Raw genomic sequence first — 144179 nt, 5'->3', positions numbered from 1 at the left:
GCGTGGACAGAAAGGAGGCACAGTGGGACCAGATCACGTCAGAAGGTGTTATACCTGCAAGCAAAGGCATCCCTCCCTGGGCATTTCTCAGCACCAGCTTCACAGAGCACAAACCCTGCTCCTAAAGCTCCAGTCTGCACACCTGGGAGAATTGCCTCCAGGTACATGGCCTGGGCTGCTGCTGCTGCTGCTAAGTCGCTTCAGTCGTGTCCAACTCTGTGCGACCCCATAGACGGCAGCCCACCAGGTTCCCCTGTCCCTGGGATTCTCCAGGCAAGAACACGGGAGTGGGTTGCCATTTCCTTCTCCAATGCAGGAAAGTGAAAGTGAAGTCGCTCAGTCATGTCCGACTCTTCGCGACCCCATGGACTGCAGCCTACCAGGCTCCTCCGTCCATGGGAGTTTCCAGGCAAGAGTACTGGAGTGGGGTGCCACTGCCTTCTCTGACATGGCCTGGGAGCACTTACCAAAGCCTGTGCAGAAGCACTAGTTTGGCCAATGAGTTAGAATCAAGTCTGGATTTGAGAACGATGACTTTGGCTTTTGCATCAGATTTCTAAATAGGAATTTTTCTCAGCCCATCAATGTCATGTGCACTGAGTTCCCCCTTTCACTCCCTTAAAAAAAAAAAAAAAAAAACTCAGGCAAAATCCACATGAAGGTGGATATCCTGGTGTGATGAGGTGGGATATTCATAAGTATACAACCTTGTCTGCAGATTTCTCCCATCCTTCATCTGACAATAATAACCTCCAAGGCCCTGACAACATTATCTCAGTCTCAGGATACAGAAAATAAGAGCCATTTAATTTTGATGTTGTTTCTGATACTGGAAAATATTTTTCAACTTGCTCAAAGTCATCCAGCAATTTGTGGATCTAAAGGCAGAGCAGTTTATTCCATTTTTCTACTTATCTTTCCCATTCTTATCACCATTCATTGTTTTCTTTCCTTTCTCATTCTCAGTAGCACATAATAGAGACATGCTTGTTTGCCTTAAGCAGTGGGGGTAGGGCAGAAAGTGCAAGGGAAATAATAAGGCCATTCATATGGGGAACTTAAGACCTACAGCTGGGCAGCAAGAAGAGCCTGAGCATTTCACACGCTGGCCCTGGGTCCATGGAAGCCCCTCGGAGACTAAGCAGGAAATTCTTGCCCACCCCCCACCCCTACCCCACGCCAGTCCTGCCATTCCTCAACTTCAGCTGTTTTCAGGAAGTGTATCCCTCTCCTCCCACTACCAACCAGTTTTACAGTAGGGTTTTTCACATTTTGACCCTTGGGTCATTAAAGAGAAAGGACAAGTAGGTGGAATTTATGACCTCAGGCAGATCCCAGGCTGGATATAGAATAACTGTAAGAACCGGGAGAGGAGGGGACCTTTGTATACCTATGGCTAATTCATGTTGATGTTTGGCAGAAACCAACATGACACTGTAAAGCAATTATCCTTCAATTAAAAATAAGTAATTAAAAAAAAAAAAAAAAAGAATAACTGGAGAGAACAGAATATGGACCAAAGATGAGGTGACGGTATTATTGTATCAATGTTACATTTCCTGAATTTGGTCACTCCACTGTGGTTGTGTAAGAGAACAGCCTTCATTTTAGGAAATATACTCTGAAGGATTTAAGAGTAAAGGGGCTTGGTGTAAATTACTCTCAAATAGTCCAAGGGAAAAAAGCGTGTGTGTTTATTGTTGGGGGGCTGGGGCAAATACGGCAAAATGTTTACAACTGGTAAATCTGGTTAAAGAGTGTTTGGAATTTTTTACAACTATTCTAGCAACTTTTAAGTTTGAAAATATATTTTAAGTTATAAATAGAATTAATTTTTAAAAAGCCCCAAAACATGGTCCTGGACCAGATGCATCTGAATCTCCCAGAGACTGGTTTAAAAATACTGTACTGGCAGATGCCTCAGTGACAGCTGTCAGATGGGATCCACAGGTGGAGAAGGCCTTGCGCCTTCTGCCACGCGAATACACACGACGACTGGGAAAATGAAAATGTAGGAGATGAAGATGATCGAGAGAGAATACAGGAGGTTGGAACCAGCCACCATGAACATGGCAGTCTCATTGACATAAGTATCTGAGCAGGACAGGACAAAGAGAGGTTGGTTCTCACAGTAAAAGTGGTTGATTTCATTGGGTCCACAGAAGGAGAGACAGAGCACCAGAATGGTCTGTGCAAGACCATTTGCAAAGCCATAAATATAAGGAGTGAGTGGGCATCCCTGGTGGCTCAGTGGGTAAAGCATCTGCCTGTAATACAGGAGATCCGAGTTCAATACCTGGGTCAGGAAGATCCCCTGGAGAAGGAAATGGCAACCCACTCCAGTATTCTTGCCTGGGAAATCCCATGGACAGAGGAGCACGGCAGGCTACAGCCCTTAGGGTCACAAGAGTCAGACAGGACTTAGCGACTAAATCTACCTACCTACCTAATTATAAGGAGTAGCAATGAGAGAGAGACAGACACATTGACAGACACATTTTACTGCCTTATAACCAGGGTTTGCAGATGGCCACGTAGCGGTCATAAACCATCACTGTAAGCATTTAGCAATCTGTGAGCCCCAAGGAGATGAAAAAGTAACACTGTATAAAGCAATCAAGGAAGGAAATGGATTTCCTTTTGGATAAGAGAGTGACACTGGTGTCACTCCAGCATCTAAGGAGTGACATTGGTGGCATAACAGAGATCTACAAAGGAAAGGTAGCTGAAGAACATTGGAGTGTGAAGTTTTGAGTCACTTCTGATTAACAAAATCATGCTCTCATTGCTGATGACTGTGATCACGTAGATGACTGCTGCTGCTGCTAAGTCGCTGCAGTCGTGTCCGACTCTGTGCGACCCCATAGACGGGAGCCCACCAGGCTCCTCCGTCCATGGGATTCTCCAGGCAAGAGTACTGGAGTGGGGTGCCATTGCCTTCTCCCACGTAGACGACTAGGAAAATCACAAAAAGAATAGGCTGCAACTCAACTCAGTATGTCAGTCCCAGGAGCACAAACTCAGTCACCTCTGTGTACGGTTCTTTAACATTGTGTTTGCTCAGCTTCTAATGAGGTCTAAAGTAAAGAAAAATGAAAAAAAAAAAAAACTGTACTGGCTCCCAAGCCCCAACCCAGAACACTGGAACCTACATCTCTAGGGCTGAGGTCTAGGAATGGCCTGTCAAGTAAGCGTTGGGAAAGAATGAGAAGAGCATCAGTGAGTTATAAGTCCCCAAAGCAGGTGAAGGGAATGGGGACAGAAAGAAAAAAACTAAAGAAATAATGGATGAAAATTTTCTAAATTTGACAAAAACTATAAACACAGAGATCCAAGAAACTCAGCAAACCCCAAACACAACAAACATGAAAACCACAAGAAAGTACATCATAATTATGCAAAATTATGCAAAAATTATGCAAAATCAGTGATAAGTGGGGGAGGGAGGAAGCAGCCAGCAAAAAAAAGACATTACCCACAAGGTGACAAGGATAAGAAAAATAGCACATTTCCCCTTATTGAAAAAAAGAAAAACGCAAAAAGAAAAGACAGTGGAGCAGCACTTTTAAAGCACTGAAAGGAATAGACCTGCCAACCTAGGATCTGGCAATAAAGACTTTTTTCAGAAGTACAAAGCTGAAAGGATTCATCATCTGCTGACCCAGGCTACAGGAAATGTTAAAGAAAATTCTCCAGGCAGAAGGGAAAAGATACCAGGTGGCAATCTGGATCTACACAAAGGAAGAGCACTGAGAAAAATGATGTTTTCTTGTTATTCAAATCTCTTTTAAAAATAATTGACTGTTTAACAAAACATTGACAATGTACAATAGGGTTCATAATATACTAGAAAGTAAAGAATTATGACACCGATAGCACAAAGGGAGGGTCAGGAGAAATGACAACATATTGTTCAAGGCTCTTACCATATATGAAGTGATAGATCACTTGCAAGTAAATGATGATAAGTTCGAGATGTATGCTATAAACTCAAAGCCACCTCTTAAAAAAGAGCTATCGAAAAAGTCCATTTTTAAAAAAAATTATCAATCCAAAGAAGACAGAAAAAAGGATCAAAGAACACATGAAATAAGTAGAAAACAATATTAATAGCAAGATTACAAACTTAATCACCTCTACAAAAAAGTTGCAAGAATAGAGAACCTAAGTCTACTCTTCATGCAGATTCACCAATTTTTAAAGTCATTTCATATTTGCTCTATCACTCTCTCTACATATATTTTTTTCTGAACCTTTTGACACTATATTGTAGACATCCTATTCTTTTATGCATAAACACTTTCACATATATTTATTTCCTAAACAAGGAAATTCTCCTACATAACCACAGTCAAGTTACCAAACGCAGGAAATTTAACAATGATGCAATACTCTTACCTTAAAAAAAAAAGTACATTACAAAATTTCATCATTGCCCTCGTCGTGTTCCTTAGAATAGCTTTTTCCCAATCAGGGTTTTGATCCCAATGACACATTGCATTTAATTGTTATATATCTTCAATGCGCAAATTCAATATACAGCCCTTTTTTGTCTTGCTTGATCTTGCCATATTTTGAAGAGTACAGGTCAGTTGGGTGTTATTGTTGTTGTTTAGTTTGGTTCGGGTGAAGAACCTCCCTCAAACTGTGGCTCCCTGATAAAAATAATTTTCTTTTACTCTAAATCATATCATGATACTGCTTCCTACTGAACTAAAAGCCTTGGAAGGGCAGGAATTGTGTCTTATTAACAGATGAGTTCTCAGTAAGTAGAAGGTACCCAGCACATGGTACATATTTTGGAAAGAACAAATGGAGAAGGGACAGAGGGTGCCGAGAAAGAGAGAGAGGAGAGAAATGAAGAAGAAAAGAAACCCTAGTGATATCACTAGCACCTGTTGAGTTCTCCACATGCCAGCATTCTTCTGAGAACCTAGACCCTCCGTCAGTAAAATGAGGAAGATCTGACATTCTGGGAATATCAGAGAAGCTAAGTGCAGCCTCAAAAAAATATGAGGAGGTGTGTCAAGGTTATCTAAAGGGACCTCCACAATGAGGGGGCCATGTAGAACAGCAGAGACCCATCTGGGGCAGCCAGAATGAAGGTAAAAAGTGGGTGGAAGCCACCCATCATGGTGAATGCCAAGCTCTCCTTCCAGACAGGGACCCTTAGAGCCACAGGTGGGGGCTAAAAATACCCTGTTTTTAGCACACGATGCTACCTCCTGGACTGTGAACATAAAATGTCAGAAAGCAGAGAGAGAAAATGAAGGAGGAGCCCAGAGCAGCAGAGATGAGAGCTAGAGGAAGCGTTCCGCTGATGTTCAAGTTCCTGGTTCCAGGCCATTGAAGGTCTGGCTTCCCTCCTGTCCTTACTTTCACAAAACGCCCTCCAGTCTTCAAGAGTTCTCTTTACTGAGGCTAACTCTAGCTGGTTGCTGTGTCTGCAGAATGTCGGTTGATTTGGGAGGGCTGCCTGTGATGGTTTGGGGAAGTCCCCCACTTAAGAGTCTTGGTGGGAAACAGAGAAGTTGAACATGTCAGTCACTCACTCTCCCAGGACCCTGCGCAGCTGGGATGGTCAAGCACATGATCCATGTGCAATCAACCAGATGTTACATGCAACGGAATGGAGCCCTCAAGGATGCATCTTAGTGGTTGGTGGCAACGGCTACACCTTCCATCCAGCATCACCAGTGGCAGTGAGGTAAGCTGGGATTGCTTGAAGGCAGTGGCATCCATGCTAGGTTGGGGCTGCATCATCACTCAGACCGCTATTGTGGCTGAGGCCTCACCTCCATTGTCACGCTCTGTATCTCATGCCTGTTCTGTAGCTTTCCTGACATTTCTATGAACCACCTGACACGCTTTCAATACATCACCTTCCTGCTTAAGTCAGCTGAATTGGTTTCTGTTATCTGCAAACTAAGAACTCCAACAAATGCAGTCACTTTCCATAAGAATCCTAACTCATTCAAGGATCTCAGTCTTGCCCAAGTCTTAAGTGCATATTTTGGTCTCTTGATGACCCCTCTCTCCAGTCACTAAATAATACTGTCTCCTGAGCCCACACAGGGAAAGTCAGCCTCATGTCAAGTCTTTGGGCAGAGAATTTCCTGCTGGACCTTATATTTTTGTATACAAGTATATGTTGCAAAGGCTACATTTGGCCCAGGTCCCACTTTAGTGTGAACAGGAAAAGGTGTGGCCATCAACTGGGATGCCTTGTGCAGGAAAAAACCTGCACAGCCACACGCAAAGGCCCTGGTAGCTCGGCTCCTGCATGCCCCTGCTAGCAGGGCTGAGGCTCACTTTGCTGGACTGTGAGGGAGAGAATGCTAAACACACGTTTGTAAATGGACAGGTTCTTCATTTGCTTTAGGTTCAGCAGGAACGCCTTGAAGGCATGGGCTTCACGGAAGCTTGCAAGCCAAATAAAGCATAGAATCAGTGGTTTGCCACCTGGACTCCATGGAAGGATTTCCAGGGGTGTCTTGAAATAGCCTCAAATTTTATACAAAATGAGTGGGGACCTATGTTTTTCTGGAGACAGAATCTATATAACTCTCATCAGTTTGTCCAAAGGCTCTGTGACATCTACCCCACACGTACACAAATAAGTTGTAACTTAAAAACCACGGGCATGATCTAACCTTTATTTTACAAATAAGGAAAGGAAGAAACAAAAGTGTTCAGAAAGGTCAGAGAGCTCATTAGTGGTCAGGACAGAATGAAAATCCAGGTCCACAGCTCTAACAACAGAACTTTCTATGCTTCAGGGAGTTGTCACATGATCATCCAAAAAAAATGTCATCAGGAGAATTCCACCTGGTCAGGAATGTCCCAGCAGTGGCAGCAAGATCTCAAAGACAGGTGTGCCAAGGACAAGCGACACTGCTCTTTGAAATGTCAGGCTCTGCTGCCCCAGCCACCTTGCCCAGCCCCACAAGGGCGAGAACAGGCCTGCCATGGTGACAGAGCAGGTCAGGGGCCATCAAGGGGAACTCTGTTCTTCTGCTATTCCCCACCTCACCGCTCCACTCTCTCCTCGGTCCCACACGCACACACGCAGCCACCTGCACCAAGGGGGCCAGGCAGAGACGCAGGAAACCTGTGGGCTGGAAAGCCACAAGCTGCTCAGCTAAAGCTTTTGAAAAAAAAATTATTTTTTTCAAAAGTCCTAAAACCCACACAAATACACTCGGCCCTCATATTTAGCACCAAGGCTGTGTGTAAGTTAGACAGCCTTGCACATTCACATTTGCCTTTCTCAGACTAGGCTTCCCCTTATTGGGAAACATTCATCAGTTTTAAGATATTGGGGACAGGGCCACCAAACAGTTTCCCCAATGGCTTGCTTCCAAGTTTCACTTAAAATACATAAATAAATCTTAGGAAGTACCATAATAAACAGGAATCATTGCTGAGACATGGACAAGGAGCTGGAGTAAGCACCTAACATTATAATTTCATCTTCACAATATGGATAAATTCTATCACTGTCCCTACTGTTTAATTAGAGAAACGGGGGCCAAAGAGGGTAACTTGCTCAAAGTTACTATACATACATGCCAGAGGTACGGCAAGGACAATACCTACAGGAGGCACAGCAAGGATTTAAATCCAGGTATCTTGGACTCCAGGTTCTAAACACCCAGCTGTTCTGCTACGTTAGGTTAAGCTGCCCCAAGGTAGAGACGGTGCTGGTCGGAATTTCTGGGAATCCGTGGTTTCCCCCAACCCCCTTCAAAGGTTCTAGACACACAATAGAAGGATACCCACCTTAAGTCCTAGAGCTCCTTCAGATGAGAATCAGGGCTTCAGTCTTCGACTATTAGATCCAGAAGAACTTTAGAGATCATCTCTTCGAAGCTCGTTTTATAGGTGAGGCCAGAGAGGCCCAGAGAGGGCAAGTGATGAGTTCAGGACACACAGCTAGTAAGTGGTCCCTTGACTCCAAGTTCAGGAAGCCATCTGCTATACCTGTCTCCAGAATGGGAAACTTTTTATCCACTGCTGTAGGGTACACAGATAAAAGTTTAAATAATGTGGATTCTCTTAAACAGTGAGAAAAATATTCCCTTTCACTTCTCTTTTAGCTCTCTGATTACTTTAAGGATAGTCTTGGTTTGATATGACTATGTCTTTAACACTTCTTAAGCTCCTTTTTTATAGAGACAATGGACCTTTGGTGGGAAACCAAGATATAAATAACCAAAATATAAATAAGAATGTAGTAATTTGGCTTTATTTCTTTGGGGGTTTTGTTTTTAGTTACCCTCTAGTTAAGCCAAGTGATATAAGCTTTAAATTTATACATTTATTTAAAGTTTCTATTTAAATATATGTATTTAGGTTAAAGAAAACTCCACTAGAGAAAAAGATAAAATGAATAGTTGAAAATTCAAAGTGGCTTAGTCGTGTCTGGCTCTTTGCGACCCCGTGGACTAGTCCATGGAATTCTCCAGACCAGAATACTGGAGTGGGTAGCCTTTCCCTTCTCCAGGGAATCTTCCCAATCCAGGGATCGAACCCTGGTCTCCCACATTGCAGGTGGATTCTTTCCTAGCTGAGCCACAAGGGAAGCCCCAGGTTCCTACAGCTTGCTATAATACAAAGTAACCTAAAAAATAATTTCAATGAAAATAAAACAAACATATAGCTTCGTGATCACTTTTTAAGCAAAAGATTGAACAACAAAAGTAAAACTTGAAAGAACATGACTCTAACCCTGGCGAGTTCATGTGACTAGAAATCTAGCACACCAACTTGGTGAGGTCAGCTCCATGCTCTGCGACTTCCTGTCTTCACTCCCCACGCGCCCCAGACCAGTTAGGAGCCATCAGGGAGAAAATCACGCCACCTCAGGAGAAGTGTGACATGAGGCCACTGCGACGGAGAGGGGAGCTGCCCAAAGATAACGCACGTGGACTGGGGAGCTGTTCGCAGCCGAGGACGAGATACACCGCCCCCTGGTGGACAGTTTGGGAATTTAGCCCGGCACTTTGCGTTCTCTGGTCTGTGTCACCAGCAAGCCTGCTACTCAAGTGATAGGAAGTAATACTTTGCTTTTGTATTAAGTGTAAACATATATGTAAACACAGATATGTACTACTTTAGAATTTCACTTCAGGATAGTACGATAGGTGTTACAAAATACTTTCTAAAGAAAGGGGCGTTTGTGCCTGACAAGATTGAGAATCACCATCTTGGAGCAGTAAGACCTGCTCCCTGCTTTCAGGGCTCACCACTGAGGGCAAGCTCCACTGGAGACCATTTCCCCTGCCTGACAAGACTCTCTTTGGTCTTCTCCTTCTGTCCAGATCTTGCCTCCCTTTCCAGCTCACAGCCATCTCACCCTCCTCTGCTATCAGCACACTTCCTCTGGATTTGAATCAGCTCCACCACAATGGACTTCACACAAGTTACCTAACCAATCAGAGCCCAGGCTTACAGCTATTAAATGAGTGCCCATAACCTACCCCTGGTGGTGGTCTGAGAGTTCAGGAAATGTTGCAAGAGAAGCACTTAAAACGGCCTGGAATAGAGTCCATGATTCTCAATGTCAGATGATGGTGGCCACACCCACAATCTCCTTTCCACCAACACCTTCCCTTCAGTTTTATTTAAAGTGAGTGAAAAGTGAAGGTCACTCAGTCATGTCCGATTCTTCGCAACCCCATGGACTATAGAGTCCATGGAATTCTCCAGGCCAGAATACTGGAGTGGGTAGCCTTTCTTTTATCTTCCCAACCCAGGAATCAAACCAGGGTGTCCTGCATGGCAGGTGGATTCTTTACTAACTGAGCTATGAGGAAAGCCCCTTTATTTATTTAGAGGTCTCAATAAATCTGTATTGACTGATAAAAAAACGAGTCAGGATTTTCAGACAAAATTTAGCACACTCACAAAGCTATGAGTGTCCTAAGACAAAAACCGGCAATTGCCACCCATCTCAGCTAGAACATTTCCGAATTAGAGAAAGGAGCCAGTGGATGAATAAGAAGGCAGAAGGTGCCCTCTACTGGCATAGTTACATATCTCGGGAAGAAAGGCAGGTTCTGAAAATGGAAAGCAGAAAAAGGTAGTGTTATTTTCAAGAAGGACAAATCCAAGTTAAATTAAGTTCTAGGGACAGCAATGCCTGGAAGACACAGCAGGAATTTATTGTCTCCTCAGTGGACTGTCACAATGCCTTTATTATCTGACTTTACCCACAGGAAGTGGCTTGCTCAAGGTGAGGTCACGAGTCAAGGGTAGAGCTGGGAATTGAACTCGCAGATGCCAACTACAAATCCAGAAATCTCTACCCTGCTGGGCAGCAAACCTCTTCAGAGTAGGAGCTGTGACTTATGCCATTTTACATCCTGCCAGCACTTAGCAAAGAGTTATGCACTCAGTCAGTTGTTACATGAAGTAATAATCAACATTTGTGAAATGATCACTCTGTACCCAAATATCACTGTGCAAAGTGACTATAATACATTACTTCACTTGTTCACAACACTTGCCTGAAGTGGCCTAGTTCATAGACATAGACTCTCTAAAGTCTTAGAGAGGTCGAGAAACTTGCCTAAGATCATAAAGCCTAGATTCCCACCTAAGCATACTAACTCCAGAGCCTGGCCTCTTATCTATTAGTTCTCAAACTGTTGGATCCCTAGATTCCTTTACAATCTTAAAAATTATTAAGGACCATAAAGAGCTTTTGTTTTGCTTATAAGGATTATATCTATCAGTATATACAGCATTACAACTCAAAATGCTTATTTGAAATATTTACTAGTTGATTTAAATATTGTTATAACCCCTTTAATGTTAAAAAAATATTTAGTGGGACTGCCACTGTTCCACATTTTTGCAGATTTCTTTAATATCTGGCTTACAAGAAGACAACTGGGTTTTCATATCTGCCACTGCAATCAGCTGTGGTGTCATACTTCTATAAAACTGCACTATATGCTTATGAAAAGGGCAAATAACATCTTAGTGTGATTACTGAAATGGTCTTAACCTCACACATCCCTAATAGAGACCCAGACACCCTTGGAGAACCACTGCTTTGTGACCACCCATCTATAGGGTGAATAAGTCCCTTCTCCCAGAAGTTCATTCCACCTGAAAGATTCCTACTGACTTTTCAAACACCTTTTCTTTCTCTTTTTCCCTCCATTCTTGCTCTTCTCCTGGCAACTGCATGTCTTCTACTAAGTCAACATTTTCTCTCACTGTGCTCTGGATGTAGCCTGTCAAGGCAATGATGAGCCTCAAGATGGAACCCTACAAGCAGTGAAGAGAGGCTCTGCCTTAATCCTAGATGCCTCTATCTGAAGACCAAGGAGCATAAATGATTAATTCCTGCTATTCCATTTTTAAGGAAAAGAACTTCTCAAAAACCCTCACTCAATTTTATCAAGACTAAGAAGCCTAATATTAAGAAGTTATAATCATTTAGGTTTTATTAAGTAGTCATCAACAGCAATATCCTAAAAGTCAGTCGCATTTCACAGCTAGAGGGAATCATGGCCCCCGGCTGCCATCTCTCCCGGGCTGCCCATGAGCATCAGTTAAGAGGGGCCTCTGCTCCACTGCTGCTTCCAGACCACACACCCCGCCCCTCTGCCCTGAAACCCCAGCTCGAAATCTCTCATCATCAGAATACACCATCCATTGCCAGTTTTGTTGCAAATGCCTGGGTCAGTCCCTCCCCTGCATGAAGAATTTAACTACTAGCTCACTGCCATTCTCTCTAAAACCACTCCTTCTTTCTGTTTATTCCTTCTAAGACCCCGCTCTCAAAATTCCCATAGTTCTCTTCCAATGCGCTTGGCTTCCATTACCTGAGTCACTGACTGCTGTGGTCATCTCCTGGATGATATCACTACCAACAACTTCAAACTGTCTATAATCTGATCCTCAGGCACCCCAGGCTCCCGCTTCCTGGCTCAGTGATACCCTGTCCCCAACAACCCTTTAGTCCCCCAGGGACCAACACTTCAGATCCAACTCATTTCCTCAAACTCATGGCTCTCATGATTCTACATGATTTAGTCCCTGCCTACCTCTCTGGCATTGTCTCCCAGTCCTCTCCCTATTATTCACAACCCACCAGCCCTTCTGACCCCTCTGCATTTTCTCAAACAAGTCCATTCCTAGCTCAGGGCCTCTGTACTTGCTCTCTTCTCTGCCTAGACAGTCCTACTAAAGGCGCATGTCCTCAAGACTCCTCCCTTACCTCTTTCAAATTTTTGTTCATAAGTACCTTCTCAATGTGACCATCTATAATCTATTTAAGATTTCAACCCATCAACCCAAAGGACATACACTCTCTTCCCTACTTTACTTTTTCCATGCCACTTATCACTACAGCATACGGTATAACTTACTATTATTTTGCAGATAGTCTATTTCCTCCAACTAGGATGAAGGTAGAGATTTGTATCCCTTTTATTCAACTATATTCCTAGTACCTAGAATGGTGTCTGGCACCTAGTGACCACTCAATAGATATTTTCTACATGAAAAAGGAAATTGGATTATGACTATTTCAAACAATTTAAAAAGCTATTAAGCCATCTTCTACATAAAATTTTATAAACTGCAAAGCACCTAGCAATTTTTCAGAATTTATCAAGAATCATTATTCGAAGTTTTAACAGGTTTAAAAGTGAAGTCCAAGTTATGTTTATGCCACTTCCACTTAGCCTTGCCTCTTTAATGGAAAGACACATCTGTTGGGGGCTGAATTGGTCTCTCCTCACCACACCCGGAATTCATATGGTGAATTCTTAAGCCCAGTACTTCAGAATGTGACTACATTTGGACATAGGGCCTTGAAAGAGCTAATTAAATCAAAATGAGGTCCTTAGGGTAGACCCTAATCCAATATGAATAGTGTTTTTTAGGACACAGACAACACCCAGCAGCCACTTGTCATACTTCCTGCTGTAACTCAATCCCACAAACTGACTGTCTACCCCTGAAAGGGCTGTGGACTTAGAGACCGCAAAGATAAACCACTCCTCTGCAAGCAATCACTTGAGCTAGGGACGAATGGAAGCTCTGCCATTTCATTGTTCCCATTGCTTGAGCACATGGGGCTTAGGTCCCCAAAAGCCACTAAGCGCACCATCTTCTAAAGTTTGTTCTGGGCTTGCTGAGAGATGTCAGAACCAGCCATCAACCATCAGGGAAGGAAAGCCTGATAAAGTTAGCTTTGGGGTGTCTGCAGGGAAAACCCAGGGGCTTCCTTGGTGGCTCAGTGGTAAAGAATCAACCTGCCAATGTAGGAGACCTGGGTTTGATCCCTGGGCCAAGAAGATTCCCCGGAGAAGGAAATGGCAACTCACTCCAGTATTCTTACCTGGGAAATTCCATAGACAGAGGAGCCTGGTGGGCTACAGTCCTTTGGGTCACAAGAGTCAGATATGACTGAGCAACAAGGGAAAACCCACGTCCATGGTGGGAGAGCATGGTTCCTCCCCTCCTGTAGCCAAGAGTAGCTCTAAACAAATCTCATATGAAGACTGGGGGGACCTGCAAGAAGGTGTCCCCCAGATGCACACCTGCTGGGCTGCAGAAATTACAGGCCCTCCTGGTGCCACTAATAGAGCATGGTGAGGAGCATCCTGTCTGAGAACATGGTGGGTGTCCTTTTACTCTTCTCACTGCATCATGGGGACGGAGAGGGGATTGTTGGCCTGTGGGGACATGAACTCAAACAATGGTGCTGCTCCTGGCCCAGAGATGGCTCACGGGCCAGAGTAGCCCAGGACTACAGGGTCTAAAGAGCCTCTGATGTGATGTGCCTCAAAAACCTTCACCCCATCCAAATCTCTGTGGCCCTCGAAGGGCCCTATGGTTATTATTGTGGACCCTGGTGGTTATTAATGGAAGTGCAGAGGCCATGGATGGCCCTGGGACCAAGCAAGAGGAGTCCCACAAGGGAGAAGTGTGGGAAGAGGCATGGCTGCCATTCTCAGGAGGGCAGGGATCCACAGCCATGGAGGAGCATGTGATCACACATACATACCCACACAGTGGTGGCCACCAGCACTACACAGAGCAACACCCAGAGCAAAGCCAGGACATTCCCCATAACCAGCATGCAGTCAGTCACACAAGGAGAATCTCTCTTCTTCCAGTTGCCCCCCGCCCCCGCCCCCCAGCACTGGGCTGCAGAAGACCCATGAGGGGCTTGGCAGCTTCAGGGCAGGGGAGGGGGGTCAAGAGAAGAACATGCAGCGTTGGTTCAGTCCCAGCACTAGCTTATGCTGGGCCACAGGGAGAAAGCTTGCAATGAGTTTGAGACTGGAGCTTTTAGACAAATAGCACTGAGCCTTATATTCTAAGCTCCAAATTCATTTTGACCAAAAGTAACCAGAGAGCTATGGAATCTGTTGAAATCCTGTTAAGCATCACCTACCACCAACCCTAAAGGAAATCAACCCTGAATATTCATTGGAACGACTGATGCTGAAGCTTCAATACTTTGGCCACCAGATGTGAAGAGATGACTCATTGGAAAAGACCCTGATGCTGGGAAAGATTGACGGCAGGAGGAGAAGGGGGTGACAGAGGATGAGATCATTCAATGCCATCATTGATTCAATAGACATGCGTTTGAGCAAACTCCAAGAAATAGTGAAGGGCAGGGAAGCCTGGCACGCTGTAGTCCATGGGGTAATAAAGCATCAGACACAACTGAGTGACTGAACAACATAAAGGCAAGGTCAACAAAACACCACTGGTAGTAATTACTGAAGAAAGGAAACCGATTCACATTTCTACCCCGATGGCTAGGAACTTTTCAGAACACAAACAATCATCTACCAGGGCAGGGGGAGGGGAGGATGGAACGGGAGGTCAGCCCCATATTTTTGCTCTGCCCACAACTCTCTGAGGAAACCTTTGATGAGGGAAGGCTCCTCAGCCCTGACTCTGCATGATGTTAACATTGGACACAGTGCAGTCACCAGATCTCCCTGAACACAGTCCCTCATTTCAGCAAATACTGGAACACCTACCACATTCCAGACAAGACAGAAGATAGACCTCAGCCAGCTGCTGGGGAAGCAGAAGAGACAGCCAGACACACCTTAGTCTGATAAGCACTAGAAGTTTAAGGGTCTGGGGCTAATTGAGCAAAAAGAAAGGAACCTAACTTAATATTAGGGTATTAGGAAAAGCTTCTGGTAAGAGAAGTTGTCTCTGTGGAGAGCTAAAGGATGGATGGGTGTGAGTTGAGTCACTAGGAAGAGATTTCCAGGTGATTCCTCACATCATCATGTCCCTGGGAGCCACCACATAACCTTAGGAGCCATGTAGAATTTATCCCAAGGCCAAATGGGCTTCATTAAAAAGTAAATGAAATGAGGACTGACTGCTTAATGGGCAGTGAAATTAGGTAGTGGTCATGGCTGCCTAGCAATGCAAATGTACTAAAAGCCACTGAATTATACACATTAAATGGTTAAAAATTTTAAATGGTGAATTTGATGTATGTAATTTTACCTGGAAAAAAAAAAGAAAAGATGATACCTGGAGGGAACTTTTGATTTCAACCAAGTAAGATGGAATAAGGACCAATTTACCCTCCTGCCGAAAACAACTAAAACCAAGACAAATCTAAGAAACGTGGTTTCCAGGAGAATAGACATTGGGCAAGAAAAGACAGCAATCCCTGAGGAATGGGAAACAAACGAAGTGAGTTCTAGGACTGCCCCAGCATATTACTTTGTGGGCTTCAAGGCCACAAAGTGGCCAGCCCCCAGAGTTGAAGAAACAGCAGAAACTCAGGGAAGACCATGGCAGCTAGAGCACTAGAGAGGAAGAGAGAACCCTGAAAATCTGCAGAGGGTCTCTGTCAAGTCCACTACATGCATGCAAGAAACTGGATTGAAGGGAAGAAGGCCAGAGCTCAGACAGAGCTGGGAATAGCACCGTTCCCAACAGCCAGGCTGTAAAACCTCATAATTTATGGAATGGTGATTGGACTACTAAGAGTCTTAACCACATTCCTCAAAAAATTAATAACAGAACCACCATATGATCCAGCACACCTAGCACACATCAGAGAATATGAAAACAGGATTTCGAAGAGATGTCTGCTGCATGTTCACTGCAGTATCATTCACAGATACAAAAACAACCTAAGTGTCCATCAACAGATGAATGGGTTAAAGAGATGTGATATACATATATACAGACACACACCATGGAATATTATTCAGCAGTAAGAAGGATATCCTGTCATTTCAACAACATGAATATACCTTGAGGACATTATGATAAGTGAAATAAGCCAGAGAAAGACTAATACTGTATGTATGGTGTCACTTGTATGTGGATTTTTAAAAAGTCAAATTTATAGAAACAGGTAGAGTGAGATGTTGATCAAAAGGTACAAACTTTGTTATAAGACAAATAAGTCCCTAGGATCTAATGTACAGCATGGTGTTATGGCTAAGAATACTGTATTATATAACTGAAAGTTGTTAACATCGTAAATGTTCTCACCACAAAAAAAGATGAACATGTGATGTGATGGAGGTGTTAGCTAACACTATAGTGGTAATCATTTTGTAATATATGTATCTCAAATCAACACACTGTACACCTTACACAGTGCTCTATGTCAGTTATGTTTCAATAAAGCTGAAGGAAAACACAGAGACTGGGGCCAGACAGACAAGAGTGTGACTCTAGGCTCCAACAACCTGCCACCTGTCTCACAAACTTTGGAAGCCTCATTTCCTCATTTGTAACACAAAGATTCATTTTATAAAGACAGATGGGAAAACACATAGTCAAAAGTTATACCTCAGTACTAAGGGGAAATTAACCCTGAAAATGAAAGTGAAAGTGAAGTTCCTCAGTCGTGTCCCACTCTTTGCGACCCCGTGGGCTGTAGCCTACCAGGCTTCCTCTGTCCATGGGATTCTCCAGGCAAGAATACTGGAGTGGGTTGCCATTTCCTTCTCCAGCGGATCTTCCCGATCCAGGGATCAAACCCAGGTCTCCCCCATTGGAGGCAGATGCTTTAACCTCTGAGCCACCAGGGAAGCCCAAAAATTAACCCTAGTCCTGTCTAAAACACCTTAAAAGATTCAAATGAATCAAACTGTTTCCAAGTATTAATAGCTTATTCATATCCTAGAACAAAGTTTAACAATGTTTCTAGAAATGTAAAAATATTCCATTAAAAAAAAAGTAAAATTCACATCTGATACCTAATTAAAAATTGTCAAAGCAGTAGGAAAACATGAACTGTAAAGAGGAGAAAAAAACAAACAAAAAAGTCAATCGAAACCAACCCAGAGTTGACACAGATGTCAGAATGAGCAGACAAGAACATTAAAACAGAGATTATAACTGTATTCTGTATTTTCAAAACACTGATTAGAGAGAAGATATTTAAAAAAAGACTGTAATCAAATTTCTAGAGGTGAAAACTACAGTGTCTGAAATTAAATGATACCATAACATTTGCTGAGTGGGAAAACTTGTTCTGGGTGCCAACTGGAGAATGGTTTTAGGAAAATAATATTAAGGTAGGAATAAAAAGCTGTTATACAGTGGAAGTGAGAAATAGATTTAAGGGACTAGATCTGATAGACAGAGTGCCTGATGAACTATGGACGGAGGTTTGTGACATTGTACAGGAGACAGGGATCAAGACCATCCCCATGGAAAAGAAATGCAAAAAAGCAAAATGGCTGTCTGAGGAGGCCTTACAAATAGCTGTGAAAAGAAGAGAAGCAAAAAGCAAAGGAGAAAAGGAAAGATATAAGCATCTGAATGCAGAGTTCCAAAGAATAGCAAGAAGAGATAAGAAAGCCTTCCTCAGAGATCAATGCAAAGAAATAGAGGAAAACAACAGAATGGGAAAGACTAGACAGCTCTTCAAGAAAATTAGAGATACCAAGGGAATATTTCATTGAGCAAAGATGGGCTCAATAAAGGACAGAAATGGCAGGAACCTAACAGAAGCAGAAGATATTAAGAAGAGGTGGCAAGAATATACAGAAGAACTGTACAAAAAAAGATCTTCATGACCGAGATAACCACAATGGTGTGATCCTTCACCTAGAGCCAGACATCCTGGAATGTGAAGTCAAGTGGGCCTTAGAAAGCATCACTACGAACAAAGCTAGTGGAGGTGATGGAATTCCAGTTGAGCTATTTCAAATCCTGAAAGATGACGCTGTGAAAGTGCTGCACTCAATATGCCAGCAAATTTGGAAAACTCAGCAGTGACCACAGGACTGGAAAAGGTCAGTTTTCATTCCAATCCCAAAGAAAGGCAATGCCAAAGAATGCTTAAACTACCGCACAATTGCACTCATCTCACATGCTAGCAAAGTAATTCTCAAAATTCTCCAAGCCAGGCTTCAGCAATACATGAACCATGAACTTCCAGATGTTCAAGCTGGTTTTAGAAACGGCAGAGGAACCAGAGACCAAATTGCCAATATCCGCTGGATCATCGAAAAAGCATGAGTTCCAGAAAAACATCTATTTCTGCTTTATTGACTATGCCAAAGCCTTTGACTATGTGGATCACAATAAACTGTGGTAAATTCTGAAAGAGATGGGAATATCAGACCACCTGATCTGCCTCTTGAGAAACCTATATGTAGGTCAGGAAGCAACAGTTAGAACTGGACATGGAACAGCAGACTAGTTCCAAATAGGAAAAGGAATACATCAAGGCTGTATATTGTCACCCTGCTTATTTAACTTATATGCAGAGTACATCATGAGAAACGCTGGACTGGAAGAAACACAAGCTGGAATCAAGATTGCTGGGAGAAATATCAATAACCTCAGATATGCAGATGACACCACCCTTACGGCAGAAAGTGAAGAGGAACTAAAAAGCCTCTTGATCACAGTGAAAGAGGAGAGTGAAAAAGTTGGCTTAAAGCTCAACATTCAGAAAACAAAGATCATGTCATCTGGTCCCATCACTTCAAGGGAAATAGATGGGGAAACAGTGGAAACAGTGTCAGACTTTATTTTTGGGGGCTCCAAAATCACTGCAGATGGTGATTGCAACCATGAAATTAAAAGACACTTACTCCTTGGAAGGAAAGTTATGACCAACCTAGATAGCATATTCAAAAGCAGAGACATTACTTTGCCAACAAAGGTCCATCCTAGTCAAGGCTATGGTTTTTCCTGTGATCATGTATGGATGTGAGAGTTGGACTGTGAAGAAAGCTGAGTGCTGAAAAATTGATGCTTTTGAACTGTGGTGTTGGAGAAGACTCTTGAGAGTCCCTTGGACTGCAAGGAGATCCAACCAGTCCATCCTAAAGAGATCAGTCCTGGGTGTTCATTGGAAGGATTGATGCTAAAGCTGAAACTCCAATACTTTGGCCACCTCATGGGAAGAGCTGACTCATTGGAAAAGACCCTGATGCTGGGAGGGATTGGGGCAGGAGAAGGGGATGACAGAGGATGAGATGACTGGATGGCATCACCTAGTCGATGGACATGAGTTTGAGTAAACTCCTGGAGTTGGTGATGGACAGGGAGGCCTGGCGTGCTTGGGGCTGCAGAGAGTCAGACACGACTGAGCGATTGAACTGAACTGAGAACATCCCAGGTGAGAAAAGATGGTGGTCTGCATAGGAATGACACGCACTGGAAGAAGCAGGCCTTTGTGAAACGTTTAAGAGAAGGATTTGGCAGGATGAGGTAGAGTGCTCAGGTGTGTGAGGTAAGGAAGCTGAAGGTGACTATGTGAAATGTAAGATGATGGGAAGTGAGCAGCTTCTCCACTTGAGGTGAGGTCAGGGAGCATCAACTGTGCCTTACATGGAATCAGAAATGGGTAATGGAAATGCAATTCAGGAGGTATGAAAGTCACTCAGTTGTGTCTGACTCTTTGCGACCCCATGTACTATACAGCCTATGGAATTCTCTAGGCCAGGATACTAGAGTGGGTAGCCTTTCTGTTCTCCAGGGGATTTTCCCAACCCAGGGATCGAACCCAGGTCTCCTGCATTGCAGGCGGATTCTTTACCAGCTGAGCCACAAGGGAAGCCCTCAGGACGTGTGCTTGCACACTTCAGTCGTGTCTGACTCCATGTGACACTATGGACTTCAGTCTGCCAGGCTCCTCTGTCCATGGGATTCTCCAGGCAAGAATACTGGAGTTGGGTTGCTGTGCCTTCCAACAGAGGATCTTCCCAACCCAGGGATTGAACCGGCATCTCTTGTGTCTTCTGCATTGGTAGGTGGGTTCTTTACCACCAGTGCCACCTGCGAAGCCCAATTCAGGAGGTATCTGCTATGAAATCAGGTGATGCCTCCTGTAGGGGCCATACCAGGAACAGGAACAGTAAGCTCAAAAACTGAAAGATGGGTACATCTGGCTTCAGGGGAGAGGGAGGACAGAAAAGGAGGACACTGGAAGGCCAGGTAGGGCTCAGATCAGGCAGAGCTTACAGGGCCAAGGAGACAAATTCAGATGTTACCTGAGGTAGGATGGGAATCTACTTGGATTACAGTCTAAGCAGCGGACTGACAATTAGATTGGCCTTTTCAACTGTCACTCTGGTCGATGGTTTGAATGGACTGGAAGTGGCATAAGCAGAAGCAGAATGACCAGTTTGAGGCCTTTGATTGTCATGAGAGACAACAGCTTGCATCGGAAGGGTGGGAAAGAAGTGAGCAAACTAAAACTAGAAATGTATACTAGAAGCAGAACCATCACATTTGGTTTGAGATGAGTAAATGCCCTTTATGGAGGTAGAGAAGGCTAGCAAAGGGCAGATTTGGGGGGGGAGAATCAAGAGTTCTAATTTATATATATTAGATGAGATCTGAGGTAAGCAACTATAGACAGGGGTCTCAGAGTTCAGGGGAGAGAAGTGGGCTAGAGACACAAACACAGCACAGAGGTGGGATTCCAAACTGCAGCAGTAGATAATAAGATCACAAGGAGAAGGTTTGTAGAGTGAGAAGACAGGCCAACACTGAGACCTTACAATGTGACATTTAAGATAGATATGGAGATAAGGATTTTAAGGTGAAGTTTAGACTAAAGAAGTTGCAAAAATTAAATAAAACAAAATGGAGAGGAAGATGATAACTGAGAGGGGAAGTGACCTGGAGCACATGTGGAGACACTGGCCTATGATCGCAGGAAGGACACCTCTTTTGCAGGATTCAGGCAGCTTATAGAATAAATGACTGTTGGTGGGAGCCTTCCTCTGCTACAGAGAGGTACCCTACCTGAGAGGCAGGGGTGCTGGGGAGAAAGGTGAAAGTTTAGAGAGTGGAGAAGGTATGAATAAGCCACAAGGACCTACTATACATATAGTACAGGGAACTCTCTTCAGTACACTGTAATAACCTGTATGGGAAAAGAATAGATATATGTATAAATATAGATATATGTATAAATAAATCACTTTACTATATATATGAAACTAACACAACATCGTAAAACAACTATACCCCAATATAAAATAAAATTTTTTAAATAAAATTTTTTGCCACTTTAAAAAAAGAGAGGAGGTATGAAAACAGTTGACTCAAAGTAGGAGGATAAGTATGAGCGTAAAACTTGTCAGGCCGTGTTGCGTGGGGTCAGCTCCCAAAGCTGGTTGATCCTGAATCCTTAGGGATGCTAACTGGCTGCAGAAGATGGTTTTCTATGGGAATGCTCTTCAGTTCTCAAAGACACTAACATACGACAGTACGGCATTCAATCCCCAGCCTCTTTTGAGGCTGTCCCAGAATCAGCTGCCCAATCTCCAACTTAAGTCACAAACTGGGTGTTCAGACATCCTACAACCTTCGGAGCAGGTAGTAAGGCAAGGTCAAAACCTGACACTCCCAACTCCACAATGAGGTCAGTGGGTAATCAACAATAGGAAGGCAATCTCTCAAACCTCCAGGCCCTCAAGGTTCCAAAGGGAAGGGCATTTTCTTTCTTTCAATGGTGTAATCCTATTAATATACAAATTTTCATAAGATTATGCTAATCTCAAATGCGTGTGTGCACGCACGCGCACGCACACACACACACAAGATAATCCTGGTAAGAGATGAACACATAGCTTTACAGATATTTTCATACTTGCTCTGGAAGTAGGGAGACCAATTTGGACTCTTACAGATCATGATGATGACAAAGAAATGATCTTGAGGAGATAACAGTGGAAACAAGACTAAGGATTCAGGAGGAATCAAGGAGTTGGAACTGGAAGGATGACAAATGGTAGGAAGAAAGCACAAGAAAGAGTCAAAAATGTACACAGAAACCAACCCCTCATACAAGCGTCCTCAGGTGTTTTTACAAGGATGTTTGCTGTTGCACAGTTTAGAATTAGAAAATATGATACAGTTATACAATGGAATAAAATATGTTCATTAAAAAAGGATAAAGCAGATCTACATATGTAGACATGGAAAGACATACAATGTTCTTGGACTGGAAGAATCATTATTGTCAAAATGATGACACTACTCAAGGCAATCTATGGATTCAATACAATTCCTATCAAATTACTACTGATGGTGTTTTTCACAGAACTAAAACAAAAAATCTTAAAATTTTTATGAAGACACAAAAGACTCTTAATAGCCAAAGAAACTTTTAGAAAGGAAAACAGAACTGGAGGAATCAGGCTCCCTGACTTCAGACTATACTACAAAACAACAGTCATCAAAACAGTATGGTATTGGCACAAAGACAGAGCTATAGATCAGTGGAACAGGATAGAAAGCCCAGAAATAAACCCACCTATGGTCACCGAGTCTATGACAAAGGAGGCAACAGTATACAATGGAAAATGGTGCTAGGAAAATTGGAAAACTACAAGTAAAAAAAAGAAATTAAATAACCTTTAATACCACACACAATTACTCAAAATGGATTAAAGACCTAAATGTAAGACCAGATACTATAAAACTCTTTTAGAAAAAACACATGGAGAATACTCTGACATAAATCACAGCAATATCTTTTTTGATCCATCTATTAGAGTAATGGAAATAAAAATAAACAAATAGGATGTAATTAAGCTCAAAAGCTTTTGCACAACAAAGCAAACAATAAACAAAAAAAAAAAACCACCTACAGAATGGCAGAAAATACTAGCAAAAAATGGGACAAAGGATTAATCTCCAAAATTTATTGACAGCTCATGCAGCTCAATAAAAATAATAATAATAATAATAATAATAATAAAAAACTGGGCAGAAGACCTAAATAGATAAATCTCCAAAAAAAAAAAATTACAGATGGACAAGAAGCACATGGAAAGATGCTCAACATCACTAATTATTAGAGAAATGCAAATCAAAACTACCTTACCTCACCTCACCTCACACTGGTCAGAAAGGTCATGATCAAAAAGTCTACAAATAACAAATGCTAGAAAGGGTGTGGAGAAAAAGGAACCCTCCAACACTGTTAGTAGGAGAGTAAATTGGTACAGCTACTATAGAAAACAGTATGAAGTTTCCTGAAGAAACTAAAAATAGAGGTACCATATGATCCATCAATCCCACCTCTGGGCATATATCCAGAGAAAAACATGGTTCAGAAGGATTCATGCACCCCAGTATTCACTGCAGCACTGTTTACAACAGGCAAGACACAGAAGCAACCTAAATGTCCATCAACAAATGAACTGATAAAGATGTGATATATACACACAGTGGAATATTACTCAGCCATTAAAAAGAATGAAATAATGCCATTTGCAGCAGCAAGGATGGACTTGGAGATTATCATACTAAGCGAAGCATGTCAGAGAAAGAGAAATATCATGTGATTTTACTTATACATGGAATCTAAATATATATATATACACACACAAATAAACTTATTTATAAAACAGAAAGACTCACAGTCTTAGAGAACTTATGGTTACCAGAGGGGAAGGTGGAGAGAAGGAATAGATTGGGAGTTTAGGACATGTATACACTGATATATTTAAAACAGATAACGAGGACTTACTGTATAGTACAGGGAACTCTGCTCAATACTCTGTAATAACCTAAATGGGAAAAGAATTTGGAAAAGAATACATATATATATACAACTGAATCACTTTGCTGTACACCTGAAAGTAACTACATTGTTGATCATCTGTACTCCAATATAAAAAAAAAAAAAATTTTAACGTATAGTGCACCTTGGAAATAGTATATACGGTTTCTATGAGAACAAAAGAACTTTTAAGAACTCAAGATGGTATATACAAAAGAGCATTTCTCATTATGGGATCCCTGGAACACTGCAGAGTTGTTTCTATATTTCAAAGGGAAAATATTAGTGAAATTTATATTTGCAGATATAAGAAAAAATTAAATGCATCAATAGTACAGAAGGATGATACTCAAAGTGTATATTGATACAGAGGCAGCACAACTAACCACCCCATATATACTCTTTTCAATAAGTGGATTTTGCTACGTATCTTGTCAAAATTTCAAATTTTTCTGTAATATTTTTTTGTTTTATATACAGTTGAGGTATATGTATACAGTTTAAGATATATGTATATTCATTGCTGAAAATACTTTGCTATGCTTTTGCAGAAAAATACTATTAAATAAATGATAAATGAAAAACAAAAGAAAATCTTTCCATGGCACCCAACACCCCCATGCCAAACTCAAAACCCCTTGCACAGTTCAAATAGCCATATGGTCCTTGCTTCACTCTCCTTTGTTGGCAACCACACTGCTCAAACCTAAAGCAGGAAAAAAACAAAGGCAATTTTCATTTAACAAGCTGTGTTCACTTGCCTCCTGCCATTTGCAAAAGCTGTTCCCTCTGCTCAGAACACTTCTCTTCCATCAAGGCTCCATCCACATGTACTTCCCCAGGAAGCCTTCCCTAGACTGGGCTGGGGAGTGTTCCCCAAGAACTGATCCTCCCCACCCCATGTGCATCTTCCTGTATCACAATGGCATTTGATACCTCTCTCCCTACTTGATGCCAGACATCTGAGGGCAGGGGCAATATTGTTATTTAACCACAGTAGGCTTAGTTCCTAGCACATTGGGCCTAATAAATGATAAATGATTAAATGACTGGAAAGAACAAAGTCAAATTAGGATTTCCATCATAGTACTAACCCTTCTGGGACTTGGTATAGGGACTAACTTTCCTTATACAGGTCAGATCAGAATTAGTCTAATAGAGGGAGAAGGCAATGGCACCCCACTCCGGTACTCTTGCCTGGAAAATCTCATGGACGGAGGAGCCTCCTAGGCTGCAGTCCATGGGGTTGTAAAGAGTCAGACACGACTGAGCGACTTCCCTTTCACTTTTCACTTTCATGCATTGGAGATGGAAATGGCAATCCACCCCAGTGTTCTTGCCTGGAGAATCCCAGGGACGGTGGAGCCTGGTGGGCTGCTGTCTATGGGGTCGCACAGAGTCGGACACGACTGAAGTGACTTAGCAGCAGCGGCAGCAGTCTAATAGAGAATACTAACAATATATTTTTTAAAAATTCTAATTGCGTTCCTATTGAAGGTTAATTGGAATTTGAAACCTGAAAAAATGCCAATGCAAAAATAAGTTAGGTGTGGATAAACTTTACATAAGTAAGATTATGCTTAAATGCAGTGTAGGGGAACAGTGTGATTGAAAGGAATAAACTAATTCTACATTTAGGACAGATCAGATTTCCAAACAAGCCTTCTCATAAGCTTTCTGTTAATGAAGCCAAACAACACATGATACTTAGTAAACTGCTACAAACAGCAACAATACCCACAAAAAGAGAATTATCTATATTAAAGAAGCATCTGTTTAAAATTCTCAAAGTCAACAAATATTAAGCACTTTGAGTTCTGATAAACAGTGGAGAGAAGATTATTTGTGCTCAGGTCTGACCAAGGACCTGGTAAAGAACTGACCTCTTGCTCCTAGATCTTTGTTTCCTCCACAATAAACCACTTTCCAAAGTTTCTAAATGTATTTATTATAGGGTATGAAAGCCACTCAGAATTAGGGTTAGCTGTCAAACTGGCCTGATTATACCTGAGGATGTGAAATCTAATCCTCTTCCTTAAAGTCACGTGCCAAGTTGTCTTATTTTAAAAATCTTTCTACTGATTTCAGAAATCCAGACTGATTCAGTAATGTTTAGAAGGTCAAAGTTTTAAAGTCAGGACCAGTGACTGTGTATGCTCCTGTCATTTCATGCCTAGTATCCTGTAGATTCCTCTAATAATAATGGGAAAGAAAGGGCTCACATTGTAACTTGCTTATGGATACTACAGACATTCCAGGAGAAAGATTTCCTGTATAGGTTAGTATTAAGCAAGGATCAAATTCAGTTGACTGGCCAGGCAAGTTAAGTGAATTAAAAAGGCTGGGTCACAGAAGAGACAGAATAAGAGGAATGCTTCACTTCTCCCTTCAAGCCATCTTACATAGGGTCTAGAAGACAAAACCCACACTCCACCTAAAAGGCAGCCAGCACTCTATCACCACTCGACCAAGTGCTGGAAACAAGGGCCTACTATTTAACAGGTCTGCCTTTCAAAGAGAATCTCTAAAATAAGTATATGTAAAACTCTAACTTAAAATAGTGCCAACAGTTAATTTTTTTAAATCATCATTAACCCTTTCTGCCCAATAAGAAAAAAAATCCAGAGGCAACCATTAGCAATCTGATATTTTGATTCTGGTATCAGTTATGGACTCAAAATACCAGTTCTATCATTTTCTAGCACTTCATGCCTTCGGCACATGAAGCTTCTAAACTTCAATGTCCTCCTCTGAAAAACAGGATCATGAACATGAAACATAACGCTTATTAAAGACTTAAAAACAATTCCCAACACAGAGTTAGCAACTAAATAGTTTCCTAGGGTAAAGAGTAGATCTCACTACCAGTAAATTATCTGCTGTGGTCTTGAAAGAGCCCAGTTGAAGAGCTCAAGAAGGCAGATTTCTCAAGAGATTTAGAGTCTTTCAAATTCTGATCACTGAATACAGGGTATTAAAGTCATTAGAAACTAGATACAGGGTATTAAGTCATTAGACACTAGATAGAAACAGCAATAAAGAATTCCTAGCAATAGACACTTAATGAGCTGGAAGTGGCTCTTCTAATTAAGAGGTCTAATAACTGTCACCAGTTAATGGCCACAAAAGCAGAGTAAAGTATACATGGAGAGGTATATGTTTCAGGGAAAACAGTGGCAGCTTTTAAAATAAGCTGTTAAACCAGAGGGTTTTAGGGTAAGTTTTTCAACTTAGACAAACTTCTCATCACATTATAGACTCTCATCTGTTAAACATGTCTACTAGTTTTCACAGTTTTTATTACCAAAATACAAGTTGGTGTGCCCCACGCCCAGTGAGGCCAAACAATACCAAAGCGTTGGAGTATGGTACAGAGAAAGGTTCACTGAGAGCCATGCAAGGAGATGGTTGGCTCATGCCTTAAAATCCCCAAACTCCCCAAAAGCCTTCAGCAAAGCCCTTTTCTAGGAAAGGTGAGGGAGGGGAATGGCTAATTGTTGTGAACTCCTTGTGTCAGATCCTTTGTTCTTGAAGTCAGGTCATGGTCAAGTAAATGTTACATTAAATAAAAGTTATTCTCTGTTCTGACAAGAAAGGACCAGGTCCCAGGTACAACTTCCACCCTCCGAGGTCTGGGGTCTGGCTGAGAGGAGGCAGAGCTTAGTTTGTGGCTCCCTCAGGGCCAGGTCCCGAGACTCTGGTCGTGGCTGAAGGGGCCAGGCACCCAGGACCCAACTGGCCCTCACTCTCCTCAAGCTGCCCGTATGGCAGGGACAGGTCCCAAAACCTGTGACCCAGGCAGACAGCCGCTGCCATTCGGTCACAGAGATATGGATAGGGGAGAGGTTCATCGCCTCCTCAAGGTCTGGGCCGGGCCAGCAGCCAGCCTTGGTGAGGGCTCTGGAGCCCTGCAGGGCACAGACAGCTCCCAGCCGGTTCCCTGGGCCCCTTAGCTCACTCACTGGCCTGAGGGTGGGTGAGTTGGAGGCCTGCAGAGAAAAGGCCAGGATCCTTCTCTTACCTCACTCTCCACCTGACAACCACTTCTGCCACTAACAGTTGCTCATTGACAGTTGGTTGCCTGGGGGATGGGCCCACTGCAGCACCAATCAATGGCTGAGCAGACCACTAACGGTCACTCACTGACAGTTGGTCCCTTGGGGGAGGGGCCCACCACAGTACAAACCAATGGCTGAGCAGGACCACTAATAAGTCTCATGGTCACCATTGCCTGGACAGGGTGCAAGGTTAAGGCAGCAGGCACCAACAGCAACAGCAGGCTAAGGGCTGTGCAGCCTGTAGCCTGCTACATTTTAAGCAAATTCTAAACAATACCAACCACAATATTAGGAACAGTCTGTTAAACAAAGAATTGCTTTATTAATACAAACCATTAATACAACCATTAATACATAGCCAAACTATAAAAGTGCTAAGAAATTTAAATATCTAAGTCACAGCAAACAGGTGGCAATTCAACATCCAGAGTAGACAGAATGCTTGAGGGAGACTGCAACAGATCTAGAAAACAGGAATTTCTTATTCAGTATCTGCAAATCCGCATGTCCATCCACACCCACATTGGTTTCACTTTAATCATGAACTCAAACTCTTTTTCCCTTTGTCTCATGAATTATACCCCTGCCCCCACCTACATACATCTACATACACCTTTTCACTTATTTCTTAGAAGGTGGCTATGGTCCCAGAATTAACCTTCATTATGAAATAAATCATAGAAGTACCCCAAATTCTCTTAGAGACCCAAGTAACTGCCAACAATTATCACTACTGTAATCTGGCAAATAATGTAAGTTATTCCATCAGATATAATAGAAAACATGCTGATAGTGGCTTTTGACCACCAGTCTGAACCAAGACCTAAAACCTCCTGCTATTGTGTGGGTCTTGATCCTACATGAGCTTTGGATTAACTTGGAACTCTCATTTCAAGCAAGTTTATTTTACATCAACTCTTAATATAAAAAGTTATACACTAAATTTCACCTTGTTTTGCTTGTATGTAAGACTGTCCAGATTCCAGAATGACTTAATTTTACTGGGTATTTGCAACTAAAAAACAGTACCAGTTGAGAATAGTTTTCATTATCCCGAAACCTTATTCCTTCAGTCTGAAGGATAGAAATTACTAGCCTTCTGCACAACCCTATCCTCACAGTAATGGACGTATTATGACACAGGTTGTTTACAGCCCTTCTAGAAGGGCACTTGTTCACTTACTAGACTCCCACAGCAGAGGAGGCATCTTCAGAGGCGAAGGGGGGCCCACGTGTAACAGCTGCTCAAGCTCCCTCTCCTCATCAAGGATCATGAGAGGCACTCCACTCAAGGGGAGGCGGGCGATCTGGTGCTCCTCAGGCAGGTCAAAATTCTCAAAATCTGCCAACAGAAAGCACTTTGTCAGGGCAGCAATTCTCAGGGTGGTGAGTGGCACCCTGCCAGTCTGAGACCCTTTCATGGGGCCCAAGAGCTCAAACTATTTTCATAATAGTACTAATACCTTTTCCCACTGTGCTGACATCTGCAATGGTGGTCCAAAAGCAACAGAGGATAAAACTTCTGTGCCTTAGCACAAATCAAGGCAGGATTTCTCACTACCATTCACTGGTATTTAAAAAAAGTGCCTGTTTCACATATCACTTTATCATATGCAGTAAAAAAGTATTAATTTTATGAGCTCTCAACCCTTGAAAACATGTCTTTTTAGTATTCTGTATAAGTTGTGAAATCATATACTGAAGTACCGTGGTGTTTTCCAAGAAAAAAGATATGTGCAATTATTTGATTTGCAAGCTAAACCAGAGGTGTTACTTTTGGACACCATTTACTATAAAAAACTGAAAAACAAACTTTGGTAACTCAGACTTGGATATGTGTTGCACATTTTCTCCAAGCAATGAAAGTCTACCAGTTCAAGAGAAGCAGTATTTGTTGCCAATGATAAAATCCACAGTTTCAAGAGGAATAAAACCCCTAGAATTTCAGAAAACTTATTTGCAATCATTAGCTTGACAGCTCCCTAGTACTGAAGACTTTTCTGATGAGGTCAGTGGTGAGCATTAATGAGTGTGCTTTTGACACGCATAAAGAAATATTTCAACTTGTGGATGAACTACATTTCCCAGCAAACCAGTATTTCTAAATGATCAATGGTGATAAATGCAGGATAAAAGACATTCAAAGTGCAAAACAGACCAATGGATTTAAGTGTCAGAGAATAATACAATGCTTACTGAAATGGTTTCAGATTCTACATTGCAACTATGCATACAGAAGCAGCCACAAGTTGAATTTTAGTGTAATAGCAAAGAAATCTATCTATACTTATCTGAAAAGACTTTAAATGTTTCTCTTTTCCTAACCATGGCTGCAAAAGGCCAGATTTTCTTCATGTACATCAACCAAAAACAGATTCAACAGATGGAATGCACAATCCCATGTGAATTTAGCTGTTTTATGTTAAGCCAGATTAAGCAAATTTTCAAAAACATAAAACCACGCCACTCTTATTAAATTTTGTTTTAAGCTATGTACATTAATGTAATGGGTTAATTGTATTTTAACAAATTAACACTTCTAAGCTTTTCAATTTTAACTTAAAATATAGGATATATAAAACAACACACAAAAGTTCTTTGGGGTCTTCACTAATTTTTAAGAGTGTAAAAATCCTAAAAGAAATTTAAGAAACAGTTTATGTGACTACTTATTTAAACCACTGAATTGTAAAGAAAAACAAACAGACAAAAGACCCCAGAGGAAGTAAGTCTACAACACACAGGGCTAATTACCTTTATCCAGAGAGTTCTTTACACACACAGAGTATAAGAAAGTCACAAAAATCAAGAGAAAACAAAGATACAAACAGAAAATTTAAAAACTATAAATGACGAATAGTCAAATATGCTCAGACACACTCACATACCACAATTTTAAACAACAAAATACCAATTATCTTTCTGATAGTTTTAAAACATCTGCAGTTAGCGAACAAGGGGAAAGCGGGCATCCTCATCCACTGAAGGTGGTTTCAGTAACTTACGCTGCTCTTTTGGAAGCCAGTTTAGCAATATCTCTTTCCCCCAACACAGCTATTGTACATAGTCCTCTTTCCTGGCCAATATGCTTAAAGTGTGAAAGTGTTAGTCGCTCAGTCATGTCTAACTCTTTGCAACCTCCTGGACCGTGGCCTACCAGGCCGTTCATGGAGGAATTCTTCAGGCAAGAATATTGGAGTTGGTTTCCAGGCCTTTCTCCAGGGGATCTTCCCAACCCAGGGATTGAACCCAGGTCGCCTGCATTACAGGCAGACTCTTTACCATTTGAGTTACCTGGGAAGCCCTCAATATGCATAAATCTACCTCATTTTCCTGAATGATAATGATGAGATGCACCACATTTTATCAAAACTTAAAGCTTTGAGACCCAGTAATTCTTGGAGTTTACTCTCTAGGTATACTCACAAACTCTCAACAATAATTCAGAATTGTTTTGTAACATATATAAAAGCCAGAAACAGCCTAGATGTATACTAGTGGAATAATTAAATGCTCTCTGGATCAAAAGGCAAAAAAACCCAGCTCAGGAATCTCAAAGACCCTGTGTGATTTGGCCAACCCCCTCACCAGTGTCATTCTTCACCCTGCTTTTCAGTTTTCCAGAACCACTCCAGTCCTCCTTTCTGCCTCAGGATCTTTCATCTGGTACAGTTCTGGCGCCCAGCCCTACCCCTTCTCCACCCAACTATCTCCTTACATCCTTCAAGCCTCCACTGGAAGTCACTTTCTGAGAAAACACTTCCCTGCTCTTCCAGGCTAGGTTCAGTCCCCCCTAACAAGCCCTGTTTTTCTCCTTGGCTCACACTCAAAGTGAAAGGATTTGTTCAGTGTCTGACTTGCCCTCCAAATCTTGGGCTTCCTCAGGCTGGGGCCTGACTTGTTAACCACTACATCCTAAGCCAATAGCGCCTGGCATACAGTCTACTCTCCTCAATGTGAGTACATTAAAGCTTGAAAAAAGCCAATTCTATTATAGAAAATATTTCAGATACATGTAGGAGGTTGAAGAAGTCGAAAAGCACGTGTTCTCACTGGCTATGTGGATTTTTCAGGCTTGCTTTTCATTGTTCAACTTGACATCAAGTCCATTTTCTAAAAGTGCGCTTGCTAGGAAGTCTGTCTGCTAACATTGAACAAGTAATCTCCCCCTGGATGGTTTTAGCTTTTGAGGACAAGAATGTTTTCCCATCTTTGCTCTGATTCCTCTTCTGACTTAAGATGATGCCTTAAAAATAAAACCACAAGTTATCTGTCCAAAGCACCCCAGATTCAGACAGCCTTGTTATAGTTTTAGATCACAAATCATATTCAGAGCCATATCAAGTTACAGTTGAATTGGATCCTAAGAGAAACTGAAAGCTAAAGCATTTGGACAATACCAAGAGTACCTAATGGATTGAAGGGAAAGAATTTTTCTATTTCTGGATAGGTGTCATCCGAGGCAGGAACCGAACTTTTTGCTTTAACAGTCTTCTCAGTAATCTAAAACAAACCCAAGAAAAATCCATTAGTAAGAGTGGAAGCCTTGTCAACTGATTAGTACAAGAGTTTGGAGAGATTCTTCAAGACATGGGATTGCTTCACCACATTTTAAATTTGTTTTCAATTTCTAAGAAACCATAATCCCTCATTCTCAAAATCACACACAAATACAATTCAGCAATCAATTCTAGTATCATGGCTCAAAAGTTAAGGCTGAAATACAAGTATTAGCACAAAAATTAGCATAAATTTATCAAAATGCAGAGCACAGTCTGTTTTCAGTCAGTTAAGTCATGTCCAACTCTTTTGCAATCCCAAGGACTGTGTAGCCCACCAAGCTTCTTTGTCCGTGAGATTTCCCATGCAAAAATACTGGAGTAGGTTGCCATTTCCTTGTCCAAGGGATCTTCTCCACCCAGAGATCAAAGCTGAGTCCCCTGCACTGCAGGTGTATTCTTTACTACTGAGTCACCAGGGAAGCCCCAGAGTAGAGTTAATTCAGAGCTAATTGACTCAATAGCCCAACCTAACCTAATAGAAGAGAAAATGGGCATAAATCACCCAGAATAGAAACTAATCCTAGAAGCCATTTTTGGCTTTTGGAAATGTGATTTTCCATCAGTGTTACCTAAATTATTGGGTTAATATTAAAAACCAATCTGTGTTCCTCAAATACACAACACTGGGTAAGAGGCAGTCAAAGACAGTCAAGGAATTTAGATGCCCACCGTGGATAATTCTCTAGTCTGGAACTGGTAGGCAGTCCATGATGGTGGTGGGCCAAAATGGAAGCTTGTAGAGTCTTGATTTACTCCTACATCACACGTGCATGCCTAGAGGAAATTACTAGGACAAGGCTTCCCACATTTCAGTTCTGTCACGTTCCCATCATTTTTGCTATATCCTTGCAATACTTGCACTTAGCATTTCTCTTACTCAACTCAGTTTTTTTAAAAAAAAGACATCTTTGTCCTAAAACCACACATAACAGTTTGACATCAAGTATACTAGTTGTTTTTTTCCTAATACACATTAAAACAATTACTGAAATGCAGTGCTAATTCACATGCTGAAGTCGTCTTTCACAGCCAAATCCTCTCAGTCTGGGATGCACTGACCTACAGTTTGTAAACACATGTACAAAGGTCAACATGCTACCAAGTTATAACCTACAAAGCTAGTGCTTGCTCTGAAAGGAGGGGAAGAGGACGGCAGCACCTGAGCTGTTATATTAGCATCATGACCTCTTGCAAAGTACCCTTCCTCACAGTACTCAAAAGCTTCCCTGGTGGCTCAGAGGTTAAAGTGTCTGCCTCCAATGTGGGAGACCTGGGTTCGATCCCTGGGTCGGGAAGATCCCCTGGAGAAGGAAATGGTAACCCAGTCCAGTATTCTTGCCTGGAGAATCCCATGGACAGAGGAAGCCTGGTAGGCTACAGTCCACGGGGTCTCAAAGAATCGGACATGACTGAGCGACTTCACTTTCACTTTTCACAGTACTCAGTAGTCTGTTTTAAGACACTTGTTAAAGACAGGTGAGGCAAAAATATTAACCAGCTGCTCCTGATACATGTGATCTCAAGGTACAGAGAAGTTGATAAACACTGTATGATGATTCTCTTCTGTTAATCTACTTTGCTAGTCTCTATTTCCTTCCATTCACAGAGGAGAGTGTCAGGTAAGATGCCAGTAGTCATTTTAAGAGTTAAAGTGCTGAAGTCTTTAATTATAGCCAACACTTACCTTTTTGGTAGAGAAAGTTGTCTGTTTCTGTTTGAGCGGTCCATTCGTCTTAACTGATTTTTCTGTAGCTCTGTTGACAGTTCCCAAAGCCTTTCTTGCAGTTTTTGGTAAAGCTGGCGGAGCATCAAACATTTTGCCAACACGTGGTGTTGAAACCTGGGATCTCCCATCCAAAGCTTTGACTGCTAAAGAAAAAGTCTTACCGTAAGATCATTCCAGCAGTAAATACCTGTGCAACTTGAAAGCTGACTGTGCCTATAAACTTGGCCTAACTCTCACAGCCAAACTTAACCCCCACTTTTGACAGTGGGATGGTCCTATGCCTAACACCATTTCAGTTCACTACCCTCTTAAATAATCTCTTTAAGATACTGAACATGAGGGCTTCTCTGGTTTCTCAGTAGTAAAGAATCCACCTGCCAATGCAGGAGACAGGGGTTTGATCCCTGATCCAGGAACTCCCACATGCCACAGAGCAACTAAGTCCATGTGCCACAAATATTGAGCCTGTGCTCTGGAGCCACAACTATTGAGCCCACCTGTCTCGACTGCTGAAGTCAGCATCCCCTAGAGCCCATGCTCTGCAACAATACAAGCTCCTGCAATGAGAAGCCTGGGCATCACAAATAAAAAGTATCCCCGACTCATCGCACCTAGAGAAAAGGCCAGGCAGCAATAAAGACCCAGCACAGCCAAAAATAAATAAATAATTAAAAAAAAAAAAGATACTGAACATGAAGAGACCCGTAAGTACTCGGCAGTAAGAGTATTGGGTCAACTCGACTCTCACTGGGCTTCCCAGGTGGCGCTCGTGGTAAAGAACCCACCTGGCAATACAGGAGATTTGAGAGACTCCGGTTCAATCCCTGGGTCAGGAAGATACCCTGGCGAAGGGCATGGCGACCCACTCCAGTATTCTTGCCTGGAGAATTCCATGGACAGCAGAGCCTGGCGGGCTACAGAGTCCATAGGGTCGCAAAAAGTCGGACATGACTGAAGCGACTTAGCACGCACGACTCCAACTGCCCACAAAGTATATTTGGGGCCTCCCCCAGCTCCAAGCCACACCCACCACTGATTCACAATACCTGTGTACCTGATAGCCGCCTGTATACTTACAAGGCACAGACCCCAGCTTCAGCCCGTCCTTAGGAGCCACATGGATGCCTGGTTCTCCATTTTCCTTATCAACATAGATCAGAGTAGACATTCTGGATCAACTAGAGGTGTGAAACACTCGTTAAACCTTGGGAGTTAGGGAAGACGAAAGAAGCTAAAGTGTAGCACTGACCCAACTTTCTACCCTAGGAACGTCTACGCAAAAACAGGAGCTAAGAAGAGGTAGAAGCTGGATCTTGAGCCAATAAGCATTTAATCCAGTTCTTAACTCTTGACGCCTGCGTCAGGGTCCCTAAATTCCTGAAGAGTTGGCGGTCTGGGACTGGCACAGGCCCTGGTACTCATTGGAACCAAACTGCGTGGGTCGCGCACGCAGTTCAAGACCGTGGCTCAAGCCGGGTGAGCGCGTCTGACGTTCCAGGGAAGTCCCAGCCCCTAAATCCCAGGCCCCGGCCCCCAGACACCCGGACCCCGGTTCCCAGGCCCCGAACCCCCCGACACACACACACACACACACAGAGCCTACTCCCGCTTCCTACGCCGCCGGACCGTGCCCGCCCAACCACTCGGTACCGCTCGGTTCACCCACGTTCGGAGTAACAGCCAAACTCTCGCAAGACCCTTCTCCAACGGACGCGCCAGACTCCGCGTTTAAACCACAACCTACGCCCTTATTGGTTCATCCATCCAGGAGGCAGGACAGGGGCGGGGCGGAGGCTCCGGAAGAACCAATGGTAGGAAACTAAACTCCCTGGGCTCCGCCCTGAAAGCTTTTCCCGGCAAATTCTTAGTTTGTTCCCCCGGAGGAAAAAAATCAAACCCTCTCACAGCTTGGTCGTGGATGTCTATTAATGGTTGTTTTTTAATCTCCGCCCCCCCCGCCCCAGAGAGATAGAGGAGAGTAGGTACGGTCTTTAATTCCAAGAAAGTTATTATTAATGTTATACCAATATACAGAGTTGGCTTTTGCGATTTTTTGTTTTTTTTTTTTTTCCTGAGACACTTTGGCGTCCAAAATGAAAATGAAAGTCGCTCAGTCGTGTCCAACTCTGCGACCCCATGGACAATACAGTCCATGGAATTCTCCAGGCCAGGATACTGGAGGGGATAGCCTTTCCCTTTCCAGGAGATATTCCCAACCCAGGGATCGAACCAATGTCTCCCTCATTTTGAATTGATTCCTTTATCTTGTTTAATATATTTCCATTTACCATAGAAGGGCTTCCCTTGTGGCTCAGCTGGTAAAGAATCTGCCTGCAATGCGAGAGACCTCGGGTCGCAAAGAGTCGAATAGGACTGAGCGACTTTCACTTTACCATAGAAAGGGCCTCCCTTGTGGCTCAGCTGGTAAAGAGTCCACCTGCAATGCAGGACACCTGGGTTCCATCCCTGGGTTGGGAAGATCCCCTGGAGAAGGGAAAAGCTACCCACTCCAATTCTCCAATACTGGAGAATTCCATGGACTATCCATGGGGTTGCAAAGAGTTGGACAGGACTGAGCCACTATCACTTCACTTCATCATAGAAAGGAAAAGGTCACCAACTTTTTAAAGCACAATTTCATTGTACTTTAATTTCATTGCAGGCAGATTCTTTACCAGCTGAGCCACAAGGGAAGCCCAAGTCTTGGGTGTCCAAGACATTTTTAAATGAGAAGATAGTGAACTTCAAAAAGTCAAAGTGAGATGGTGACAGAACTATTTTCCTAAAGTCTTGAAATAATCAACTGTTTTTCCAGAGAGTAGATACACCGGATCAAATTAAAAAGAGGCAGCACGGGAAGAAAGGCATTGTAGTCATCGGGGAAATGACTACATAAGATGGATACGTAACAACTGTATTCCAAATTAGAGGTATAAAAAATACATATATAGTCAATAAATAGTCGGTGGGGGGAAAACCCTATTAGATCTAGAGAATATTAACAGCACAATTAAACATTAAGAAGAAATGAAAGTACAGATAAAATGGCAAGTTTGTGTCATTCTGTTGTGCTTATGATTAAGAATGGAGTGATTCTGAAACTAATATAATATTGTAAGTCAATTAGACTTCAATTTTTTTTTAAGTGTACTGATTTTTTCTTAATTGCAAGACTATCATCAGTATTTCAGGATAGGATGGTGTCTCCATTATACAGAATCTGTTGTTCAGTTGCTCAGTCATGTCTGACTCTTTGCAACCCTAGGAACAAAACAATGATCTAATGAGTACACAATTCTGAACTTAAAAGTCTATCAATTAATAAGGACTTTGTTTTTGGCTGCGCTGCGCAGCATTCAGTATCTTAGTATCCCAACCAGGGATGGGACCTGTGCCCTTTGCAGTGCAAGAGCAGAGTCTTATCCACTGGACTGCCAGGTACTTACTTTAAACCTTTAACATCTCAACAATATATTCATCAAAGCTGGTGGGGAAGGACAGAAGGGTGAACAAGTGAAAAAGAACAGAGGAATTATAAAGACATACAAAATGAATTCCAATTTCCAAGACATGGAGAAATTTTGCTTTAAAAAGTTGGTGACCTTTTCCTTTCTATGGTGAAGTGAAGTGAAAGTCACTCAGCCCTGTCTGACTCTTTACAACTCCATGGATAGTCCATGAAATTCTCCAGGCCAGCATACTGGAGTGGGTAGCCTTTCCCTTCTCCAGGGCATCTTCCCAGCCCAGGGATGGAATCCAGGTGTCCTGCATTGCAGGCGGACTCTTTACTAGCTGAGCCACAAGGGAAGCCCTTCAATGGTAAATGGAAATATATTAAACAAGATAAAGGAATCAATTCAAAAGACCAAGGATGATCTGTGCCATCCAAACTCTACTCCCAACAGGTCACCAGATACTTTTTAACTTAACAGGTAAGTTGGGAGGGAGGAGTTAAGCCTACATTACTCTTTCACAAAAGCCTTAGCACTACACCTGGCATAGATATGGTTCAAAATACATACCAGTTCATTGTCCCTTCTTCCCTGGCATTTCAGGGCCAAAACATTGAATGACTCATTCAATAAATATTTATTAAATGTTAGTCACTGTGCTAGACATCAAGAAGAGGGAGAAAAAAGAGGGGATCTTTTTTGCCCTTTCCATATCCTCTTTTATCCCTAGTTTATTAGTTCAGTTCAGTCACTCCTCAGTCGTGTCCGACTCTTTACAACCCCATGGACTACAGCAGGCCAGGTTTCCCTGTCCATCACCAACTCCCAGAACTTACTCAAACTCATGTCCATTGAGTCGGTGATGCCATCCAACCATCTCTGTTGAACACTTCTCCTCCTGCCTTCAATCTTTTCCAGCATCAGGATCTTTTCCAGTGAGTCAGTTCTTCGAATCAGGTGGCCAAATACTGGAGCTTCAGCTTCAGCATTAGTCTTTCCAATGAATATTCAGGACTGATTTCCTTTAGGATTGACTGGTTTGATCTCCTTGCTGTCCAAGGGACTCTCAAGAGTCTTGTCCAACACCACAGTTCAAAAGCATCAGTTCTTCAGTACTCAGCTTTCTTTATGGTCGAACTCTCACATCCATACATGACTACTGAAAAAACGATAGCTTTGACTAGACCTTTGTAACCCTCCCATTATTTCCTCCCTGTATCTCCTTCTAAGTGCCTCAGCTCTGAATTACATCATTAGCTGTATTGAAACCAAGTCTGCACAACACCGAGAAAAAATTCAATCAAGTAAATCTGAAGATCTAATTGGTTTTATTAAATGACTCAAGAATCAGACAGCGTCCCACCTAGAAATAAGAAGGGTGCTCCAAGGGGTTGTACAAACTAAGAAGTTTTTAGAGGAAAAAGGGTGGGGTATGGGAGCTATTAGTAAAATAAAAGAAAGGATTATTTATAGGCCAGGACCTCTTTGGAGGGGAGAAAGGAAGAACAGCAAGGTTTTCACAGCTAATTGCCTCTTCTTCCACTGAGAGACAGGGTAGGGGTGAGGAGATAATGGAAAGGTGCCACGTGCCAGATTACTTCTTCAGTTCTGACCAGGAAATTCCCAACTGGTTGACTGGATTACATTTCTGGTGATTGTATTTTGAAGTTGTGATTAGGTTAGTTATCAAATATAAGTTTTGTATAAAGGGCTTTAGCACAAGTAAAGCCATTTTGGGCCTGTGGCTTTTCTCTTTAACAGCACCTACAGCTTCCAAGTGGGAATTCTTTATTTCCTGAGATTTTTGGAAGCAAAGTTTCTATCTCCCTAGGCCAAGTCTCCCCTCCTACGATAGGAAGCACTGTTTCCCAAGGTAACTGTAAAATGCCACAACCAACTCTTTTGTTTTCTTACTAATGATGCCCCAAATTCACTTTGCTATGCCCTGGACTGTTACTGGTGATATCCAAATTGCTAAACTACCCTCACTTCACAACTGCACCAAGATCCTAATTGTTCCCAGTTTATCAAACAGCCATCCCGTCCAGAACTGATCCCTGCTTTCTCAGATGCTCCTCAGAATCCTCCAGGGGGAATCTGAACCTTACAAAAAGTTCTTCCCTCTTGTCCAGCACATTCCATAATTCCACTGGGAGATGTGTTCCCTGACTTGTGCCTGGTAGTTTTAACTAAACAGATCTTAACACTTTCAAACAAATTTCAGGAATTGTATTAAGGAGATAAAAATTAAGTGTGAGTGATTCATAGATTACTCATTTTCAGACTATTTTCTGACAATTTCCATTCCTTCATCTTTTGCCCTGTAAAATCAAATATTTACATTGCTATGCTCTATGCACTAAAAATTCTTAGTAAGAGTATGATGAGATTCTCTTAGAGGCAAAGATGTCATTTTGATATCTGAAAGGAACACACATTGTTTTGAAAAATAAAACATTACCAGAACAGATAAGATTTAAGGAGGGGGGGGGCAGGGGAACTGTACTCCAAAATTATTATTTTCCAGTATTTTATTACATATTATTCTTTAAACCAAGGTGGAGATATCTATGACATTGTCTTTCCACAATGAAAAAAGTTTTACAGTATTTTTTTCCTAATGGTAAAATACAGTATCAACACCAGGGGCGAGGTGTTACAATTGCTGAATTGCCCTATGTCTTCAAAGCAGTATTTTTTTCCTAATGGTAAAATACAGTATCAACACCAGGGGCGAGGTGTTACAATTGCTGAATTGCCCTATGTCTTCAAAGCACCTAGTACACCCTTCATAGAGGCTTTCTAGAACTGTAAATTACTTAAATAATTCAGTGTTACTCACTCTATATGATGTAAATTCGAAGAGAGGAAGACAATTTTGTGTTTACTTTGTCCCCAGCGTGTTACACTACCTGGCTACTAATTAATAGTGATTTTAACTGTTTTAACTTCACGCACTTCGTAGCGCTCCAGCGATGCTTACGCTATTGTCTGTTCTCCGTATGAAATTTGTTTTGTTTTGCTTTACGTCGTAATATTCGTCGACTCTAAAAGAGATGAAAACTAAGGAGCAGAAAAACAGCTGCTTAAACCTAACCCATTCAACTGACCTGCCGTAGAGCTATAGGAACAGCTCGAGATCTCGCGAGACCAGTTTTGCTTGGCCCCGCCCCCCCCGCTCCGCCGAGGCCCAAGTGCGCCTGTGTGGGTCGCCGGGAAAGTGCCGCAGTGGCTGCCGGGAGAGGGCGGAAGTTAGGAAGTAAACATTGGCGATCGTCTTCATTCCTGTCGAACTGTACTAGGGTCAGCAGCGTTGGGACCGGGTAAGGCAATCTTGTAAGAACTTGGAACGAGGAGGAGGGTGAAGGTGGAAAACTCGAGGAAGAGGGCCAGAGGCTCCTAATTCTTGGGAATATCCTCACGGGATTGATGAACGCAAGGTTGAGAAGGGAACGGGGACCGAGAACCAAGGAAGCAGCTGTCCTAGGCCTCAGAAGTGGTACTTGTGTCCAGTCAGACCAGGATTGTGTCTTCAGTGGTTATTAAACTAAGAATTTTAAGGTGCTATTGGAGCTGAACTGTGCTTGTAATTCTTAAGCACTTGAAATGTTGGCCAATCTGAATACATGTAAAATCCGTATCGGATTTTAAAGAACTGGTTTATTTTTTCCTATGTTGAAATGAAAATGTGTTGGTAATTAGGAAAAATATTGCAAAAAAGTAATTTTATCTGTTTCTTTTTGCTTTTTTAATATGTTTACGGAATATTTAAAATGACATATAGGGCTGGTGGTACATTTCTCTTGGACAGCATTTCATTTAAGGGTTTTCAGTTTGGGTAGTGGGACATGATATGACCAAATCTGTGTTTGAAAAAATAACACTGCAGTGTGGAGAACTGATTGGCAGGAATCAGAAGAGACTAGTAGGGAAAAGTAATACACTCAGGTTATTGATAGAAGTAGATGAATTCGAGTGATATTCAGAAAGTGAAAATAACAGTACTTCGTGATGAAATAGGTATGGGAATTAGCTGGAACACTTCTGAAAAGGAATGGATAGTGGTATCTTTCATCAGGAGAGGGAACAGTGGAAGAAGATCAGATTTCATAGAGAAGATTATGAATTTGTATTAAGACTAATTGAGTTCAGTTTTCTTTGAGACATCTAAGTGGAGGTACTTTGAAGTAAGCAATTGGACTATATTTATCTGAAGCTCAGAAAAAAGATCTGAAGTAGAGAAATAAATTGGAGAGCCAACAGTTGTATATCGTGGCTATTGAAACCTTGGAAATAGATGAACTTGTCTTCTGGTGGAGTTTATAGAGTGATGAAGAATTGAGCCTTGTGGAATCCAAAATTCAGCAACTGGGCAGAAATGGAAGAACTTATGAAGGATACAGGAGGAGCAGTGAAAGGGGTACAAAAAAGCCCAGGGAAATACGGTGTCACATCAGCCAAAGTATAAGAATATATCAAAAGGGGGAGGAACCGAACTGAAAAATGTCCAGAGGACTTAGCACATTGCTAACGTAGAGGTATCTTTGGAGCAGCGAGGGGAATGATTGAGAAGGGCAGCAGATAATGTGGAAATAGAGATAATGAATGTAGGTGATCTTAAATCGTCCAGTTTTTAAGAGGAACAGAGATAGGACCCTGTGTACTCAATAAGGATTCAGATCAGATCAGTCGCTCAGTCGTGTCCAACTCTTTGCGACCCCATGAATCGCAGCACGCCAGGCCTCCCTGTCCATCACCAACTCCCGGAGTTCACTCAGACTCACGTCCATCGAGTCAGTGATGCCATCCAGCCATCTCATCCTCTGTCGTCCCCTTCTCCTCTTGCCCCCAATCCCTCCCAGCATCAGAGTCTTTTCCAATGAGTTAACTCTTTGCATGAGGTGGCCAAAGTACTGGAGTTTCAGCTTTAGCATCATTCCTTCCAAAGAAATCCCAGGGCTGATCTCCTTCAGAATGAACTGGTTGGATCTCCTTGCAGTCCAAGGGACTCTCAAGAGTCTTCTCCAACACCACAGTTCAAAAGCATCAATTCTTCGGCGCTCAGCTTTCTTCACAGTCCAACTCTCACATCCATACATGACCACAGGAAAAACCATAGCCTTGACTAGACGAACCTTTGTTGGCAAAGTAATGTCTCTGCTTTTGAATATGCTAACTAGGTTGTTCATAACTTTCCTTCCAAGGAGTAAGCGTCTTTTAATTTCACGGCTGCAGTCACCATCTGCAGTGATTTTGGAGCCCAGAAAAACAAAGTCTGACACTGTTTCCACTGTTTCCCCATCTATTTCCCATGAAGTGATGGGGCCAGATGCCATGATCTTCGTTTTCTGAATGTTGAGCTTTAAGCCAACTTTTTCACTCTCCTCTTTCACTTTCATCAAGAGGCTTTTTAGTTCCTCTTCACTTTCTGCCGTAAGGGTGGTGTCATCTGCATATCTGAGGTTATTGATATTTCTCCCGGCAATCTTGATTCCAGCTTGTGTTTCTTCCAGTCCAGCGTTTCTCATGATGTACTCTGCATAGAAGTTGAATAAGCAGGGTGACAATATACAGCCTTGACGTACTCCTTTTCCTATTTGGAACCAGTCTGTTTAGTGTGGTAGAAAAGTTTGAGACACATATGTAGAGAGGAAATAAGGAATATATACATGAAAGGATGAATCTCATGAAATTTTAAATGCATGTGCATGTCTCTCTCCACTTAACCAATTAGAGTTGAAAGCACAACTGCAACAGTATAGAAATACATCAGTGGAGCAGAAGGAGACCTTTCCCTTACAGATGCTATGAAAGAAAAAGAACATATGAAACATTCTATATAACCCACAGTATGTGTTATTAGGGTGTACTTTTGATAGTTTCTCTGGTGAATTCAGGAAGGCCTAGTTTATTCTAATAGATACTTCTTCCTTTTCATGCAGGAGGCCAGATAACCATGTCAGCTGCAGCTGTGGATGCAGCTAATGCAGCCCCCTTGTCGGGGTCCAAAGAAATGAGTTTGGAGGAACCAAAGAAGATGACTAGAGAGGACTGGAGAAAGAAGAAGGAGCTAGAAGAACAGCGAAAATTGGGTAATGCCCCTGCAGAAGTTGATGAAGAAGGAAAGTAAGTACTTAAATTTTTTGCAAGATCTATTCATTCAGAATTCAAATTCATGTCTACTTAGTTTACCTATTTCTCATCCTTTGCTTTGACAGTAAACCATCTTTACCATTTCCATCATTTTTGTTTTCATTTATTGTATCAAACTCATATGTATAAAGTTTAATAAATAATAATGAAGGACTTATAATGATAACTATGGCCCTTTTTAGTTCTTCCCACTCCCTGTCCTACTGTATACAAGTGACTACAGCTGACCTTGAACAACACAGATTTGTTGTTTTCTCAGTAAGTACATGCAGTGCCACACGATCTGCCACTGGTTGAATCTTCAGATTCCAAACCCATAGGTACAGAGGCCCAGCTGTGCAACTTGAGCTGCCACAGGTTTTGGTATCTGAGGCAGGTCCTGGAACCAGTCCCTCTCAGAGACCAAGCGAGGACTGAATTGTCAATCTATTTTGAGTGTTTCTGGTTGATACCTCTGAATCTAAATAACACACCTATACTACTACTATTATAATCAACTCGACATTATTAACTTCTTGTTCTGATAAAAGATTAATCTCACTAACATATATCCCTGTGTTCCTTCATCTCTTCTGCATCTTTAGTTACATGACTATTTTTAGTTTCTCTAAAATGTTTTCAGTCTAATATATTTTATTTTTAACTCTTTTTATTAATAGTGATAACAAGTATATTCTCTCTCCCCCTCCCACTGCAATATCTCTATCCTTACATTCTACAACTTTTTTTTTAAAAATGTTTTGTTTTTTTTTTACAGAGACATCAATCCTCATATTCCTCAGTATATTTCTTCAGTGCCATGGTATATTGATCCATCAAAAAGGCCTACTTTAAAGCACCAGAGACCACAGCCAGAGAAACAAAAGCAGTACAGCTCATCGGGAGAATGGTATAAGAGGGGTGTAAAAGAGGTAGGTACGCAACATGTATATATGTGTGTAGAAATGGAAATTTTTAAGAACTTAATATAAGAACCTCTAATGTAATATATAAAGTATAAACAGATTACATGACCTTTTATCTGGTATTAAAATTCATAATACATACTACTTTATTTTCTATATTTTATAAATTTGATATTGCTAAAATCTTTAAGCTTTCTCATTTATAACTGGTTTTCCTCTTAACAAATAAGTCATTTCATTAGGCAGTACAGTAATGAGAGCCAAAGTTATTTTTAACTTATTTAGATAAATAAAAATTTTCATTGGTTTTCTTTATATCCACTTACAGAATTCCATAACTACTAAATACCGAAAAGGAGCATGTGAAAACTGTGGAGCCATGACACACAAAAAGAAAGACTGTTTCGAGGTAAGCTCACATTTGAGAATTTTGGAAACTGCTGTCAGAGGGTCTCTTTCTTTATTTGTGTCAGAGAACTTAATTCTGTTTTTTAAATTACCTATATTTAGGTACAAGTTAAATGAAAACATTAATTTGAATGAAATTAGTTCAGCACCGTCAAAATTTTTTGCAGGACTAACTGATAATTGAATAAACCATAAAGTCCCATGGTATGTTCACACTGCTCTGTAAAGGTTATATGAAATTTTCCTCATGGCTTCAGATACTTAGAGGAAAATTTTAATCTTACTCTGTTTTCCAGAGACCTAGGCGAGTTGGAGCAAAATTTACAGGGACTAATATAGCTCCAGATGAACATGTCCAGCCTCAGCTGATGTTTGACTACGATGGGAAGAGGGATCGGTGGAATGGCTACAATCCAGAAGAACACATGAAAATTGTAGAAGAGTATGCCAAAGTTGACCTGGTAAGCACAGTTCACTGCTTTCCTGCTCTCCTTAAAGAATGTATATTTTGGTATATCTGTAGTTTAGCAACTCTGTGTTTTGTCTTTATGCAGTATAAAAATGATTGCATTTTTATTGTAGTAGTAAGCCTAATTGAATAGTGAAATAAACAGTATATACTAACCCTGTTTGGCAGCAGTTTCTTTTTACTTTATTCTCATAGTGTCCATTACTCCCTGATTTAGTTTGCAGGAAATACTGGAAGCATGAAAATAGATTCATGTTCAAAACTTTTGGCTTCCTGAGGTTATAAACTCTTGGCTCCCAGACTGTATCTTGCCTATGGGCCTGTTTTATAGTTGTCTCACATAGCATTTGAGGGTGGAGAAAGAAGAATGGGATAACTCCTTTCAGGAAACTGAATTTTATTTTAATGTAATCTCAGTTTTTTCTGTTATGATTTCACCTACTCACTCCCATTTTTTAAAATACCGTAGTCACTTCTGTTTTTTGGTTTTGTGTCCCCCCCCCCCTTTTTTTTTTAAATAGAGTTAACATTTAAGACCATGGGATTTCACATTTTAATAAAATCTGAATTTTATCTTTTCTCAAACAATGAAATATGTGGTAATCCTGGGCCAGCCGGGGAAGAGTCAGTCATCTGGAGTCAAGTGGCACCTTGTCAGCAAGGCTTGCTCCCTGCAGTTTATCCCTAGTGCTGTCTAGCTTGGTTTATATTAATGCCTGACTCAAACAGGACTTTATAACTCTTGCTTAAATATGGCCAATTGGATCTGACTCATTTTCATTTTGGGTTTTTTTTTTAATTTATTTTTTATTAAATGAAAGATTCTTTAAATTCTACAGTGCTTTAGAATTTTCAAAAGTTTGACACACATGATTTCATATAATCCCATAATAAACCCCCTTTTATTAATCTCCTACCTGCCTATTGCCCCTCCCCTTTTCTTCTACCAATTGGTAACCACTGGTTTGTTCTCTGTTATCTATGAATCTGTTTCTTTCTTGTTTTATTCAGTAGTTTGTTGTATTTTTTAGATTCCGTATGGTACTTGTCTTTCTCTGACCAATTTCACTTAGTATAATGCCCTCCAAGTCCATCCATGTTGCTGCAAATGACAAAATTTCATTCTTTTTTATAGCTAAGTACTAGTCCATTGTATACCACATCATCTTTATTCACTCATCTGGTTTTTTAATTAATTTTTATTATGATACCATTGCTTATTAGTTTCTGCTACACAACAAAGTGAAACAGTTGCATATACACGTACACACCTCCTTTTTTAGGCCACTACAGCATTGAATAGTTTGGGGCATTTTTTGTTTGTTTTTTGGCTGCCCTCTGTAGCTTGTGGAATCTTAGTTCCCCAACCAGGGATCAAACCTGGGTCCTTAGCAGTGAAAGCACAGAGTCCCAACCATTTGACTACCAGGGAATTTCCCTGAACTCGTGTTCTTCAGGAACCAGAGGTCTAGAGCTACAAGACAGCTTTGTCCAGTGACCTTTTCTGAAAACAGTAAACTTATGCGTTTTATTGATATGAAAACTAAATCTCATTTGATGGGACTTCCTGGTGGTCCAGGGCCAGAACTCCATACTCCCAGTGCTGGGTGCTGGGGTTCATTACCTTGTCAGGGAACTAGATCCCACATGCTACAATTACGGGTTTTGCATGCCACAACTAAGACCCAATACAGCCAAATAAATAAATTAAAATAAATATATTTAAAAAATTAAATGTTCATTTGAATATTGAAAGTAAATTTCAAATGTTTCTTTTTCCTTAGGCAAAACGAACGCTGAAAGCCCAAAAACTCCAAGAAGAATTAGCCTCAGGAAAATTAGTGGAACAGGCTGTAAGTAACAAAATGATTGTTAAAAAAATTTCAAACTCATAGTAAACAAAAAATGAAGATTGACCCAAAAATTCATTTTATATCTCTCCAGTTAGAAGAAAGTTGAGAGAGGGAGAGAAACGCTATCAAGGGGAAAGAGAAACTGACACATTAAAGGTTCAAGGGACTATAAATTGATGCAGTCATTTTGGAGAGAATATTGCCATAAAACATTTATATACCTTTTCTGGAATTAAATTAGTAGATCCATCCATCCTAAAAATTTCTTAGTATTCAGAAAAATCATTTTGCACAAAAATGTTCACTTCAGCACTTTTTACAACACTAAGAAATTGAAGATAGTTTAATAAGGAATTAGTGAAGTGAGCTATCCTTCCTGTGCATGAGAGAATGTTGCATAGCTCTTAAAATGGCTTTCATCAAGCTTAGTAACAACACTGGAGAACACATATTTTAATAACACATGTAAAATATCATATTACCTTACAGGGAAGACGACTAGAACACTAGTTCTCATTTAATATAGAGATTAAAACACTAGTTCTCATTTAGTATAGAATTAGTGGATTTTTCTTTTTATTTATTTTAGCGTTTCCTACACTTTGAACTTGTAAGGCAAAAAGAATTTGCAAACTAAAAAAAAAAAGATATATTGCAGACAGGTTTTTTCCTATTTTTCCCCCAGTCAGTCAATTTAATAGTTAAGTTATGCTTATTAGAGTTGTGAGAGTTTCTTTTTAACAAATTTATGGTGTCAGTAAAAAACATTTTCAAGTTACCAAGTTTAAATTTCTAAAAGGGACCTTTAATAAGTGAAGTCGCTCGGTCGTGTCCGACTCTTTGCAACCCCATGGGCTGTAGCCTACCAGGCTTCTCCGTCCATGGCATTTTCCAGGCAAGAGTACTGGAGTGGGTTGCCATTTCCTTCTCTAGAAAGGGACCCTTAGCAAGTATAATTACAAAGCAAACAGAACTAGGTAAGTTAATCACCAAGTGAGTAGTCACAGAGGCAGGTTCAAAGCGCAAGTTAACAGAGAGATGATGTTAAAATCTAGCTGTGCCCCTAGCTAGCAAGATGGTCCTGGAAAAATTAATTTGCTTCTCTGAGCCTCAGTTTATCATCTCTAAAGTAGAGATAACAACGCCTACCCACCCCAACACACACACACACAGGAGGCTTAGCATACATGTCACACAGTAAACACTTGGTAATTGGTAGCTAGTGTTGTGATTGTGAATCATTACCAACTCTGGAAGAAAGAAGAGGGCTTTTTTATTGTTTTTCTAATATGTTCTCTGTTGTGTCTTGTAAACATATTATAATTTATTTTCCTAGTCAAACTTAAATGTTTGTAAGGGACTGCTGAGTTTTGCCCATTTGGATGTGAAGATTAACTACATATAGTAGGACTGTGTCTACTGTAGAGATTTAGCAATATAAATATCCTTTGTTGAACTGGCAACTTGCAAGAACTCAAAAAAACGCTTTAAAAAAATTTCCAATTTTGAAAGTAACACATACTCAGAAAAAATATATAGAAAATTATAAAGAAGACAAATATTCCTTATGTTAACCATTAACATTTTAAAATAGGCCTTTTAGTGTCCCAGTCCACTCCCTCACATATATCCATGTATTGTATGATTGTAATGCAACATGTTTTTTAAATGGATTCATCTTTACATTCTCGTTTATCATCTACTTTTTCAATTAAATAATATACAGTACAATGAGGACTTGTTTTCTGTATCATTAAATGCAGACCTTTAACATTTTTTTTTATATAAACTCACATGGTTCAATAATCAAAATAAGACAGATATGCAGTGAAAAGTCTCCCGCTCCTGCCTCAGTCCATCCTGTCTCTAAGCCTCACCCCCCATAATCTTTTTTATTTTTCTTACAGCTCCTTTCAGAGTTTCTTGTGTAAATACAAATACAAATATATAATCTAATTCCCATCTTTCCCTCTTCTTTCCAAACAAAAAAAGGTAGCAAAGTATGAAAAGAAAAAAGAAAAGTGAAAATGTTAGTCACTCAGTTGTGGCTGACTCTTTGCGACCCCATGGACTGAAACCCATCAGGCTCCTCTGTCCATGGAATTCTCCAAACAGGAACACTGGAGTGGGTAGCCATTCCTTTCTCTAGGGGATCTGCCCAACCCAGTGATGGAACCTGGGTCTCCTGCATTACAAGCAGATTCTTTACCATCTCACTCACTAGGGAGCCCAAGAAAGAAAGTGAAAGTTAAATCACTCAGTTGTGTCCCGACTCTGCGACACCATGGATGTAGCCTACCATGCTCCTCTGTCCATGGGATTTTCCAGGCAAGAGTACTGGAGTGGGTTGCCATTTCCCTCTCCAGAGGATCTTCCCAACCCAGGGATCCAACTTAGGTCTCCTGCATTGTAGGCAGACTCTTTACCATCTGAGCCACCAGGAAGTTAGGGAGCCCAAAGTATACATATTAATATTTTTCTGCACCTTGGACAAATCACGTTAATGGTTGTTCAGTGTGTATTGAGTGCAATAATTTATATAACCATTCATCTCTTGTTGATTTGTTTTTTTCAGTTATCTGTACAGTAGTATATAACATTAGAGTCTTACATAATATATACATCTTTATATAATAGACATACTAATTTCCTTACAATAAATTACTAAAAGTGCAATTGTTGATGCACTGAATATGCATATATAAAATCTGATGACTTATCACTTAGCAAGCATTTTAAAAGGCTGTACTAAAATTTTTGCTTCCACCAATATACTGTATATATATATTTTTTTATACATACATATTTCCACATCCGCCTACTGAGCTATAAGATGTGAAGCCTTTTAAAGGGACATAATGAAATACTGAGCACTTTGTTCCAGGCATTTTGTGGAGTTAGAGAATATCCTGACCAACTACTAATTAAGAAAGGGTGTCTTTGAGGCATGGAGTTCACACCTCCTCAAATCACAGTATGTTGTCACCTGAGTAGATTTCTTCATTGCTGAAATTTTACAAAGGCTGTTTTGCCTCTAAAGATACTTATTACATGATCCTGGTAACTTTGCTTTTGGCCTTAATAGAAAAACAGTGAAATTTAATGAAAATGTTATGTCTGATGATAAAAATGTATGAAATGAATATTTATTAGGTATATTGATCAACTTAATCTTTCTATTACATTTTTGTGATTATAATCCTATCAATGAAAATTTTGGATTTGTAGACAGTCTGATAAAATTATTCACAATGACATACTTGTATTTAAAACTTCTGTGCTCACTACAGGTGAGAAATATGAGAGTTTGTTCAGTTAAATTTATTATTTTAACTATGTTTTTTAAAGTGTTAAATATTCATTTGATTCAGTATAATAAAATCACAAATTCATTTTCTTCTTTTGTGGCATAGAATTCTCCGAAACATCAGTGGGGAGAAGAGGAACCGAATTCTCAGACGGTAAGACATACAGGTCCTATCAGGGTACACATTAAGGTTTAAATTTCTGATGGCTAATGTTAGTAATAACTCATGATAATAATAATAAGCTTAAAGAACACAAGGAGTAAGGGTTGGGTTAAAGGGAAAATAAGAGCTAGATGCTGCTCTTTTTTTCTTGAATTTTTTTCCCCTTCTCTCTTCCTCTTTCAGGAAAAAGATCATAACAGTGAAGATGAGGATGAAGATAAATATGCAGATGATATTGACATGCCTGGACAGAATTTTGACTCTAAGAGAAGAATTACTGTCCGGAATCTCAGGATTCGAGAAGATATTGCAAAAGTAAGCCTTGCCAATTTAACATACATATTCAGAAAACATTTGTCTTCCCAACCTAAATTTTGTCTACTCATATGGTATCTGGATAGTATATGGGTAATATACTCAGTCATTCCAAAGTAGATCATTCTGGATTTCTTTCTCTTCAGCTGTACTCCCAGACATGTGCATACGCACACACACACACACTCACTCACTCACTTAATTGTCTCCTCCTACTGGTCTTCTAAAATCTTTGATGAAAGTAAACATTAACACAGTCTTAAAATATGTTTTTCTTTCTAGTATTTGCGGAATTTAGATCCAAACTCTGCTTACTATGATCCCAAAACTAGAGCGATGAGAGAGAATCCCTATGCGAATGCTGGAAAGAATCCAGATGAGTAAGTAACAAGTTCACTGTAAAGATTTCAGGGTAGGGGAGGGAGTTTTTATTAATAAAATGCAATCTGAATTAAAATGAGTATCTATGATTGGGTCAGAAAAAAATTTCCTTAATCTCTGAAACAGTTTTTTTTTTAATTTATTTTAAACAGAGTCAGCTACGCGGGGGATAACTTCGTTAGATACACAGGTGATACCATATCAATGGCCCAGACACAATGTAAGTGTTTCTTCTATGTCAAGGTATTTTATGTCAGCTCATAAGAAATTTGGGGGCATTTTTTTAAAGCTTGTTTTCAAGAAGCCCGCAAACAGTGTAGCTGACAACTCATTACGATGGTTTTAATTACCCTAGTGTTTGCTTGGGAAGCCTATGACAAAGGGTCTGAAGTGCATCTACAAGCAGATCCTACAAAACTAGAGTTATTGTACAAATCCTTCAAAGTCAAGAAAGAAGACTTCAAAGAACAGCAGAAAGAAAGCATTCTGGAAAAGGTGATTATGATCGATACACAGTCCATGTTAATCCATCGGGATTAGGTGCAGTTGGTATACAGTATCAGTATAACTATATCATTGAGCTTTTACAGCAAAACAAGCCACCTCAAAACCTAATAGTTTGAATAGGCATTTCTTATTTCTCACCGTTTTGTACATCAGCTGCGTCTCCTGTTCTGAGCCCGCCTATCTGAAACCAGATGATCTAGACTGGCCTCCCTTTGGTTTCTAGCAGGTAGCAGGCCTCCTCTGTCCCAAGGAGGCCTCACCTCTACCCCACATGGGTTCTCATCCTCTGATAGGCTAGCCCAGATTCTTTACGTGACATTCTCAGGATACCAGAGATTAGCGACAAAGTGTGCCCTGGTACACAAGTGTTTTTCAGGTCTTTGCTTACATCATATTTGCTAGTATTCCAGGGGCCAGAACAAGTAACATGGCCAGGCCCAGATCCAAGGGATGAAGCACCAAAATCATGTGGCAAATGGGCATGCATACAGGATAAGGGGAATTTCATATGAGCCTTTTATAATTCACCACACTCAACAGATGAATAGCAATTGAGACATCTTTTATTTGCCTATGAAAGTTTGGTGGCTTTTTTTCCACTGTGTTTTATATAACAAAGCCCATGAATAATAGTCCTCTAATCTTTGTGATTGGAAATAAACCCCTCAGTAGAGATTTGAATGCAAATCTTTGTAAAATATATTTAATAATGATCAATGTCCTTTTAGTACGGCGGTCAAGAACACTTGGATGCTCCTCCAGCCGAATTGCTTTTGGCTCAGACTGAAGACTATGTGGAGTACTCAAGACATGGGACAGTCATCAAAGGACAGGAGCGGGCTGTCGCCTGCTCCAAGTACGAGGAAGATGTGAAGATCAACAATCATACAGTATGTGTTGAACTAGAATTATATTGTGTCCTTGTTAGCATTTTGTTCTGGATTATATTTTCCAGTAGTAAGTCATTGTTGTGTTTTGGTTTCTTGTATTTTAACTTTCTTATTTTTAACAACTTTTAAAGGTTATATTCCATTTACAGTTTTTACAAAGTATTGGCTGTATTGCCTGCATTGTACAGTACGCCCTTGTGGCCTGTCTTATACCCAGTAGTGTGTACCTTCCACTCTCCAGTCCCTGTGCTGCCTTGCCCCTCCTCTCCATTTTAACCACTTGTTTGATCTGTGAGTCTGCTGCTTTTTTTCTGTATTCACTAGTTTGTTGTATTTGTTTAGATTCCACATGTAAGTGATATCATATAGTATTTGTCTTTGACTTATTTCGCTAAGCATAATGCCCCTTCAAGTCCGTCCATGTTGCTGCAAATGGTAAAATTTTATTCTTTTTTATGGCTGAGTAGTATTCTGTTGTATACCACATCTTCTTTATCATTCATCTGTGTTTTAATTAATTTTTATTGTAATACTGTTGCTTTATTCCCTGTATTTCCTATAAATAGGAATTCAGATACAAAGGCTTGATATAAGTTAAATATTTTGACAGGGACACTTCACAAATGACAAAGTATATATCATATTGCATATTGTATCACATGATAAAGCTTATTTAATTTGCTGTACTTTTATAGTACCCAAAATACACTTGTCTCTCTAAGTAAGAGTCAAAAACCTAGCTACCTAGTAAGAGCCAGGCCAGTAATCATGTATGAGTGAAATGAGCCAGACAGATTTTACAAACTAGAGAACACAAGCCCTGTCTAAAAGAAGCATCCACTGGTCAGCAACAGGCAGTTACTGACAAGTGTGAATATGCCTAGAATTTCCCAATCCTTCTGAATTTTTCAAGAGAAGTCAAGTAGCCTAGTTTTTTTAATTTGGGTGGGGGAGAGTGAGAATAGAATGTAAGACCATTGTAACCACACACTTTCCCCATTAGCTAACCCTGGAGTCCCTGTAATTATCACTGTTTATCACCAGCATGTGAGACTAACCCAACAAAGACCTACTGTATAGCACAGGGCACTATACTCAATATTTTTTAATAACCTATGAGAGAAAAGAATCTGAAAGAGAAAATATATATATATATGTATATATTCTGTGCTGTACATCTGAAACTAACATGACACGGTAAATCAGCTATACTTCAGTTTTTTGAAAATAATACGATTAATTAAAGATAGGATTTTTTTACAAAGAAAAACAGTATATGAGAAACCTTAGTTTCAGGCTCCTTTTTAAGTAACCTCTCTCTCTCTCTCTCTGCAGCATATCTGGGGATCTTACTGGAAAGAAGGCCGATGGGGATACAAATGCTGTCACTCTTTTTTCAAGTATTCCTATTGTACTGGAGAAGCTGGGAAGGAGATTGCTGTAAGTAATTGTCCTCTAGTTCGTAAAAACAGCCAAAGCTCTTAGGTCAAAAATCTGTATGAAACATAGATTTTTATGTTTCAAATTTTAACTTTTTCCTAGATGATTGGTAGCTATGATACTCAAGTTAGATTACACATATTTTTCCACAGAATTCAGAGGAATGTATTATAAATGATGCAACTGGAGAAGAATCTGTGAAAAAACCTCAAACCCTCATGGAGGTATGTCCATGATCAGTTGTCCTGAATTTTTAAGTCTTAAAGGGAAGACTTTAAAACTTGCACTAGAACTTTGGTTTTGCGTTAATAACACTGTGTGTAAATGCTCCATTTCAGATCCATCAGGAAAAACTGAAAGAGGAGAAAAAGAAGAAGAAGAAGAAGAAAAGGAAGCATCGAAAGAGCAGTTCAGAGAGTGATGATGAAGAAAAGAAACACGAAAAATTGAAAAAGGTACTTTGTGAAGCCTAAATAAATAGTAAAAGTGACCACAGTCTTCTTTATTTGTAGGAATCTTAGAAAATTATCTTGTCTTATTCCCAAGCTCATTTTTAAAATGAGCAAACAAACTCGAAGACTGGGTGATTTGCTTGGGTCACCTGTCAGGTCTAGAATACAAATGGAGGTTTTGTGTGTCTCCGTATTGCCTGCCTTTTGAACTTTTATTGAATATCACTAATGCACAGAAGAAAAATGGTTGGTATAGCTGTTACTAGAGTTATTGACATGTTCCCCAGAGAGAATTGCCATCTAACACTATAATTGTAAGCTTCAGCAAGTCTTGGGGAAAGTCAGAATTGTATTCTCCAACCAAAGTGTCAGTTGCTGGCTTCTGTCAGTAAAATGAATCTCATTCAGTTTTTGTTGTTAAATAAAATTTCTTCAACATTGAAAATATCATAGGATGTTTTGTGTTCTATGAAAATTTTTGAGCCAGATAATGATTAGTTGTAGCTTGACAGCGATAGAGCTGACTCCCAAGCAGAGGCAATCTAGGTTTTTGATGTAACAATTCATAGTCAGTGGGGTCTTTTGGTACTCTGCCACTTCTGAACCAAAGGGATCTGACTCAGAGCCATGGTACTCATGTATTTCTTCTCACTATAGGCACTGAATGCAGAGGAGGCCCGTCTTCTTCATGTCAAGGAGATCATGCAGATAGATGAGAGGAAGCGACCTTACAACAGCATATATGAAACTCGGGAACCCACTGAAGAGGAAATGGAGGCCTACAGAATGAAACGTCAGAGGCCAGATGACCCCATGGCCTCCTTCCTCGGACAGTAGTAACTCGTCACTGACGGTGACCCAAGACAGACTCTGCTGATACATTCTTTTAGATTCTTGCTGTTGATTATCGATGGAAAAATCCGTATCTGTTCTCGTTAAAGTCAGGAAGCAAGGAATCTACCTGACTTTAATAAAGTATCCAGAAGTCTCATAGTAAATTCATTCCTTTACGCAGTGGAGAACAAAGAAGAAAAAAGTGGTACATTAAGTGCAGATTAAGATTTTATTTCCAATTTTATATTAGTGATGTGGGAAAAGATCTTAGTTCTCCACCTATCATGAATATCTTCTCAACATTTATTTATTAAGTTTCAAACTTTATTTCCTCAATTTTTATGGCCCTTTAGTGTTAGGACTCATTGTGAAGGCAATTAATTACTCTTTCTTGAAACAAGGGCTTCGTTTTTTTTTTTAATTAATAGTAACTATAACTGTAGTTATTTAATAATCATTTCTTTTACCTTCTCGGGTTTTTCTGATCTGAAACTGATAATCTATCTTGAGCTTTGGGTTACTGGAAGGAAATCTGTGGAACGTGTGAATAACTTTATCCCTGATGTCAGTCTATGTAGTAACAATTCTGTTTCCCACTTGGTTATGAAATTTTGACTTTTAAAACATTCCCTTGTATCTTATACTCAGAACTAAATGTGTTAGCCTTTGAATGGGGAAAAAAGTTTTTCACCCTGAGTCAGTGTTGACTGGTAAGTCCTAGGTCTTTTACCAGTCTGGACAGGAGTATTCAGACACTGAAATCCTCTCCTTTGTCACAGAGAATATGGTTTGTGATACTAATTGCTATTTTAATTGTGATTGCCTTTATATAACAGTCATGAATGTTAGATTTTTAATAGATTGTACAGTATCTGTTGTACCTAATCTTTATAGCCAGCAGGTGTCTCTCGGTAAAATTTGCAAAAAGTGAAACCTGAAGTTGAACGTTTCTTCAGAATATTACAAGCATAGCCAGCCTGTAGGGCTATTCGTATCTGAGAATGATATGATCTTTAAGCTTCTTCTAATAACATTGGGAAGACAGTACTGACAGAGTGGGATGGGTGAAAACAGCCTGTTTAAAACCCCTGACACAAGTACATTGACTTTTAACAGTTCACTGGCTTTTCTGAACTACCAAAACCCACTAGAATATTGCATTAAGTTAACATCTCAGAAATACTGCTGATGGGAAAGTAACTGAATCAGATTGTCAAGTACTGTGGATATACATTGTATCTAGATTCAGACCAGTATGAAACAGTGATGCAAACAGATCTAATTCTTACCTACTTTAAGAATGTCAAAAATTTTTGTTTTCATATTCCTACCTTAACATAGGCTGGTTCAACATAAAATCTGATATTAGTGTCTATTTTGTATTTTATTTATCTTTTGTTAATAAAGATATATAATTGGAAATATTTAACTGAGTGATTTGTAGCATTATTTCAAATATTTGGCAGAAAAGTAGTTTATAGAACTGGCAGGAAGGCTGAGTTAGCTTCTGCACATTTGAATTAGAAAATTTCAGGACACTTTAACTCAAAAAAATGTGTCACCTAACATTTTGGGGCTTCTGTTTTGTGAAACCTAATTTAAGCTGATTTTAGGAAGAATTCTATAATATCTGAAATCATGGCTTATTTCTGTTTCATTTTGGATAAAAGGCAACATCTATAACATTACTCAAGATACAAGCTTTGGTTTTATTATCTCAGTTATAGATGACTTGAGTGCTGGAACTATGTGCTATAGTTTGCACATGTTATCCCTCAGAAGACTTTCATGGGGTGAGTAATAGGATGATATCCTATTTCACAATAAGCATAAGGACTCATTGAGTCCAGGTAGCTTGCCCAGGTCCTAACAGTAAAAGGCTGGGGTCAGGACGTAAACCAAAGTCTTTGACTCTAAGCCTATTCCTTTCTCGAAGGCCCAGAGTTTTGGACCAGGAAGGCTGGTCTTTTGCAGTTTCTCTCATTGACAGAAACCTTAGGCAGGCTCTCGGTGTTTTTATCAGGCTCACCCTCAATACCTGAAAATGAGGTATCTGCCCCACCTTTGACATTTCTCCCTCCCCTAGGCTTGTGGGATGCCTCTCACAAGACTATACAAAAATGAATGCAATGTGATGTCATGAAAAACCCTTAAAATAGATAAGAGGACTGTATTTAGGTTTGTTTCATTCAACATTTTCTAGTTTCTACTTTAGGGTTTTTCCTAAAATCTGATATGGGTTTATTTCTCTAAAGGTCTTGTTTAAAAGAACCTTAAAAGTCATTTCTCTAAGATGGATGCTGATTCTCATCAAATTCACGCACACGCTCTAATTAATGGGGAGATGGGGGCGACCAGCATGGGCGAGAGGACACAAGCTCATCCTCTACCATTTGATCTTAGCAGAATTTACAGCTTGTCTCATTTGCCTGGATGTTTAGTTTGGAAGTAGAATTAACTTCTTTCTCTTCTTCCTCACTGATTCCACAAAGAAAATGGTTAATTATTGGAGCTTCATAATCGCCAGGATCAAAGCCTGACAATATAAATTTTTATTTCTAGCTCTCTGAATATTAAAAAGTAGAACTATGTGGCTTTACAGTGCTTTTCGTCCCTGAGATTCTATGATGCATCTTCTCTGCAGACAGAACATGCAGAAAATTCCCAGCTCCACGTACACAACCTGAAAAGAGAACCAGCGCGCGTGCTCCTTCCTGGAGGCGGTGGGGGGGGGCCCTAGCCGTTTGCCAGTGCGCCTGCGTGCGAGGATTCGCCTCGCCCTGTCTGCGGGCGGGAAGGCTCCAGGAGAACCCGGATGGAGCCCGGCGCGGTAGGAGCGGGGGATGCTGCGGGCGCAGCTATCACACCGCGCCTCGCAGGGTCCTGCTCCGGGGTCGCACCCAAGAAGCCGCCGCCTAGACTGGTTCCAGCTCCCGGAGGCTGAGCCCCAGCCTGAGCAGAGAGGGAAGTGGAGCCCGAAACGGGCGCCTAAAAGAAGCCCGAGCATCCCTTGGGCCTGCGCCTGTGTCTCGGAGCCGTCGGCTGGAGACCGAGCAGTCTTCTTCCCGCGCCACCGGCGTCCTTAGCTCGCCCGGGCAGCCTCCTAAATGCTCCGTCCTTTATAATACACCAAGCCTTACCAGTTACAAGCCCATGTCGTTTACTTGCACGCTCATAATTAAACCTCCCAACAGCCCTATAAGGTAGGTACTGTTGTCATCCCCAGTTGAGGCATTGAAGCTTGGACAGGTCCCAGCCTCTAAGTGACAAAGCCAGCATCCCAGGCGTTTGCCTCTGGTGCATTTGCTCGGCTATTGCATTCCCGTACCTTCTCTCCTGGTTTTTGCTTTTAATAACGTAAAAATAGTGAATTTTCAATCCTCTGCCTCCCTGGATACCTGCACCTACCATGGACTGGCATAGGCAGAGGCCACGTAGAAGTCTGATTGTGTTTGGTTTGGTGTTTAAGGTTTACTGCCGCACTTTGGTGGTGTCACTGCTGACATAGATGTTTGAGCCTTCCCCGGGTGTTTCTGTTGTATGAATGTTTACTTGTAACTGACTGATTTTTCTCTCAATTGTGATACTGTTTCATATCTACCCTTCATAAACTTGCAAAACATTTTACTCTGTTGCATCTGTTCTTTCATTCTGCATCTTCAGATGGCTTTCAGCAAATTCTCAAAAATCTTTCTGAAAACTAATTATGTCTATCTTAGTAAGTAAGCCTTTTTGTTTATTTTACTGTTTATTATGGGAAATTTCCAGCATACATAGAGTGAGTACGGTGTAATGATGTGTGTCCATCAGCCAGCCAACTCAAGACCAGTCCTTTTCTATTTCTACCTGCATTGTGTGTGTGTGCTGAAGTACTGTATTTCAGAGAGCCCAGACATCATTCCACCAGTAAATAATTAAGTCTGTGTTTCTAATGATGAAGACTTTTAAAAAACACAACCATACCATGATCACACTGTTTCAGTTAATAATAATTCCTTAATAAGATGATGCTTTTTTTTAATGTTTACATATTTTAGGGTATTGTGATTGCTAAATACCACAAAGGAACAAGTGAGAATTGTGAGATTCTATAACACAAGAAAGCCTCTTGGGCGGTAAGTTCATCTTTGAGGATCTTAAAACTTCTTGCTACCTGTTCTCCCTTTTTGAGGGGGAGGGAGAAGAATTTTTCTAAAAATTCTCTTGTTCCAAACAGGTTAATCTTCAATCAAAATATATGTGAGTAGCATAGAATGGATAGGAATGTACTCTTAACTCATCCTATAATTTCTAGTTGGAAGTCATTAGAACTAAACCTGAAGTAAAGAAAATCATTTGAAGTAAAGCTTTCTCCTTCACTTTCTCTGTACCCCCAAAATATACATAACAATATACAGAAAGATAAGCATTTTTTTATGTTCATCTCATAATTCTGTTATCAGTTAGGAGAGGTTCTAAACACAGTCTGCCCATGATCTCCTCACTTGACAAAAGAAAGCTTAAGATCAACTCTAAATTGTCTTTACCAACTGGCAGACATCTTTCAATTTTAAACTGGTCAATAGCAACCATATGGTAGATCAACTTGGCTAGTTACATTGAAGCACAATTTACAACTTGTTATTCTTGGCAGAGCCTCTAGCAAGCTAGGGCTTTAAGTAAATATTCTTGGCTTACTTACTGTGATTTTTTTATGGCTAAAGTGGGTATTTGGATTTCAGTGTACCCCTGTTACATTATTTCAGCCATATTCTGTGGTACAGAACTTTGGGAATCATTTATATGGGAGACAGAATTGATTTCTAAGGCATATTTGAGCCTACATGTGGATTATACCATTACTCATTGCTCAGGAGGAAAAAAGAGAAAAAGAAAAACATATCTTTCTTTTTAGGTCCCTCAGCTTTCATAGGAAGTTGTCATCAACTCAGAAAAGGTAAATGGGTCTTAAAGCACTTAGTGTTTACTTAGCAACCTAGAATATCTATAAGGCTAGGAACTGGCCTGGGGATGTGTTCATTCCTCTAAATCTGTCTGTGTACTTGGATGTGTATCAGAATCACCTGGACAACTGTATTTTCGCTTCTCTTGTCCTACTTCTGGAGAATGATGATGTATTAGTTCTGAGGTGGTACAGGGAAAAGTTTTCTTTCAGAAGTGCTCCCAGTGATTGTGATAGGCAATCTCGTTAAGAGATTTCTGTTCTGGGTACTATTCAGGAAAATTATCTAAAACACTTTATTTAGAGTACATATTTGGGGCCCCTACTCCAGAGCTGTCCAGGAATATGTATTTTAGCAAGAGACTTAGATGATTCCTCCATTTATTTAGTAAACTAAAGAAAACCTGCCCTCTACATCCTTTCCTACTATAATTAAGGCTTTTCCTCTATGAGAGGACTTTTTCTGAAATTTCAATAACAAGAGTAGTTGTGTTTCTCCTGAGCCACTTGCTTGCTTTTTTTATATGACAGTATGAATCACGGACTGATAGTGCGTATCCTGCTTCTGTGTCACATGTGGCTTAGTCAGACCTGTTTGAAATTCTCTGCTTAGGTTGGAGTCAGAGCCACTCAAGGATCAACTAGTTTTATAGACTATTTGATTTAAATCCTTATATATTAGAAAGAACTAGCCACCATGTCAGAATCTGTCCTTAGAGTATTTAGTGAAGACTTCCTTCTCCATTCACTAGTTTATAACTGGGGGTGTGCATGCATCTCTAGCATAGGATGGAAGGGAGGGATGGCAGTGAGATGCCTTTTCTGGGGATACAAAACGTACCAGATTTGTTTGGAATATACATCATTGAAAACAAAGTAAGCCATAACTGCAGCTCACCAATAGAGAACTTACAGGGTATTCACAATTTGCATAAGCCCTAATCTCTCATATATAACTTGGTGGCAAGGTGTTTGTTCCAAGGCTTTAGCTGTGAGTTTGCTCAATTTAAGTTGTCATATTGTCATGGCTTACTTTGAACTGACATGTTACAGGATATTTATTGACGTGTACACAGATGACGGGATGGCATGAGAAGTGGCTTTGTTTTAATTCAGTTAGCCACTGGTTTTTAATGTCTGGGTTATATTTTACTTCCAAGCAAAAGTCTCCAACATCTGTGGAATACTGCGTGAGAAGTTTGGGGTGCCATGTCGAAGAAACGCAAATGGGACGATGACTATGTTCGTTACTGGTTCACCTGTGTGACAGAGATTGATGGGACTCAGCGCCCACAGTGTGTACTGTGTAACTCGGTATTTTCAAATGCTGATCTCCGACCATCAAAACTGTCTGACCATTTTAACAGACAGCATGGTGGTATAGGTGGGCACGATCTCAGCAGCCTGAAACATGTGCCAGTACCAGCTGATCAGAGTGAAACCCTGAAAACATTTGGAGTTGCATCTCAGGAAGATGCCTTACTGCAGGCATCATATCAGTTCGCATATTTATGTGCCAAAGAGAAGAATCCTCATACAATAGCTGAAAAATTAGTGAAACCTTGTGCACTGGAAATAGCACAAATAGTTTTGGGACCAGATGCACAAAAGAAGCTTCAGCAGGTTCCCTTATCAGATGATGTCATCCATTCTAGAATTGATGAAATGAGCCAGGATATCTTACAGCAAGTTCTAGAAGATATCAAAGCCAGTCCTCTTAAAGTGGGTATTCAGCTTGCGGAGACAACAGACATGGATGACTGCAGTCAGCTGATGGCATTTGTGCGATACATAAGAGAGAGAGAGATTGTAGAAGAATTCCTGTTCTGTGAACCACTGCAGTTAACAATGAAGGGAAAAGATGTGTTTAACCTGTTCAGAGACTTCTTTTTGAAACATAAGATAGCACTCGATGTATGCGGCTCTGTTTGTACTGATGGTGCCTCTTCAATGCTAGGAGAAAATTCAGAGTTTGTTTGCTGTGTGAAAAAAGAGGTACCTCATATCGTGATCACACATTGTTTGGTGAACCCTCATACACTTGTCACAAAGACATTGCCTACAAAACTGAGGGATGCTCTTTTTACTGTGGTGAGGGTAATAAATTTTATCAAAGGGCGAGCTCCAAATCATCGCCTGTTTCAGGCTTTTTTTGAAGAAATTGGAATAGAGTATAGTGTTCTCCTTTTCCATACTGAAATGAGGTGGCTTTCCCGAGGCCAGATACTTACTCATATTTTTGAAATGCATGAAGAAATAAATCAGTTTCTTCACCACCAAAGCAGCAATTTAGTTGATGGCTTTGAAAACAAAGAGTTTAAAATTCACCTTGCATACCTTGCAGATTTATTCAAACACCTAAATGAACTTAGTGCATCTATGCAAAGGACTGGAATGAACACAGTATCAGCTAGAGAGAAGTTGTCTGCCTTTGTTAGGAAGTTTCCATTTTGGCTAAAGCGGATTGAGAAAAGAAATTTTACCAACTTTCCTTTTCTTGAAGAAATTGTTGTTTCCGATAATGAAGCTTTATGCATCGCAGCTGAAATAACCCTGCACCTACAACAGTTGAGCAGCTTCTTCAACGGCTATTTCTCTGTTGGAGATCTTGATGAGGCAAGTAAGTGGATACTGGATCCATTTCTTTTTAATCTGGACTTTGTCGATGATGGTTATTTAGTGAAAAATGATCTTGCTGAATTACGAGCTAGTGGCCAAATCCTAATGGAATTTGAGACAATGAAGCTTGAGGATTTCTGGTGTGCTCAATTCACAGTGTTTCCCAGCCTGGCAAAGACAGCACTAGAAATCCTTATACCATTTGCAACTACATACCTTTGTGAGTTGGGATTTTCATCACTTTTGCATTTTAAAACCAAGTCCAGAAGCTGCTTGAATATGAGTGATGACATCCGTGTGGCTATTTCAAAAAAAGTTCCTCGTTTCTCAGATATCATTGAACAAAAACTACAGCTCCAGCAGAAGTCACTGTAAAATGACAAACTTTTTGTGTATAATTTTTAACATATTCTTCAGTCCATTGTAAAATTAAGCTATAATTCTCTCTTTTATATTTATGATATACCAAATCCTATGTTTTAGAAAGTTCAGCATTTTTAACTTTCAATTTTCATGTGAGACATTAAAACATGTTTTGAGAATTAATAGCACAAGCAGCAGAAAAGATTAAGTGCTACTAATATATAGGATTCTTCTAAGTATCTGTTTAGCCTTTTGATGTGATACATATAAAAAAGACACCCAAACACTGGAATATCCAAGCTATTTGGCATAATAGGCTATGAATAGAGCCAAGAGAAAAAGAGAAGACCTCCCAGAACATACCATCTCACGTTAAAAGTCAAAGTCAAAGGATGAAATGACATACTGAGTCCTTCCATGTGCTTAAGGGTTGTTTTAGGGACATAATGTTATCAGAAGAGGGTTATGAAATGTTATAGTGAAAGGATGATCCTAGTTAACATAAGATTTATTTTTAAATGTATTATTTGGAGTTAGTCTGAATGTCCATTCCTCTGGTTCTATGCTCTAAATTCCATGACACTAATAAACATCCTGATATCTTGGTAGTCATTCCTTGTCTTCTTTTAAGTTATATCTAGACCCCAAGTCTTTGGGGCAGCTAAAGAGGAGATCATAGAGCCCTGTTCAAGAAATTCTAATTTAACTGGGCTGGGCCAAGGAGCTTCATTCTCAACCAGCTTTCCAGACGGTTCTGATGGATTCTTTGGCCCTCTCACCTCATCTTATTTTTCCTACACTTAGTTTTCCTTTGGCCCAGTTTCTTCACTTATTTTATACCTTATGCTATATGTATTTTTCTAAGATTAAAACTTTTGAATGGATCAAAATATAAATAATAGAGAAATTAACATAGAAGTCACTGTAGTAACTCAGGGCCACCAAAAAAAAGTCCCCGTGGAACTCTAGGTTGATATACTTTCCTGGATGATAATTGGCTAGATTTGTTTGTAAACGTAAAGAAACTAGGATTTTTATTTCAAAAATAAAAATCATACAGTTTTATCCAAGCCCTGTATGCTCAAAGCTGGAGAAGAAATGAGTCGTATAGTGAAAAGCCACAGTCCCCTTCCTACCCAGTTACCTTAACAGTTGCTGTTTTAACAATTTATAGTCCCCCCCAAAATATCTAAGTAATATGTTACACCAAATATACATAACGCCAGTTTTGACTTATAAGAGTCGGAAGTTATATATTGACTCCTCTAGATAATATGTAAGCACTGAATTTATAAAGCATCCATCTCCTACTACTTCCAGTTTTTTGTCATGGCAGTATTAATTTTACTTCCTCTGTTGATTCTTCATAGCCCTTTGATTGAAGATTTTTTTCCCTCTAGGAATTTCTCACATGGAAAGAATCAGGGGTGTCCACAAAGTTTATAAGGTGGGTAATCATAGCATTTTTGAAAACAAATTTTTTAACTTGAAGGGGAATGATATCTATCAAATTTAGATGCCACTTGAGTATGCAAATTGAAATTTATATTTCCTACACAAAACTAAACTTTATCACTATCCACCAAAATGCTTTATCAATGAACATAAATACACCCCTTCTTTTCTATAAAAATTTTAGTTAGAAAATATAAGTCCTAATTTTTCCTAGTATAATCTAACATCAAGAGCAGTGGGAGAAATTTCCAAAGCTGATACAGGAAAAAATCTGGAAGAGTATATACGAAGTTTAATATGAATGCATATCTAAAGATAGGAAGGAAGTAGGGATGGGAGCAAAGGCATGAATGAAGCCTGGGACCTAACAATACAATAGCAAGATTAGGATGAAGTGCCAGAAGCAACTGACTTATGATAGCCAGCCATTAGTCCACTAGAATTTTCTCTTAGACTACATTCATTAATTTCTGCTCTGTAACAAAAATCCAAAGGACATTCTGAAGGCAACGGCTAACAAAGTTCTTCATTCTTTTTTAAATTCTATAACAGTTCATTTTCCTCTGATCAAATGAAAGAGACTGCAGTGTCTGCTAAAATGAAAACTTGAATTTCTTCTTTTTTTAACTTAAAAAATCTTCAGTGGTACATATATTGGCAGGTTTAAGTCCTATATGTTGTTTCTTTTTCTTCCAAGGAAGAAATAATTTTTTTCTTATATTTTCACAATATGAGGTCATTGATAATTGCAAAAAGCCAAGATGTATAAAGTATAAAGACATAATTTTATAACCAGCAGATGTCACTCTTAGTGGATGATTGGTTAAAAGCAAACTTACTCTCATTACAATTTCCCCAAATATCTGATTTTCAACATCTTTAGAAAAGTGGTGTGAGTCTGGAGCTTCCAGTTGTCAACTTCCCTGCCAGAGGGTGGAGCCAGCAGAGACAAAGCCAAGAAAAGGAAAGAGGTTCCTTACAACGTTGCTTCCGCACCTAAATGCATTATACTTTTTTAACTTTTTAGTTCTATAAACTAATTCCCTCTTCTGCAGTTTCCTGTCACATGCAACCGAGAGACTTACTTCATATACTTGGTTTCCAGTCTTACTTTTATGAATGGCTAATAGGAAAGTTTTTACTCCATTAATTTTACTATCAATTTTAGACAACTCTTACTTGTCCCCTATAAGATGAAACAATTGGACAAGTTTTCCCTAGGGAACCTTTTCATTTTTTTCTACAGAGGTCGTATTTCATCTGCTTAATTTGAATTTTGATGGTATGACATAGTAGACCCTTTCCTAGATATAAATAGAAAAATAGACTTTTTGTTGTTTTTTTTTCTTTTTGGTAATGGCATCAGCTTGGTTTCTGGAGCAATCACAGTTCTTATGTATCATTTCCTTCTACTAACAAAAGACGTAACCTAGAATTTTGGACACTTTGACCCTTTATCAGGTTTACTTTTTTATTCTGGTAAGAGACCTTTATCTCTAATGCTGTATTATGAAAGGTCTCAAACATACCAAAAAGTTGGACGAGTAATACAGTGGACACCCATATGGTTATTTTCTAGATTCAAAAACTGTTAACATTTTGCTATAGTTATCTGTTTATATAAATGTATAGGTGTCCCTGTATCCAACAGGGTCCAGTAAGAACAGAAGCTGTACCCATTTTTAAATAGTATCCACAGTGAAGAATCACTGACCTGCTACTAGATAACTGGAAAGGCAAAAGGGGATACTGAGGTGTCACAGAGATAATAAATGCACAAAACAGCTAACATCAGTAGGGCTAGTTAAACAAGAAAAGAGGCTGACATTATTAAAACACAAGCTTGAATGAGGGATCCCTTGGAAATGAGACTCGGGTGTCTGGGGAAGAGGCCCTGACTGGTATTAATGTCTTAGGAGCTCAAAAGTCTTAAGAATGTGTGCCAGCCAGCTGGTGCTGCTCTCTCTAAGCATGTATGATGAGGCTGGCTCCAGAAAACACTGAAAACCTAAACCAACTGCTGCTCCTAAACCAACTCTCACTGCCAGGGTGAAGAATCACTGCACAGATGATGTCATCAGCAGTAGGAAGCAAAAGAGGAAGGAGCAAGTCCCTGGTCCTTCCTCTAGATTTCTACCATGTCTCTTGTTTACCCCTTATTTACAGGGCCTAACAGAAAGCTGGGTGATAAAGAAGTGTACTTTGTGAGATCCCAGCCCCAGCATGACAAAGCAAGTGACAGGAAGTAGAGAGGTTGTCTACTATTAGAGATTGTCTATTGTCTTTGAAGCTGAAAGACAATAACTTAGTAACCAGCACAGCCCATCTTTTTGGCTGCTCATCCTTCTATCCATAATTGAATCTCTATACGATGAACATAGCTTTGTGGCTCTCGTAAGATGTAACTGCTGCTGCTGCTGCTAAGTCACTTCAGTCGTGTCCGACTCTGTGTGACCCCATAGATGTCAGCCCACGAGGCTCCCCTGTCCCTGGGGTTCTCCAGGCAAGAACACTGGAGTCGGTTGCCATTTCCTTCTCCAATGCAGGAAAGTGAAAAGTGAGAGTTAAGTCGCTCAGTCGTGTCCGACTCTTAGCGACCCCATGCACTGCAGCCCACCATCCTCTGTACAAATAAAGATGCTTTACCTTCTCCCCAGAATGAGGAAACAGAAGTCTTAACTCCTCACATTTAGTAACAGTGCCATTGAATTATTCTGTTGCCTAAAAACTAGCCCCAACAACCAACTTTTTTGTGTGGGCTTGAGTGGGCAAAAAAGAAGTCTCCAGGTATAAATCATCTATCTCACTGTTAAAATAAACAATAAAAAAAAAAAACCACCCTAAAACTCCTCAGATACATGGTTACAAAACAACACTATTCATCAGGATATGCCATGCCTTGACCAGACCAATTTCAGGCCCACTGGCATTAACCCCAACAGCACAAGCCAAATAAGGTCAGTAGAGTCTCAACTCCCAATTCAGTAGAAACACTGTTAGGTCCCTTGGTGAAAACATTTCCTCCTTTGGGAACCAAGGGAGTCACAGTCACAGCAATGGGAAGCAAAAATTCTGTGAATTATTAGGTGCTCACCCCCTGATTCCCAGACTAATGTATTTTGGCTTGGTGGATAAAAGTATATTCATTGGTGACCAATACAAAGCATAATTGGGGCTTCCCTGGTGGCTCAGAGGTTAAAGCGTCTGCCTGGAACGCGGTAGACCCGGGTTCGATCCCTGGGTCGGGAAGATCCCCTGGAGAAGGAAATGGCAACCCACTCCAGTACTCTTGCCTGGAGAATCCCATGAAGGGAGGAGCCTGGTAGGCTACAGTCCATGGGGTCGCAAAGAGTTGGATACAACTGAGTGACTTCACTTCACAAAGCATAATTGCATCCTATAAGAACCTTAGCTTTTAGATAAGTTTTTCCCAGTTGTAAGTAACAGTATTAAGTAGATCATTCTGTCATTCTAACAGACTAGGTGCTTCTGAGCGATCAAGTACATGACACGACCAATAAATTCCATAGGTGTCAATCTGTTGCTACACTCTGTTATGAATGTCTGTGTCCACTCCCAAATTCATATGGTGAAATCATAACCCCCAATGCATAATATTTGAAGATGTGGCCTTTGGGAGGTAAGTTGGGTTTAGATGAAGTCATGAGTGTGGAAGCCTGGCCCAATGGGATTAATGCCTTTATGAAAGTCTTGGCTCTGTATCTCTGGTGCACAAAAGTCATGTGGGCACACAGAAAGGTGGCAGCCTCCTACAAGCCAAGAAAGGAGGTCAGAATGAAACCTATCTTGCCACACCTTGATCTCAGATTTGTTGGCCTCCATAACTGAAGAGTCTCTGTTGGTTAAGCCAGTCAGTCTATGGTATTTTCTTATGGCAGCCCAAGCAGATTAACACACACTCCTTTGCTGCTGCTTGATAAGGTTCAGTGTGGTGCAGGATACAACAACACAGTAAGGCTGGCAGAGGCACTGAAGACAAAGCTACATCCAGATGGTGTGTCTTTTTCCAGTGAGACTAAGCAGCTGCCTCTTCCATGATAGAAGGAATCTAATGTAATAAGTCTATCACCAGGTGCCCATGTTTGGGGCTAAGTATTGGTCTCTGCAATTGGCAGCTCAGGCACTCAGTGGGACAGAGAGGAGGGAGATCCATGTTGCTGAGCCTCCATTCTTGGCCAGTGTGGCCATTGCTGTACGTGGCCCATGGGGATTAGGATGATTGGAGAAAGGCTGACTAATCACTGCAAAGTACATCATCTTGTCCTCTTGATTACTGAGAGCTTCCTCTTCATTAATGTAGGTTCAGCAAGGCCAATAGGAAGTCCTCGAGCCAAAGGCAGCTGTCACAGGAATAGGCCTGCTGTTGATGAAAGTGAAAGAGGAGGGTGAAAAAGCTGGCTTAAAACTCAATATTCAGAAAACTAAGGTCATGGCATCCAGTCCCATCACTTCATAGCAAATAGATGGGGAAACAATGGAAACAGTGAGAGACTTTATTTTTGGGGGGCTCCAAAATCACTGCAGATGGTTACTGCAGCCATGAAATTAAAAGACACTTGCTCCTTGGAATAAAAGCTATGACCAACCTACACAGCATATTAAAAAGCAGAGACATTACCAACAAAGGTCCATCTAGTCAAAGCTCTGGTTTTCCAGTAGTCATGTATGGATGTGAGAGTTGGACTACAAAGGAAGCTGAGCACAGAAGAATTGATGCTTTTGAACTGTGGTGTTGGAGAAGACTCTTGAGAGTCCCTTGGACTGCAAGAAGATCCAGCCAGTCCATCCAAAAGGAAATCAACCCTGAATATTCATTGGAAGGACTGATGCTGAAGCTGAAACTGCAACCTGATGCAAAGAACTACCTCATTGGAAAAGACCCTGATGCTGGGAAAGATTGAAGGCGGGAGGAGAAGGGGACAACAGAGGATGAGATGGTTGGATGGCATCACCAACTCGATGGACATGAGTTTGAGTAAGCTCCAGGAGTTGGTGATGGACAGGGAAGCCTGGCGTGCTGCAGTCCATAGGGTCACAAAGAGTCAGACATGACTGAGCAATTGAACTGAACTGAGTATCCCTGCCTCTCTCAGTCACTTGCTGGGAACAGCTCATGGGAAGTGTGAACCAGCCCGGGTGCAGTGGTATGCATTAGAGGGCAGCAGCTAGGGCTTTGGTTAATTGTGTTCCCCGTAGTTGTATGTCTTCAGAGTGTATTCTCAGGTTTGCACAGTCCTTTGGTGAACATTCTCCCAGAGCACAATAACCTTCAACTCTGTCCACTGAGAGGTCCTTCCATATATCTCACCCCCAGACCCTTTGTCACTTGTCTTCTATGTCTTTTCTTTCCAAGACCCTCACCATCCATCATACCACGAGTGAGACTTCCCTGGTGGTCCAGTGGCTAAAACTCCATGCTTCCAATGCAGGGGTGAAAAAAAGGAAAGAAAGTGAAGTCACTCAGTCTTGTCTGACTCTTTGCAATCCCATGGACTGTAGCCTGCAAGGCTCCTCTGTCCACAGGATTTTCCAGGCAAGAACACTGGAATGGGTAGTGATTTCCTTCTCCAGGGGATCTTCCCGACCCAGGGATTGAACCCAAGTCTCCCACATTGCAGGCAGACTCTTTACCATCTGAGCCACCAGGGAAGCCCTATGCAGGGGACCTGGGTTCAATTCCTGGTCAGGGGACTAGATGCCACATGCCAAAACTAAAGATTCTGTGTGCTACAACTAAGACCCGGTGCAGCCAAATAAATATTTTTTTTTTAAAATGAGTAACTGACCTTGAATACTAGAGTTTAGATCCATACTTCTGGATCATGCTCAATTTAGACAGCATAGACAATCAAATGTACTGCTCAAAATTCTGCTCCCTGAGAAGATTCCCTTCAGTAGAATCTTTCATAGACATACCTGATTGGAATTGTACTGCTACAGAAGTTTTTTCAGCAACCAGCTGATTCTAGCATATTGGGCAGAATAAACTGTAAACCAGACCTAAATTACTTCCTCCTAGTCAACTAGTCCTAAGGAACTCCCCACGCGGCCAGGAGTTACAGACTGAGAGGAAAGGAAGGCTTTCAGGAAGAGTAATTGTCACAGGAGCTGAGTTACCTCTTCAAGCAACTTGCTTATGCCTTCCCAACCTGCCTGATCTCTAGCCCTTGTATACCATTTCCAGCTCACAGGAGATGACTGCTGTGCACGCTCCAATTTATGACTTGCTAGATCATACAGCACCCAATCCCATGGTCAGGGGTTCACTTCTGACAGGGCCTAGTAGCAAACCAAGATCTATTTCTCAAAAGGAGAATAGCAATCTTCAAAAGAGGGTGTGAAAAAAAGAGAAGGTGTGGACTTGCTCCAAAATCCTCAGGGTCTATGCTTCCATTCCCCTACTGGCATTTGCCAAAGAACCCACACAGAAGCCTTACTTGCCACATTCGGGTGCCGCTGGATCTGCTGGGTCTCGGGTGGTGGAGTAGCAAGCACTACAGCATGGGCTTGTTGCAGAACGTTTTGGCACTCAGGTCTCCACTCAACCTGGCCATGTTGTGGGTCAGAATAACACCTAAATGTGCTGTATGTTGCCTCTAAAAGCCAAAAAGGCCCATCAAGCATTGTGCCTCTGTTGTCGTGGCAAGAGAGGTCCCTTGTAAGGACTAGTGCAGTACAGGCAGCAGTGCTGTGTTACAGTCATCAGCTTGTTAAGCAGCTCGATCTTACAGTACAGGCAGCAGTGTTGTGTTACAGTCATCAGCTTGTTAAGCAGCTCGATCTTAATTATTGCACCGCCAAAAGGAAACGATAATTATGTGACAGGACAGAGGTGCTAACATCACTACAATGGCAATCATAATTTATAAATGTGTCAGATCAGCATGTTGTAAGCCTTAAACTGATAATGTTATTTTTTAAAGATTTTTTTTTAATGTAGAACATTTTTAAAGTCTTTATTGAATTTGTTAATATTGTTTCTGTTTTATGTTCTGGTTTTTGGCCTAGAGACATATTGAATCTTAGCTCCCCCACCAGGGACTGATTGCATCGGAAGGCAAAGTCTTAACCACTGGACTGCCAGGGAAGTCCCAATTTACAATGTTATGTAAAAATATATTTCAACTAAAAAAAGACAATTTTTTGCTTTTTGTTTACTTATTTATTTATTTTATTTTTTTAAGATAATTTTTTTAAAAAGGAATAGACTTTTGCAACATACTCCAGACCATTAGCACATTAGAAACTTCACCAATGTGGATGAGTCCCCGAATTTTTATGAGGTTTATCTTCCACTCTCTGACTCATATGCATTTTACTAAGGCATCTAAAGTAGTTTCTTCTGCGTTCTTATCAGATCCTTCTGTAAGTCATCAGTGAGGGGGACAAATTTGATGATCTGTGAAATGGCAAAATCATCAAAATCTCTGCAGATTAGATTATTGCAGACATTAAGTTGATGTTGAGTGAACTCCAGGGGATGGTGATGGACGGGGAGGCCTGGCGTGCTGCTATTCATGGGGTTGCAAAGAGTCGGACACGACTGAGCGACTGAACTGAACTGAACTGAACTGAAGTCAATGTTGAAAGCAGAGACATTACTTTGCCAACAAAGGTCCGTCTAGTCAAGGCTATGGTTTTTCCAGTGGTCATGTATGGATGTGAGAGTTGGACTGTGAAGAAAGCTGAGCGCCAAAGAATTGATGCTTCTGAACTATGGTGTTGGAGAAGACTCCTGAGAGTCCCTTGGACTGCAAGGAGATCCAACCAGTCCATTCTAAAGGAGATCAGCCCTGGGTGTTCTTTGGAAAAAATGATGCTAAAGCTGAAGCTCCAGTACTTTGGCCACCTCATACGAAGAGTTGACTCATTGGAAAAGACTCTGATGCTGGGAGGGATTGGGGGCAGGAGGAAAAGGGGACGACAGAGGATGAGATGGCTGGATGGCATCACCGACTCGATGGACGTGAGTCTGAGTGAACTCTGGGAGGGAGTTGGTGATGGACAGGGAGGCCTGGTGTGCTGCGATTCATGGGGTCACAAAGAGTTGAACACGACTGAGTGACTGAACTGAACTGAAGTCGATGTAGCCCTAGGGCACAACTGTGAAGGTGATCTCTTGGTTCTGCAAGGTGAAAACAACTTCCTTGTGGTATTCACTGAAATTGATTTCAGTTCAGTCACTCAGTCGTGTCCGACTCTCTGCGACCCCATGAACTGAAGTGCGCCAGGCTTCCCTGTCCATCACTGACTCCCAGAGCTTGCTCAAACTCGTGTCCATTGAGTCGGTGATGCCATCCAACCATCTCATCTTCTGTTGCCCCCTTCTCCTCCTGCCTTCAATCTTTCCCAGCATCAGGGTCTTTTCAAATGAGTCAGTTCTCTGCATTAGGTGACCAAAGTATTGGAGTTTCAGCTTCAGCATCAGTCCTTCCAATGAACACCCAGGACTGATCTCTTTAGGATTGACTGGTTGGATTTCCTTGCAGTCCAAAGGACTCTCAAGAGTATTTTCCAACACCACCGTTCGAAAGGATCCATTCTTTGGTGTTCAGCTTTCTTTATAGTCCAATTTTCACATCCATACATGACTACTGGAAAAACTATAGCTATGACTAGATGGACTTTTGTTGGTAAAGTAATGTCTCTGCTTTTTAATATGCTGTGTAGGTTGGTCATAGCTTTTCTTCCAAGGATCAAGCATCTTTTAATTTCATGGCTGCAGTCACCATCTGCAGTGATTTGGGGAGCCCCCCAAAATAAAGTCTCTCACTCTTTCCATTGTTTCCCCATCTATTTGCTATGAAGTGATGGGACCGGATGCCATGATCTTAGTTTTCTGAATGTTGAGTTTTAAGCCTACTTTTTCACTCTCCTCTTTCACTTTCATCAAGAGGCTCTTTAGTTCTTCTTTGCTTTCTGCCATAAGGGTGGTGTCATCTGCATATCTGAGGTTATTGATATTTCTCCTAGCAATCTTGATTCCAGCTTGTGCTTCATCCAGCCCAGCATTTCGCATGATATACTCTGCATATAAGTTAAATAAGCAGGGTGATAACATACAGTCTTGATGTACTCCTTTCCTGATTTGGAACCAGTCTGTTGTTCCATGTCCAGTTCTAACTGTTGCCTTTTGACCTGCATACGGATTTCTCAGGAGGCAGGTAAGGTGGTCTCGTATTCCCATCTCTTTAACAATTTTCCATAGTGTGTTGTGATCCACACAGTAAAGGCTTTGGTATAGTCAATAAAGCAGAAGTAGATGTTTTTCTGGAACTCTCTTGCTTTTTCGATGATCCAGCGGATGTTGGCAATTTGATCTCTGGTTCCTCTGCCTTTTCTAAATCCAGCTTGAACATCTGGAAGTTCATGGTTCACATACTGTTGAAGCTTGGCTTGGAGAATTTTAAGCATTATTTTGCTAGCGTGTGAGATGAGTGCAATTGTGCGGTAGTTTGAGCATTCTTTGGCATTGCCTTTCTTTGGGATTGGAGTAAAAACTGACCTTTTCCAATCCTGTGGCCACTGCTGAGTTTTCCAAATTTGCTGGCATATTGAGTGCAGCACTTTCACAGCATCATCTTTCAGGATTTGAAATAGCTTAACTGGAATTCCATCACCTCCACTAGCTTTGTTCATAATGATGCTCCCTAAGGCCCACTTGACTTCACATTCCAGGATGTCTGGCTCTAGGTGAGTGATCACACCATCGTGGTTATCTGGGTCATGAAGATCTTTTTTATATAGTTCTGTGTATTCTTGCCACCTCTTCTTGATATCCTCTGCTTCAGAATGGTATCCCCTACCATTCTGTCCTTTATTGTGCCCCTCTTTGCGTGAAATGTTCCCTTGGTATCTCTAATTTTCTTGAAGAGATCTCTAGTCTTTCCCATTCTATTGTTTTCCTCTCTTTCTTTGCATTGATCACTGAGGAAGGCTTTCTTATCTTTCCTTGCTGTTCTTCAAAACTCTGTATTCAGATGGGTGTATCTTTCCTTTTCTCCTTTGCCTTTCACTCCTCTTCTTTTCTCAGCTATTTGTAAGGCCTCCTCAGACAACCATTTTGCCTTCTTTCATTTCTTTTTCTTGGGGATCATCTTGATCACTGCCTCCTGTACAATGTCACAAACCTCTGTCCATATTCTTCAGGCACTCTGTCAAATCTAATCCCTTGAATCTGTTTGTCACTTCCACTGTATAATTGTAAGGGATTAGATTTAGGTCATACTTGAATGGTTAGTGGTTTTCCTTACTTTCTTCAGTTTAAGTCTGAATTTGGCCATAAGTAGTTCATGATCTGAGCCATAGTCAGCTCCCCGTCTTGTTTTTGCTGACTGTATAGAGCTTCTCCATCTTTGACTGCAAAGAATATAAACAATCTGATTTCGGTATTGACCATCTGGTGATGTCCATGTATAGAGTCTTCTTTTGTGTTTTTGGAAGAGGGTGTTTGCTATGACCAGTGCATTCTCCTGGCAAAACTCTGTTAGCCTTTGCTCTGCTTCATTTTGTACTCCAAGGCCAAATTTGCCTGTTACTCCAAGTATCTCTTGACTTCCTACTTTTGCATTCCAGTCCCCTATAATGAAAAGGACATCTTTTGGGGGTGTTAGTTCTAGATGGTCCTGTAGGTCTTCATAGAACCATTCAGCTTCAGCTTTTTCAGCATTACTGGTCAGTGCATAAGTGCATAGACTTGGATTATTGTGATATTGAATGGTTTGCCTTGGAAACGAACAGAGATCGTTCTGTCATTTTGGGGACTGCATCCAAGTACTGTATTTCGGACTCTTTTGTTGCCTATGAGGGCTACTCCATTTCTTCTAAGGGATTCTTGCCCACAGTAGTAGATATAATGGTCATCTGAGTTAAGTTGGTATAGAGGGGCAAAAGCATTTGCCAGATCACTACTGGTATATGCCAAGGGTTATGCTGATTCTCTTTGGTAGAGTTACACATCTGAAACAGTTGCTGCAATTTGAGTCATCATCTGTGCAGTTTACAGTAATCCATAGTCATTGTCCAGATCCAACAACGTTATGCACAGGAAAAGCAGGTGAATTTAAATGGGGATGTGATACATATTAAGCCTGTGCTGCTGCTGCTGCTGCTGCTGCTGCTGCTGCTGCTGCTGCTGAGTCATATCAGTCGTGTCCGACTCTGTCCGACCCCATAGACGGCAGCCCACCAGGCTCCTCCGTCCATGGGATTTCCCAGGGAAGAGTACTGGAGTTGCCACTGCCTTCTCCAATTAAGCCTATGATAGTGACACTAATCTCTTCACTTTCCTCCAGAAATGTGGTAACTGATTTTGGTTTACTAATCTGGTAGGGAGGGGCTTCCCTGGTGGCTCAGCTGGTAAAGAATCCGCCTGCAATGCAGGAGACTCTTGTTCAGATCCCTGGGTCAGGAAGATATATTGTAGAAGGGCATGGCAACCCCCTCCAGTATTCTTGCCTGGAGAATCCCATGGACAGAGGAGCCTGGCGGGTTACAGTCCATGGGGCGGCAAAGAGTAGGACACAACTGAGAGACTAAACACACACACCCTGATGGGGAAGGGACTTTCTAGGGACTTCTACTTGGCCCTCTTTACCGTAATAGCCCTCACTCCATGGGTCAGAGAGTGAATCAGGATTCTGCCAGGAATTGAGAACGTCTATTCCAATTACATATTCACAAACTAGAGATATAACCACTGGGTTCACAGACCTGCTAGGCTCTCTGTGATTTTAGCCTGGGCCAATACTCCTCTCATTACCTGACCACCACCAGTTCTCACTGCAACTGGACGACCATTGCAGTACTTTGGTCCCAGGAATTAGCGTTAATTCAGGGTGAGTGCCTATTATTTAATCCCTAAAAGATCTGAGGATTTCCTTTTTTCATAATACTAAGTCACCTATTAAAGACTACAGGTCTCTGAGGAAGTATTGAAGGAAGTCTCTAGTATATACTTGTGGCAGTGTTGTGGTGTTCTTTTTTTTTAAAATTAAAAAAAATTTTTTTCGGCTGTGCTGGGTCTTCATGGCTGCACGGGTGTTTCTTTAGTTGCTGAGGGTGGGGGCTATTTTTTGCAGTGTGAAGGCTTCTCACTGAAGTGGCTTCTCTTGTGGAGCACAGGCTCTAGGGTGCACAAGCTTAAATAGCTGCAGCTTCCAGGCTTAGTTGTTCTGCGGCATGGGGGATCTTCCCAGATCAGTGTCAAACCGGCATCCTGCATTGGCAGGCAGATTCTTTACCACTGAGCCACCAGGGAAGCCTTGTGGAGTTCTTAAGGGAACTCAACATGTCCTTCAAACCAGGGACTCTGGATCTGACAACTGACTTAGGTCTAGAAACTGGAGGAGAGATTCTGATTCTCTCCATAGTGACTTTAATCAGATTTCTGGGCATCAGACCTTGTGCTTTTTCTGTTATAAAGATCAAGCGGTGCTTTACTAGACTGTCTATCTATTTCATTCCTAGATGTACCGTACCATTTCGCTGCTGTTTTAGTCAGGGTTCTCTAGAGAAACAGAATCAGTAGTATTGATTGATTAATGATAGGAATTGTTTCACACAGTTACGGAGGCTGCCAAGTCCAAAGTCTACAGGGTGAGCCAGTAGACCATAGGGCCAGGAGAGCCAGTGCTGCAGTTCCAGTCCAAGGACAGCCATTTACAGAATGATCTCTTGCTTGAGGGTAGTCTTTTTGTTCTATTCAGGTTTCCAGCTGACTGGATGAGGTCCACCCACATTTTGGAGAACAGTCTGCTTTACTCAAAGCCCGCTTCATCCCAAATATTCATCTCATCCAAAAACACCCTCACAGAAACACACAGAATAATGTTGGACCAAATATCTGGGCACCTGGTGACCCAGCCAAGTCAACACATAAAATTAACCACCACAGCTACTATCAACAATCCCTGTGGGTCAAAACAGTCTGATTTCCATTTTGTCTCTGCTGTGCTCTAAGTGCATCCACCTTATCCCTCATGATGGAACATTGCCATGTGGCCCTCGCTACTCCAGGATCCTGTCGACCCCACCAAAATCCATGAACTCATCTCAGTGGCAGCACCTTCTACCAGCCCACAGAGAACAGCCACCGCAGGGATTTCTGAGGATATCGGTGATCTCCTCACTTATGTATTGCTCAGTATCTCAGGGAAGGGGTGTCCTCTGGGCCCTCTTGAATCATATAGCACTGGGGGTAGTGGGTGAGGGAAGTTCAAATGTCATACATACAAGTTTACCAACATTTCTGTCTCCCCAAATCTCTGAATTCCTTTCTCTTCATTGTGCCAGGGAAGTTCTGGGATCTCAAACTCATTATATGTAGGTCACTGTTCAGTCCAAGTTCTCCAAGTAAGTGAATGCTTACACAAGCTAACATATTAAGTCCAGAATCCCTGATAAGTATACCCAATCAGTGCCTTTGGCCTGTTATATCCCGCCTTTTTTGGTCTAATGCTCCTAGAATCCCATTCCCACATCTATTCACCAGGTTTCTGCCTATATAAATTAGAAAAATCTTGTAGTTCTTTTGGATTATACATTCTTTCCTCCAGGTTCAGACTTTGTACTTGTTGCCTTGGAATGTGCTGGATCTGACCCTAGTTATGGGTCTAGTGGCAGCGAAGAGCAGTAAGGTAGGGCTTAAAGAGTATAGGTGTCTCCTTCAGTCACCTGTCTCAGGTGAGGCTATTCCAGGGACTTCAAGCAAAGGAAGCCCAATCTCAGACACAGAAGGGGAAGGCTCAGAGTGACTTAGGGGTTAAGATTCTCAGTTTCATCTGAGTCCACCTGGACGTCCTCATTCCAAGTCCAGAGGACACTTCCCCAATCCTCATCCTGACTTTCACTGTGGGACATCAGCTGTGAACTCAATCTACATTAAATTCTGCAACCTTCACAATGAAATCCTGTGTCTGAGTTAGTAACTCTGATGGATCTGGGATACCTTTAGGGGCTGTCATAGACCCTCTCTAGTTCTCTGATTGGGACTTGAGCTGAGATGTTAAAGGGCTGATTGTGTTTTCTTTCTGTAAGCACTCCAGAGCACTCAGAAGGAGGCATCTCACCCCACAGTCCTTGTAGTCATTGTTATTCCAGCAGCCACTTGGGTCCCCCAGTGTACCTGTCGAGTCTGGCTCAACAAGCCAGGGTTTCCTGAAAGCGCGATACGGCAAAAGAATAAGAAAGACACAAGAATTGAAAGCAAGGGTCAGGGGACCAACACCGCTCCGAGGTGAAGGTGCCCAAACTGATCAAGTCAGCTTTATTAGATGTTTTCAGGCAGGGGAGTACGTGCAAGGGAGAACGTGCTCTCAGAAGCATATGGAGCCATATGGCTGTTACACATAGGCTAGGAATGTGACATGAAGATTAAGAAAGATTTACTTTTAACTAACAATCTATGTTGCTGTCTAAATAACAAAGCTCCAGATACAAAACACATTTGACTCAGAGACACCAGGTCATGGAACAGTCTGATGGCTTCCCACCTCCAGGCACACATCCTGCTTTCAAGATGTTTTTCTGTTCCCTCTGGACTTAATCCAGGAGTCATATGTCTTGAGGTATCTTGTCTGCAAGATTGATAATGCTTTTGCATGCCTTTCCTGGGATCTGCTTTTTCTCTCTTGTACTTGCTTCCTACATCTCCCCCTTTTTTTTTCAGCAAGCGAAGTAATTGTAAGAAAGGCTAATTTTTGTTGGTGATGTTGTTGTCATCTCGCTGTTCTTCTCCAGACTACACAGAAGCAAAAGAAAACAATTAAAATTATAGCACAGGTTAACATAATTCAATATCCATAGGCCTTGTTCTGTTTAAGAGGATTTAGAGAGGATATACCATTAGTAACACTGCTGCTGCTGCTAAGTCGCTCAGTCGTGCCCAACTCTTAGCAACGCCATGGACTGGAGCCTACCAGGCTCCTCCATCCATGGGATTTTCCTGGCATTAGTAATAGTATCAAGTAAATTAGATCTAGAAATTATATCCAACTTTTTATTAAAGGTTTTTAATATATCATGTTGTATATCTTGAATATCTAGAGAAATATTTTCTTGATTTAATAAATGTTGCTTGATTTTGTCCCAATTAAACCTTGACTGATTGTATTTATGTGCTGTAACACAAAAAGAGGTGTAATTCCAATCACATTTTAATCTTAGCTGCTTTTGTAAACTAACCAGTTGATCTCCCAATAGTATTACTATCTGTTGGAGATCAGCCACCTGAGAAGCTAATTTTCCATCTATTTTTTGTTGAGTGGACCATAAAATGTCAGCATCCTTATGCCATTCTTGTACAAACTGTACTACTTGAACAGATTGATGTAAAGCTACTCCAGCCACCATAGCAGTGGTAGTGATAGCCATAATACCTAAAATAGCAGCTATAAGCATTCCAATGAATCTTTTGGCACATTTTAAACCTTTAATAATTTATTTAATGGCATACAGTGTAGGACTTTCTTGCCAAGATTCTTTGTAAATCTATTGGTATCCAAATGTCCACTCTAGTTTTAAGAATACTCTGTAAGCTGTCACTGGATGGGATAGTATTATTTAAACATGTGTAAAAGGAACACTGTAAACAATTTTACAAGGACTGATGCTAAAGCTAAAACTCTAATACTCTGGCCACCTCATGTGAAGAGTTGACTCATTGGAAAAGACCCTGATGCTGGGAGGGATTGGGGGCAGGAGGAGAAGGGGACAACAGAGGATGAGATGGCTGGATGGCATCACTGACTTGATGGACATGAGTTTGAGTAAACTCCAGGAGTTAGTGATGGATAGGGAGGCCTGGCGTGCTGCAATTCATGGGGTCGCAAAGAGTCGGACATGACTGAGCAACTGAACTGAACTGAACTCAAACAATTTATAAGTCCTGTAATTTTATCATAATTAGCTGGACTGACCATGAATACAAAAGGAAGTCTAACACAAGCTTGGATATTATGAGTAGAGTTTTTTGTAAAAGTTGCTTTAGGATCATTTAAAATATATTCAGTGTATCACCCGTTCCATGTCTCAGGAATTTTCAAAGCCATAGGTATTTTCCAGATCTCATTATTAATAGGATGATATTCATAATATTCATAATAGGATCTCATTATGAACTAGATATGGAAAGGGAGGGGCAAATCTTACCCCATGCAAAATCAAAGGTTCATTACCAAATGTATTAAGAGTCCCATTAAAAAGCAGAGATATTACTTGCCAACAAAGGTCCATCTAGTCAAGGCTATGGTTTTCCAGTAGTCATGTATGGATGTGAGAGCTGGACTGTAAAGAAAGTTGAGCGCTGAAGAATTGATGCATTTGAACTGTGGTGTTGGAGAAGACTCTTGAGAGTCCCTTGGACTGCAAGGAGATCCAACCAGTCCATCCTAAAGGAGACCAGTCCTGAATGTTCATTGGAAGGACTGATGCTGGAGCTGAGACTCCAATACTTTGGCCACCTGTTGCGAAGAGCTGACTCATTTGAAAGGACCCTGATGCTGGGAAAGATTGAAGGCAGGAGGAGAAGGGGACAACAGAGGATGAGATGGTTGGATGGCATCACTGACTCAATGGACATGAGTTTGAGTAAACTCCGGGAGTTGGTGATGGACAGGGAGACCTGGCGTGCTGCAGTCCATGGGGTCTCAAAGAGTTGGACACAACAGCAACTGAACTGAACTGAACTGAAGAGTCCCTTGGTATACCCAAGGACTGGGGATATTGGTGTCTTTTAATTTTGGAGTCCCTCTGGGTCCCCAAACAATTATGGGACCTTCAGTAGTATTGATCAATAGATGGCCTTCTGCTCCTTTACAATTATTCCATTGTATCCAATCTTCTATTCCATGTCCTATCCTCATAATACATTCTGGAATATCAGGAGGACTATAATGTATTATGTTATTTTCCTTTTCTAAAAATGTGAGAGCGGTTACAAGGAAAAAGGAAGTCTTATCATCTTTAGTAGATTTAACAACAGATAACCATTTTTGGATAATCTGTTTTTAAATAGATCTCTCCATGTCCAATGCAAATAGGGGTACTTTCAGACCCAATAGTGTAATTATTTAATATATATCCTGCTTCTTTTGGTTTATCTGGGAAACTTTGATCATAGGGGCTGGGAAGCCAAGTTGAGTCATTGACAAAAATGGGAACTGTTGAATCTTCCCATGTAACTGGTCGTAATAGAGGTGGGTTAGGGACATAGAAAGAAAGAAAGTGAAGTCACTCAGTCACGTCCGACTCTTTGCAGCCCCATGGACTGTAGCCTACGAGGCTCCTCCATCCATGGAATTTTCCAGGCAAGAGTACTGGAGTGGGTTGCCATTTCCTTCTACAGGGGATCTTTCCCACCCAGGGATCGAACCCAGGTCTCCCGCATTGCAAGCAGACACATTTACCGTCTGAGCCACCAGGGAAGCTCACTCCCAATATTAATAATTGGAATTAGCCTGTACGCTTACTGCCATTGTTAACAATGTTACCATGGCCAAGAACAGGCTGTCAGGTGTTTTGGCAAGTTTTCGCCTATGTACTATCTTTTCAGCTTCCTGGGATAGCTTCTTTATTTGTCCCCATGTTGGTAGAGTGGTGCTCTGTGTCCGTTTAGTTTTGGATGGACCTGGTCTAAGTATTAATTGAGACCTGGCTCCAATCGGTGGCTCAAACGGGGGATCTATGTCAAACCATGTTCTTTTCTTTCTAATACCAGATTTTTCATTTTGGGATACAGGGATGTTCATTGTCCTCTGTCAAAATAAGAGCATAACCTCGTCCTTGTTTAAGCATAAGCCCTGTTTTCCACTGTTTATCATCCTTCCACATTATTTTTTGGTGAACTGTCTGTGTTTGTTATTTTTTACCAGTTATTTCATGAGATGTTTGTACTTCATCCCAATGTACTTCAGCTGCTGGCTTTTCATTACTTCCCCTAATATAAATAAATAATAAATTTAATATAAAATAAATAAATTTAATATAAAAAGGGCTATAGCAAGTTTATTTTTAGGGAAGTTAGGCCCTAATGCATACCTCTTTCTCCCTTTTTGTTTTAATAATATTTGTTTTAATGTGTGGTGGTCTCTTTTTACTGTCATTTGACCTTGAGGATTATGGGGAATTCCAGTTATATGTTGAATTGACCAATCTTCAAAAAATAATTTTTAAGTATGGCTTTTATACACTGGGCCATTATCTGATAGTTTTGGGGAGTCCCATATATGCAAAGGCTTGTTTAAAATGAGAAATGCAATGGAAAGTAGTCTCTCCTACATGATATGAAGCAAAAATCATTCCTGAAAATGTGTCAATACATGAATCAGTCCAGAATTTCCAAAAGATGGCATATGAGTTACATCTGTTTGCCATATAACATTGGGGTATAATCCTCAAGGATTAACGCCTTCTGGTAAAGATGGGATGATGTTAGTTTGTTGACATGTAGGGCATTGTGGCAATGGCACCCCACTCCAGTACTCTTGCCTGGGAAATCCCATGGACGGAGGAGCCTGGTAGGCTGCAGTCCATGGGGTCACTAAGAGTCAGACACAACTGAGCGACTTCACTTTCACTTTTCACTTTCATGCATTGGAGAAGGAAATGGCAACCCACTCCAGTGTTCTTGCCTGGAGAATCCCAGGGACAGGGGAGCCTGGTGGGCTGCCATCTATGGGGTCTCACAGAGTCGGACACGACTGAAGTGACTTAGCAGCAGCAGTAGCAGCAGGGCATTGTGAGATGATGTCACAGCAACGATGTTTGTTGCCGTGAAATTTGAAATTTATATTGTTGTCTTCTTACATTGTATGAGTTAATTCATGAATTGAGTGGGTGTCATAAAAGAGATAAGTCTGGTATCTATTGTCTCATTATCAGCCACTAATGGTCCAGGAAGTTGGGAATGGGAACGAATATGGGTAATATAGAAAGGATAAGTCCTATTATTTATTACTGATTGTACTTTTTAAATATTTGATATATTATTAAATTGGACGTAGGGATTGTAATCAATCTGAGATGTGACTTTTATAGCATATTGGGAATCAGAAACAATATTAATGGGGGCATTTATATCTATCAAAACAGTAAGAATAACATCTAATTTAGCTTTTTGTACAGAAGAATATTGGGATTGTCAAATTTTTTCTATAGGGCTGAAATATCCAGATTTAAAATCTTTGTTTGCATCTGTAAAATAAATATCAGCATCTTTTATAGGGTCTGATTTAGTAATCTTGGGTAGTATCAGGGTATGTTTTTTTAGAAAATTAATAAGTTTAGATGACGGAAAATGACAATCAATATTACTTATAAAATCAGAGAGAGCCATTTGCCTTTCAATATTTTGCATATATAAATTTCAATTTATTCCTTTGAAAGAGGGACTATAATATTATGTGGATCATATCCGGGAAGATGTTGAGTACGATTATGTATTTTAAAAATCAGTTTGCTGATCATATCTATATAGGTGGTTAGCAATTTTACTTGTTTATGAGGTAAAAATACCCATTCAAATATAGCTTCTGTTAACATTCTCCATTTTCCTGATTTTTTCTTTATAACAAACACAGGAGAATTCCAGGGGCTAGTAAATTCTATGACATGTCCCAATTCTTTCTGTTCATTAACTAATGTGGTTAAACCTTCTAGTTTTTCTTTTGTTAAGGGCCTGAACTCCAAAATATGCACCAGATCAATTGTTCTAAAGAAATGTTAACGGGGCGGGGGTGGGGGTCAGGGGGGATTGGCGGCTGCATTCCTATCAGCTTGCTGACTAGCCTCATCTTGTCACCATCTCCTAAATTGTAAAAATTCAGAAGTAGTTAAACAGGTCCTAGCAACCATCTCCCAATCATGAGGTATCAATCTTTCTGCCTGTGACACACCTTGAATCAATCCCATAGTATAAAGAGAATTAGTTCCATATTGAGTACAAGCCTGTTTGATCTCTTTAATAGTTTTGAAAGTAAAGGGCTATAATCATAATTTAATCCTCTATGTGGGAATTGAGGTCTGGGTGGAACCTGTGTCACTATTACAGGAAGAGCTAAAGTATCTTCATCACCTTGTAACTGAGCCATACGAACTCCCCTATGAAATGGAGAGATCAGATTGGGAAGGGTTACTTGTGGCTTTAACATAAAGCCATCATCCCAAGGAGTCTCCAGATCAAAAGGAGGAAGCTCACCCAAGGGGTGCAGATGGGCGAGCTGTTCTAGCAAACAAAATTTGTTCATTACTTCCATAACATTTCCCTCTTTTAATTTTTGCTTTTAAAGGTTTTTTCTCCTCCTCTGAATCACTGTTATCATATATATGTAACTCTTCTAATTGTGTCTCTGTTTGAGAAGTGGAATCATCAGACTCAGAGACCTTGGATTGTAGTGGACCCAAAGCTGTGAGAATGAGATTTCCTAATGACCATACTGACAAGGGTATTTTTTCTCTACTTTCATAAGCTCGGCGCAAGCAATGCACTACTTCTTGCCATTCTTTATACCTTAAAGTTCCTTTAGCTGGATCAAGCCAATAGCAATGTTTTTCAATAGCAGAAAATAAGTCTAACAGCAGACTGAGAGACTTGCACTCCCGAGCTTTTCAACAAAGTCTTTAAGACTGGCATATATTCTGCATGCTTAGAAGGATTTTGCCCCATTGTTACCCTCATTCACAAATCCACGGGGGTGTACTTACCAAGTACTTCATTCGTTCATACACGGGGGTGTACATACCAAGTACTTCATTCGTCCACTGCACCAGCTGGATTTCCCTGTGTTCTCCACTGCTCTGAGCTGAGCCTCATAGGCTGATTTCACTTTCAGATCCCTGTTCGGCCGCCACTTTGTCGAGTCCAGCTCAACAAGCCAGGGTTTCCCGAAAGCACAATACAGAGAAAGAATGAGAAAGAGACAAGAATTGAAAGCGAGGATCAGGGGACCAACACCGCTCTGAGGTGAAGGTGCCCAAACTGATCAAGTCAGCTTTATTAGATGTTTTCAGGCAGGGGAGTACGTGCAAGGGAGAACGTGCTCTCAGAAGCATATGGAGCCATATGGCTGTTACAGATAGGCTAGGAATGTGACATGAAGATTAACTAAGAAAGACTTAGTTTTAACTAATGATTTAGGTTGCTGTCTAAATAACAAAGCCCCAGATACAAAACACATTTGACTCAGAGACACCAGGTCATGGAACAGTCTGATGGCTTCCCACCTCCAGGCACACATCCTGCTTTCAAGATGTTTTTCTGTTCCCTCTGGACTTAATCCAAGAGTCATATGTCTTGAGGTGTCTTGTCTGCAAGATTGATAATGCTTTTGCATGCCTTTCCTGGGGTCTGCTTTTTCTCTCTTGTACTTGCTTCCTACAGTACCTGCTTTAGGAGATTTTTTTTTTTTTTTTTTGGCTGCACCTTGTGGCATGCAGGATCTCAGTTCCCCAACAAGGGATTGAACCTATACCCCCTGCAGTGGAAGTCCCCAGGAGGCTCCTTATCACAATAATCTACAGCCAATAATTTGATTAATCAGGGCCACTCCATGCCATGAGTTACTAGCATCTCATTTCCATGACAAGGAGTTCAACACTGCACTCAAGTCTAAAGACAAACCCAAACACCTAAAAAAGGGGGTCTGTTTCCTGAGATCCCTTGTTCCAATTTCTGCATCAGTCAAGGTTCAGTCAGGAGACACAAACGCCACCAGTTACTTTTGCAGAAAGAACTTAAAGAACTGTCAACCAGGTATCAGAGAAGACAATGGCAACCCACTCCAGTACTCTTGCCTGGAGAATCCCAGGGATGGGGGAGCCTGGTGGGCTGCCGTCTATGGGGTCGAACAGAGTCGGACACAACTGAAGCAACTTAGCAGCAGCAGCAGCAACCAGGTATTAGAGAACTAGAAAGGTAAAAGGAATACTGTAGTAAACACAGAAAGCAGTTACCATCCCTAGGGCTTGGAAAATAGGAGAATAGCTCAGGATTAATAGAATTTAGAAGCTTGGATTAGGGGTCCCATGGAGCTGGGACAGAGAAGGCATTAGCCAGCTGATACATATATTTTCTTGGGCTGCAAAATCACTGCAGATGGTGACTGCAGCCATGAAATTAAAAGATGCTTGCTCCTTGGAAGGAAAGGGGTGACAAACCTTGATAGCATATGCAAAAGCAGAGACATCACTTTGCCAACAAAGGTCTGTATAGTCAAAGCTATGTTTTTTCCAGTAATTATGTGTGGATGTGAGAGTTGGACCATAAAGAAGGCTGAGCACCGAAGAACTGATGCTTTCGAACTGTGGTGTTAGAGATGACTTTCAAGAGTCCCTTGTACTGCAGTGAGTTCAAACCAGTTAACCCTAAAGGAAATCAGTCCTGAATATTCATTGGAAGGACTGATGCTGAAGCTGAAGCTCCAATTACTTTGGCCACCTGATATGAAGAACTGACTCATTGGAAAAGACCCTGATGCTGGAAAAGATTGAGGGCAGGAGGAGAAAGGACACAGGATAAGATGGTTGGAAGGTATCACCGACATGAGTTTGAACAATTCCAGGAGATAGTGAAGGACAGGGAAGTGCAGTCTGTGAGGTTTCAAGGAGTCAGACACAACTGAGTTACTGAACAACAATAACAGGTATGTCTGAAGAAGCATAATGAGGCTGGTTCTGAGATTGTGGGAAAAATGTAAACTTAAACAAGCTGCTCCTACAGGAAATAAATGTCATTCCCAGGGTGAGGGACTGTTGCTTGGGTGAGGCTGAGAGTAACAGAAGCAAAACAGAAACAAGCAAGCTCTTTGCGACTCCTTTAGACTCCTAATTCTCTTCTAGAGCCCCCTACAGGCGGACTAACAGAAGGTCCAGTGGCAGAGGAGAAACGTCCTTTGCAGAGTCCCAGCCCTGACATCACATAGCTCAGTTTGAAACTAAGACTACGGCTTAATATCAATCAACTGTGTGTGTGTGTGTGTAGCGGGAGTGGGGTAGAGTGGAGGGGTTGTTCGTGTGTGTATGTGAGTTTCTGTGTGTTTTATAAACCATTTAAAAATAAGTTCCCAACATCATGATTCCTCCCTCCATACCTCAGCATGCATCCGCTAAGAATAAGGACGTTATCCTATATAACCACAAAACCACTATTCACACACAAGAAAATTATCAATAATTCCCTGCTAACTGCTAAGTCACTTCAGTCGTGTCCGACTCCGTGCGACCCCAGAGACGGCAGCCCACCAGGCTCCCCCGTCCCTGGGATTCTCCAGGCAAGAACACTGGAGTGGGGTGCCATTGCCTTCTCCCAATAATTCCCTAATATTGTCTAATACTCAGACCATATTCAGACTTCTTCCAATTGCCCCCCAAATATTTTTTATTCCTAATTTTTTAAACCTCTTTTTAATATTTCTATGACATTAATATTTTGAAGAATGCCTCACTCTCTGAACTCATTGTTTTCTCCTGTTTTGTTTACCGAGTGTCTCTATTCCCTACGCTTTCTGCTAATCAGAGGTCAGGTGTGAAGGTTTAATTATAGTCAGGTTAAACCCTGGATGTATCATGTAAACGTCAGGTTTCATGCACTTGGTAATGCTAAATTTCCATCCTTAATTAACAGAGTGGCCACCAAATCTCTCCATTATAAAGGTATATTTTTCCCTTTGAGGTTTTTAAGAGCATGTTTTACTTTTAAAATGTGAAACAGATATATGGTAAATTGAGACAGTACAGTGAAGGCTGTACCTCCCACCCCATCTCAGCTCCACAGTTCTCTTCCTAAGAGGTAGCCACGGCTACCAGGTTACATGTCTTTAAAGAGTGGTTAAAAATGTGTGTGCACATAAACTTTTATCTTCATAATCAGTAGCACATTAGACAGACTCTTGTGTGCTTTTTAAATTTATCATACCTATAATAAAGTGGATGAGATGTGTAGAGTTAAGTGTCTTCTGAGTATTTCTTAAATCTGCAGAAATCTTTTAAAATACAAGACTTAGAGAAATTAATCTCTTTCCACATCATAGCAGCTAACAGAATAAAACATTTCTTTCTAACCACAAGGTAAATCTCATTTATGCAGTTTCAACAAGCCTCATTCCCTCAATCTGGGATGTCTGCGCTTCCTCTCAGCCAAAAGGCAGGGACATACCCTGTATTTCACATATTCCCTCCCAAAATTATGCTGGCAAAGCATGGCAAAGATTTGCCTCCTATACTCATAGGCTACTTTCTCTAAGCTTGATTCTACAAACCAGAAGGCTCTAGACTTTCTTAACAGAACATCTCCCTCAAATCAAACGTTTGTTCATTTTTCGATCCACAAACTGAGTTGAGAGAAATCTCATCAAAAGGTTTTTGCATCAGATTCCAAAATGAAGTCTCTCCAACTGAAGCCTTTCAAGTTACATCTGGAAATTGGTTGGATCTTTTCTGGGTCATTTCCCATTGAATAAGTGGTGTCTATTTTGGTCTGACTTCATTTGTGCTGGGACTGTAGCTGGCTCAGGCCTTTAACTTTCCTGAAACCTCAGACCAGAAAAGCCCCTTAGAATTCTCTGGTTCTTCTTTTTCTTCCCATGAAAACTATGCTTGTTGAAGCCCTCTGTCCAGCTAAACATGGCCAAGAAGAAGGAACTTAAGCCTGGGCAAGTTCTGAGCTCTCATCCCAGTGCTGCCCCTCTCTCACTGTGTGACCTTGGGAAGACAGTCTTGCTTCTGCACCCCAGTTCATTCAACTGTACAAGAGGGGAGATACTGTCCCAAAAGTGGAAGGCTGCAGCAGACTGTTCTTTGAGAATGTTTTTTTTTTTAAGTAAGTATATAATTGTCGGGTGAGGCGGGGGGGGGGGGGCGGGTATTATTATTAGCTCCCTAAACTCTCTGCCACATCCCCAGATCTGACTCATCTATCAGAGCAAAAGAATTTCTAAGAAGCACAACACAGCATTTTTTTATTTTTTATTTTATTGAGTGTTAAGTAAATGATATCTATTGTTTTAAAAATCAAATTTTTCCAAAAGACATAAGAGAAAAGATACAACTCTCTCTTATTGCTATTTTCCAGTTCCTCTCTCAGAGACAACTTCTGCTGTTAAAACTTTTTGTATATCCTCCTAGAGACAGAATATGCTCATATATCCATATGCACCTGTGTTTTCCTCACCTCTTATTTTAAAAATTTTTTTATTTATTTATTTTTGGCTGTGCTGCATCTTCACTGCTGTGTGAGCTTTTTTTTTTCTCTCGTTGTGGTGGGGGCTACTCTCTAGTTGCGGTGCACAGGCTTCTCACTGAGATCGCTTCTCCTGTTGTGGAGCACAGGCTCCGGGGCACACAGGTTTCAGTAGTTGTAGTTCTCGGGCTCCAGAGCACAGGCTCAGTAGTTGTCGTGCACAGGCTTAGTTGCTCTGTGGCATATGGGATCTTCCCAGACCAGGGATCAAACTCATGTCTCCTGCATTGGCAGGCAGATTCTTTACCACTGAGCCACCAGGGAAGCCTCTCCTCTTCTTTTTTAAGTTTGAATGGCAGCAAACTATACACACCATTCTGTTCCTTATTTTTATAACTAAACAGTATGTCTTGGAGAAAATTCCGTAACAGTATATAGAGTTCTGCCTGTGTGTGTATGTGTGTGTATACATACATACATATATATATATATATATATATATATATATATACACACACACACATATATATAATTCTTTCTTTAATTAGTCCCCTATTGCTTAACATTTAGATTGTTTCCAGTCTTTTATTAGTTCAAACAAGGTTGCAATGGATACCCTTATGAATATTTCCAGGATAAACTACTGGACATAGAACACCTATATTTAAAAAATAGTGTATTTTGAATTTTTATAAATCTGCAAAGCTTTCCTTGCAATTCAACTATCATCTTGTTTCATTCTAAGTGTTACAACTCCCAGGGCAGGGAATCTTCACTCCAGCATTGTGATCTTCCCTTGGGAAAGTAGCAAGTCTCCTTTGTGAACAGCTGTCTCCCCAGTGTTGCCACATATTAAGACCCCATCTGGAATGATCTCATTCTGGAGACTTCACAACCTCAAAGTCCCTTGTTGAATGTAAGCACTGACAACTTGGATCATGAACATTAGCTATTTGGAATGATTCAACAATCATTTTAAAACCCTCTTTTGTACCAAAATCTGAAAAAGGAAAGGTTGAAAAAGGCACAGAGGAAGACCAGGAAGGCCTGTATTTTAATCATGTGTGGAAGTCAAAAGATCTCGGGCTTTATCTTGACTTCACAACTAACTACCAAGTCACTGAAGGTCTCTGGATCTCTTTGTCCTTGTGTGTGAAGTGAAGACCTTGGACCAAATTATTTCTCAAGACCTTTCCTCCTTTGAGATTCTGAAGACTTCAGTTCAGTTCAGTTCAGTCGCTCAGTCATGTCCAACTCTTTGCGACCCCATGAATTGCAGCATGCCAGGCCTCCCTGTTCATCACCAGCTCCCGGAGTTCACTCAGACTCACGTCCATCGAGTCAGTGATGCCATCCAGCCATCTCATCCTCTGGTGTTCCCTTCTCCTCCTGCCCCCAATCCCTCCCAGCATCAGGGTCTTTTCCAATGAGTCAACTCTTCGCATGAGGTGGCCAAAGTATTGGAGTTTCAGCTTCAGCATCAGTCCTTCCAATGAACACAATCTTGATTCCAGCTTGTGTTTCTTCCAGTCTGGAAAAGGTCAGTTTTCATTCCAATCCCAAAGGAAGGCAATGCCACAGAATGTTCAAACTACCACACAATTGCACTCATCTCACATGCTAGTAAAGTAATGCTCAAAATTCTCCAAGCCAGGCTTCAGCAATACGTGAACTGTGAACTTCCAGTTGTTCAAGCTGGTTTTAGAAAAGGCAGAGGAACCAGAGATCAAATTGCCAACATCCGCTGGATGATCAAAAAAGCAAGAGAGTTCCAGAAAAACATCTATTTCTGCTTTATTGACTATGCCAAAACCTTTGACTGTGTGGATCACAATAAACGGTGAAAAATTCTGAAAGAGATGGGAATACCAGAACACCTGACCTGCCTCTTGAGAAACCTATATGCAGGTCAGGAAGCAACAGTTAGAACTGGACATGGAACAACAGGCTGGTTCCAAATAGGAAAAGGAGTACATCAAGGCTGTATATTGTCACCCTGCTTATTTAACTTCTATGCAGAGTACATCATGAGAAACGCTGGGCTGGAAGAAGCACAAGCTGGAATCAAGATTGCCAGGAGAAATATCAATAACCTCAGACATGCAGACACACCACCCTTATGGCAGAAAGTGAAGAGGAACTAAAAAGCCTCTTGATGAAAGTGAAAGTGGAGAGTGAAAAAGCTGGCTTAAAGCTCAGCATTCAGAAAATGAAGATCATGGCATCTGGTCCCATCACTTCATGGGAAATAGATGGGGAAACAGTGGAAACAGTGTCAGACTTTATTTTGGGGGGTTCCAAAATCACTGCAGATGGTGACTGCAGCCATGAAATTAAAAGACACTTACTCCTTGGAAGGAAAGTTATGACCAACCTAGTTAGCATATTCAAAAGCAGAGACATTACTTTGCCAATAAAGGTCCGTCTAGTCAAGGGTATGGTTTTTCCTGTGGTCATGTATGGATGTAAGAGTTGGACTGTGAAAAAGGCTGAGCACTGAAGAATTGATGCTTTTGAACTGTGGTGTTGGAAAAGACTCCTGAGAGTCCCTTGGACTGCAAGGAGATCTAACCAGTCCATTCTGCAGGACATCAGCCCTGGGATTTCTTTGGAAGGAATGATGCTAAAGCTGAAACTCCAGTACTTTGGCCACCTCATGCGAAGAGTTGACTCATTGGAAAAGACCCTGATGCTGGGAGGGATTGGGGGCAGGAGGAGAAGGGGACACCAGAGGATGAGATGGCTGGATGGCATCACTGACTCGATGGACGTGAGCCTGAGTGAACTCCGGGAGTTGATGATGGACAGGGAGGCCTGGCGTGCTGCAATTCATGGAGTCTCAAAGAGTCGGACACGACTGAGAGACTGAACTGAAATGATGATGATTTCAAATAGCGCCTTGATGTCACTAAACTCAAACTTGGGAAAAGAGGCAAAGAATTGGCTGCTGGCTCCAGAAAACCACCAGCAATGGATTCAAAGCAAGCATTTCCTTCAGCAAGCATGTCCTAAATTGAGAGGATTTCATGAAAGGGGAGAGATTTGAACCAGGGATTAAGGGAAATTGAATTAGGACACTTTTTAGGATAACTGACAGAAACAATCCAAACTAGCTCAAGCGGGGTGAGAGAACATAGAATGTGAATGCTTTAGCACAAGTCTCTGAACAAAAGGCTCTAATAACGTGGTCACAGGCTTGCAGCAGGCCCTCTCTAAGTGGCAGGCTCCGTGCCGGTGGTGGTCCAGGGCTCTGTACTTAGCGTTAACAGTTCAGAAGAGTGCCCTCCCATGGAGAGCCCATGGAAAGCCTGGCTGGCTTGGCTTAGATGGCTGGCTGGTTCACATCCAGCCCCTGGCTCTTAACTGGACACAGAACGAAAGGTCCACACACCTGGGCAGGCAGGGCACTGTTCCTCTACCACTCAAACACATGAGAGTCATCCAGTACAAATGCCCCAAAGGCCAGAGGGATGCTGGGTAGATAGGAGCATGCATTTCTATTAGAAATATGGGTAAGGCTTTGTGGAGGGGCAGGAGAGCAGGTAATAATTAGAGGGAGCTGCATAAGTGGAGGTGCAGAAACATACAAGGGTAAAGGTGCATTTGGGAGCCAGCAAGAAGACCACCTGACCAAAGCGGAGGGGGCGGGGAGCAGGAGGGGAGGCAGCAGTTTTCAAAGAAAGGTGACATTGCCCCTCTTGGGACGTTTGGCAATGTGTGGAGTTATTTTTGGTTGTCACAACTAGGGTTAGAGGCCTGAGTACTATCACCTAGAGAGTAGAGGCCAGCGGTAACATCCAACAGGGCACAGGACAGTCCCCACAGTGGAGACTCATCCAGCCCCAGACGTCACTAAGGCCAAGACTGAGGAACACCGTCACGTGGGAAGAGCAGGAGAAATGTCTGGGAGGATGACAAATCACAGAGGGCTTTCAGTTACCGAGGCACAAAAAGGCTAAGGATTGAGGCATTATCCTATGGCTGTTACACAGGGAGCAACAGGAAGATGTTGAGAAAGGCTCACATGGCTCTTACATACTCTGTTCCTGCTGCTTGACACCTCTCCGGCACTCCTCTGCCCTTGGCACAGCTGGCTCTTTTTCACTCCTGTGCGGCTCACCTTAAATGTTACCTACGTGAACAATCTTCCCTGACCTCCCAATCAAAATAAGTTCTCTTGCAGACTCCACACCATCATTTTCTCCCACAGTTCCCTCTTCTTTTCCTTCATAACTCTTACCATGATTTTGAATTCTGTGTTTATTTGAGTGCTGGTAAAGCATCCGTCTTTGCATAAGCAGAGACCTTGTGTATCCGTTCACAACTGTGACCCTCAACATCAGAGTGCCTTGTGCACTGTAGTTGTTTGACACAATCAATTCAATTGATTAGTTCATTTGAAGATTGATTATAGGATGAAAGAGGGCTGAGGGTAGGAGGTGGAATTGAAAGAGGAAAGAATTGCAGTCCTCTGGATTTCTTCCCTGCTTGTTCCACTGTGCACTTGTGTCCCTTCTCTGACTTTTCTGGCACCTGTACTTCACAGCATAACATATCAATTAGGGTTCAAGTGAAGAGATAAAACCCTTCTAGCTATTTTAAGAAAACGTGGAATTAATAAAATCAAGTGAGTTCAGAATCAGCACAGAGCGAGTTCTGCCTGGGCTTCCAGGAATGATTCCCAGAACACCAACCATAGTACTAGACCCCCAAACCCCCCTGCCCCACACACATCCAATCTGGAAGCTAGAGTTCAGGGTGACTGGCCCAGTCTCTGGCTATAGGAACACACCATCCTAGGTATAATCTTGAGACCAGGAGCTACCGTCAGAACGCCAGAGCCATGCTGTGCCTTTTGGGCTGATCCCAGCAAAATGGATTTCCCCCAGGCTGTTGCCTCCTCTCCAAACTCAATCAGTTTTTCTTCCTACTCAGTTTTGAATTCAGGTCTTGTACAAGCACACAGGACTAGCTAAACCTAAATCTCAAACAGGAACCCAGCAGCAAGGAGCCTAGCAAACGGGTTTTTAGTTTTCCAGCCATGGTATCATCAAGTCAATGGACATGAGTTTGAGCAAACTCAGAGAGATAACGAAGGACAGGGAAGCCTGGCATGCTGCAGTCCTTAGGGGTAGCTAAGAGTCAGACACAACTGAGTGACTGAACAACAACAATCTCTGCAGTATGAAATGGCACACTCATGAGAGGCCCACAGATGTGGAAAAGCAAATTTACCCTGTCAGGTACATGGCTGCCCCTATCAGACTGTAATCCCTCTCTGGTCATCCGTATCTTAATGTACTCATCCCCTCTCATTCAACGGTGAGGATGTTCTCCAGACATGAATGAAACTGTGAAATGAACTGAACCAAATCAAAGGGGGAAAGCCTTCTCATTTTTTATAGCACATTGCACTACTCCTCTGACATACTGTATTTTATATCTTAGAGTAATTTGTACTCACATTCATTTCCCTGTAGACCAGAAGTTCATCTCTCTGTCTCCACATTCATAACAGGTAATACATGTTTGTGGACTGAATAAAAAACATAAACAAGTTAGTGAAAAGAAGTCTTGAGCCCCCATGTAGCTAGAAGTAGCTCCCAGAATAGCCATGTCATGAATATTTTAGATTTCCTGCTCTGTGAAACCATCACCACTGCAGAGACCCACAGGACAAGGGCCCCAGGAATCTCCTCGGCTTCAGGGGACCTGGGTTCCAGGGTACCTCCAAAAGTTGGGAAAACATCCACTCACATTAACGCAGCCAGTAAACACTTATTAGATGCCCGGTGCTAAGAGTGGCACCACTGCCTTTCCCTATACTGTTCATTAACCATTTTCTTGCCAACAAGGGCATGCCAGTGATCTCAACCTGAGTTACACTGGAGACCCGTGGGGGGTGAGATTCTTACCCTACCCTAGGAGACGGGCTTTCCTGAGCCTTTTAGATTCTGAATGGCCTCCAGGCATCCTTAGCCAGGTTCCCTCACCTTGTCTATTCCTGACATGTCTGGGAACAGACCAAGGTCCCGTTTCCTGTGAACTGAAACACTAACTCCACTTCACATGTTATCTTTCAGTCAATTTAGCGCTCTCACCCTCTCAAGTCCCCTACACCTAGACAAGTCCCCGCCATCCCTCAGGCTCAACTGAACGCTGCTTCCCTAGATCTTCCCCTGACCTCCCAGTTTCATATTCAGTATCTCCCTCTTCTGTAATACCTTTCACATGAAACCACCTGAATCATCCCCACTAGATTCCATGTTCCAGAAGGCCAGGCACCAAGTCTATTTGGTTTACCTCTAGATCCCCAGGTGGCTCAGTGGTAAAGAATCTGCCTGCAATGCAGAAGACACAGGAGACATGGGTTTAATCCCTGGGTCAGCAAGATCCCCTGGAGGAGGAAACGGCTACCCACTCCAGTATTCTTGCCTGGAGAACCCCATGGACAGAGGAGCCTGGCAGGTTACAGTCCGTAGGGTCACAAAGAGTCAGATACAACTGAGTACGGGTGCATCTAGATCCCCAGCACCTAGACGGGGGCTGACACATACAAGATGTTTACTAAATGTTTGCGGAGCCCACTAACTTTCATCCTCAAATAATATTTACTTAATATTAATTCTCTACATAGCTCGATGGCTTACCAAACCTCTCTGTGAGTGAGTATCACAACTCCAAGGGGAAAGACAGGGCAAGTAATATAATTATTATTCTCCCTACTTTTCAGAAAGTGAAATATCACCTGGGGTAACTGACGAGTCTACAGTGGTGGAACCAGCATGAGAATTTGAATACATATCTGCATTCAAATAAACCCTGGGTCATATACCATCTGTTCATCAGATGCTCTGGCAGCCAAGTAAAATACTGGTAGCTAATGAAAGAGAGCAGGGGAAGGCATAGGGAGAAGCAAAAGCCAGGCCTCTAATCACTTTTTTTTCCTCTGGTGTCTGCTTGCTACCTAAACATGGTCACCCTGCCCATCTAGGGGCTGGAGTCCTCCAGCAGGGGCATGTCTCTCAAGGACCTGAGGCTAAGCCAGATAGTTAGTGAGGCCAGTGAAGCCTCATCCTCTGGGGAGGAGGGAGAATGAGGGTGGGGTCACAGGGGCCCCCAACCATTATTATGTATGTGCGCACAGTCACATCTGGACAAAACCCACACCAAGGTACATTTACATATAAACACTGCACAAACAGGTGCCACACAGTATCATACACATACACATTGATAAGCACTTATTGCCTACTCATACACACATTTAAACGTGCACCCAACATAGAAATCCAAACACTAGTGTGTACATACCGCAACTGAAGTACACTTCTGTTGCACACCAAGCTGCAAGCTTGGATATATGCATGTGATGTGCAGACATAGCCCTAATGTATATTTGGACACATGCTCTTATGCACACACACACATACAGCTAAACACATACACGTAATTCATAATCTCTCTCAACCACCCTTACATTCAGTACACATAGAAAGGTACTCTTTTATAAGCTGTCACGTCCACAGTACTCCTAGATTCACAGTGAGATGCATGCTCACACACAGGCCTCATTAGACATGTGCCACATACCCACACCCTTGCAAACGCCTGGATAAGGATCACTCTTCTGCACAGAAATCTTCAAATGCACTGACAAGTTCTACGCACAGAACGATCCATCGACACAATCAAGTTGTCACAGGAGCTGAAAGGTTTTTCCAACCAAAGCCCAAGAGCGCGCGGCCGCTCTGCGGGCCGGCCCACGTGACCGGGTGGAAAAGTCTCCCGCCCATGACGGGATGGGAAAAGTATGCCTGGGGCGGGCGCCGGCTGAGCTGCAGCAGCGGGAGGCGGGACGGCCCAGAGCTTCGTGGCTGCAGACGCCCCTGGACGTGGCCGGCGGCGGTGAGGGTAAGTGTCCACACGCGGTCCGCCCAGCCCGCACCTCCGCCGCCCTCCGGCAGGGACATTAAGTGCGGGCAGGGATGGGGAGAATACGCAGTGACTGCGGGGATAGGAAGTACGAGGGAGGGAACCGCCAACAGCCCCTTTTCGCAGGCCGGGCAACCCCCGGATTCCTGGCTCTCGTCCTCTGCCTTATAAATTACAACATGAATTGACATTTACTGAGCGCTTACAGAACCTGTGGCAGGATCTGTGCTCAGTGGTTTTCTTGATAGTAATGGTAATAGCTCGACCGTTTGTGGAGCGCTTATTTTATGCCAGGCCCTGCCAGCATCATTTCCATGACAACACGTTATGCCCACCTGCAGAAGGGGCACCGGGTTCAGAGACAATAACGACTTGCTCAAGTTACACAGCTAGTCGTTGGTGGTAAAAGGATTTGAACCCTGGTAAGTCTGAACCCAATACCTGAGCTAACGATCATAGTTACCTATCAAGTGCATTATTTCATTGATTCTTGACATTGCATTAATTAAATATATCATACAGATGGGCAAGCTGAGATATGCAACCAGCAAGCTGAGATATGCACTCAGTTCTTCACTACGCTCTTCACTCTCCCTCCCCACTGCCTCTCTCCAAGCCTTGTCTTATTTACTTTGTTCTTATTTCTCCATCCCCACTGCCACTGCCCCTTTCTGGGACTGCTCCTCTCAACTAAACAGCGGCACTGCCCCCCTGCAGCCTCGCAGCTCAGGTCAGTCCTTTGCACAACCTCAGTGCAATTCTCCTCTCCCTTTGACTGAAAAACTCCCCTGTGTGGAATCCTTCAAGGGTCCCCTCCTTAGACTTGCCATCTCCCAGGGACCCCACTGAACCAGCAGCAACTGTCCTATATCTGTCAACCCAAAGCTGATGCTCAGTTAGCATTGTTCAAAATCCTCTCTGTTCCTCCATTCTGCCCTCCCACCTACACAGCTCTCCTCTGATTCATTCTGTTGTCTGGTAATCATATCCATTACGTCCACTTTCAACTGCCCCTCTGCAACCCCTCCACACTTCTCACACCCTCCCTACTGCCCTTCATGCTAATACATCCAGTGCAACACACGCTTCCTTTCTCGCCAGATGTCTGACTTCTCCACATTCCCTAGCAAGGACACAACCTTGCCTATCTTCCAATCCTCAAGCCTTAGGGTTACCTTTTGTTTTAAATGACACAAAACTAACAACATTTATCTTAAGAAATTCACACAGTATATAAAGGTGAAAACTGAAAAGTAAAAACCCACATACTCTTTCCCAATTCTGGGAGGTAAGCCCTTTAACAAGATGTGTGTCCTTGCAGAAATTTCATTATATATATAAAATCTGTCTATATATACATACATATAGATATACATCTCTATTTATCTCTTGTTTAACTCAAAGAAAAGGCATATTTGATATCCCCTGCTGCAACTTGCTTTTTCATCTTTCTGTATCTGCATATACTTTGTTCCTGTGTATAGTGTGGCATTACACAAATGAATTTTCTTTCACAAGTCTGGGGCATCTTGAAAGCCACTCGCCTCCATCAGATATTCAGCGAATTCCCCCAGGAAGTTACTTCTTTCTCTGCACATCCCTCCATTCTTCCCTGTCTTGCTGTTCCTCCTCTCATCTTCACCTGCAGACTGGACATAGATGACTGGACCTTCTCTGCCACAGTCCCAGGCTCTGATGCTTTCTACTCCCAAATGCTCATTATGGGCAGCACAGTCCCTGTGTTACTCATAGCTTCCCCCACTTTCCCCCAGGTCAAAGGCCTGCCAAGTTGGCACTGCCTCCGTGAGATAAACTGCTGCATAAGTCAGATTTCTGTTAATCAAGTTCTAATCTAGGTTTCACTTGTGAAGGGAATCCTATGCCAAATATTTTTTCAAGAAAATAATCTTCCTTTGGACTTGTGCATTGCTGTAACTGGCTTATACCACACACACACACACACACACACACACACACACACACAGCTGTCCAGTTAGTTAAGGCTTGGGTTCTGTCCCAGCTTTGACCTGGGAAAAATGAGTTCACTTTTCTGAGCTCTGTATTCTTTCCTGCCTATGGGAATGACAGAACCAGCCTCTTAGAAGTTTGGGGGAAATGAAAGGAGAAAATGAACACGAGAGCTTTGAAATAGAAACACACAACTTATATGGAGAACACATATGGAGAATACCCTCTTCCTCTAGATCGGGGGTTGCAAACTCATATGCCAACAGGGACCATGCATGATACGTAAGTGAACAGGATGCATAGCATTTAGGAGTGGTGAGGACTGGACACTGAAGAACGTAGGTCCTTGGTATTAGTTTGCTAGGGCTGTCTTAGCAAAGTAACACAACTGGATGGCTTAAACAACAAAAATGTATTTTCTCACAGTTCTGGAAACTAGAAGTCTATGATTAAGGTGATCGCAGATTTGATTTCTTCCAAGGCCTCTCTCCTTGGCTTGCAGATGCCTACCTTTTGACTGTGACCTCGCATGGTCATCCCTTGGTCTGGGTGTTGTGTCCTAACCTCCTTTTATTATAAAGATATTAGTCATATTGGATTAGGACTCATCGATATGACTTTGACATTAATTACCTCTTTAAAGATCCTGTCTCTAAGTACAGTCCCACTCTGGGATTCCAGGGGTTAAGACTTCAACACATGAATTTTGGAGAAACACAGTTCAGCCATAATACCTTGTCCAAGAGGCAGTCAGTTGGTGCCCTGCCAGAATGTTGCCAGGTCCTTCAGATCCTGAAAAACAGCTGGAAATCTTTTTTTGTTTCAAACTAGTTTATTTAGGCGTTCCATTTTCAGTCCTCAATAGATTTTGTGTATTTCTCATATACTTCTTCACTCATTAGTTCATCTATTTCTAAAGGGTTATGGAGTGTCATCTTGATCAGCCAACCATCTTCATAACAAGTTTTGTTAACAAGTCCTGGATTTGCTGCTAGAGCTTCATTAATTTCAGTTACTTCTCCTGATAGAAGAGAAAAGAGTTCCCTAACAGCTTTCACAATTTCTAAAGCACCAAATTCCTGGTTTTTTCAGTTTTGTCCCCAATTCAGGCAGACTACAATAAACTCCCAAAACTTCCTGTGCAAAACTGCTGATTGCCACTGATCCAACACCATTTTTCTGTTGTTACCCATTCATGTTTTTCTATGAATTTCCACACTGTCTTCAGAGCGGGGTCCCCAGGACCATGGTCGGCAGGGCACGTTGGGTGCAGAGATGGTGCGCAGGCAACGGACCACAGCCTGAACACTCCGCACCGGCTGCTCACAGCGCCACGTTTGCAGGGCTGCCTGGAAATCTTTTTTTTAACTGAAATACAACTGACTTAGGATATTAGTTTCAAATGTCTAACACAGTGATTCAATATTTTTACCACTACAAAATAATCACAATAAGTCTAGTTATCATGTTACTATAAAGTTTATTACAATGTTATTGACTATGTTCCCTAGGCTGCACGTTACATTTCTGTGACTTATTTATTGTGTAACTGGAATTTTTTATCTCTTACTCTCCTTCACCTATTTCAGCCATGTCTCCTCTGCCCCCCCCCCAGCAAACATGTTTGTTCTCTGTGTCTATGACTCTGTTTCTGTTTTGTTATGTTTTTCTTTTCTTTTTTAGATTCCACGTGTAAGTGAAAATCATATGGTATTTGATTTTCTTCTCTGGCTTATTTCTTGTGAAATAAAATCCTCTGTGTTCATTCTAGGTCTATCTATGTTGTCACAAATGTCAAGATTTCATTCTTTTTCATGGCTGGTAATATTCTATATCTTCTTTATCCATTTATCTATCAATGGACACTTAGGTTGCTTCCATATTTTGGCTATTGTAAATAGTGCTACAGTGAACCTAAGGGTACACATATCTTTTCAAATTGGTGCTTTTGTTCTCTTCAGATAAATACCTAGAAGTACAATTTCTGGATCATATGGAAGTTCCACTTTTAATTTTATTAGGAACCTCCTTACTGTTATCCACAGTGGCCGCACCAATTTACATCCCTGTCCACAATGTACAAGGGTTCCCTTTTCTCCCCATTCTGTCCAATATTTACATGTTGTCTTTTTGATAACTGCCATTCTGGCAACTGTGAGATGATATTGTGGCTTAGATGTGCATTTCTTTGATGATTAGTGATATTGAGCATCATCATGTGTCTATTGGCCATCTTTGGAAAAATGTCCATTCAGGTCCTCTGTTCATTTTTCATCAGGTTTGTTTTTGTTAGCGTGTTTGTTTTGCTGCTGAGTTGTACGAGTTCTTTGTATACTGTGGATATTAACCCTTTATCAGATATATTGTTTGCAAATATTTTCTCTTGTTCAGTTGGTTGTCTTTTCATTTTGTTGATAGTTTCCTTTGCTATGCAGAAGCTTTTTAATTTGATGTAGTACTATTTGTTTATTTTTACTTTTGTTGCCTGTGGCTGAAGAGACACACTAAAAAAATTATTGCTCAGAGTGATGTCAAAAAGCATACTACCTATGTTTTCTTCTAGGAGTCTTATGATTGCAAGTCCCACATTTAAGTCTTTAATCAATTTTGAGTTTATTTTTGTATATAGTATGTGAAAGTGGTTCAGTTTCTCAACATCAAGTTTGAAGAGGCTGTCTTTGTCTCATTATATGTTCTTGCCTCCTTGGTCATAGATTAATTGACCATACAAGTATGGGTTTATTTCTGGGCTCTTTATTCTGTTCCATTAATCTAAGTGTCTGTTTTTGTGCCAGAGCCACACTGCAGCTTTGTAGTATTGTTTGCAATCAGGGAGCATGATACCTTCAGCTTTGTTCTCCTTTTTCAAGATTGTTTTGTCTATTTGGGGTCTTTTGTGTTTCCATGCAAATATTAGAATCATTTGTTCTAATTCTGTGAAAAATGCCATTAGTATTTTGATAGAGATTGCACTGAACCTGTAGATTACCTTGGGTAGTATAGTCATCTTAACAATATTAATTATTTTATCCATGAGCACTATATATCTTTCCATCTGTTTCTGTCATCTTTAATTTCTTTCATCAAAGTCTTATAGTTTTCTAAGTACAAGCCTTTTACCTCCTTGGTTAGATATGTTCTGTATTTTACTTTGAAATCTTGATTTTAACATAAAATCTCCCAAATTTTATATTGGCAACAATTTCAAATTGTTTATTTAAAAATAAATAAATGAATGAATGAAAGCACAGTGCAGTCTGTGGTTTGCATAAGGCCATTGATAAGCCAGTTGGTCACCTCTTGTCTAGATTATAACTTCATCAGTGGCAGGACCATCTTCCACAGCTCTCAGCCGGAAGTCCTTGCACATTGCAATCTCAACAAAAAGCTGATCATTGAATGACTAAATTGCAATTTTAGATCCTTGTTTAAAGTAGGGTACACCCATAGAAATCCTGCACCTTTGCATTCATGCCATGCCATAAAACCCCCTCAACTGTTACAACTGCCTTCAATGCTGTTTATCCCAAAGCTCACAACTGTTCAACTCCTCACAAGGTCACTGTTCTCACCATTTTACAGATGAGGAAACAGCAGACCCAGGTCTGCTCGTTTATCCTTCTCCCATTATCTCTCTCATTGTCTTCAAATTTTATCATTATATCAGAATAATACCATTATTAATATTACTGAGGGCTTATTGTGAGCTATTCACTGAATGATCCTATTTAATATTCACAATTACTCTATAATGAGGTATGAGCAATCAAATTATTCATGGAGACATTCCTAAAGTCCTCAAATAATTCAAACTGATGTAACTCAATACTCACCTGCTGAAGGATGACAGGTATTTCTGCTTACCCATTAGAATTTCTGCTCACCTATTAGAATATCCTTGCAAGGTTCTTAACAAATTTTCACATATAAAGTAAAACAATAAATATTTTTATACCATGCTTTTTTTCAAATTTACTAATTCAAATAAGACCATACACATAGCTTTTTCTATTTCACAGACAAGAAAACTGAGAGCTTAAATAACGTAACAGAGGTCAAACAGCTAGAAAATGACTGTTAACCACTTCTTAACCACCAGTTCAGCCATGTGCTCTCAAAGGCTAGCATTGTGTCACACCTTTAAAGTTACACTGAATGCCCATCATGGCCTGACTGGAAGTGAGTTCCTGGAAAACAGCAAGCCCAAGGAAGTCAAGGAAAACAGTTTTTTCTCCCGAACCCCTCAGAGTACAGACTTTGTTCCTCTCCCTTAGTTCCTGAATCCTCAAACATAGTCCCTTCCATATTGTTCCAAGGGATCAACTAGTTCCCAAATTGCCTTCCCCTGCCTCTGTGTGGTCCTGGATGCTCCTCAAGGGAGCCTAGATCAAAGAGAAAGGAGGAGCAAGGCTTGTTTCTCGCCTGGTCGCATAGGTATGCCAGTGGGACCCTCAGTATAACCCGACCATGTGCCCTATAAGGGAAGCACCCACATCTTTTCATCTTCAGATCCCCAATGTCTAGGCTCCAACGCAATAAGAATAAGCCACACCATTAGGCATCCTTTCCAAGAAACAGTACCAAGTATCTGCATACATGATAGCCCATTTAGTCCTCCTGTCAGTTAATGAGATCAACACTCTGACTGATTCCCCTATTTCTGTTCCGTGGAGCCTGAACCTGCCAGATGGATCAGGGGTAGGGGACCAAGCCAGACACCCCCGTTCTTCCCTCTTGATGGAATGGCAGGAGTGAAGGCCAAGCCTCCATAGGACTCTCCTTTGGTAGCAAGAAACAGAAAAACAAACTATCTCACCTGAAAATGGATAATTTTTAGGAGAATACAGAGGCTCCAGGTGAAATGCCACAGGACTCGTGGAGGAGGTGAGGGTAATTTTTGGTTGATTCAGTTTCTGTTGGTGACAATTTTAAACAAGGTCTGAATTTTTGTATCATGTTTCAACTCCATCATCAAAAAAAAAAAAAAAAAAATCCATCACCTTGTTTGCTTTTCAGAAGGACAGAATAGGCAATGCTTTTATATCTCTTCCCCTATCCCAGGCCTTACTCTAGGAAAGTTAAATCCTTATAAAAACCTTCTAAGGTAGGTACCATTATTATCATCCCCATTTTGGAGTGGGGAGGAGGATGAGGGAGGGAGCATAAGTAACATGCAGAAGGACCCACAGCTAGTGGCCAGTGCTGCAAGTGTGAAATACACACTGGGCCTCAAAGACTTAGTGGTAATTAAAGAATGTAAAATGCCTCAACAACTTTTACACTGACTACATGTTGAAATGATGGTATTTGAGATATATGGGGCTAAATACCATGAAAATTAATTTCATCTTCTTCTTTTTATCTTTCTCACCTGGCGGTGAAACCAATTAAAAAGACACATGTGACTCATATCCTCCTCCTATTGGGCAGCCCTTTGGAAGGCCACTTGGAGGGCAGAACTCAGTAGAAGCTGAACACTTTCGGGCCTTCTCGCCCGTCCTCACACCCTATACATCAGCTGCCTGCTTCTCTCCCTACGGTCTTTGGTCTCCAGGGCAGAGAAAGCCGTGGGTAGCACTGAAACCAGACGGCTTTGGCTTCAGCCGCCTCAGAGTCTGACTCCAACAGCTGAGGTCCCATGTGAAGCAGCCTCGGGCCCAGAGAGCGGGCTGCACGCCCACCACATGTCACGTGCATTGGTGTGTAAGAGATTGGCTCTATCTGTCAGAGACTAGAACTTGGTGGCATACTGCAGTGCCCGCCAGGCTGACTTTCGGTGTGCAGTCAGAGTTCCAGCTGAGGCAAATCTCGCGATATCTGGCTCCTAAGCCTCGTTAGGTCACGCTTTGTGGCTGGATCCTTTTTATTCTCTGCTGCTGCTGCTAAGTCGCTTTAGTTGTGTACGACTCTGTGCTAGACTGAGCCAAAAACGGGCAGAGGGTGGGAGGAAAAAGCCGCAGATCAGATATTTTCGGAGGTCTCCTGGCAAGTGGGCCCCATGACTTTTAATCCTTTGTGTTTAGACTCGGTGCTGCAGTGTTTCCACATGGGCATCTGTCTCCAGATACGAGGAAAAAGAGACCTCGTTCCGTGAGCCCTGTGGGAGGATCGGCAGCCAGCTCCTCTCTCTTCCCATCGGGCCTCTCTTCAGCTTCTCAGAGAAGCTGTTTCCAATTTGCTTCTTGGAATTCAGGGAGGGCATGGGATGTTTTTCATCATGGAATTTTCACTCCCATCAAAGCGAATTTTCAGCGAGCAAGCCCCACCCCATTCCCACCACCAGCCCTCATCTTTCAACTGCAAACACAGTGAGAATTGCCTGGCCGGGTCAGAGTCAGGTGTCCTCCCCTGAAGCGTTCCCGGGGCTTCTGCTGGGAGGTCAGGATGGTGCTGCTGTTAGTTCCGCTGCAGTTGGTGGCAGTTACTGTTTTAAACAAGGCTCTAACTTTTGTATCATGATTTGCTTTCAACTTTGGTTATCTTATTAAATTCTCAGAAGAACCTTGTAAGGCAGCCAGGGTGAGGGTTGTGATGTCCATCTTACAGGTGAGGAAGTGGAGGCCCAACTAAGAGGAAATGACTTTCCCAAAGCCACATGGCCAGTGAGTTACAAAACTAGGACGGGCACCCACCTCTTCTGAATCCAAGACCAGTGGTCTCCTTGGGTTTCCCTCAGTAGCCAAGTGTGGCTTTGTCATCCTTTTGCTCCTGTTGCTCTTTTATTACATACGAGTGACTATTTCATTCAAGGCTGTTGAACAGCTGAGCTGAGCTCTGGGCACTGGTGACATAACAGAGAGCAAGATAGGCAGGGCCTCTATATTCCTGGACCTTCCACTCTAGGGGGAAGACAGAGCAGAAAGTTAATGAGCCAAGAAACAAAAAATACATAATCACAACTTGGGCCAAGTGCTTTGGAAGGAAGAGCAGGGTGGTCTGAGCAAACAGGCAGGGGTGGGCCTCTCTGAAGAGGCGTGAGCCCTGAGACGTGAAGCATGAGGCAGGCAGCTATCTGAAGGCTTCCAAGGGAAGGCAGTTAGGCAGAGTTCAGAGTTCTCTTCAGCTGCTGAACTTTTCACTGTGTCACACTTGGGGCTAGACGCTTTGAATACATTAGCTATTATTCTTGCGCAAACTCCATGAGTTGAGTATACTGTTATTCCCTTTGGATAGTTGAGGAAACTAAGTGACTGCTTCCTATAGCTACTAGCACTGAGTGAAACACCACCACCACCTGTCAGTGTGACCTGGTATCTAACAGGTCAAATTTATTTGAGCACAATTTATATCTTCCAGTCTCCAAGGAAGATTGTGCGAAACTAAGACTCAGCAGCCTCAAGGCCCGGACAAGTGTCTCTGGAGTTTGCACTGGCAGCCACATTCAGGTAGAGGCAGCGAGAGACCCATGTCCCCGCTGCTGGCCCTTCTCAGGTCACTATGTGAATAGAGGGCCCTTGGGAATGAAGCAGGGGTTGTGTCCTGAGGACCATGAACAAGAGCAGGGAGGAGGTCCTGACGGTGGACCTCAGGCCGAGGCCCTTTAGCTCCTACTGTTTTCCTAGAACACATGGCTTTATGATTCATTAACTACTTAACTGAGAGATGAGGAACCCAGGGACTGAGCAAATTAAAACCAGACTGAAGAACTTCATCCAAGTTCAGCACCTGATGATTCCATTTTAGGGGCTGAACCAACTAATATGGTTTTCCCTTCGGCAGGAAAATTACCATGCAGCCTTCCCTGTTCAACTCACACTACCAAGGACAATTTAGGAACTAAGAGAGTTTTTTTTTTTTAAAGATGAGGAAGGGGACTTCCCTGGTGGTCCAGTGGCTAAGCTCCACACTCCAAATGCAGGGTCCCTGGATTCAATCCCTGGTCAGGGAACTAGATCCCGCATGCTGCAACTAAGACCCAATGTGGCCAAATAAATAAGCAAATAAAAGATAAGGAAGGACCAATACTTTTTTTTCTTATCAGTTGAACAGATATTTATGGAGGATCTGCCGTGTGTAAAATATTCTGCAAGCCTTCTCCCCAGAGGAGGGGTGGAGCCCTGTGCTCTATGAGGTGAAAAAGAAGGTGGTGGAACAGAGCTTGCAGACCAAGGGGTGGGTTAGAGCTTGGCCTGAAGGGGAGGGGAGTGTAGGAAGAGAGGGGACTAGCCTGAGTTAGGATGGAAGCAGGGGGCCATTTCCTTTAGGTCTGCATCAGGGGTTCCAATATTTGCTCTTTGCAGCCACTGGAGTGAGACTGTCTAGAAAGTGAAGTGGCTGAGCTACTTTTGTAAATGATCCCTCTGGCTTGGGCAGGCAAATGGCCATCAGGGGAGCAAGAGACCTGGGCAGAGGCGCTTGCCAGCTGTAAGCCAGGAATGAGCTGATGGTGTTTGGGGGAGGTGCTTTGTGCACCCTCATCTCTTGGTTCAGCCCCTGGGAACATCCCATTGACATTCCAAAGGGGCATCCCAATGGTGGGATGTCAGGGCTCAGAAGACTGCTCCTAATCACCTTGGCTAAGCCACGTACGGGCCTCTCAGAAGACAGGAGTTTCCCGCAAATGTCGATCTCAAATATCCTGAGGGAGAAAAAGCATCACTTTTACATGTTCCAAATCACGTATTTTATATATGTGTGTATGTTTGGCATGTGTGTCTGTGTTTGAAATGATATAATAAAAAGATATCAAAGAAATTTCTCTATTGCTGTGCGTGGCTTTGGCCTGTGTTTGCTATGATTTGGGATATTTAGGAAGAAAAATCCAAGAAATGCTGACTTAATGGAAAGCATTTGGGCATTAGGGTCAGCCAAACCCAAATTCAAATATAACTTCTGCCACGAACTAGTTGTATAAACACGAGCAAATTCGCCTCTCTGAGTTCAGTTTCCTCTTCTATAAATCAGAGAGGGAGAAAAAAGAAATAGCAGAGAAGGAAACAAGGTGTAGTACATTACACATCGTCTCCAGAGCCCGTCAGACTTGGGTTCAAATATTCTCCCCAGAACTCAAATTGTGTGATTTGGGGTAAATCATTTCATTTCTCAGAGCCTCTATTTCTTCTGATGAAAAGTGAGACAGTAAGTTTACTGCTTTGTAGGGCTTATTGTAAACTTCAAATAAAATAATCCCAGTAAAGAGCTTTGCACAGTGCCAGGAACTTTTTAGGTGTCCAGTTAAGTCAGTTTGCCTATGTCTCAGTTTCCCTCTCTGTAACCAATCAGGTTGAATTGGATGGTCCCTTGGGGCTCTCCTCAAGTTTGTAATTCTAAATTTTTAAAATATATTTATGTTTAATTTGAGGATAACTGCTTTACAATGTTGTGTTAGTTTCTGCCATACATCAACATGAATCAGCCATAGGTACACATATGTCCCCTCCCTCTTGAACCTCCCTCCCACCTCCCACCCCATCCCTCCCCTCTAGCTTGTCACAGAGCACTGGGTTGAGCTCCCTGTGTCATATAGTAAATTCCCGCTGGCTATATATTTTTAAAAATAGGGAACACTTCATAGATTTGCATGTCATCCTTGTGCAAGGGCCATGCTAATCTTCTCCCTATAGTTCCAATTTTAGTATATTTGCTGCCAAAGCGAGCACCTATATTTATTTTAAAAACTCAGCAAGAGTTCACTTGTCTGGATGCCTGGGCACTTGTCCATTCTCCAGGCACTTACCCCTAGTTTTTTCACCACTGTGGTGTGGAGAGTAGGCTGGGAGCAGGGCTGTGTAGAGCTGGTTGTTTTGGAGGTGCCCCAGAGGAAAGGAACCTCTCCTCTCCTTCCCTCTGGGTTTGGAGTCAGAACCTAGTCTCCCCGCCTCTATTTCCAAAACAGTTGCTGGCTGGAGCTGCAGGAACCTTCAGGCTCCAGCTCAGAGAAATCCCTTCCTCCCTTCGAGTTCCAGAGCCCCACGCCTCCACCCAGCCCCTGGGGCCTGCCCTGGGCCAGCTTCACTGAGCCAGATCCCCTGCTGTCCACAGAGGCTGGAGAGCACAGACCTTGCTCCCTCTTGCCAGGCTTGTGTGTCCAGAGTAGAGATGAGAAGCAAGAGGGGAGCCAACCCAAAGCACAGGGTTCCCCTTTCACCTTTCTCTCTCTCCTCTTGCCTTCTCTCTTTCCTGCCTGTATTGCAGACTCTCATCTGCCTGGAAGACTTGCTCCCACCTGCTTCCTTCCTTCTTTCCTCCTTCCCTCGTCCAAAATATTTGCAGGTTGTAACTTTCCAAATTATTTCAAATCTGCTTTGAGAAGTGGGTTTCTCTTCTGGGGTCCCAGATGTGTCCCAGCTCACAAGTAACACTAAAACTAGTTTTGCAAGACTCTCGTCAAGCAGACAAGGGAAAGAGATGGAGATTCCTGGAGCCTGGGGAATCTAGGACACAGTTTTCCAAAAGTACATCAAACATGTAAGCTTCCACCCCGTTTCCTAAGTCTGCCTCCCATCTCTACCAGTAACTACACAGCCCATGTTGAGCACAGGAGACACCAGAAGACAGCAGCTTAATTAAACTGCCCCTTAATTTTTGCCTCCCTCTGCTCTTTTACAGGGATTTCCCTATAGCTCAGATGGTAAGGAATCTGCCTGCAATGCAGGAGACCCAGGTTTAATCCGTGGGTCAGGGAGATGCTCTGGAAAAGGAAATGGCAACCCACTCCAGTATTCTTAGGTACTATAAAGCTCCTCTATAGGGTTCCCCGGTGGCACTAGTGGTAAAGAACCCGCCTAGCAATCCAGGAGACATAAGAGTTTGATCCCCAGGGTCGGAAGATCCCTTGGAGGATGGCATGGCAACCCACTCGAGTATTCTTGCCTGAAGACTCCCATGGACAGAGGAGCATGAAGGGCTCCAGTCCACAGGATCGAAGAGTCAGACACAACTGAAATAACTTAGCATGCATGCCCCTTTATAATTTAGCCAGTGAAGGTGTTGCAGAAACCAGCACTCGAGAAACCAAGCACCACACTTGGAAAGTTGGAGAACTCAGGTTTATCATGCTGGAGGGTCCAGAGGAGTTAACACTCCAAGCTCTGAGCCCTGAACAAAGGGGTTACAGAGGTTTTTAATACATGGACAGGCGTGATTAAGCAGGTTTTCGGGTTTGCAGGGGTTAGGGCGACGGCAAAGAGCAGGACAAGGGTGAGTGAGATAAGCTCCAGTTCCTAGTATTGTGAGTCCCCACTTTCTGAGACCTACATGATCTAGACTTTGCAAGGAGCAAGTTGAGTTACAGAGGCAGAAGGAGAAGGAGGTAAAATTTTAACTTTTCCTCTTCAAGGTGCTCCCCCTGGCAGTCTACTCCCAGGTAATCTGCTCTTCAATCATCATTCAAAAGTGAGGCTTCCTCCTGTCCCGCAGTGGAGCTGTGATGCTGGCTGGGACACCTTAGCTCACCTCTTTCCAGATTGAAGGAAGGAGCAGAAGAAGCACTAATTGGACAGATGGTTCCTGTTTCATGGCTGAGACAGGGCTAAGCTCCCCTGGACCCGGCAGCCACGGATGATGTCTCTTTCTTGGGTGTACCTTCTTGGGCGTTCCCAAGTTAAGCCCTCTGACTGTAACAACTGTGAAGCAGTCCGTCACACTTTCATTTTGCAGGCAAGTCCAGGCTTCTTATTTTTAGATAACCCTGCATGATTATCCCTGCTGGGCCTCTCACTTCCTGTCCTGGTCCCTCTGGCCCAGGCTGGCTCCTACTGCAGAATGTCTGGTACCTTCTGTGTACCAAGGAGGGTGAGAAGGCAGTCTGCTCCCTCCCTGTGCCCCAGAGAGCTCTCTTCCTCCTTCCATTTGGCAGGCAGCTACTCTCCCAGCGGCCAACTTGGCATGCAGTCCTCGATGCATGTCCACAGCTCTCCCCCTCCCAGACTCAAGAGTGGCACTTTAAAAAATATATATTTACTTATTTGGTTGTTCCAGGTCTTTGTTGTGGCTTTCGAGATCTTTAGTTGCAGTATGTGAACTCTTAGCTGCAGCATGTGGGATCTAGTTCCCTGACCAGGGATCCAACCTGGGCCCTCTGCATTGGGAGAACAGTATCTTAGCCACTAGACCACCAGGGAATTCCCAAAGCTTGCCTTTTAAAATCCAAGAGTGCCCAGAGTCATGGAATGAGCTCTCAAAACTGTTCCTTTGGATTTCCCTGTGGTTCAGTGGTTAAGAATCTGCTTGTCAATGCAGGGGTCACGGGTTTGATCCCTGGCTCAGGAATATCCCTCATGCCATGCGGCAGCTAAGCTCCTGCACCACAGCTACTGAGCATGAACTCTAGAGCCACAACTCCTGAACCTGCTCCGCAACAAGAAAAGTCATCACAATGAGAAGCCTGTGAACTGCAGTTAGAGAGTAGTCCCGGCTCGCTGTGACTACAGTAAGCCTGTGCATAGCAATGAAGACCCAGTGCAGCCAAAAATAAGTAAATAAATAAAAAGAAAGAAAAAGAACTTTAAAAACAAAACAACAAAAAAGGCTCCTCCTTTGTCAGTTCTTCACTTTGGCCTGACCCCCCGATTGAGCATACAATATGTCCTCGCATATGTCCTGGTGCCCAGATGAAAATATGGATTTTTAACACTCTTTCTATCACCTACTAAGTCTTTCTTTGCATCGTCTCCAAATGACTAGATCCCCAGAGCTAACTTGTGCCCTTGTTGAGTCCCTTTCCTCACATCGAGCCACAGGCCTTCCTTGCACCCCAGCAGATGCTCTATCCCAGGGTGTCTGGCACCATAGTCCTGTCTGGGGGTCTCCAAGGTTTCCAAATTGCACAAAATTTCATAAGAATGAGTGTGCACTGCCACAGATGACAGTGTTCTTCATTGAAAAGGGATATTAGGAAGGGGTATGGAGACATGAAAGATATACTGTCAGCAAACTGAAATCTTTTTTCTTTACTTAATTAGGATTACAGAAATTGAAAAGATAATAACTTTGTTACTACATGTTATTTAAGGCAAGTTAGGTTCTAAGTGTCTGGTTCTAAATCATCTCTCCCTGGCCAGGGACGCTTCTTCTCTGAGGTCCAGAGAAGGAAAGTGACTGGTGCAAAGTCACCAGGTTGGTGAGCACAGAGCTGAAACTAGAGCAGCTCCCCGAGTTCCAGCACCATCTCCACTCCTCTTCCCGGCAGGGGAGGCCTGGTCGTCTCTCCTCTTCATGTGTTCCCAGGGTTAAAGATTTGGAGGGGCCAGGAGGAGGGGCAGAGTCAGCCTAGGTCCAGAGCAAGCGCAGAGGTCTGGACAGGCTCCCAGGCCCCAGGCAATGCAGGATGCGAAGGGAGACTGAGGGCCCAGGAGGGAAGTGTGAGCCTTGACGGTGAGACCTGAGCAGTGTTTCAACTTTACTGCCAGCCCTATGGCTGCAGGAAGCCCTCTCATGCTTGAAGGCTCTGATGAAGTGGTCGAAGTTTATGTGGGAACAGAGAAGCCAGCAAGGCTTCGCATCTGTTAAGAGAGGGCAGAGTGGAGTCTCAGAGTCTCAGTCAGCATCAGAGGTGAAAGGACCTTAGAAATCATCTAGTCTGTATGTGTGCTAAGTTGCTTTAGTTGTGTCCAACTCTTGTGACCCCCACCATGGACTGTAGCCTGTCAGACTCCTTGGTCCAAGGGATTCTCCAGGAAAGAATACTGGAGTGGGTTGCCGTGCCTTCCTCCAGAGAATTGTCCTGACCAGGGATCAAACCCGTGTTTCTGGTGTCTCCTGCCTTGGCAGGTGGGTTATTTACCACTAGCGCCACCTGGGAAGCCCAAGTTGCAGTCAAATGGGTCCCTGGACCACCACCTTCAGCATGCCTCAAAGTACCTCAAATCCTCCAGCCCCAACACAGACCTACTGAACCATAAACTCTGGGGGTTGGGCCCAGAAATCTGGGCTTAGACAAGCCCTCCAGTTGAATCTGATGCACACTCAACCCCTTATTTTTAGTAGATTTTTTTTAAATGTTTTATTTTTATTTTTGGCTGTGCTGAGTCTTCATTGCTGAGTGTGGACTTTCTCTAGTTGCGCCTTTTGAAGTGTGTCCCTATGAGAAAAGACCCTGGGACCAAGGACAATTTTATTTCAGAGAGATGCACTGAGTTCTGGGTCTTCCTCAGTGATTAAAGCATGAAGGCCTAAAGATAGATGGTGTTTGCCGAGTCACACAGGAAGAGGAAGAGCCGGTCCCCCAGGGTGTCTGGGAAGGTCACCTCCTTGGTACACAGGCTTCGCATTTTCTGGCTTATCATGTTTTCGAACATGGGATCTAGGGTGTGCTGGCTTCAGTACCTATGGCACGTGGGCTCAGTAGTTTCTGCTCGAAAGCTCTAGAGCCCAGTCTCAGTAGCTGTGGCCCACGGGCTTAGTTACCCTATGGCATGTAGAGTCTTCCTAGACCAAGGATTGAACCCACATCCCCTGCTTTGGCAGGCGGACTCTTAACCACTGGACCACCAGGGAAGTCCTCCAATCCCTTATGTTTCAGGGCATAGAAACTGAGGCCCAGAGAGGGAAAAGGGCTTACCTAAATTTACAAAGCCAGCTACCACTTCAGAGCCCATCCTAGAGGCAGAAAGTCTTGCTTAGAATATTCTCCCTCCTAGGGACAATATTTCATTCCTAGGAGAGAAGCTATTCATTGCAAAGTGACTGAGTCAGTTTGTCGCAAGATCTTGAACAAGTGGCTTATTTCTGCTCTGGGCCTTTGCTTTGGCATCTTCCCGGACAGGGGCTGGGGTAGATAATCTCTGGTCATGTAACACTCTGGTCTCTGGTATGATCATGTCGCCACTGTCCCAGCCTTAAGAACATGGCGTGAAATTAAGACTTATTGAGACTTGCAAAATGTCCCCCAAAATTACATCCCACACTTCTTATCCAGGAAGCTACTGTAGGAGAGTGAAAAAAATAAAATAAAAGGAAGGCATGGATTTGTAAAGTGAAGTGAAGTCGCTTAGTGGTGTCCAACTCTTTGCAACCCCATGGACTGCAGCCTATCAGGCTCCTCAATGCATGGGATTCTCCAGCAGGAATACTGGAGTGGGTTGCCATTTCCTTCTCCAGGAGATCTTCCCAACCCAGGGATTGAACCCAGGTCTCCCACATTGTAGGCAGACACTTTACCGTCTGAGCCACCAGGGAAGTCCAAAGCAGAAGATAAAACACAGGAGACAAAGAGAATCACCATGATGGTTATAAAGGAAAATCCTGGGCTGTAAAGTGTGTACACAAGTTAGAACGGGAGGAGGGAGGGCTCTGGGACTTACGTCTTCAGGAAAATAAATGGGAGAGGTAAATTATCTGATATATTTGATAATGTACAAATCAGTGATGTAGAAAACTAAGCAAATAAAATTATTAATATCTCCAGTAAGAAAAGTGTATATAACAAAGGAAGTATAATTATAGTACGGTGCTTAGCTTAGCAGTAAATAATAGTTATAATACTTAAAGGAGTGAATTTTGGTTTAGTCAAAAACTATGTTTAAACAGCATAAGGGAGAAAACAGGGTGATGCAAGAGGGCTGAATCCTTATCTTGAGTGATGCAAGAGGGCTGAATCCTCATCTGTCATAATAGGAATTCAAAAGGCAATGTCTGAAATTGATGGGACCTGCCTGGTGGTTCAGTGACTGGGACTCTGAGCTTTCACTGCATGGGGCACAGGTTCAATCCCTGGTGAGGGAACTAGAATCCTGCATGCTGTATAGCACAGTACAAAAAAAGAAAGAAAGAAAACAAACATCTTTAAAACAGATAAAAATAAGCTACGTAAGCATATTATCTTTTAATGTCACTTCCAGAAGAAATAGCCAAAAGAGTTTGGGGGAGGGGAGGGGGTTGATGTGGAGGATGGGTAGTGCTGAAGATCACACACGGTTTTTCATTATAAGCTTTATGTTATTACTTGACTTTATAACAATGTGAGTATATCATTTTTATTATTCTTTAAATGAAAACAAAAACAGTGTAGCCTGGAGCAAAGCACACGAGCTCTGGATCTTCATGGCCTCATTCAAATCCCAGCCTTGCCACAATAATTGCCTGCCTTAGTCACCCTGTGAACTTCTCTGAGCTCCCTTTCCTCCTCATATCTATTTGGTTAGGATGCTATGAGATTAAGTAATGTGTGGAAAGCTTCTGGCCCAGGCCTGGTACACAGGGAGCCCTCAGCAGAAGAGGTGTGCCCATCGTCTGCCAGTGCTGCTCAGGCTTGCGGCACCAACACTCAGAACTGATGCCTCACTTCTCACCTGCTAATGTGCTGCCCCGAATCCTCTAGCATAGTTACAAATCACCACCAGCAGTCTGAAGTATCTCTGCCCTTGTTACTTTCCATTCAGGCCACGTATTTGAATGAAACCATGGATCGAGTCTCTCCATCCACAGCTTGTCCCCATCAGTGGTCACTGGGCTCAGTCCCGCCACTCCAGAGCATGAGCATGTGAGGAGGAGTGCCTCCCCAATCCAGGACCCCTCCAAAGTGTATTCTGAGTCCATGACTCAGCTCATTGAGAGACGTCCGGGTGTGGGAACACTGACCGGCTACTTGCGTGTGATGTGAGAGAGAGGGAGGAGCAGAAGTATAACCATGTCTCTCCCAGGTGCCCTCTCCTTCTCTGGACGGCTGACCTCCAGTTAGCTCCATGGCCAGACTCACCTACTCACAGCTCTCTTGCCTCCCACAGGTGGCCACCATGATCCCCTGGGTGCTCCTGGCCTGTGCCCTTCCTTGTGCGGCCGACCCACTGCTGGCTGCCTTTGCCCGTAGAGACTTCCAGAAGGGCTCCCCTCAACTCATCTGCAGCATGCCTGGCCCCCAGGGTCCACCCGGCCCCCCAGGAGCCCCAGGGCCCTCAGGAATGGTGGGAAGAATGGGCTTTCCAGGCAGAGATGGCCAGGATGGCCAGGACGGGGACCGAGGGGAGACCGGAGAGGAAGGTAAGAAGCCCAGTCCCTGTCCCTCCTGTTCCCACCCATTAATAACATCTGACTCAAAAGGGGTTTGCAAAGTTATGAAAACTAATATATATGAATCTTATTTCCTTATAAACCAAACTAATGTCTCCTTGAAAAACAGAGTAGGAATTATCTGGCAGTCCAGTGTTTAGGACTTTCCACTTCAGGGGGCACAAGTTCAATCCCTGGTTGGGGAACTAAGATCCCATACATGGCACAGCGCGGCCAAAAAAATTTTTTTTAATTAAAAAAAAAAGTGTATTCTCTGGAAAGGAACAGTGAGTCTCAAATTTCCTGTCCCTGCCCCTGCTGCACTGTTGATTTGCTCAGTGACTTTAAGCAAGTCTCCTGAAATAGTACTCAGAACTCGCTAGGTTGCAAGAAACAGAAACCCAATTTAAATAAATAAATAAATAAAAGTTTAAAAAGAAACCCAACTTATAGCCCCAAATGGAATTTATTGGCTCATACAACTAGAAAGTCCAAGAGCCAAGCTTCAGGAATAGCTGCATCCAGGAGCTTAAATATTGTCAAGGCTTTGCTTCTCTGTATATTAGCTTGGTTCTCACAAAGGTTGGAATTTATGAAATGCCCACTTGATCCATAGAGCAGTTCTCAGGATGACTGATTCTTCTTGATCACATATTCATTCTGAACCAATCACTTTGACCATAGAGGTGAGGTACCACCATTCGCCAGGACTGGGTCAAATGCCCACCCCTGGGTGTGAGTGTGCCTTGTGTGTGTGGTGAGGGCAGTTGATCACTGTGATTGACAGCCTCACTAGGACCACATTAAGCAGTGAACAGCAGTTTTCCAAAGGAAGGGGTGCCAGGCAGACAACAGACCCACTGGAGACTGCCCACTCCACCGCAGCGTCCTCCTGTCATCCCACAAAGGTTAGCACTGTCAGCCGGTTAATGCATGTCTTTCCTGGTCCCTTTCTGTGTATTTACATATATGTATACTAATACCAAATGTTGCCAAGTACTTAGCATAAGCAATCTGAACATCTGAAAACTAGATGTTCAGTGAGAAAATGCTGTTTGGGAATTTATTTCCCAATTACTTAAAATAGGAAAAATTTAAATGCATTACACATTAACCCAAAACTCTAAATCACACACACACAAAAAGGCCTGCATATATACATATGAGAAGCAAAGCACCTTGTTAGGATGTAAAATATCTGCAGCATTACTTGCTGATCACCCAGTTCATAGGGTGGTTAACGGACCCTTGCTTTGTGAGCAGTGATGCTAAGACACTGCTTACACCTAGCAACCTCCAGCCGCAGGCTCCTTAATTGACATCCAGCATGTTTCCCTGATGGCTCAGCGGGTAAGAATACACTGGCAATGCAGGAGACACAGGAGACCCAGATTCAACCCCTGGATTGGGAAGATCCCCTGAGGAGGGTCTGGGAACTCACTCTAGTATTCTTGCCTAGAGAAGCCCCATGGACAGAGGAGCCTGGCAGGCTACAGTGCAAAGGGTCGCAAAGAGTCAGACATGACTAAGCATGAACATGCTTTCCAAAACATCTGCCCACCCCCCAGCTCTGCCAGCCTGCCAACAGTTTCAATTAACCATTGTGTTTGGATATGACTCCAGTTACCCGTACGTTTTGTTTAAAATGTAAAATGTTGTATTGAGTTTGGGGGACATAAATACAAGTGTTTTTATATAATCATCAGCCAAAAATACTGTGTTGAGAGAAATGCACATTATTAGAATATGGGAATTAAAAACCCAGAGGTGTTCTGCAGGCAACATTACCATGGAAATGTTCTGCAGGATACACCAAGTGTATACATCTAGCGAATGGTTACTAGGTGCCAGGCACTCAAATGTGCAAATGGGCATTGTGGTTTCCTTTGAATAAAAAAGAGTTTCTGCCACCTTCTTTTTCCACTTAACAGTATATTTTAGAGAAGTTTTCATATGGTATGTGTAAATCTGTGTCATTTTTTTTAAAACTCTGTAAAAAATTATACAGATAATTGCATATAAGGGATGGACCATAATTTTTCTCATCTCCCTTTGGATAAGCATTTAATTGTTCCTAGTTTTTGTTATTGTAAGCAATACTGCTGTAAAAACCCGTGCCCCCATGGGCAGGGATCTCAGGCACTGGTCAAGGATTTCACTAAGGTCAATGCTTTGAAGTCAAGAGGCTTCTTACAATTCTTGTCTCAACCCATTATTAGCACAGCCTGGGGAAGGGCTGACCTGGCAGACGAACCAGACTCTTCCTTCAAAGGCAGGACAAGGGAAGGGCATGAATTGTGACAAGTTATCTTTGCCCCAATCCACATGATTCTGGAAGGCACATGTTACCATTCCCACTTTCCAGATAAGATGGGAGAAATGCCCCTGGTAATGTCGTGATTTGCATCCATTTCTGTGTGACTGCACAGACTGTGTTCTTTCCTTTACCCAAAGCCTTGTGTTCCAAGGATGGAAAGCCAGAGCGAGCCCTCTGCCTAGTTCTCTGCGGTCCCCTCCATGACACCAGCTGTTCTGTCTTCCAGGTTCACCTGGCCGGACAGGTAACCGGGGGAAGCCAGGCCCGAAGGGCAAAGCTGGGGCCATTGGGCGGGCCGGCCCACGTGGCCCCAAAGGTGTCAGCGGTGCCCCGGGCAAGCACGGCACACCTGGCAAGAAGGGGCCCAAGGGCAAGAAGGGGGAGCCAGGCCTCCCGGGGCCCTGCAGCTGCGGCAGCAGCCACGCCAAGTCGGCCTTCTCCGTGGCAGTGACCAAGAGCTATCCTCGGGAGCGGCTGCCCATCAAATTCGACAAGATACTAATGAACGAGGGCGGACACTACAACGCTTCCAGTGGCAAGTTCGTCTGTGGCGTGCCGGGCATCTACTACTTCACCTACGACATCACGCTGGCCAACAAGCACCTGGCCATCGGCCTGGTGCACAACGGCCAGTATCGCATCCGGACCTTCGACGCCAACACGGGCAACCACGACGTGGCCTCGGGCTCCACCATCCTGGCGCTCAGGCAGGGGGACGAGGTCTGGCTGCAGATCTTCTACTCTGAGCAGAATGGGCTCTTTTACGACCCATACTGGACTGACAGCCTCTTCACGGGCTTCCTCATCTATGCCGACCAGGACAACCCCAGTGAGGTGTAGACGGGACAGTTCTGGGTCTCCCAGCTGCTCCTGGACTTGGGCTTCCAGCACAAGACCCCTAAACTGTTGGGAGCTGGAAGTCAGGAGCATCTAACCTCAGGCCAACCTCCTCCACCCGTTTTTCGTCCATCATTAAATCCAAGCTTTTTAATTCATTCTTCCATCTATCCATTTGCTAATTTTCTTAATAGGCACGATGTGAAAGGCACTGCGCTACACTCCAGAAGGTACCTCAGTGAACAAGACAGAGCAAGGTTCTCTCCTCATGGGGCTTACATTCTAACGGGAGAAACAATTTACAAACAAAACAACAAATAGTGTAATTATTGTACCAGGATGGGAAGGCACGTGCCGCGGTGGAGAGTCATAGAACAGGAGACAGGGAAGTGGGTGAAATTATTTTTTTAAAGATATTGTCTTTTGGGGTTTATTTACATAAAACCTGGGCTTCCCTGGTGGCTCAGGCAGTAAAGAATCTGCCTGCAATGCAGGGGACCCGGGTTTGATCCCTAGGTCGGGAAGATCCCCTGGAGGAGAGTATGGCAACCCCCTCCAGTATTCTTGCCTGGAGAATCCCATGGACAGAGGAGCCTGGCAGGCTACAGTCCATGGGGTCACAAAGAGTTGGACATGACTGAAGCGACTTAGCATGCACATAAAGTCTACAAATCTTAAATGGACAGCTCAGTGAATTTTCATGTATTTGCACACCTTGTCACCTTTGTGTAGAACAAGTACAGAATATCACCAGCTCCCCAACTCCTCAAGGCAATCTGAAGTCCCCTCCACATCAGTACATAAAGAGGTTAATTTTAAAGCTGGGCCCCGAAACTCGAGCTATAGCAAGACAAAAGGGGAGAGGGTTGTACCGGCAGAAGGAGCAGCCCCACTGCAGGAAAGAGCTTGGCCTATCCGAGGAACCAGCTGAAGGCCAGAGGGATGAGTGAGTGAGAAAGGAGACAAGGACAAGAGATGCAAAGCCAGAAATTTATTCAGAACCTCACAGGCCACGGCAAAGAGTTCATTCTACAGTCAGATAGGGATGACCTTGAGTCTGTTCCAGGCATGACTCAAGTCAACGTCACACTTAAGTGCTTCTTTATCAGTTACAAATCGGCCCCAGGCCCACTTCTCCCTCAGTGGGGTACATAGGGTACGCCAGCCTGCCTGAGAACCACCGGGCAGACGTGAGGAGCCTATAGACAAATCTTGCCCCCGGACCAGGGGTTTCCAGCGTGCAGGGATCTGAGAGGCTGGCGCTGAGAAGGCCCCCTTCCCTCCCAGGTTGGTTACTGGAGAGGATTTTCTGATGGAGCCACAGTGCTAGCAGATTGTGCTGACTGACTTCTGGCTGGAAAAGTGGGACCAGGGGGACCCTCGGGGACAGGAAACACTGCCTGGAGTAGTCCTGGAAGGAGTGGACCCATCCATAAACAAAATGGAGTTTGCTTAAAATAATTCCATTCTTTCTGATGTATAAAATCTATGGGGCGGGGAGGGTTTGGGGCCCAAGTAGATTAGTATGTGGTTGGGACCCTCCCCAGCTCCCTGTAAAAAAGAGCCAGCTTCTGAGCTCAAGCATCATCTTTGTCTACGAACAATTCTTTTGTCTCTTTCTTTCTTTTACTCTTTTTAAAAGAGCATCTTTAGCCACTTCCTCTCCCTTCCTCTAGGGCTGCAGATATTTGAAGGCAGGTGACAATCCTGTGACGCCTGGGTAATAAATCCAGCCTGATAAAGGTGGGCAGGGCCCCGAAGGTCCGTGGTTGCCACTTCTGGGCCTGACCTAAGCCCATGTCCCATTAACAGCCTGCCAGGAAACCCCCAGAAAGGGTGGCAGGGATGATGGGGATCACTCAGCACTCTTTGTGGGGGTGAGGCAGAGGCATACAGAGGCCTTGTAGGACCAAAGGGCCAGGGTCTCGTCTTCCTTGGATGTGGCCCAGGGCTGCTGGAAAGGGTGAGATAGGATTGCTGGGTTTGTGGCAGGTGGACAGAAGCAGGTGACACGGCTGAGGGGTCTCTGATAGCAAGGATGAGGGCTGATGTACCCCTAACACTTCTGAGGGTGCCTGCCTCCTAGGTGCCATGAGGACTTGGAGTCCTCCAGCAGGTGATGCAGGATGCAAGCCCAGTTGAGGAAGGTGTTCCAAGAAGGTGGCCTTCCCAGACATCCTGGGGCACCAGGCCCTCCTCCGAGTCTGGCTGCCTCCTGTGGGACTCGGCAAACAGCGCCTGTCTTTAGGCCCTTATGCTTTAGGCACTGAGGAAGACCCAGAACTCAGTGCAGTTCAGTTCAGTTACTCAGCCGTGTCCGACTCTTTGCGACCCCATGAATCGCAGCACACCAGACCTCCCTGTCCATCACCAACTCCCAGAGCCTACTCAAACTCATGTCCATTGAGTTGGTGATGCCATCCAGCCATCTCATCCTCTGTCGTCCCCTTCTCCTCCCGCCTTCAATCCTTCCCAGCATCAGGGGCTTTTCCAATGAGCCAGTTCTTCACATTAGGTGGCCAAAGTATTGGAGTTTCAGCTTCAGCATCAGTCCTTCCAATGAATATTCAGGACTGATTTCCTTTAGGATTGACTGATTGGATCTCCTTGCTGTCCAAGGGACTCTCCAGAGTCTTCTCCAATACCACAGTTCAAAAGCATCAATTCTTCAGTGCTCAGCTTTCTTTATAGTCCAACTCTCACATCCATACATGACTACTGGAAAAAACATATTTTTGACTAGGTGGACCTTTGTTGGCAAAGTAACGTCTCTGCTTTTTAATATGCTGTCTATGTTGGTCATAACTTTTCTTCCAAGGAGCAAGCGTCTTTTAATTTCATGCCTGCAGTCACCATCTGCAGTGATTTTGGAGCCAAAAAAATAAAGTCTGTCACTGTTTCCAGTGTTTCCCCATCTACTTGCCATAAAGTGACAGGACCAGATGCGAAGATCTTAGTTTTCTGAATGTTGAGTTTTAAGCCTACTTTTTCACTCTCCTCTTTTACTTTCATCAAGAGGCTCTTTAGTTCTTCTTCACTTTCTGTCATAAGGGTGGTGTCATCTGTACATATGAGGTTACTGATATTTCTCCTGGCAATCTTGATTCCAGCTTGTGCTTCATCCAGTCCAGCATTTCGCATGATGTACTCCTCATATAAGTTAAATAAGCAGGGTGACATTATGCAGCCTTGACGTACTCCTTTCCCGATTTGGAACCAGTCTGTTGTTCCATGTCCAGTTCTAACTGTTGCTTCTTCACCTGCATACACATTTCTCAGGAGGCAGGTAAAGTGGTATGGTATTCCCATCTCTTTAAGAATTTTCTACCATTTGCTGTGATCCACACAGTCAAAGGCTTTGGCATGTCAATAAAGCAGAAGTAGATGTTTTTCTGGAACCCTCTTGCTTTTTCGATGATCCAGCAGATGTTGGCAATTTGATCTCTGGTTCTTCTGCCTTTTCTAAATCCAGTTCAAACATCTGGAAGTTCACGGTTCACTGTTGAAGCCTGGCTTGGAGAATTTTAAGCATTACTTTGCTAGGGTGTGAGATTAGTGCAATTGTGCAGTAGTTTGAACATTCTTTGGCATTGCCTTTCTTTGGGATTGGAATGAAAACTGACCTTTTCCAGTCCTGTGGCCACTGTTGAGTTTTCCAAATTTGCTGACATATTTAGTGCAGCACTTTCACAGCATCATCTTTTAGGATTTGAAATAGCTCAACTGGAATTCCACCACCTCCACTAGCTTTATTTGTAATGATGCTTGGTAAGACCCACTTGACTTTGTATTCCAGGATGTCTGGCTCTAGTGAGGGATCACACCATCGTGATTATCTGGGTCATGAAGAACTCTACATCTTTGTGGAATAAAATTTCCCTTGGCCCCAGGGTCTTTTCTCATAAGAGACACACTTCAGAAGGCAGCCATTACCAAACAGGAACAAAGCTGATCACTAGTTAAAGTGGTAAGGGCTGATTTTAATCAGTCATGTATCATTGCGGTAGGGAAGAGTCCAGTGTGAACTGGACTCACTTTGGTTTATGCGGCAGTGTTTTAAATGAAAGATGAGGGAGTGGGGGTGGGGCTGGGGGGGAGGAGCTCTGTAGACTCAGGGAAATGGAAAATTACAGAAGGGGGAGGGGCTGATCCAGGTGAATCTCGGATGTGCCCTTATGCCTGTTAGCAAGCCCATGGTGAAGGACAGGGAAACCTGGTGTCTGCATCCATGGGGTTGCAAAGAGTCAGAAACGACTGAGCAACTGAACAAAAAAACAAACAAACAGGCCTTTATCAAAATGGGACTCCTACCCTCCCACAAAGACTGGGAAATGGGGTGCTATCTTCAGATGCTGGGTGGAACGATCAGTACATTCTTTTGGCTGCCTTGAGTGTTTTCAGGCAGACACTTTAAGTTGGGGGATGGGTCATCCTAAGGATGTGGCCTTGAGCTGTTAAAAGCTTTATTAGTGTTTGTTCAAGTCTTTATGGCTGCAATCCACAGGCCCAGTAAAGAAGAAGGAGCCTGACTAGAGTTTGGGCAAGGAGAATGTCTTTGTCACCATTCACTTCTGGAGAACGCCTGGGGAATCTGCAGCTCTATTACAATGCAGAGAGCCCCAGATCCACACTGCCCTCACAGGCCAGCCCAGCCCAGCCCTCGCCCGACCTCAGGGCACCTCTGACGACAGCGGCTCAGCACATCAGGTACCGGCAGGGTCTTCCAATGCTACCTTCTGAATTAAGACTGTGATCAAGGGGAGGTCAACAAAGCAGTCACTTCAGGCACAGAATTCAAGGGGTGCCTCCCAAAGTAGTCAATAGAAATAATATTTTAATGCAACACTTTAATAAATAAAAATTAATACAAAAAAGTTTTGATGAACAAAATATCAAAATGTTAAGTAAAGATGGGGTCTGACAGTGCCGGCATTCGGGCAAGGTAAGGGAGGCCCAGTTATGCAAGCATGCAGACTCCCTGGGCAACCAGGCCCTAGAGGCGGAAACTCTTCAGTCCCATGGGTGTCATCTTCACTCTTTCCACTAGGGGGCGAGCGTCTACCACACAAACCTCATCAGTCCCGCCGCTTAGAGGCTGGAAGACGTCCCTGGCGTCTTCTCTCTGCTGTTTCTAGATTCTGAGCCAAAGGGGAAAAAAAAGGGCGGGGGTGGGAGGTGGGGAGAAAGAGAGATTCTGATCCATGATATTATTCAACTATGACCCTCTGCTGGAGAAAAGAAAAAGAACCCAAGAGCCACACATCTTCCTAGCATTTTCAGTTAAAGGGATTGTGCATGCATGCTGTGCTCAGTCACTCAGTCGTGTCTGGCTCTTTGTGACCTTATGGACTGTAGCCCACCAGGCTTCTCCGTGCGTACATTCACAATTACAGAGGCAGCTGGCAGAGTGCAGGAATACAGCAGTTGTCCAGGAAACAAGAAATCTGGGTTCCAGTCCTAGCTCTGTCTTCCCATTCCTTGTGTGGCTTCAGCCAAGTCATTTCACGTCAGATGGCCTCAGTATCACTATCTGTGAAGCAAAGGATGGATCAGATGAGGTCTCAGAATCCATTTAGCACTAAACATTTGTGCTTCGGTCTCCAAGACAGAGCTAAGAAAAGAGCCTGAAATTACTGAAACGTAAATTAAAACAGCGGGATGAATCAAGCCAGCATGCTCTGAAGCACTGAACTTTCACATCTGGCCCTCCGCTTCTTCGGAAGACAATCGTCGGTTGCTATTATTAGGTTTCCTGAGCTGGAAGACAAGAAGACTCACTACTAGTGAACATTAGCCACATGCTGGGTGTTACATGTATCGTCTTTTCTCAGTTTCTCAACCCCGCTGTGAGCAGTTATCATGACCACCATTCCCACTTTACAGATGGGGACCATTGAGTCCTCAAAAGCTTGGGTCAATGCCAAAGGAGATAGATGGGCTCCAGGTTAGACATTTACAACTGGCCTCCTATTTGCATTTCATGGACCACAAAGAAGTGGGCTTCAGGCTGGATGCTTACAACTCTGAGCACTTCCTACGACAAGCAATTTTACAATCAGCCTCCTGTTTTCCCTCCAAAATGAAAGTAACAACAGAAACAAGGTAAGCAGCCAGTCTTTGTCTCTTGTAAACACCTTACGGTAACAGTCACGACACGGACCACGAGGGACAAAACCCTGTTTGAGTAAAGGATTACGATCTCCGATCCCCCCACCACCACCTTTTTTGGGGACAAAGAAGACACTACACATTCGTAAATTCTCCTTGTGGGTCAAAAGTCAGGCGATAATGCCAGTCCATGAGTCTTGTTCCTCCCAGAAGCCTTCACTTCAAGATCCATCTTGGCTGAGGGGTGCACGCACACTCAGGGGAGTTTCCTAGGGCAGGGCAGGGCAGGTGTGGAAAAAGAAACCAGATAATTGGCTAAAGGTAAATAAAGACTTGGAAGAACTGACCTATATCAATGACTTAACCACACTTTACTGCGCTCCCCCTCACTAGGGGGACACTCACACCCTTTCTCTTTGGGTGTACATCTCTACCTTACTTCTGTCTTAACTAAACAAGTCATTTCTCTGTGTGCTCTCATAGCACACAACAAATTGTTGTTGTGCTATGTGTCTAGTAATGAACTTTATACTTGCATTTTATAGTTTTTGCCTTCATGATAAATGCATTTTTTTACTGGAGGCATTTGCCCCTGGATCTTTTTTCCCTGGATCTTTAGCCTATATCTGTGGTTGGTCTGGTGGCTAGGATTCCTGCTTTTCATCCAGGCTACCCAGGTTTAATTCCTGGGTAGGAAATTAAGATCTCACCTCACGCCTCCATTCACTGCTGCCTCACCAAGATCAAATCCAATAGCTAAGACTGGAACCAAATGGGTGAATCTAGAGTCTGCACTTTGAGCGACATTGGCCATGAACGGGCCCCTTGGTGGGCAACAGGACTTCCCTGCCACACTGTGTGCCCACCCCCACCCCGTGGGAGGGGAACCAGAGAAATCAAGACAGCCCAGGTTTAGAAGCACTCCTGCACAGTACGGGTTGGGCCCCAAATGCTTCCTTTCCACAACACAGGATTCTGTCTAAACTATTAAAGACTACAGACTTCACTTTCAGCAGACACCTCCTGAGGCCTCAGTGTGGCGAGGCCAGGGGGCTTGCCCATAGGCCCTCAGACAGGTGGGGGGTCAGCAGCTCCCAGGGCAGAGGAGGGTGTGGACACGGCCACGCCTCTTCCAGCTTCCTCAGTGGGGCTTGGGAGTCTGGCCCATTAACCAGCCTCCTCAAGCCAACTCTGGAGTACAGCCACTTTGCCAATCCCTGGGCCAGGCTGAGGGGAAAACGACCAAACAAAAGACTCAGATTCTAGTCTGTAACGGAGGCTGGAACGTGTGTGTCCCTTTTTCGTTATTTTCTCCTTTCCTGGAGTCCCTTCCGCAGACGTCCTCAGGCCCCGGTGGCCGCTGGCCGTGGCACTCTGAGGTTGAGATGGAAGCTAACCTCCCCTGAGAGGCCCAGCTCCTCAGGCAGCAGCCAAGGGCATGAGGAGGGCAGATGCTTACTTACTGGCTCCTAAGAATCTCTGCAAAATTCCAGGCCTCTCCCTGCTTCAGAGACAAAAGCCTAAACAGAATTTCTCAGAAAGCACCCCAAATGGCTCTGGGCAAGTCACTTTTAAAAAAAAAAAAAAAAGGACATTCATCATCTGCTTTATCATTTTGCCTCAGATTGACCCTGATGAAAAATAAGAAGGAAGGAACCTCCCTGCCGGTCAGTGGTGAGGACTCTGCACTTTCACTGCCATGGGCCTGGGTTCAATCCCTATTCAGGGAACTAAGATTCCACAAGCCACAGAGCACAGACAAAAAAGGAAAAAAAAATTTTTTTTAAAGAAACAAAAAAGAAGAGTTCACCTTCATCCTTGGAATTTATTTTCACCGACACCCTTGTAAACTCACAACACACATTCATCTCTATCCCAAGTGATTTTTCAAGCTGAGGCTGACAATTGCCCCAAGTGGCCTCCTGGTGTGAAAAGTTGGTATTCCACATGGGGCTTTCCCGTTCTATAAAACTCATTTAATGTATAAGCTTAATTACATGGAGAACAAGGGCCTCGGAGGTAAAAGGTTAAGGAGGGCATTAAATTCTGAAACACTTCTGAGCAGCCCCTTCACCTGGCACAACTGCACAGACAAATCACACTTAAGCTCCTGAGCACACGGAGGTCTGGAAGAGCCACCTTCTGTAAGGAATGGAGAGGAGAGAAGAGTAGGGGTCCCCAGGGTACCTGCCCACTCCTGTAGGGCAGTCCTGTAGTCCAGGGCACTGACTGCTGTGAGTAGCTGAACTTGAACTGGTGGACTTTATCATGAGACCAATTTTGGCTAGTTCGTTTATTCAACAGATATTTGAACAGCCCTCAACTCAGCACCAAGGAGAAGGCAATGGCACCCCACTCCAGTACTCTTGCCTGGAAAATCCCATGGATGGAGGAGCCTGGTAGGCTGCAGTCCATGGGGTCGCTGAGAGTCGGGCACGACTGAGCGACTTCACTTTCACTTTTCACTTTCATGCATTGGAGAAGGAAATGGCCACCCACTCCAGTGTCCTTGCCTGGAGAATCTCAGGGATGGCGGAGCCTGGTGGGCTGCCATCTATGGGGTCTCACAGAGTCGGACACGACTGCAGCGACTTAGCAGCAGCAGCAGCAACTCAGCACCAAACCCTGAGTTCGGCACTGGGGATGATAAGCAAAATGCAAACATGGTCTCTGTCTTCCTGGATCCTTGAGTCTAGCACAGGCAACAAGCATTGGACAAATGACCAGGGTAGTAAATGTAAACTGTCAGCTGGCAGATGGTGTCCTGAGAATGGCAAGGTAGGAGAACTTTACTGGTTGAGTGATATGAACAAGCTGAAAACTACAGGGTAAATTATTAGAGAAGTAGGGTGTGTGGGTGCTTAGTCACTCAGTAGTGTCCAACTCTTTGTGACCCCATGGACTGCAGCCTGCTAGGCTCCTCTGTCCAGAGGGATTCTCCAGGCAAGAATACTGGAGTGGGTTGCCATGCCCTCCTCCAAGGAATCTTCCCAACCCAGGGATCAAGCCCAGGTCTCCCACGTTGTAGGCAGATTCTTTACCAACTGAGCCACCAGGGAAGCCAAGAATACTGAAGTGGGTAGCCTATTCCTTCTCCAGGGGAATTTCCTGAGCCAGGAATCAAACCGGGGTCTCCTGCACTGTAGGTGGATTCTTTACCAGCTGAGCTACCAGGGAAATCCTGAAGCAGGGTGGGGAAGGTATCTGAGGGAAGAAGGGAAGAGAGATCATCATATGCAAAGGCCCTGTGGTGGGACCAGAAGGGCAGGTTGGGGGAATCAAAGTGTGATGACCACCATGATCCCCAGGTCATGATGAGGGGATGGAGGGACACTGCAAAATAATAAGGTGAGGGGGCCGAGCTCAGAGCTTGAAGGCTGTTAGGTCAAATTCAAGACTTCTGCCCTGACTCTGAGAATAAAGGAAAACAACAGAGTGATTTTAAGTGGATGAGTCACATAAGCAAACTTGGATTTTGAGAAGATCACTCTTGTAGCCATTGCAATTTAACCTAAAGAGGAGCTTTGCAATGGAATGCTTAACCTTGGAAAAGTAATAACAATAAACACATGAATTGGGTTTTGTTGCATAGGAGCCTGGAATGTTAGGTCCATGAATCAAGGGAAATTGGAAGTGGTCAAACAGGAGATGGCAAGAGTGAACCTTGACACTTTAGGAATCAGTGAACTAAAATGGACTGGAATGGGTGAATTTAACTCAGATTACCGTTATATCTACTGCTGTGGGCAAGAATCCCTCAGAAGAAATGGAGTAGCCCTCATAGTCAACAAAAAAGTCCAAAATGCAGTACTTCGATGCAATTTCAAAAATGACAGAATGATCTCTGTTCGTTTCCAAGGCAAACCAATCAATATCACAATAATCCATGTCTATGCCCCAATCAGTAATGCTGAAGAAGCTGAGGTTGAACAGTTTTATGAAGATCTACAAGACCTTCTAGAACTAACACCCTCAAAATATGTCCTTTTCATTATAGGGGACTGGAATGCAAAAGTAGGAAGTCAAGAGATACCTGGAGTAACAGGCAAATTTGGCCTTGGAGTACAAAATGAAGCAGAGCAAAGGCTAACAGAGTTTCGCCAAGAGAACGCACTGGTCATAGCAAACACCCTTTTCCAACAACACAAGAGAAGAGTCTACATGTGGACATCACCAGATGGTCAATACTGAAATCAGATTGATTATATTCTTTGCAGTTGAAAATGAAGAAGCTCTATACATTCAGCAAAAACAAGACCAAGGGCTGACTGTGGCTCAGATCATAAACTCCTTATTGCAAAATTCAGACTTAAATTGAAGAAAGTAAGAAAAACCACTAGACCATTCAAACCACTGGACCTTACAAATTCAAATCCCTTACGATTATACAGTGTAAATGACAAATAGATTCAAGGGATTAGATCTAGTCTATCAAGGGATTAGATCTAGTCTATCAAGACAGACTGCCTGAAGAACCATGGACGGAGGTTTGTGACATTGTACAGGAGACAGTGATCAAGACCATCCCCAAGAAAAAAAATGCAAAAAGGCAAAATGGTTGTCTGAGGAGGCCTTACAAATAGCTGAGAAAAGAAGAGAAGCTAAAGGCAAAGGAGAAAAGGACAGATATACCCATTTGAATGCAGAGTTCCAAAGAATAGCAAGGAAAGATAAGAAAGCCTTCCTCAGTGATCAATGCAAAGAAAGAGGAAAACAATAGAATGTGAAAGACTAGAGATCTCTTCAAGAAAATTAGAGATACCAAGGGAACATGTCATGCAAAAATGGGCACAATAAAGGACAGAAATGGTATGGACCTAACAGAAGCAGACAATATTAAGAGATGGCAAGAATACACAGAAGAATTATACAAGAAAGATCTTCATGACCCAGATAACCACGATGTTGTGACCACTCACCTAGAGCCAGACATTCTGGAATTCGAAGTCAAGGGTCCTTCAGATCAGATCAGATCAGTCGCCCAGTCGTGTCTGACTGCGACTCCATGAATTGCAGCACGCCAGGCCTCCCTGTCCATCACCAACTCCCAGAGTTCACTCAGACTCACATCCATCGAGTCAGTGATGCCATCCAGCCATCTCATCCTCTGTCGTCCCCTTTTCCTCTTGCCCCCAATCCCTCCCAGCATCAGAGTCTTTTCCACTGAGTCAACTCTTCGCATGAGGTGGCCAAAGTACTGGAGTTTCAGCTTTAGCATCATTCCTTCCAAAGAAATCTCAGGGCTGATCTCCTTCAGAATGGACTGGCTGGATCTCCTTGCAGTCCAAGGGACTCTCAAGAGTCTTCTCCAACACCACAGTTCAAAAGCATCAATTCTTTGGCGCTCAGCCTTCTTCACAGTCCAACTCTCACATCCATACATGACCACTGGAAAAACCATAGCCTTGACTAGAGGAACCTTTGTTGGCAAAGTAATATCTCTGCTTTTGAATATGCTAACTAGGTTGGTCATAACTTTCCTTCCAAGGAGTAAGCGTCTTTTAATTTCATGGCTGCAGTCACCATCTGCAGTGATTTTGGAGCCCAGAAAAACAAAGTCTGACACTGTTTCCACTGTTTCCCCATCTATTTTCCATGAAGTGATGGGACCGGATGCCATGATCTTCGTTTTCTGAATGTTGAGCTTTAAGCCAACTTTTTCACTCTCCACTTTCACTTTCATCAAGAGGCTTTTTAGTTCCTCTTCACTTTCTGCCATAAGGGTGGTGTTATCTGCATATCTGAGGTTATTGATATTTCTCCCAGCAATCTTGATTCCAGCTTGTGTTTCTTCCAGTCCAGCGTTTCTCATGATGTACTCTGCATATAAGTTAAATAAGCAGGGTGACAATATACAGCCTTGACAAACTCCTTTTCCTATTTGGAACCAGTCTGTTGTTCCATGTCCAGTTCTACAAGGGTCCTTAGGAAGCATCATTATGAACAAAGCTAGTGGAGGTGGTGGAATTCCAGTTGAACTATTTCAAATCCTAAAAGATGATACTGTGAAAGTGCTGCACTCAATATGCCAGCAAATTTAGAAAACTCAACAGTGGCCACAGGACTGGAAAAGGTCAGTTTTCATTCCAATCCCAAAGAAAGGCAATGCCAAAGAATGCTCAAACTACTGCACAATTGCACTCATCTCACATGCCAGCAAAGTAATGCTTAAAATTCTCTAAGCCAGGCTTCAACAGTATGTGAACCATGAACTTCCAGATGTTCAAGCTGGATTTAGAAAAGGCAGAGGAACCAGAGATCAAATTGCCAACATCCATTGGATCATGGAAAAAGCAAGAGAGTTCCAGAAAAACATCTACTTCTGCTTTATTGACATGCCAAAGCCTTTGACTGTGTGGATCACAGCAAACTGTGGAAAATTCTTAAAGAGATGGGAATACGAGACCACCTTACCTGCCTCCTGAGAAATGTGTATGCAGGTGAAGAAGCAACAGTTAGAACTGGACATGGAACAACAGACTGGTTCCAAATCAGGAAAGGAGTACGTCAAGGCTGCATAATGTCACCCTGCTTATTTAACTTATATGCAGAGTACATCACACAAAATGCCGGGCTGGATAAAGCACAAGCTGGAATCAAGATTGCCGGAAGAAATACCAATAACTCAGATACGCAGATGACACCACCCTTATGGCAGAAAGTGAAGAAGAACTAAAAAGCCTCTTGATGAAAGTGAAAGAGGAGAGTGAAAAAATAGGCTTAAAACTCAACATTCAGAAAACTAAGATCATGGCATCTGGTCCAATCACTTCATGGCAAATAGAAGTGAACCAGTGGAAACAGTGGCTGACTTTATTTTTTGGGGCTCCAAAATCACTGCAGATGGTGACTGCAGCCATGAAATTAAAAGACGCTTACTCCTTGGAAGGAAAGCTATGACCAACCTAGTTAGCATATTCAAAAGCAGAGACATTACTTTGCTAACAAAGGTTCGTCTAGTCAAGGCTATGGTTTTTCCAGTGGTCATGTATGGATGTGAGAGTTGGACTGTGAAGAAGGCTGAGCGCCGAAGAATTGATGCTTTTGAACTGTGGTGTTGGAGAAGACTCTTGAGAGTCCCTTGTGCTTCAAGGAGATCCAACCAGTCCACCCTAAAGGAAATCACTCCTGAATATTCATTGGAAGGACTGATGCTGAAGCTGAAACTTCAATACTTTGTCCACCTGATGTGAAGAGCTGACTCATTTGAAAAGCCCCTGATGCTGGGAGAGAATGAAGGCAGGAGGAGAAGGGGGCAACAGAGGATGAGATGGATGGATGGCATTGCCGATTCAATGGACATGAGTTTGAGTAAGCTCTGGGAGTTGGTGATGGACAGGGAAGCCTGGCATGCTGCAGTCCATGGCGTCGCAAAGAATCAGACACGACTGAGTGACTGAACTGAACTGATTGTGTTTTATTAGGAATGAGCCCTCTGTGCCGTGTGTTTATCATGCATGAATATCTTTGGCCTTGAAAACAACATGTAAGGTATTTGTATTACTATGATGCACTTTTCACAGATGAGGGAATCAAGGTTCACAGAGGCTCAGATAGTGGCTTGAGCTCATTCAGTTGGTGAAGTTGCAGAGCTGGAGCTCAAATCAAATTTCATCTGACTTCCGAACCACCGAAAGCTCCTAGGGGCCACAGCCCTGGTCCTCAACCGAGGGTGCACAACGGAATCACCTGAGTGGGGTGTACATATTCAAATCCTCCCCGGAAGAGGTTAGGATGTAATTAGCTCGGAGTGCAGCCAGGACTTTGGGAATTTTTGTGGATAGGTGAGTCTATTGTGAATTCCCTTCCTGCTCAGATTGGCTGTGATTTCACCAGTTCTGCTGTCAGAAGCCTTTCTCCCAAAGTGACTAGGTTTCAGGAACTGACAAATGAAAGCTGAGGGACTTCGGTGACATCAGTTTGGCTTTAATGGGTGAGCAGGGAAAGCCAAGTCCTCCAGGCTGCATCTCTAAGCCCTGTCAGCCACTCACCTTTGGCCCAGACCCAGCCTGCAGACAAGTGGAGAGGAGGAAGAAATGGTCAGCTGATCTTAGGTGGGCCCTGTTACCAGAGACTGATGGACTCCTCTGAGAGCCTCTGGAGCATTAGAAAGTAGTGGGAACAGCTCTTACCTGCCCCCTTGGGCCTGCTTGGCTTCTTGGAGGTTCTGCTGCTTGGAGCAGGATGTGGGTATTTGACCCTCTCCTTTTTCCCTCTCCAGCCACTTGGTCTGCTGCCACTTGAACCTGCCCAGTTCATTCCCTTCCAGGCCTTGATACTTGCTGGCCCCTGGGCTTGGAATGCCTTCCCCCAGCCAGTCACTTGGCAACTCCAGGTCTGGAACCCAGGTGGGGCCCGACAGAGCTCTGAACAGACTCTGAGTTGAGAGGCACAGAAGCAGGCTCTACCCAAGGCTCCTGCTCCTCCCAGACACCTCCTCTCTGATACCTGGGATAAGTCTTTATCTGCCCCCAGGGAAACCAGCCCCCACCCTGCCCTGAACCACCATCATTCCTGCAGTCCAAAGACTCAAGTCACAAATGCTTACTTGATCCTCTCTGACTCATGACTGCACAACCGCAAGAAGTTAGAAAGAGATGGGGCAGCAGAGAGCAAAAAACAATACCTCACATCTAGGGGCTGCTTTCTGCCTTTTCCAGAACCTTCTGGAGCTATTATCTCACTTAGAGACTCAGAATCTGACAGCTTTATGGAGACTGCATACGCCCTGTCCCCATAAGGCAAATACAAAACTTCGGGGGGTGGTTGTTGCAGAGATTTTATGGCTGATGCAAGGTCATGCAGCTTAAACTACAACCACAGATGATGTCGATGCACGTTTGATTTTCAGGATAATTCTGCAGGACTGGCAGAACAGTATCATCAGCCCATTGGACAGATGACGAAATAGAGGTACAGAGATGAACAATCTGCCCAAGGTCACAATGGACCTCACTGGGGAACAGAGACCGGAAATCTGCACCCTTGGCCCTTGCCAGTATGACACCACACAGCTCTGCTTCTGAGAGGGGCAGAGAAAAGGCAGGCAGGGTCCCCATAATGCCAGTTGACGTGAACAGAAAAGTTGCTTTTAAGACTATGAGTTCTCAACTGTTCAGTGTTAGAGTTTGCCTGACAAGCTCAATCGCAGCTCAGCTTTTTTCCTTGACCTCTTAGGAGTCTCGGTTTTCTCATTTATTAATGAGGATAGTAATAGTCCTTTGTTCATAGATCATTGTACAGATTAAATGAGATAAAAAGCCCACCAAATGAATAAACTGTACTCACAGGCAACAAAGAATAGTTGCTATTTTTATTTTAATAACCCTTAGTAGAATTTCCATTATAATACTAACCATTCTGGGACTTCCCCATCAGTCCAGTTATTAAGACTCTGAGCTTTCACTGTAGTGGGCACAAGTTCTATCCATAGTCAAGGAACTAAGATCCCATATGCCAGGAGACCCAACCAAAAATAAAAATTAAACATTCTGGAAAACAAACGACTAAAACAGCTTCTCTGAGGATGAGGCCTCCTGGGCTCCCAGCTTGTGAAATCAACCCAGAAGGAGTCTCTCCTTTTTGTCTTTCCTTTTTTTTCCCCTCAAAATACGTTGGAATACTGGAGCCAATTTGTACTGGCTTCTGAGGGCCTACTGTTCCATTTTCAGGAACTTTGTGGGCTGGTTGTTAAACACAGCCATTATTAAAAATTAAATTATATAAGCTGTTTGAGGCCAATTCTTTAAGAGTTTCTCTCGTTTCAGTTGGTCCTGTGAGAGGGAGCACTAACAGTCTTTGTTCAGGATTATCTTTTCAAGCTTGTTTGTATCGTGTTTCCCTTAAAAAAAAAAAAAAAGGGGGCAGGTTTGCTTATCGTCCAGAATAATAAAAATAATGTCTGGCTCTGAGCATTATGAAAGATGATTACTCAGCATTATAAAAGATTTGGGTCCCTAAGCTCAGGATTCCTCTCCTATGTACAACTCACAGCACGTACAAGGGCCAGCTGGTCCATTTTGCATCACCATTTGGGAACTGGGCTCAGGGACCCCGTATAAGACAATGCTGACACTTTAGTTACTGCAGTTGCTGTAAATAATAAAGTCCACTGTCTCTGACCCAGGAGTCTCACGTCTTCCGTCAGCTTCCGTGAAACTAACAATGTATTAGTTGGCAAGTACGGCAAACTCTTAGAACCTCCAAAGTTTTTGACATACACTTAAAATTGAATGTTATATTTAAAATAAAGTTGATAAATACTCAAAACGCATCACCTCCTACCACCTTTTATTATTCTCTATACTTCTGAGGTCATGTGCATCTATTGTAAGTGTGAGTGTATTACATAACAGTGTGCTCCTACGAATGTCTTCGTAACTCTGTGCTCAGGGGCATCCTATTATTTGCTAGCAATCAGCTAGAAGTGTTGTATTTATACCACGGAAACTATCCCTCCCCCACCAAGATCTGGCTGTGAAACATTTACCATCACATCACCATCTAAATCCTACCAATCCCTCCCGGAAATTTCTCAGACCTTGATGTTCCTAAAGATCTGTTAAAACGCAGGCTCTGAATTAGACATCCCTAGGAAAAACAAGACAAACAAAAAAATTTCAACCTAATCTCACACTTTATTACACAAAGTAACTCAAAATTGATGATAGATTTAGGGAAATTCCCTGGCAGTCCAGTGGTTAGACCTCTGTGCTTCCTTGGCAGGACTGCAGGAACAGGTGTTTGATCCCTAGTCAGGGAACTAAGATCTCGCATGTGACAAGGCCATAAAAAGAATTCCGTGAGAGAAAAAGTAATAGGTAAGAAGTGGATTTATTTAGAGAGATACACATTCCACAGACAACAAGCAGTCTGTCTCAAAAAGCAAGAAGGGCTCTGGGAGAAACACATTCCACAGACAAAGTGGAGGCCATCTCAGAAGGTGAGATACCCTGAAATACGGGGGTGGCTAGTTTTTATGGGCTGGGTAGTTTCATAGGCTAAATAGTGGGAGGATTATCCCACTACTTTGGAAGAAGGGGTGGAAATCTGCAGCAATTGGGCCACCACCCACTTTTGGTCCTTTTATGGTCAGCCTTGGAACTGCCTGGCGCTTATGGGTCTCATTTAGCTTATGCAAATGTAATACAGTGGCTTCCAAGGTGGTGCTAGTGGTAAAGAACTATCCTGCCAAGGCAGGAAAAGTAAGAGACTTGAGTTCGATCCCTGGGTCGAGAAGATCCCCTGGAAGAGGACATGGCAACCCACTCCAGTGTTTTTGCATGAAGAATCCCATGGACAGAGGCTAGCTGGCTACAGTCCATAGGGTCACAAAGAATCAGACATGACTGAATTGACTTAGCATGCATAACTATATTACAATGAGCGTGTAATGAGGTTCAGGATCTCCTGGAAGCTGAACCTTGCCCCGTCTTGGACCTAGTTGGGTCTAACCAATTTATGTTGTATCCTCAAGGATTATGTCATTCTTTTGCAGGTTGTGCCCAGTCCTCTTGCCTCCTCTTTTAGTTCCAATTTAAAGAAGGGATATGTGAAACATATAAAGACTAGCTATTTCCTTTTTAAATAATTTGATTGATTGATTGATTTTTGACTGTGCTGGGCCTTCATTGCCATGTGGGATTTTCTCTACTTGCAGAGAGCAGGGGCTACCCTCTAGTTGCAGTGTGCTGGCTTCTCACTGCAGTAGCTTCTCTTATTGTGAACTACAGGCCCTAGGGCAAGTGGGCTCAGTAGGTGTGCCTCCCAGGCTCTAGAGAACTGGCTTAGTAGTTGTAGCGTATGGGCTTAGTTGCTCTGCGGCATGTGGGATCTTCCCGGACCAGGGATGGAACCTGTGCCCCCTGCATGGACAGGCAGATTCTTTACCACTGAGCCACCTAGGACACCTAAAGACTAGTTCTTACTGAGTACTCATATGTGCAGCTCTGTTCTGGACAGTGGTGATAAAGCAGCAAACACGACAGAGGAAGATTCCTGCCTTCATGAAACTTGTACTCTAATAAACAGAGGCGATAAACCAGGTAAAAGTATAATATGTTGCGTGTTCTTAATTACTGTGGAGAGAGAATAAAATAGGAGAGGACATAGGGAGCTTGTTAGAGGCAGGTAAGGAATTTAACAACGGAAAAGGTGAACTATGCTGTTCTTAGTCATTCAGCTCTGTCTGACTCTTTGCAACCCCATAGACTGTACCTCACTGGGGTCCTTGGTCCAGGGGGATTTTCCAGGCAAGAATACTGGAGTGGGTAGTCTATTCCTTCTCCAGGGGATCTTCCTGACCCCGGAATTAAAGCAGGGTTTCCTGCATTGCAGTCAGATTCTCTACCAGCTAAACTACCAGGGAAACCCAAGGTGTTACTGCAAAGGTGGCACTTGAGCATTAGCCATCTCACTCTTCAAGGATGAGTTGCAACTATCTGAGGGTGCTATGGGGGAGGGGAGCATTTCAGGCAGAAGGAATGACACAGGCAAAGGCTTGAGCTGGCAGCGCACACCTGTGTTCGGCCAACTGGCCACCTTGGCTAGAGAATCAATGGCAGGAGATCATTAAGGGCCTTTGACCTCACATAGGTTTAGCATGCAGACAGAGAGACTGCAGCCATGAAATTAAAAGATGCTTGTTCCTTGGAAAAAAACCTGTGACCAACCTAGACAGTATATTAAAAAACAGAGATGTTACTTTGCCAACAAAGGTCCATCTAGTCAAAGCTATAGGTCTTCCAGTAGTCATTTATGGATGTGAGAGTTGGACTACAAAGAAAGCTGAGCACCAAAGAATTGATGCTTTTGAACTGTGGTGTTGGAGAAGACTCTTGAGAGTCCCTTGGACTGCAAGGAGATCAAACCAGTCAATCTTAAAGGAAATCAGTCCTGTATATTCATTGGAAGAACTGATGCTGAAGCTAAAACTCCAATACTTTGGCCATCTGACACAAAGAACTGACTCACTGGAAAAGACCCTAATGCTGGGAAAGATTGAAGGCAGGAGGCGGAGGGGACAATGGAGGATGAGATGGTTGGATGGCATCACTGACTCAATGCACATGAGTTTGAGCAAGCGCCGGGAGTTGGTGATGGACAGGGAAGCCTGGCATGATGCAGTCCTTGGGGTAGCAAAGAATCAGACACGACTGAGTGACTGAACTGAACCTGGAGAGTCCCTGGAGCGTTTGAACAATGGTTTTGCATAAATGATGCACAGGTAAACCGGAAGTAAATGCAGGCTGCAGGTCCCCCTGTGGAGGTGCTGAACGTGTGGGCGAGATCTGACAGGGTTCTGAAACAGAATTCAAGGTGATCAACAAAATAAAGGAAGGGGGGTAGGAAACAGCATCACAGAAATCCAAGTCCCTGAACCTCGTTACGACAAATTATAGATAAGAAGTAACCCTGTAGATGTTTTTCTTCTCCTTTTTTCCGCCTTGCTCTGCCAGGTCGCAGCGTAGATAGGATGCCACGGAAATCTTAGCAGCATTCGGGCCTGGGAAGGGCGACACAGAGGGCTACAGCGTCCCTTCCTCCCCGGCCCCCAGGTCCAGGCACTACCTTAAATGCTTTACCTACAACAACTCATTTCTGCTGACTTAATCCTCCCAACAGCCTTATGTGCTGCATCAGGGGCCTCTCTGCTTCACTATAACTCAACACTAAGAAACAGAATTGCTTTCTGTTTTATTCTTTTTTCATTTAAAAACAAACAGTATTCCTTCAAATAGGTTAATTTTAAGACACACTCTCAATATTAGAAATGTCAAAAAGTGAATGACAGAATTGAGGCAATCTTGAGTCATCCATTTCAGATAATAATGAAGACTCCTGCAGTTAGAAGCGTAAAACCAGAGACTTGAACCCACAATGCTTGGTTCTACCCCAAGATCCCCCATTTAGTAGCTGGCAGAGGAGCCCAGTGGGCTACAGTCTGTGGGGTCACAAAGACTCAGCCTTGACTTGGCAACTAAATAGCAACAACAAAGGTCATTGCATCTGATGCTTGCTCAGGCAGGTCAGGCCGTTCCCTCTATCACAGTGCTGACACACAGCGTTCTTTCAAATCCTCAACTAGCAGGACCTCGGCAGATGGAGCCTCCTACCACAATTCCCATCTGTTGATTTTTTGCTCCATGGCCCAGCTCCTGAATTTTGCTGACATGTTTTAATCTTTAAAATATATGTGACTGACATTCTACTCATTAACATTGTATGAACACAGAAACAATATGTTTTTCTTAGCCAAATCTTTGAATAATATTGAAGTTTGATGGGAAATGGGCCATGGCCTTGGGTGAGCAGAACACATTGATAAAGTCAATCCATTTGCTTGTGTGTTTCCAATTAGTCAACCACAGCTTGCCTCTTGGCAAATATGGGTAACAGATGAAAAGGTACTTTCTGGGTCAGCATTAATGCATCACTGAAAGCAAGTTAGTGACAATTTGTAAGATGAAGCATAAATCTAAGAGAAAGCCACCAGTATCATCAGGCTGAAATCTTTGGTGCATGCATGCTCAGTTGCTCAGTCATGTCTAACTCTTTACGACCCCATGGACTGTAGCCTGCCAGTCTCCTCTGTCCATGGGATTCTCCAGGCAAGAACACTGGAATGGTTGCCATGCCCTTCTCCAGGGGATCTCTCCAAGCCAGGGATTGAACCCACGTCTCTTATGGCTCCTGCATTGGCAGGTGGGTTCTTTACCACTAGTGCCACCAGAGTGACTCAACTGATTGACCTTGGAACTGAAATCTGGACAAGGTGAGACAGTAGAGAGGTATTAGGATTCAGGACTTCAAGGATTATTGGGGTCTGGGTTCTAGAGGGAGAAAACTAATAAACTGAGTTTATGGATGGGGTGAGACCATGGTAAGGGAGATGGGGTGATTGGAAGATGGGAAGTCAAGGAACAAGAGGCCAGAATCTTGGAAGGTACATCTATCTGCTTGGATATTAAAAATACAAAAATTAAAATAGAAGTTGGTTAGAGAGAGTGACAGTGAGCCAGACAGGCATTAAAATCCTCAAGCAAAGAAGTCATGGCCTAGTGGTCAGGAGGTGACTGCCATAAGGAAAGGTGACAGGAGCTGCACTCTGATGACAAGTGGTTCCAAGCCAGAAGCTTTTACAGGAACGACAATGGAGGAAGGTCCGGCAGAGACAAGGGGGAGCAGGGAGAGCCCCCCACCTCCAGGTCCATAAGAAGAGAGACAGGAGCACCACAACCTCCACTTGCAGAGAGGGCTGAGAAGCTGAGCTCCCTGCAGAAGCAGGGTCGGTGGTTCTCCACCTGAGCCACAGATGATCAACGTAGGGGCACTCTGTGTCTCTGTCAGTGCCTGGACCCCACCATCCGGCATTTTCATTTAATTAGTCTGGTGAGAAGCCTGGACTTTAGTGTGCTTTTGAGTCCTGGAGGTGACTTAAATGTGCAGCCCGGGAATGACAATAGAAGCTAAAGGGGACACAGAGAGGATTTTGAGGATGTGGGGGGCTTTGCCCAGGATTGGCCTGGGGTTAGAGGGAAAACGGTGGACTTTAGGGACAGGTTAGAACAAGGGAGGGTGGTGAGCATGGGGATGAGAGCCTGGGGAAGGGACGGGAGGCCCGGGAGACCTGGGCTGAAGAGGGGGATCGTGTGGTGGTGAAGCTGTGAGTGTTGGGGAGCCGGAGGGGCAGGGTCTTGCCTGGAGCACAGAGAAGGCGGTGGTGCACTGCACCAACGCAGGGGCCTGGAGGCTGAGGGAAGCCTGTCCTAAAGGAACACCTGGGACTCTGGGCCTCCCACTGACTCCCAGCTGCCTCCTTCCCATCAGATTCCCCAGCACGCCACCCTCCCATGAGGCAGGGCAATGTAAGTCCCCCCTTATCCAAGGGAAGGGCTCACTTTCTGCAGTTTCAGTTACTCTCGGTCTGAAAATATTAAAAGGAAAATTCCAGAAATAAGCAATTCATAAGTTTTAAATTGCTTGCTGCCCTGAGTTGTGTGATGAAAGCCGCTGCCCTCCTGCTCCCAGAATCATCCCTTAGCACTCTAGTCTCTGTCATCAGATGGACTATCACGGAATCATGGTGCTTGTGTGTCCAAGTCACCTCATTTTACTCACATGGCTCCCAAGTGCAAGGGCCGTCCACGACGCTGGTGATTCACATCTGCCAAGGAGGAACTGGAAGTGCTTCCTTTAGATGGAAAGGTGAAAGTTCTTGACTTAATAAGAGAAAAAAAACACACTGAGGTTGCTAAGATCTGCAGTAAGAATGAATTTTCTATCAACTTGTGACTAAGAAAAAAACACTTGTGCTAGTTTTACTGTTGCACCTCAAACTGCAAAAGTTACAACCACGGTGTGTGAGAAGTGTTTTGTTAAGAAGGAAAAGGCATTACATTTGTACAAGGCATTAAATTTTGAGAGACTAGATTCATATAACTTTTATTCCAGTATATTGCTATGATTGTTCTATTTTATCAGTAGTTGTTAATCTCCCATTGTGCCTAACTTATAAATTAAACTTTGTCATAGGTATGTATGTGTAGGAAAAAAACGTGTGTGTGCATTTAGTTGCTCAGTCACCTCCAACTCTTTTCAACCCCATGGACTGTAGCCCATCAGGCTTCTCTGTCTGTGGAATTCTCCGGGCGAGAATACAGGAGTGGAGACTTCCCTGGTGGTCCAGTGGCTAAGACTCTGCTTCCAATGCAGGGTGCCTGGATTCAATCCCTGATCAGGGAACTAGATTCTGCATGCCACAACGAAAAAATTCCACATTCTTCAACAAAAATTGAAGATCCTGCAGGCTGCAACTAAGACCCACTCAGTGAGGCCAAATATAGAGATACTTTTTAAAAAGAATACTGGAGTTGTATGTACGTGTAGGAAAAAACATGGTATATACATAAGATTTGGCACTATTTGAGATTTCAGGCCACCACTGAGGATCCTGAAATGTATTCTCCACGGATAAGAGGGTACTGCCACAGTCAGAGCCTAGACTATGGAGTCAGATGAACTTGGTTCAAATCTCTGCTCTGGGTGACTTTAGGCAAATTAATTTCTCTGCACCTCCATTTTCCCAATGGTAAAATGGGGCTAATAATAGTATACAACACAGAGGGATTTTGTGAGCATTAAATGAGTTGAATTATGGAGGGGATTAGAAGAATGCCTAGCATACAGGAGGCCCTATTTGTGTTTTTCATTCTTTTCTTTCCTTTTTTTTTTGGCCGGGGGCGGGGGGGACACTCTGCCTGTGGGATCTTAGTTTCCTGACCAGGGACCGAACCCAGGCCCTTGGCAATGAAAGCACAGAGTCTTAACCACTAGACAGCCAGGGAATTCCCCTGTGCTTTCCATTCTTTATCAAACATATCCCAAATCTCCTTCTCTCTACCTCTGTTGTGATAACACTGGTCCAAGACATCGTCATTGCCCACTGGGAGTCCTATTTTCACTCCCGTTTCTAACCCACTCGCACGCAGCAGCCAGGGTGATACTTCAAAACTGCACATCAATCTGTGTTAGTCCTCTGCTTAAAATCTACCTCTGACTGCTCACCCGTGGCATTTAGAATGAAGTCCCAGATCATTATTCCTGGATTACTACGTCCCTCACCATC

The 144179-nt window shown here is 42.8% G+C and overlaps 4 protein-coding genes, 2 long non-coding RNA genes and 2 other non-coding genes across 10 annotated transcripts in view; 3 read left to right on the top strand and 5 right to left on the bottom strand.

Moving 5' to 3' along the window:
* The window catches only part of LOC112447475 (uncharacterized), a 25227-nt gene extending 7399 nt beyond the window's left edge, over window positions 1-17828 (bottom strand). The window contains exons 1-2 of one of the 2 annotated variants that reach the window (XR_009495337.1): window positions 7783-17828; window positions 468-617 (exon numbers count right to left, since the gene is read on the bottom strand). This is a non-coding gene — a long non-coding RNA (uncharacterized lncRNA). The remainder of the gene's footprint in view (window positions 1-467; window positions 618-7782) is intronic. The other variant, XR_009495338.1, reaches the window with a different exon arrangement.
* A 10548-nt stretch (window positions 17829-28376) lies between these two features.
* PTTG1 (PTTG1 regulator of sister chromatid separation, securin) lies at window positions 28377-36004 on the bottom strand (the record flags this gene model as incomplete). The annotated part of the gene is given in 6 exon segments (NM_001034310.2): window positions 28377-28537; window positions 29258-29416; window positions 32484-32577; window positions 34321-34505; window positions 35440-35540; window positions 35955-36004. Coding segments are annotated over 5 exon segments (609 nt in total). The 3' UTR covers window positions 28377-28457.
* Window positions 36005-41061: 5057 nt separating this feature from the next.
* On the top strand, window positions 41062-56437 carry SLU7 (SLU7 homolog, splicing factor). Its single transcript, NM_001166617.2, has 16 exons — window positions 41062-41137; window positions 43757-43940; window positions 44725-44878; window positions 45201-45281; window positions 45577-45741; window positions 47534-47602; window positions 51016-51063; window positions 51256-51387; window positions 51670-51767; window positions 51921-51988; window positions 52124-52263; window positions 53004-53165; window positions 54501-54605; window positions 54758-54829; window positions 54944-55060; window positions 55715-56437. The coding sequence occupies exons 2-16, from the start codon at window positions 43771-43773 to the stop codon at window positions 55892-55894; spliced, it is 1761 nt and encodes a 586-aa protein (NP_001160089.1). The 5' UTR covers window positions 41062-41137; window positions 43757-43770; the 3' UTR covers window positions 55895-56437.
* A 2256-nt stretch (window positions 56438-58693) lies between these two features.
* On the top strand, window positions 58694-64423 carry FAM200C (family with sequence similarity 200 member C). Of its 2 annotated transcripts, XM_005209687.5 has the most exons (4): window positions 58694-59094; window positions 59929-60006; window positions 60786-60827; window positions 61994-64423. In XM_005209687.5, exon 4 carries the CDS (start codon window positions 62043-62045, stop codon window positions 63825-63827), a length of 1785 nt encoding a protein of 594 aa, XP_005209744.1. In that variant the 5' UTR covers window positions 58694-59094; window positions 59929-60006; window positions 60786-60827; window positions 61994-62042; the 3' UTR covers window positions 63828-64423.
* Window positions 64424-79490: 15067 nt separating this feature from the next.
* Window positions 79491-93215, bottom strand: LOC104968959 (uncharacterized). The gene is made up of 2 exons (XR_807983.4): window positions 85992-93215; window positions 79491-80031 (listed from the first exon to the last, which is right to left on the bottom strand). It is a non-coding gene; the product is annotated as an uncharacterized lncRNA (long non-coding RNA).
* A 5048-nt stretch (window positions 93216-98263) lies between these two features.
* On the top strand, window positions 98264-120603 carry C1QTNF2 (C1q and TNF related 2). Its single transcript, XM_002689351.6, has 3 exons — window positions 98264-98376; window positions 117030-117282; window positions 119835-120603. Exons 2-3 carry the CDS (start codon window positions 117039-117041, stop codon window positions 120446-120448), a joined length of 858 nt encoding a protein of 285 aa, XP_002689397.4. The 5' UTR covers window positions 98264-98376; window positions 117030-117038; the 3' UTR covers window positions 120449-120603.
* Window positions 109858-109960, bottom strand: LOC112447666 (U6 spliceosomal RNA). The gene has a single exon (XR_003035844.1). It is a non-coding gene; the product is annotated as a U6 spliceosomal RNA (small nuclear RNA).
* TRNAG-CCC (transfer RNA glycine (anticodon CCC)) lies at window positions 112355-112427 on the bottom strand. Its single transcript has one exon. It is a non-coding gene; the product is annotated as a tRNA-Gly (tRNA).
* Window positions 120604-144179: the final 23576 nt, after the last annotated feature.

This window comes from Bos taurus, chromosome 7, assembly GCF_002263795.3.
Source record: "Bos taurus isolate L1 Dominette 01449 registration number 42190680 breed Hereford chromosome 7, ARS-UCD2.0, whole genome shotgun sequence".
In the NCBI taxonomy this organism is placed as follows: domain Eukaryota; kingdom Metazoa; phylum Chordata; class Mammalia; order Artiodactyla; family Bovidae; genus Bos; species Bos taurus.
The sequence above is the reverse complement of the archived record's forward strand: the minus strand, read 5'-3'. Positions and strand labels throughout refer to the sequence as shown.

Bases quoted from the DNA above. Each gene is read 5' to 3' on its own strand.
- SLU7 (NM_001166617.2), top strand. From the start codon at position 43,771: ATGTCAGCTGCAGCTGTGGATGCAGCTAATGCAGCCCCCTTGTCGGGG. The intron at 52,264-53,003 runs GTGATTATGATC...ATGTCCTTTTAG, and splicing joins AAGAAAGCATTCTGGAAAAG to TACGGCGGTCAAGAACACTT. The intron at 54,830-54,943 runs GTATGTCCATGA...GCTCCATTTCAG, and splicing joins AACCTCAAACCCTCATGGAG to ATCCATCAGGAAAAACTGAA.
- FAM200C (XM_005209687.5), top strand. From the start codon at position 62,043: ATGTCGAAGAAACGCAAATGGGACGATGACTATGTTCGTTACTGGTTC.
- C1QTNF2 (XM_002689351.6), top strand. From the start codon at position 117,039: ATGATCCCCTGGGTGCTCCTGGCCTGTGCCCTTCCTTGTGCGGCCGAC. The intron at 117,283-119,834 runs GTAAGAAGCCCA...TCTGTCTTCCAG, and splicing joins AGGGGAGACCGGAGAGGAAG to GTTCACCTGGCCGGACAGGT.